Below are 144,179 nucleotides of genomic sequence, written 5' to 3'. Positions count from 1 at the left end.
TGGACAAGGGACTTGAAGAGGAACTTCTCTGAAGAAGACAGGTGCATGGTCTACAGACATATGAAGAAATGCTCATCATCTTTAATCATCAGAGAAATGCAAATCAAAACTACCTTGAGATACCATCTAACTCCAGTAAGATTAGCCCAAATCACAAAATCCCAAGACCAGAGATTTTGGCGTGGATGTGGAGGAAAGGGAACACTTCTGCACTGCTGGTGGGAATGCAAATTAATACATTTCTTTTGAAAAGATGTATGGAGAACACTTAGAAATCTAAAAATGTATCTGCCATTCAATCCTATAATTACTCTACTAGGTGTATACCCAGAAGACCAAAAATCACATTATAACAAAGATATCTGTACCAGAATGTTTATTGCAGCCCAATTCATAATTGCTAAGTCATGGAAAAAGCCCAAGTGCCCATCGATCCACGAATGGATTAATAAATTGTGGTATATGTACACCATCGAATATTATGCAGCCTTAAAGAAAGATGGAGACTTTTTACCTCTTTCATGTTTACATGGATGGAGCTGGAACATATTCTTCTTAGTAAAGTATGTCAAGAATGGAAGAAAAAGTATCCAATGTACTCAGCCCTACTATGAAACTAATTTATGGCTTTCATATGAAAGCTATAACCCTGTTATAACCTAAGAATATGGTGAAGGGGGAGAGAGAGGGGAGGGTTGGGGGGAGGATGGGTGGAGGGAGGGTGATTGGTGGGATTACACCTATGGTGCAACTTACAGGACTACATGTGAAACTTAGTAAATGTAGAATATAAATGTCTTAACGCAATAACTAAGAAAATGACAGGAGGGCTATGTTAACCAGTGTGACGAAAATGTGTCAAGCTGTTTATAAAACCAGTGTATGGTGCCCCATGATTGCATTCATGTACACAGTCATGATTTAAAAATAAAAAATAATAAAAATAGAAAAATTAGCTGGGCATTGTGGCAGGCTCCTGTGGTTGCAGCTACAAGGGAAACTCAGGAGGATCATTTGAGTCTAGGAGGTTGAGGTTTCTGTGAGCTAAACTGATGCCATGGCATGCTAGCCTGGGTGACAGAGTAAAACTGTGTCGGGGGGAAAAAAAAGTAAAATACTAAAAACAGAACCATCTCATTACCTTGCTATACCACTGTTAGGTATATACCCAAAGGTGGGAAATACAGTTATCAAAAAGATATCTGCACCCTGGTATTTATTTCAACACTATTCACAATAATAAGATATGGAGACAACCTAAGTGTCACTTATCAATGGATGAATGGATAAAGAAATTGTATCTTTACACAATGGAATATCATACAGCCACAAAAAGAATGCAATCCTGTTATTTGAAACAACATGATGAAACTGGCAAATGCTATGTTAAGTGAAATACCCAAGCACAGAAAGACAAATCGTGTATGATCTCATTCATACACAGGAGCTAGTTATTGAAAGCAATTAATCCCACAGCAGTAAAGAGCAGAATGATAATTACCAGCGGGGAGAGGGTAATAAAGTAGGGATGGTTAATAGGTATAAAAATATACTTAGATAGGTAGAATGAACAATATGTGATAACACCACAGTGTGACTCTAATCATCAATAAGTTAGGGTATACTTCAAAATAACTAAAAGATCAAACCAATCAACATAACTTTCACCTCATTTACTATATTATTGTGCCAAAACATCTATGTTCTATACTTGACAGATTTGACTTGTACCCTTGTCATATGCTCCATAAGTGATCTAACCATGCCAGATTGTATAAAAAAAAAATAGCACATTATACCCCACATATGCATGAATGTATTCATGATCTATGTGCATTTGACTTAATAATAAAAACAAATAAAATAAAATAACTAAGAGAATGGAGTTGGAATATTCCTAACACAAAGAAATGATGAACGCCTGAGTTAGCAATACCTCAGTTACTCTGATTTGATTTGTTCACATTGTCTGCTTCTATCAAAACATCACAGGGACCCGATGAGGACATGCAACTATTATGTACTATTAATAATCAAAAATTATAAAAGAACAACAAAAGATCCCTTTTACATACGCAGAGAGCATTTGACAAATCCAACCTGCTCGTGATTAAGCTCCCCAGGAACTAGAAATACAAAGGCACTTCCTTGACCCCTTAAAAGGAGTCAGTGAAAAAAACGACAGCTAACGCTGTTATAATGGTGAAAATTATCTTGACATCTGAGAACAGGACAAGAATGTCAACTCCACCGCTCTGTTCTTCCTAGAACTGGGATTGTCGTCCAGAGAAACTGCGTAAGAAAGCTAAACAAAGCCCTCACTCCTGAAAAAGAAGAGGTCCGACATAAACTTGAATATGAAATTCTGCAAGGACTGTACTAAAGCCTGCTAGAACTGAGAAATAAGTTCAGCAAGGTCACAAGATACAAAACCAACATGCAAAATGCAACCGTAGTTTTATATGCTAGTGATGAGCAATCTGAAAATGACATTAAGAAAACAACTCCATTCACAATAGTATCAAAAAGAAAGAAATATTTACAAGTACATTCAACATATTGGGTGTAAACCTTTTACTCTAGAAAGAAAAAGCTCTGTTAAAGGAAATAAAATTAAAAAACTAAATAGACAACAATGTTTTTTTAATCTAAAATCATCAGAATAGTTTATCATTTTCAATAAGCTAAGAAAACAGAGTTTTCTTGATGTAAAATGCACACGAATTGCCTGAACGATCTTACGCGAAACACAACTATTTCAAGGAGAAGACATAGGAGAAAAATCATTAGATTTCTCTAACAAAATGATGATGAAAAACCTCTGGGATACTGAGAAAGCAGTCATAAGAGGGAAATGTATTGCATTACATGCCCACAGCCAATAATTTAAAAAGCACAAATCAACAATCTAATGCATCATTTCTAGGAACTGGAAAAGGAAGAGCTATCCGATCCCAAACCTAGCAGAAGGAAAGAACCAAAATCGGAGCAGAAGAAAATGAAATTGAGAACAAAAGAACCATTCAGGAGATTAAGAAAACAAAAAGTTGGTTCCTTAAAATAAATAAAATTGATAAAAATAAAAAAAAAATTGATGAAACTTTGGCTAGTCTAACTAGAAACAGAAAAGTAAGATCTCTAATAACCTCACTGAGAAATGAAAGAGGGAAAATAAGAATAGATGTCGCAGAAATACAAGAGATTATCTCTGATTGCTACAAAAATTGCTATGCCCAGAAATTTAACATTGTGGAGGGAATGGACTAATACCTGGAATCATACTACCTACCTAGACTTAACCAGGAAGAATTAGAACTCTTGAACAGACCGATATCAAGCACAGTAATTGCAAAAATAAAATAGCTTCTAACAATGACAACAAAAAGTCCTGAACCAGATGATTTTACACCAGAATTTAAACATTCAAAGAAGAGCTCATACCTATGCTGTAGAATCCATTCAAAAACACTGAGAAGGAAAGAACACTCCCAATTCATCCTCTGGAGCAAATATCTTCCTGATACCAAAACCATAAAAAGGACCCATAAAGAAAAACACACACACACACCCCAATTTCACGAATGAATACAATCCAACAATACTCAAAATCCTAGCAAATAGAATACAGGTGTGGGACCGCGCTGCGGCGGGGGACAACGGTCCCCACGTCAGTCTCACCTCACGGGCTGCCGTGGTGACAACCGCTGCGGCTCCCCCGTTCTTCGCCGCCTTTGCCTCCAGCAGCCCCGCGTCCCGGCAAAGTCTCCGCGTCCGTCAGCCGCTGCCTGCCCGACTGCGCGCCACGAGACCGGGCGCTGGAAGACCGCGTCTCCGCGCACGTCGGAGGCCGAGGCGCCTCAGGCCTGCGCGGGCTCCACAGTGGCCCTGGGCTAGGAGGCGGTGCTCGCCACAGCCCTAGTGCCGGCCCTTCCCGGGGACCCACGCCGATGCGGTCCTCCAGAGCCTGCGCGACCGGCAGAAGCTGGAGGCGGTGTTAGGGACCCCGGGACGAGCCTGCCGGGTGCCGCAGCGCACTCACACCAGGCCCAGCTTAGGCGAAGTGCGCGCGCGGGTGCGCGAGGTACTGCGCCTGGTGCGGCGGCTGCGCGGCCTGAGCCAGGCCCTGCGGGAGGCCGAGGCGGACGGCTCCGCCTGGACCCTACTGCACGACCAAGCCGCGCCGTTGCGTGCCCAGCAGGCCTACCGGTTGCAACCGCTGAGCCAGGCCGTCTATCTGGACGAGGCGCGGCGGAGGCTGGAGAGGGTCCGGCACCGCCAGCTGAGTCTTCACGAGAGGGCTCGGGAACGGAAGACAGAGCTGGAGGAGGAGGCCAAACTATCCGGCCCCGGCAGCGCACGGCGCGGGGGATGGATGCTGTGCCAGGAACGGTCGTCACGCGCGGTCAGGCCGGCCAGACAGGTCCCGGATGCACAGCTCACAGCGCTGGGTCACGTGACGCGGTCACGTGGCGTGCAGTCGGGCATGCGGCGGCTGACGGACGCGGAGACTTTGCCGGGACGCTGGGCTGCTGGAGGCCAAGGCGGTGAGGCGGCGAGGCACCGGGGAGCAGCAACGGCTCACGTGACCCAGCGCTGTGAGCTGTGCGTCCGGGACCTGTCTGGCCGGCTTGACAGCGTGCGACGACCGTTCCTGGCACAGCATCCATCCCCCGCGCCGCGCGCTGCCGGGGCCGGATAGTTGGCCTCCCCCTCCAGCTCCGTCTTCCGTTCCCGAGCCCTCTCGCGAAGACTCAGCTGGCGGTGCCGGACCCTCTCCAGCCTCCGCCGCGCCTCGTCCAGATAGACGGCCTGGGTCAGCGGTTGCAACCGGTAGTCCTGCTGGGCACGCAACGGCGCGGCTTGGTCGTGCAGTAGGGTCCAGGCGGAGCCGTCCGCCTCGGCCTCCCGCAGGGCCTGGCTCAGGCCGCGCAGCCGCCGCACCAGGCGCAGTACCTCGCGCACCCGCGCGCGCACTTCGCCTAAGCTGGGCCTGGTGTGAGTGCGCTGCGGCACCCGGCAGGCTCGTCCCGGGGTCCCTAACACCGCCTCCAGCTTCTGCCGGTCGCGCAGGCTCTGGAGGACCGCGTCGGCGTGGGTCCCCGGGAAGGGCCGGCACTAGGGCTGTGGCGAGCACCGCCTCCTAGCCCAGGGCCACTGTGGAGCCCGCGCTGGCCTGAGGCGCCTTGGCCGTCCGACGTGCGCGGGGACGCGGTCTTCCAGCGCCGGGTCACGTGGCGCGCAGTCGGGCAGGCAGCGGCTGACGGACGCGGAGACTTTGCCGGGACGCGGGGCTGCTGGAGGCAAAGGCGGCGAAGAACCGGGGAGCCGAAGAACGGGGAAGCCGCAGCGGTTGTCACCACGGCAGCCCGTGAGGTGAGACTGACGTGGGGACCGTTGTCACCCGCCGCAGCGCGGTCCCACACCTGTATTCTATTTGCTAGGATTTTGAGTATTGTTGGATTGTATTCGTTCGTGAAATTGGGGTGTGTGTGTGTGTTTTTCTTTATGGGTCCTTTTTATGGTTTTGGTATCAGGAAGATATTTGCTCCAGAGGATGAATTGGGAGTGTTCTTTCCTTCTCAGTGTTTTTGAATGGATTCTACAGCATAGGTATGAGCTCTTCTTTGAATGTTTGTTTATATTCTGGTGTAAAATCATCTGGTCTAGGACTTTTTGTTGTCGTTGTTAGAAGCTATTTTATTTTTGCAATTACTGTGCTTGATATCGGTCTGTTCAAGAGTTCTAATTCTTCCTGGTTAAGTCTAGGTAGGTAGTATGATTCCAGGTATTAGTCCATTTCCTCCACAATGTTAAATTTCTGGGCATAGCAATTTTTGTAGCAATCAGAGATAATCTCTTGTATTTCTGTGACATCTATTCTTATTTTCCCTCTTTCATTTCTCAGTGAGGTTATTAGAGATCTTACTTTTCTGTTTCTAGTTAGACTAGCCAAAGTTTCATCAATTTTTTTTATTTTTATCAATTTTATTTATTTTAAGGAACCAACTTTTTGTTTTCTTAATCTCCTGAATGGTTCTTTTGTTCTCAATTTCATTTCCTTCTGCTCCGATTTTGGTTCTTTCCTTCTGCTAGGTTTGGGATTGGATAGCTCTTCCTTTTCCAGTTCCTAGAAATGATGCATTAGATTGTTGATTTGTGCTTTTTAAATTATTGGCTGTGGGCATGTAATGCAATACATTTCGCTCTTATGACTGCTTTCTCAGTATCCCAGAGGTTTTTCATCATCATTTTGTTAGACAAATCTAATGATTTTTCTCCTCTGTCTTCTCCTTGAAATAGTTGTGTTTCGCGTAAGATCGTTTAGTTTTTTATGATTTTGGGAATATAATTTCTATTCTTTTAAATTAGGTGAGGTTTGATTTGTGTCTTAGGATGTGGTCAGTTTTGGAAAATTATTCATGAGCTAATGAGAAGAATGTGTATTTGGTAATATTGGGGTGGTATGTTTTGTAGAGTCATGTTAAATTCGATCGTTTCTTTGCTCAGTTTGTGTTTGGAGGGTCTGTCCAGTTCTGTCAATAGGGTGTGAAGTCCCCAGAAATTATGCTGTTATAGGATATTATATTGTTCAGACTTGTTAGAGTTCATTTTGTAAATCTGGAAACATTTAATTAATTTGGGTGCATAAAGACTTAGGCTTGAGATGTCTTCTGGTATTGTTCCCTTGACAAGAAAATAGAGTACTTTATTTTTATCATTCCTTATCTTTTGTGGTTTGAAGCCCAATGTATCTTGAAATTGTGACCCCTGCTTTCTTTTGATTTCCATCTGCCTGAAATATTGATTTCTAATCCCTCCACCTGAGTCTCGTTTTGTCCTTAGCTGTTAAATATGTTACCTGAGGACAGCATATAGTTGGCTTGTGCTTTTGATCCAGTCATCTGGTCTGTGTCTCATCAGTGGGTAATTCAAGCCATTCACTATGGCTTGACTATGATGGATTTGTGTTTGTCTTTTGTGAAGGTTGCCACCTACATTGATCACTTGTAACATTGAGGAAGTTAGGCTATGACCTTTAATTTCTGTGTGTCTTTGCTTGTGGTACATTTTTATGTTCCATGTGTGATATTACTCTGGAGTACTTCCTGGACAGGTGGTCTTATAGTGGCAAATTTCTTCAACGTGGTCTTATAGTGGCAAATTTCTTCAACGTTTGCTTGCAGGGAAAACATTTCATGTATCCATTGAATATGAAACTTAGTTTTGTAGAATACAGAATCCTAGGCAGGAAGTTGTTGTGTTTGAGTATATTGAAAATGAGAGTCCTGTCTATTCTTTTTTTTTTTATTAAATCATAACTGTATACAATGATATGATTATGGGGCATCATACACTCACTTCATAAACCATTTGACACATTTTTATCACAGTGGTTAACATAGCCTTTCTGGTGTTATCTCAGTTACTGTGCCAAAACATTTACATTCTACATTTACCAAGTTTCGCAAATACCCCTGTAATATGCACCACAGGTGTGATCCCACAGATTGTTTTTCAGCTGAGAAATCTGCTGTCACTCTGATGGAATTGCCCTTGTAGGTCGGTCAACTGGTGCTTATTCCTGGTGGCCTTCAAAATTTTCTATTTCATTTTGGCCAAGTTTTTTACAATGTGTCTAGAAGATGGTCTGTTTGAATTGAGATAAACTGGGATTTGATATTTATCAACGGAGTATCTCTGAATCTTTGGTAATACTTAAACATTTTTCATTTATGATATCCTCCAATAGGTCTTCTGTGCCTATAATTTGTATGTTTATAAACTTTATAAAATCCCATAATTCTCTCAGATTGCTATTCTTTTACTCTCTTGGATTTGTTTGTTTTGTTTTTTGAGATAGACTGTCACTTTGTCACCTGAGGTAGAGTGCCTGAGACAGAGCTTCAAGCTGTCGCCCTGGGTAGAGAACTGTGGCTTCACAGCTCACAGCAATCTCCCACTCCTGGGCTCAAATGATTCTCCTGCCTCTGCCTCCGAAGTAGCTGGGAGCACCTGGCACAATGCACAGCTATTTTGGGGTTGCAGCCGTCATTGGTGGGTCTGGGGCTGGATTTGAACCTGCCAGATCCAGGTGTATGTGGCTGCCGCCCTAGCTGCTTGAGCCACATGCGCCGAGACTGTGGGTCACATCTTGAGGTAGAAGGTTGCTGTTACTGTTTTCTTCTGCCTCTTTCCTCTACCTCCCCTTATTTAACTCCCATTTCTTTGTACAGATTTTATGGTTGCTTCAAAATTGTCAACCTCACTTCTGCTCCCTTCCTGAAATAGGTTTTATTTTGATTGTTTGGGGCTCTTATAGCTAGTACCAGCACAAGTTTAGCCTCAGTGGCAGAATGCTTTGACTCAACTCCTGATTGCGTTGCTGTATCTATAAACTTTTGCCATACTTTACTTTCATATAAGTTTTAGTTTTAGGTAAGGACGGAAAGTTGTTTTATCCAGCTTCCATTCATGAGTTAGCTTTCCCACCCCAGTCTTTGGTTGCAAGCAGTGAGCCTGGCTATGCTTCTACATATTGAGAAAATCACTTTTTATCTCTATTACCATGGGAAGTCAAGCTCCTTTCCGCCTCAGCCTGTGTCTAGATCTGGAGGACAGCAAAGAACAGCTTCATCCTCATTCAAATCTGTATATTTCTGTTTAGTTCATGATCCTCAGGGATGTTGTTGTGTCACTTTAATTTTTTATATAATTTTTTTCTTTTAATAAAATATATTTAGAGAAGAGAGGGTGGGTGAAGTATGAACTTAATGATGCTAACCTATTGAAAGTCTATTGTAATTTTTTTTAATTTTTATTTATTTTTTATTAAGTATTTTGTATATAGATCATAAATATATTTATGCCCATTTCAGTGTGTTGATTATTTGTACAAATTGGAGTGCTTACATCATACTAAGTTTTTTAATGAACTATTCTACCTTCAGCTTATCTCTCATAACCGGTGGTATGTTCTTTTGACTGGTGCTCCTTCTCATATACCTTTGTGCTTATAAGACTTTCAGTAAAATACAGTAAGAGGTGAAGGTACTTTCCTTTTTTCTTATCTGTACATTCTTTGATTCTTGGGTCATTTAGGTACATACACATACATATTTGTTACATCTATTTTTAAAAATTTTTAAAAATATAAATCAGTGTCTAATAAATTTCTCCTTATTTATGATGTAAATTGACCAGTGACAGCCTGATTATGTAATATCTTGAGCCCTGTTTTTTCCTTTCCTTTCCCTTCATTTTCATTTCTAAAGTTGTATTTGTTTATTTTTAGAAGATAGTCATTATTTGAAAGTAGTATGATTTTATGTTTTCCGGAAAGATATGTAAAGTCTCCATGTTTTTATGGCTGAATAGTTTTCCATGGTATACATACACCACCGTTTATTAATTCATTCATGGGTTGTTGGGCACTTGGGTTGCTTCCACATCTTGGCAATTGTGAATTGAGCTGCAATGAACATTCTAGTGCAGATGTCCTTATGATAAAACGATTTATTTTCTTCTGGGTAGATTGATTATTTAACTACCATTTAGTATATTTCGTGGTATTCTCAGAGACTAGAAACGTATAAAAGGTGTCAGAAATCCAGATATTCCAGTGTTATGGAATCTTGATTATTAGTAAATCTGTGCCTCTCTCTGTTTTGGAACTCTCCCTTAAAAATGGTAACAGTTTATCCCTAATACAACTTTGTATATAAAATCTTTAACTTAACTAATATTTACTAATCTGTTTACTGTATTTAAATTATTTTTGAATTGATGATATTATGGTTATTACAGTGAAAGTTAAACCATGTTTTATGTGTTTTTAAATCATATATCTAAATATGGAAACTAAACTTTTTTATAGCATGAAGTTGTCAACAGTTGTAAGTTACTGTTGCTTGCCATATGGTTTTTGATTAATTCTGAAAGAGCTGTCAACACAAGATGATTTAATTTTCTATATTTTAAAGGGATATTTATTAGGATGTAAAAATTTAAACTATTAGCTATGAATTATGACCAATAATCTCTTGGTGTGTATATATTTTTGTATCTAGAGAAAAACAGAAATCTGAAGCAAAAGACAGAAAAGTTCTAGAAATCCTGCAAGTCAAGGATGCTAAAATACAAAATTGGAACAGGTTGGTGTTATAATAAATATTAAAAATTATTATATTTGCCTTGGTTAGTAGATTGTTAAAATTATTTTCAAATTTCTGAGGTAATGTTCATTAATAATGTCAGGGTGATTATGTGTAAAGCATTACTATTTTGAAATCACTTTAGTCAGATCATTCTTCATTATTGTATTTGCTTGTAGCCTGTTATATGTTTTCTGAATTATTAGGTCATGATATTTATATATTAAAACTCTTCAGGTAATGTTACAGTTCTATAACAGTATCTAGCTCTTATTGTTCTGTGGAATTTTACCTTTATAAATTAGGAGTTATTCACTTCTGAAGGTTGAAAACTTTTGCATGGATTTATTTATAGAAAATATCAACAATAATGGAGGTTATTCTGTTTACTCTTTTATTTATTTATTTATTTATTTATTTATTTTGGTTTTTGGCAGGGGCTCGGTCTGAACCCGCCACCTCTGGCATATGGGACCGGCGCCCCACTCCTTGAGCCACAGGCGCCGCCTCTAAAACGTCTGCTTTTTTTAAAATTTCAGATTAATATATTGGTATAAACAATTAGGTTATGTTGTTTGCATTAGGTAAAGTCCAAATTGCAGTTGAGCCCTTCACCCACAGTATACCCCTATATTGCGCTTGCTAGGTGAGAGCTTACCAACCTCCTCCCCTCTCCTCCCTTCCCCCCACTTGAATTTAATAGTTTTTTCTTGTGTGAGCATGTCATTGTTTAAACACCTGTTTTTTTTTAATCAGTACAATACTGTCTTTTACATATAATAGTAAATTATATAATTAGAAATAATTATGTACATAATTATATAAATATGTATAATATGTAAAATTGTGATTGTATAATCAGTATATTATCATTACAAAAGTACATGTGGTCAGTCTAAAAACCATTTTCAAGATAGAAACATCACAATGGCTCACGCCTGTAATCTTAGCACTCTGGGAGGCAGGGGTAGGGAGGATCCCTTGAGCTGAGTCGATTGAGACTAGACTGAGCAACAGCTAGACTCACGTCTACTAAAAACAGAAAAATTAGTCAGGATGCCTATAGTCCCAGGTATTTGGGAGGCCAAGGCAGGAGGATACCTTGAGCCCAGAAGTTTAAGGTTGCTGTGAGCTAGGCTGACACCCATGGCATTCCAAGCTGGGGAGACAGAGTCAGACTCTGTCTCAAAAACAAACAAACAACTCAAAAACAGAAGTAAAAGAAATGTATTGTAAGAATGGCCTATATCATTATATAATACCTTAGTTCATTTTCTACTCAAGTGTTCATTATGGACTCTATTAACTATAATTTGTCTGGTTTTAATGGAGGTACCCCTATGCTACTATACTCTTCTGACTTCTGAATCTGCTTTCCTTACTAAACAATGAAAGGGTCATAAGAACGTGGATCTATGATCAGTTATTATTTTAAAGTTGTTTTATTAAAGGACTAAGAGTTTCATCCTGCATTCACATAAATTCTTTCTAAGTGGAATGAAGATTCCAATGTGACTTATCAATTTGAAATTTATAACTTCTCCAAAGTTGTGTTTTTCTTGCAGACAATGTCATAATTGGTACAGACAGTGTCATAATTGGTAGTATAATGATAAAATTTTAAGAATAACATTTTAATCAGCTTATTCTAGAAAGAAACAATTGTATTTGCCACCTGAGTATCAAACAGTATCAAAATGCTTTATAAAATAGGTAAAAATTGCCACGTGCATGGTGTATTAATTGGGCCAAACTAAGCTGACTAATGTATACAATCTTATGAGACAGAAGTAGCAGACATCATTTTTATTAACATTTCATTGGGAAAAGTACTTGGTCACTCCACGATTTAGGGGGTTTGAGAAAATTTAGATTGAGGCTGAATAGTCTTGTTTCTCAGTTAATAACTCTGTTCTATGGAGGAGAATGGATTTTGGTACTCATTTTAACATCCTTTGGAGTTAATTTTGTACTCCTTTTAATATCCTTTGGAGTTAATTTTGCACTCCTTTTGGTGAATGCTCTTCAGTTTACCAGTTGTGGATGGCTATAACATACCATTAAAAAAAGATGTTGGCTTTTGTAATTGACTGTGTTTCCCCCCCTTTCTTTACTAAATTCTTTTTCTGCTCTGCTTCCTTGGTAGAGATTTCATTATTTCATTATTTATCTTTTTGAGTAGACTCACATAGCTTATATACACATGTATAAAATAATAAATTACCTTAAGATAAATTATTTGCTTTTTAGGGCCCCAAATTTCTTAGCTTAAATTTTACACATTTTTTTTGCAATAATGGTCATAACTTTCTATGAGATATATTTTTAGTTACGCTCAATAGAATATTTTGTTAAATGTATATATTGTCTTGTGATGGTGTCATGGAAAATTCAAAGTTACATACCTTGCCTTTAGTGATTTTTGAATCCTTTTGAGGATTAGGGTGAGGATATAAGTAAGATGTAAATAACCTTACCTTCAATACTAGTTTATAGGCTCAATGAGGGTGGTATCCATTTCTCTCTTACTGACTTTCTATACCCAGCACCTAATATTTATATTGCCTGGCTTATAACAGATGCTCTTTGAATATTGTTGAAAGTATGATTGAAATAGAATAAAAGGAATGTATTATGGTGCAAGATGTTGCAAAGATTCAAAGGAAGGAGAGATTAAATTCAGTGAAAAGATCTTACTTCCAAATAGGTTTCAGGAGGAAGAGATTTTTGGAGGATTTATAAGCTTTCATAAAGGTATCATAAATAGTAGGAAAAATGCGTGAAAACAGCAGTGTAGGGTAGTATGTTTGGGTAATATTGAAATTTATATAGTTTACTTCATAGGTAATATATAAGACTATAGGCCAAAATAAGACTTATTTTATGTTGGATGATCTATTAGGAGGTTATTTCATAGTCTTAAGTAGTGACTTAAACCTGAATTATTACATTTACAAGAATTAAAAGGTATGTAAATGGAACAGTGGTAAATACATGACAGTAATTTGAAAATGATTCTCAGGTTTTCTGTCTTGAGAAACCAGGAGAACAGTGGCATTATTATCAGGAGGAAGGTTATTTTCAGGAAGTACAACTTGTTTTGAGGCTAAAGTTTTGAGATTTTTAGTTTGTATTTTAGTTAGTAATAGGAATTCCATTTAGAGATTTTTACCAAACTGTTAGAAGCATAGATCTGACACTTGGGAGACAAGTTTTGACCTTGAGATATGAATATTTAATGTAACAGAGGGAAAACTTTAAATGATGATAATTTTGAAAAAAGATTATTTTCTGATACTAATGGGCATGAGTGAGAGGAAGACAAATTTTAGTAAAAGAGGGAAAGACTTTAAATAAGGTCAGAGAAGTTACAGTATATTGATCCCTGTGGAGTGTTTTGCTCCTGGGCTTCTGATCCAGTAAGTTGTTATTCTCTGTATCCACCTGTCTCTTTATTTGGGGAGCATTGGTTTGTATGATGATCTCAGTTCTCTGATGATCTAAGAAGAGTTGTTGATTCTCAGTCTTTTCAGCTTTTTTCTTACTGTGTGAGTGGATGGGACAGCTTTCATGTTTCTTTTTTTTTTTTTTTTATTGTTGGGGATTCATTGAGGGTACAATAAGCCAGGTTACACTGATTGCAATTGTTCGTGCTGGACTGGGAACTGGAAGTCTCCCCATTGAATTTTTTTTTTTTTCATTTTCACTGAATAAATAGCTCTTAATTTTCAAGATTTATAACTATGGAATAGAGTAACAACTGTAAAGTATCACACACATATACACTGTTCTTTTTAGCGGCTGCAGAAAAACTTATACAAGTGTAATCTCTCAATAATAAGTAGCTTAAACAATAATAACTAGTTTAAAGAATTTCCATGAAACTTTTTGGGATAAGATTATGCTTTAGCCTTGCCATTGTTAGTTATAAAATAATATAATGCCATTTTTCTTCTAGTATTGCTATTAAAAACATGAGTTCTGATAACCTACTATATTGCATTTTAATTATATGATGATTGCTCTTTTTATTTTTAATTGTTGGGGCTTTATTGAGGGTACAGAGAACCAGGTTACACTGATTTCATTTGTTAGTTAAAGTTCCTTTATAATTGTGACCCATCCCCAAGAGGTGTGTCACACCCCATAACCCCCTACCCAACCACTTCCCTCTCCCTGCACCCACTTCCCTCCACTCCCCACCATATACTAGGTCATCAGTTGTCCTCATATCGGAATGGAGTACACAGGATTCTTGCTTCTCCATTCTTGTGATGCTTTACTGAGAATAATGTGTTCCATTCCATCCAGTTTAATACAAAAGATGTAAACTCTCCATCTTTTTAAATGGCTGAACAGTATTCCAAGGTTTCATATCCACAACTTGTTAATCCATTTCTGGGTTGGTGGGCATTTAGGCCATTTCCATATTTTGGCAATTGTAAATTGAGCTGTGATAAACAGTCTAGTGCAGATATCCTTATAATAAAATGATTTTTTTTTCCTTCTGGCTAGATGCCAGGTAATGGGATTGTAGGATCAAATGGGAGGTCTAGTTTGAGTTGTTGGAGGATTCTCCATATTTCCTTCCAAAAAGGTTGTATTAGTTTGCAGTCCCACCAGCAGTGTAAAAGTGTTCCCTTCTTTTCATATCCACACCAGCATCTGCAGTTTTGAGATTTTGTGACGTGGGCCATTCTCACTGGGATTAGGTGATATTTTGGGGTGGTTTTGATTTACCTTTCTCTGGTGTTTGGAGACAATGAGCATTTTTTCTTATGTTTGTTAGCCATTCATGTATCTTCTTTAGAGAAAGTTCTGTTTATCTCTCTTGCCCATTGATAAGAGGGGTTGTTGGCTTTTTTCATGTTGATTACTTTGGGTTCTATGTAGATCCTAGTTATCAAGCTTTTGTCTGATTCATAATATGCAAATATATTTTCCTATTCTGAAGGTTGTCTGCTTTGGTTGTTTTGTCCTTAGCTGTACAGAAGCTATTCAGATTAATTAAGTCCTATTTGTTTATTTTTGTTGCTGTTGCAATTGCCATGGAAGTCTTCTTCATAAAGTCTTTCCCCAGGCTAGTATCTTTAAGTGTTTACCCCACACTTTCTCTGAGGACTTTTGTTGTTTTATATCTCAGATTTAGATCTTTTATCCGTCTTGAATCAATTTTTGTGAGTGGAGAAAGGTTCAGGTCCAGTTTTAGTTCTTTACATGTCATTATCCAGTTCTCCCACAACCATTTTGAATAGGGATTCTTTCTCCTAGCATGTAATCTTGTTTGGTTTATCAAAGATTAGGTGGCTATAAGATGTTAGTTTCATCTCACAGTTTTCTATGTGGTTTCAGATGTCTAGGTCTCTATTTCTGTGCCGATACCATGCTGTTTTAATCATTATGGCCTTGTAGTATGGCCTAAAGTCTGATAGGCTGATGCCCCTGGCTTTATTTTTATTGCTAAGAATTGCCTTAGCTATACAGGTTTTTTTCTGGTTCCATACAAAATGAAGAATTATTTTTTCCAAGTCTTGAAAGTATGATGTTGGTATTTTAATGGGATGGCATTGAACCTGTAGATTGCTTTGGGAAGTATAGACATTTTAACAATGTTGATTCTTCTCAGCCATGAGCATGGTATGTTCTTCCATTAGTTAATATTTTCTGTTTTTTCTTTTCTTAGGGTTTTGTAATTTTCTTTATAGAGTTCCCTCACCTCTTTTGTTAGGTATATTCCTAGGTATTTCATTTTCTTTAAAGCTACTGTGAAGGGGATTGTGTCCTTAATTACCTTCTCATCTTGGCTCTTGTGTATACAAAGGCTACTGATTTGTGGACCAGATTTTATAGCCTTGGTGTATACAAAGGCTACTGATTTGTGGACATTGATTTTATATCCTGAGATATTACTGTATTTTTTGATTTCTTCCCGGAATCTAGTGGGTGAGTCTTTGGGGTTCTCTAAGTATAAGATCATAACGTCAGCGAAGTGGAAGAGATTGACTTCCTCTTCTCCCATTGGATGCCCATTATTTCCTTCTCTGTCCTGATTTATTGGCTAGACCTTCAGCACTGTGTTGAATAGTAGTGGTGATAGAGGATAACCCTGGCTGGTTCTATTTCTAAATGGAAAAGCTTTCAGTTTTACTCCATTCAGTAAAATATTAGCTGTGGATTTTTGTAGATAACTTCAATCGGTTTAAGAAATGTGCCACCTATGCCTATATTCTTCAGGGTTTTAATTTAAAAAGGATGTTGAATTTTATCAAATGCTTTTTCTTCATCTATTCAGAGGATCATATGGTCTTTGTTTTTGCTTCTGCTGATGTAGTGAATTACGTTTATGGATTTGTGTATGTTAAACCAGCCTTGCATCCCTGAGATGAAAGCTACTTGGTCATGATGTGACTGTTTATAATGAGAAGCTGTAATCTGTTGGCTAGAATTTTGTTGAGAATTTTTGTGTATTTATTCATTAGTGAAATTGGTCTGAAGTTCTCTTTTTTAGTTGGGCCTTTTCCTGGTTTTCATATCAGGGTAATGTTTGCTTTGTAGACATGTTGGGGAAGATTCCTTCCTTCTCAGTTTTTTGGAATAATTTCTGCAGTATAGGTATAAGCTCTTTGTTGAAGGTTTGATAGAATTCTGGTGTGAAGACATCCAGACCAGGGCATTTTTTTGTTGGGAGAATTTTTAATTGTTTCTTTGATCTCAGTGCTTGAAATAGGTCTATTCAGGATGTCTCTTTCTTCTTGGTTAAGTCTAGGGAGAGGATGTGATTCTAGATATCGATCCATTTCCTTCACTTTACAAATTTCTGGGCATAGAATTTGTTGTAGTATTCAGAGATGATCTCCTGTATCTCTGTAGCATTGTTGTTACTTCCCCTTTATCATTTCTGATTGAAGTTACTACAGATTTACTTTTCTGTGTCCAGTTAGTCTGGCTAAAGGTTTATCTATTTTTTTTTATTAAAAAAAAAAAGACTTTTTGTTTAATTAATTTTCTGAATGACTCTTTTGTTTTCAATGTTGTTAATCTCTGATTTAATTTTGGATATTTCATTTCTTCTGCTGGGTTTAGGATTGTATTCTTCTTTTTCCAATTCCATAAGATGGTTTGTGAGTTTGTTGATGTACTTTTTAGATGTAGGCATCTAATACAATAAATTTTCCTCTTAGGACTGCTTTTGCTGTATCCCACAGGTTTTGGTAACTTGTGTCTTCATTGTTGTTATGCTCAAGGAAGTTAAGTGATTTCCTCTTTTATCTCTTCCTACACCCAACTGTCATTTAGCATTAGGTTGTTTGATTTCCATGCCTTTGTGTGGGGTTGAGCATTTTTGTTGAATTCCACTTTCAATGCCTTGTGGTCTGAGAAGATATCAGGTAAAATTTCAGTTCTTTTGATTTAGTTGAAGTTTGTTTTGTGTCCTAAGATATGATCAATTTTGGAGAATGTTCCATGGGCTGATGAAAAGAATGTATATTCTTTAGCTTTTGGATGGAGTATCCCATATACGTCTATCAAGGACAGTTATTCTAGGGTCACATTTAAGTCCCTTGTATCTTTGTTTACTTTCTGTTTAAAGGATCTGTGCAGCTCTGTTACAGGAGTATTAAAGACCTCTGCTATTATGGTGTTACAGGATATCATATTGCTGAGACATAATTCTAAGATTTGTTTCAGGAATCTGGGAGCATTTAAGTTGGGTGCCTAAATATTTAGAATTGAAATGTCTTCTCATTGTATTTTTCCCTTGACCAATATGAAGTGTCTATCTTTGTCTTTTTTGACTTCAGTTTCTTTAAATTCACTTGTATCCAAAAATAAGATTGCAATCCCTCTTTTCTTCTGAATTTTATTTGTCTGAAAAATTGTTTTCCATCCCTCAACCCTGAGTTTTAATTTATGCTTTGAGGCTAGGTATGTTTCCTGCAGACAGTAAATGGATGGCTTGTGTTTTTTAATCCAATCAGCAAATCTATGTCCCTTTAGTAGGGAATTCGAGCCATTAACATTTATTAATGTGATAGCGTTCTATTCATGTTATTTTGTGAAAGTCCAGTTGCCTAGTTTTATCTTTCACATCATTGTGGAAGCTGGTTTTGTCCTTTATTTTCTGGGTGCTTTGCTGGTGGTCCATTGTGACGTCAGCATGTAGAGTAGATCTGTGTGTTTCCTGTAGAGATGGTCTTGTGGCAAACTTCCTTAATGTTTGCAGATCAGTAAAGGATTTGATTTCTTTGTCAATTTTGAAGCTTAGCTTAGCAGAATATAGAATTCTGGTCTGGAAATTGTTTTGTTTAAGTAAATTAAAGGTAGATGAGCATTGTCCTCTGGCTTGAAAAGTTTCATTGGAGAAGTCTGCTGTCACCCTGATGGATTTTCCCAAGTCGATCAATTGGTTCTTACTCCTTGGGGCTTGCAGAATCTTTTCTTTTGTCTTGACTTTGGACATGTTCATCACAGTGTGTCCTGGAGAAGCTCTATTAGAGTTCAGGCAACCTAGGGTCTGATATCCCTTTGAAAAGAGTTTGTCTGAATCTTTGGTGATGTTTGGGAATTTTTCATTCATAATATTCTCTAGTATGGCTTCCATTCTGCTGGGGTGTTCTTCCTTTTCTGGGACACCTATAACTCACATGTTTGAATGCTTCATGAAGTCCCATAATTCTGTCAGTGAGCATTCCGCTTTCTCTCTCTCTCTTCTTCTTTTTTATTTTTTTCTGACTCTTTAACTGAGTTAGTTCAAAAGCTTTGTCCTCTACCCCTGAGATTCTTCTGCATGGTCTAATCTGTTATTGTTACTTTCTGCTACATCTTTAAGTTTCCTAATTGACTGCTTCAATTCCTTCAGCTCTGCTATGTCCTTTCTGTATTCTTCATATCATTCATCTCTTATTTAATTTCTGTTTTTTGATTTCCTTTTGGAAATTTTCCACTTTCTCAGCAATTTCCTTCATTGTTTTTATCATCGGTATTTTAAATTCCCCTTCTGTCATTTCTTACATTTCTTCATAAGTAGAATCCTTTGCAATAGCTACCTTATGGTCCCTTGTGGGGATTGCTCTGGTCTGGTTTTTTATGTTGCCAGATTTTTCTGCTGTGTCTTCCTCATGAGTGTTTTCTTCTTGCCTGTTTTCATCCTTTCACTTCCTCTTGCTCTTTAAGTAACCATGACTCTTACCTAAGGTGTTGATTTGTCCTTTTAGTACAGGACTAAAAGGATGAAAATATTGAAGACCAAGAAGGGATAAAATATAAAAAAAAAAAGAAAGAAAAAAGAGAAAGGAAAGGGGGTGAGTAAAAGGGAAGACTGACGAAAAGAAGAGTGGCTCAAAAAGAGAGAAACAGGAGTAATAGAGGTGTATAGTAGGGTACTTCGACACACAGCTAAAAACCCCCAACCTATGGGGGTGCTGGGTTGGGTGTCCTTGACATCTGCAGCTCATTGCCAGCCTAAGCAGACACAGGACCCCACCTCCACCAAACAGAGAAGAAAAACAAAAATACTATATATCAAACCAAAATTAACAAACATAAAATCTTACAGGGTAAAATTGGGAGGAAAAACAAATAATAGGGGCAGAAAAACTAGGAAAAATGAAGTTCTTATTATTAAAGAAGGCAATAATGAAATGTTATATACACAAGAAAAATGAAGAAAAAATGTAGGGGGAAATGTTGAAAGAAAAAAATAAAGGTCTCTGTATATATATGATATGGTATGGTATATACGTATAGACAGACAGAGAGAGAGAGAAAATATATATATAGTAGGAGATGCTAATAACAACATTGATACAGCTGTATAAGATGGAGACTGGAGGCTTCTGCTGACTGCTTTGCCCTTAAATCCTGGAGGCTTGAGAGCCTGAATCTCTCAGCCTGCCTTGACCTTTCCAAGAAAAACTATGACCCTAGGCTAAGCAGAGGGTTTCCCAGGAAAGCAGGTGTCATTGGGATCTCTCCCGAAGGGGCTGCCTGCTTGTCAGGCGCACTAAAGCTGGCCTTTCTCTACACCCCTGAGTGCAGAGGCTGCAAGGAAGCTCTCCATTCCTGAGCAATGAAAGCTCCACTCTTCTCTTGGTCTCAGTACTGGCCTCTGGGCACTGTTCAAAGTCACTTGCTCATTCACTGAAGGTCTCCCAAGGTAACTCAACTGAGTGCCCAAGTCCAAAAAAAAAAAAAACAAAAAAACAACCCACAGGGAAGGCCTTCTCTCTCTGTAAACTTGCTGCTGTTGTAGCTGCAGCTGCCACACCCACCATGGCCTCATACAGAATGCAACCATGTGCCACCTCTCCACTGCTTTCGTCCTCTTCCTCGGGTCTAGAAGTCTCCCACTGCCTCCCTGCCTCCCCAAAGGGATTTTTCTGGAGTCTTCTCTCCCAGTCTCACCATTCCCAGTTGCAAAGAAGCTGTTTCTCAGCCACCAGCTTGCTCTGCCCTGATGATTGCTCTTTAACATTATAATTCCCTTTTGCCTTACCTTCTAGGAAGCTCATGAGTAATTTGGTTCTCAGTTTGAAATAATTCTCTTAGTCCTTCTCCTTTCTCCATTTATCATTGTTTTAATTGTTGTGACTTCATTACTGCTTTTTGTTGTTGTTGTTGTTAAAGCTTTCATGTCTATTGTCAAAGTAGGTCACTATAGATAATAAATTAACTATGTTCAAGTATTGCCTGGTAGTGTTTAGGTCTTATACTGTCACCCTTGTTTTTTCCCTTGCTTCATACTTACTGTTATTCTCTTCTTAGTTTATAGAATTCTCTTGACCATGATTTGAATTATTCATTTTATGGCTTATCCATAATAAATTATTTGTTCCAGACATACTTTCTCTTGTCACCCTTATGCTTTATGGTTCCTCTGAGTTCTCTTTGCTATTTTAATATCAACTAAAGCCAGATCATTAAGGATGTACCCCACTCTATTCAAAAGGTTTATTGAAAAAGATTCATAAAGCTAAATTTTAAAGTGAACTTTAACTGTATATACCTGTGCTTTTATTTTTTAATGTAGATTTTTGAGGACATAAGGAAAATATGTTGAATTATATAGACTTTTATAAATTTTTGAGAATTTAATTTCTCAATTCTCTTGGGAGTATATCTTTATCTTATTACTTTACTGCAAAATATAATATCAGACTATATTACGCAATGTAATAAACTGATTTGATAATCATAGTTTTGTTTAACCAACTTATTGTTGTTATTATTTTTTTTTGAGACAGAGTCTCACTATATTGCCCTCAGTAGAGTGCTGTGATGTCACAGCTCACAGCAACCTCAAACTCTTGGGCTGAAGAGATTCTCTTGCCTCAGCCTCCCGAGTAGCTGGGACTACAGGCACCCACCACAACTCCCAGCTATTTTTTTGGTTGCAGTTGTCATTGTTACTTAGCAGGCCCAGGCCAGGCTTGAGCCCACCAGCCTTGGTGTGTGTGGCTGGCACCCTACTCACTGAGCTACGGGCGCTGAGCCCCAACTTATTTTCTTATTATGCTTGTTTATTTACAAATTATATGTGTTTTTTTTCATTGTGAATTACTAAGTTCACTGAAATGCCAAATTTAAAATACTAAATATATCTCATAAAAGGTCTTGCTATTGATATCATTTATGTTATCTGTGCCTGTTAAGTTTACCATACTATTTTTAATGGGAAAACCTTTCTAAAACTTAAGTTAATATGATCCCCATACTGAAAGAAGTACATTTTATTTCATAACCCAACATACACACACACAAAATAAAAGTTTCATATACTAATAGCTATCCCTACTATGTATAATTAAGGTAAACATACATCAGTGTTTATATCAAATGTGAGTGTAATAATATTAAAGTAAAAACCCCAAGTTAAGCATGAAAATATTTAGGAAATACTTTATGAAGTATGTCTGCTTATTTCTTAAGTTTATTCTTATAGGCATTGTTCATGCTAAGTATTTATACATATCACTTTTATATTTTCTATTTTGTTTTACTCCATTAAAAATGCTGATAGTGGTCACTAAATTGATTTAATGACCCATCACTTTATTGCAGACTGTAGCTTAAAAAATACTGCTTGGGAGAAATTCTTTTTTTTTTTTTTTTTTCTTTTTTTTTTGTAGAGACAGAGTCTCACTTTATGGCCTTCGGTAGAGTGCCGTGGTGTCACACGGCTCACAGCAACCTCCAACTCCTGAGCTTAAGTGATTCTCTTGCCTCAGCCTCCCGAGTAGCTGGGACTACAGGTGCCCGCCACAACACCCAGCTATTTTTTTGATTGCAGTTCAGCCGGGGCCGGGTTTGAACCCACCACCCTCGGTATATGGGGCCGGCGCCTTACCGACTGAGCCACAGGCGCCGCCCGCTTGGGAGAAATTCTTGCACATGTATATCTGGAGGCATGCTTGAGAGTGTTCACAGCAGCATTGTTTGTATACCCCTTTCCCTTAATTGAGAATAACTGAAATATTTACTGATGAGCGATGGATAAACATGCAGATGATAGCATTACTTGTATAATGGAGTATTACTTTACATCAAGATAATTGAATTGCAGCTATGTTCATTCTTTTTTGTTTTCCCAAATTTTAATTTATTATTATTATTTTTATTACTAAATCATAGCTGTGTACATTAATGTGATCATGGGGCACCATTCACTGGTTTTATAGACCATTTGACACATTTTCATCACACTGGTTAACATAGCCTTCCTGGCATTTTCTTAGTTACTGTGTTAAGACATTTACATTCCACATTTACTAAGTTTCACATATACCCTTGTAAGATGCACCGCTGGTGTAATCCCACCAATCACCCTCCTTCTGCCCAACTCCCCCCCCTCCTTTTCCCCTTTTCCCCTATTCTTAGGTTATAACTGGGTTATAGCTTTCATGTGAAAGCCATAAATTAGTTTCATAATAAGGCTGAGTACATTGGATACTTTTTCTTCCATTCTTGAGATACTTTACTAAGAAGAATATGTTCCAGCTCCATCCATGTAAGCATGAAAGAGGTAAAGTCTCCATCTTTCTTTAAGGCTGCATAATATTCCACGGTGTACATATACCACAATTTATTAATCCATTCGTGGATTGATGGGCACTTGGGTTTTTTCCATGACTTAGCAATTATGAATTGGGCTGCAATAAACATTCTGGTACAAATATCTTTGTTATGTTGTGATTTTTGGTCTTCTGGGTATTTGCCTAGTAGAGGAATTATAGGATTGGATGGCAGATCTATTTTCAGATCTCTAAGTGTTCTCCAAACATCTTTCCAAAAGGAATGTATTAATTTGCATTCCCACCAGCAGTGTAGAAGTATTCCCTTTTCTCCACATCTACGCCAACATCTCTGGTCTTGGGATTTTGTGATACGGGCTAATCTCTATAGATCTATTGGGGAACACATATTGAGCAAAAATAGCAAGCCACATAATTCATATGTATGGTTTGATTTGATGTATTAATATAAGTTCCAAAAAATAAGTCATGCTGTATAGTATGTCAGATGTGTGTGTGTATAGGTGTTTGTGTATCTGTCTTCAAACTATAAAGAAAAGTGAGAGAAAAGAAAGAATTATAGTTTCAGGATAGTGGATACCCATGAAGGGAGTAGGAGGTAAGCGGATATTCAGGGGACTATCAAGTTAAAGGTGAAATTATGTTTCTTGGCTGAGTGATAGTGGGTACAGAGTCTGCTCCTTTTATTCTTTATTCTTTACATACTTATCACAAATGACTTCTGTATATATTCAGTGTCTAAAGTATTTTTAAATAGGAGTAGTATTAAATCAACAATTAACATTACAACTTAAAAAAATTAGAGTATAGGAATATTTTCACTTTATTCCTAAAACTCAAATCTACTTTTCATTTTATCCTGAATCATACCCTCATATTCACTTTAACCTGAAGTCCTTTGGAGATGGCTTGGTAGAGAGTAAATATGGAAATAGTACAAAGTAAATTGATATTTAGAGATCAGCCTCAATGATAGATACGAGTGGAATAGAAGTCTGCTGAACTATTACTTTTAAAAGATTATGTTTCTATTGTAACTGGAATTTCTCTGCTGGGTTCTTGGTCTTAGAAATTTGAAAAATGAATTCACAGGCCACCACGACTAAGTGAAAGCATAGATTTTATTAGCAGTAAGAGAAAGGAAATAACCTGTAGTCCCAGGTACTCGGGAGGCTGGGGCAAGAGAATCACCTAAACCCAATAGCTAGAGGTTGCTGTGAGCTGTGACGCCACAGTACTCTACTGAGGGCAACAGAGTGAGACTCTGTCTCTTAAAAAAACAGGAAAGAGAGAAAGGAAATAGCAAAGCCCTCTGGTGGAGGGAGATCTTGATTGGGTAGCCCAGGTTTCAGATATCTAAGGATATATATGCAGCTTTTCCTACCCTGCAGGCAGAGGAGTCTGGGGAGATCAAATGTATGTCTAAAATATGTTTGGTGCCAGAGGCTTGTGGGCAGAGAAATTAGTATTAAAACTGCCATCATATAGGAATGTGGTCTATTTTTAGGCATTTACCCCTTCCCTGGGAGTGGTGGTTTACATGGTGATCCAACTGGTTTATGGGCCTGCTCATGCCCAGAAAATGGGGTCTCTGTTCAGCTCTAAGTGAAGGGCACTTGCATCACTATCTTGATGCTTTTTTTTTTGGTTGAGAGACAAATGGTGCTGTTGAATCTGACTTGTAGGCTTCAAATAATTTGATAGGATACACTTAATAAATATTCATTGAGAGAATTGACTGAGTTGACCAAAGTTGAAGTTTGAGAAAGAGATAGTATCAGTATATGGATTTCAATTTTAGCAAGTTAGTTTGAGGTAGCAGATGTTATATAGAAAGTTGGAAGGATGAGATTTGTTATTGAGAAAATGAGGGCTGCATTATGGATTGGATAGTTTTCAGACAGGGGAAGACTAGAAGCTGAGAAAAGGTGAATTTTCTGAGAGAAAAAGCTATGAAGAGAAAAGAGGGAAGTTTAAGGATGAGTCATGAGTATGTTTACCAAATAGGTTTCATTTAGTTATCTATGGCCGTTGAACATTCATTTAAAAATTATGGCAGTCATAATATTGTTAATATTCTCTTTACAGAGCAAGATCTTTTTAGTACCAAAAATCTTGCCATTTTTTTTAAAGATTTATGCTTCAAAAGTCATTGTTGCTTTTCAAAAATTTTTTCTTCCAAATATTATATATCCAAATATAATATTATTTAAAGCTATAAATGCATTTTTTAATTAGAATATTTTGTAAAATCTTGGTTTTTTTTTCCTTTATATATGTCAATTCTGAAAGTTTCATTTCTGAGTATAGCTTAATTTTTGGTGTCCAGTTTTTGTGTGTTCATCATAAATAGGCATTATACTTATATATTTCGGTTGGAAATCCATAAGTATGTCATATAAAAATGAAAATTATGGTTATAGACATTATATGAAAGCTAGTTAATCCTAATATTAGTAACCATAATCTAAAACCTTTCAAATAAAATATTTTTTTCTTAAAAATAAAAGCTTACCAATAAGTAAATTTTTTTTCCACAGAGAGAATCATTACTAAAACAGTAAATAAATGACCTTGTAAAACGGAAGATTGCAGTAGATGAAGAAAATGCTTTTTTAAGGAAAGAATTCAGTGACTTGGAGAAGAAATTTAAAGATAAAAGTCAAGAAGTTAAGGTATGTTGACTTGTACATAGTTTTGTAGGACTGTTGCTTTGAAGTCCTGCTTTAAGCTTTGTGAGCCTTTGTGGCCCAGGAAGTGACAGGCTTGGAGGAAAAATTGCCTTAGGCCCTGCTATACATTACAGTTTTTTCACATGCAGAAACTCTGATAAAGATGCTTTAAAGCTAGAACTCCAAGCTTTATAACTGTCAGATAAATAGTTAATGATGGAAATGGAGCTAAGAAAGTAGGAGTGTGAATATGTGGCTTCTTGTAATTAGATTCTGATGGGACTGTCATTATTAATTGATAATACCCAGGTCTGGGAGGATATGTCTGTGTGGGTCTCAAAAATAGCTGGGGACAGCATCAAAGGCAGCTTGATCAATTAATGGGCTCTTTGCAAATGTGTACTCATCAAAGCTGTCATCCAGTGAAAAAATATGACCCATCCACCTGCACGAAAAGAGGCCAATAAAAGTACACAGGTGACCTTGGCTATCAAATATAGAAGAAGCTGCTATGAGGGTAAAACTGCACAGTTTATATTTGCTGATTAGTTCTCACATTTTTTTCATGTTTTGGTGGGTTTGTTTGTTTGTTTATTGGCCCTTCTGGTACTGTTCTACAGGACACAAAGGAGTGTGTACAGAATAAAGAAGAGCAAAACAGACTAGTTATAAAAAATCTGAAGGAGGAAAATGAGAAATTAAGTACCCGCTGCACTGACTTGCTAAATGACCTGGAGAAACTGAGGAAGCAAGAAGCACACTGGAGAAAAGAAAAATACAGCATTGATGCAAAAATAAAGGTATACAACAAGAATGGAATCCACGCTGCTTGTTTGGATCTAACTTCTTGTAGGAAACTTAAAACATGTTATTTTCTTTAAATAACAACTTATATATTCAAATCCACCAGTGGGGACTAGCATTAATTTATATTCTTTCACTTAAGACCCACAGCTTTTTAAAAATTGATGTTGCAAAGCAGGAAACTGACTTCAAATAGTTATCCTAAAATGTAATCATTAAAAAGTAAAGGCTATTGCATTTTGAAATAAAATGTGTTTTGAAAAAACATATTTAGAGTCCTGGGTTTTGACTTTTTTAAATTTATAATTATAGCTAGAATTCATTGCAATATGGTATTGACTTTAATCCCAGGTCCTTTAAAAAAATAAAGTATAAAAAAAATTGAAAAAAAAATCGTAGTTCTCAGATGATGCTTTCTTTGGCTTTAAAGGGCCTTATTCAAATAAAAATTTGAATAATAAATTTTATTTTTATAGAAGATAAAAGTTATAATAAATCATCATAATATTCCTACATCTTTTTTTAAAGGCTAATCAAATGAAACCATGGGTTTTTCTATCCTTTTTGATCAGCATTTTTCCAAAATAATACTTTTTTGCGGCATTCTCTTTGTCTTATGAGGAGTTTTGCTCATTTCTTTTCCCACCAAATTTCGGGTTTCTTTCTTACCATAAATTTTGTTGAAAAGGTCAGAAACAAATGGTAGTGGTGGTAAATATACGCATGTACTTTTAAAAATATATAAATACATGTGTATGTACAGCTATTCAACACATAGAGATAGTTGGCTCTTAGTGTCCGTGGGTTCTGCTTTGGTGAATTCAGCCAAAATGGGTTGAAAGTATTTGGAAAAAAATAATAAAAAATAACTATGTAATAATTCAAATTAATACAAATAAAAATATAGTATTACAACTACTTACATTGTATTAGATATTATAAATCATCTAGAGGTGGTTTAAAGTATATGGGAGGATATGGGTAGGTTCTACACAGGTACTCTGGCATTTCCATAAAGGACTTGAGTGTCTGAATTTTGGTATCTGCAAAGGGTCCTAGAACCAATCCTCCTTGGATACTGAGGGACACCTCAGTGGATGTGTGTGCGTATGTGTATGTGTGTAAATATTTAAGATAGGGGAGAAGGATATGTCTTTTTGATTGTGTAAATCAATCCATTGCAGATATTTCAGGCAGTATCTTAAATCTGTTAGTGCACGATCAGAGAATGACTGAGCCTGAGCCAGAGCCATTGAGATAAATGAATTTTGGTGCATTTGTTTTCTTAATTTTATATCAGTTTCTACTTCTCTACATCCTTCAAACAGTTTGGTATGTGATAAGGGTAAGTGGTACTTGCTTTTGTTAATTTACAGCTATATGAGTATTTGATGATAATTTTTATTTCCTTATATTCATTCAAATAATCAGTTCTGTGATATCCAATGACTTTTTACTTATGTGACATTTTTTTCTATTGAGGTGTTTGTCTTTTTCTTATTTATTCATAAGCATTTTTTATTTTGGATACTGATGCTTTATTTTATATATTACAAATATGCCTCCTGTTTTTTGAACCTTATGTAAGGTGAATTGAACTTTCAAAAGTTTGTGAGTTTGTATAAAATCAAATTTATTATTTTCTTCTCTAATGTTTTTACTTTAGGAGCTATATATAACTAAGTGTTCTTTACTTCAGAGTCTTAATTAAGAATTCATTTTTGAGTATGATGTTCCATGTCACTTACTCAATAGTTTACTGATTTGTGATGCAGTCTCACAGATCCAAATTTCCTTGCGTATGTGAGAAATTCCTCATGCGTGTTCCACATCATTTACTCAATAAATTACTGATTTGTGATTCAATCTCACATCTCTGTATTTCCTATTATTTTTATGGTTTTAGGTATTTTGGTTATATAATTTGACTCACTGTTTGGCAGGAAGTCTATTTTTTCTTTTGTTCCTTTTTTTTTTAAGAGATAGGATTTCTCTGTTTTGCTCAGGCTGGAGTACAATGGTGCAGTCATAGCTCACTGCAGCCTCAACCCCCTGAAATCAAGTGGTCTTCCCATCTCCACCCCTTGAGTAGCTAGAACTATAGGTATATACTACTATGACTTTAGTTTTAAATTTTTATTTTTGGGGGGAAGACAGGTTCTCACATTGATAGAGCTGGTCTTAAATTCCTGGCCTCAAGTGATCCTCCTACCTTGGCCTCCCAAAGTGCTCAGCTTATAGGCAATGGCTACTGTGCCTAAGTGGAAGCCTACGTTTTTATTCATTTCTTTGTAAGTCAAAAGCCCTGTATTTCTTCATTAGGTTAGAATACTAAGAATCATTTTTATTAGTTTTAGTGAAAAGTTAGAAAGCAGATGGGAGGTATACTGAATTATGAATTAATTTTGAGGGAATTGTTAGAAAGCAGATGGGAGGTATACTGAGGTATACTGAATTATGAATTAATTTTGATTAATTAATTAATCAATGCCCAGCTATTTTTTGTTATAGTTGTCATTGTTGTTTAGCTGGCCTGGGCAGGGTTTGAACCCTCCACTCTTGGTGTTTGTGGCTGGCACCGTAACCACTGTGCTATGGGTGCCAAGGCTGTACGTACTTTTTCATTTTTCTAAGTTGTACAATTACATTGTCTTGTCAGTAAGAAAACTTTGCATCCTTTCTTTGCAGTAAGAAAGCTTTTTTAGAAGAAATAGAACTCACATGCTATATACTTAATCTATTTGAAATACAAAATTCAGTAGTTTTTAAATTATGCACAAAATTGTAAAATCATCACTACTTTTTCTCCCTACATCTACATATATTTTAAGTATATACCTAGGAATGAAATTATTAGCTCATATAGTAACTCTGTTTTTAAGCTTTGGTGGAACTGTAAACCTGTACGTAGATACAACATAACCATTTTATGTTCTGAACAGCCATGTACAGGGATTCGATTTCTTCATTCCTAGTCAACACTTATTATTATCTCCTTTTTTTTTCTTATAGCTGCCCTCATGGATATGAAGTGATAGCATATTGTAGTGTTTTCATTTGCATTTTCTTTCTTTCTTTCTTTTTTTTTTTTTTTTTTTGAGACAGAGTCTCAAGCTGTCTCCCTGGATAGAGTCCTGTAGCATCACAGCTCACAGCAACCACAAACTCCTGGGCTCAAGCGATTCTCTTGCCTCAGCCTCACAAGTAGCTGGGACTACAGGCACCTTCCACAACGCCCGGCTATTTGTTGTTGTTGTTGTTGTTGTTGTTGCAGTAGTTGTCGTCATTTTAGCTGGCCTGGGCTGGGTTCAAACCCGCCAGCCTTGGTTGTATGTGGCTGGCACCCTACTGACTGAGCTACGGGTACCACCTGATTTGTATTTTCTTTATGGCTAATGATGTTGAGCATCTTTTCATGTATTATTGGCTATTAATATACCTCTCAGCAATGTCTATCCAAATCCTTTTCATCTATGTATACTGGATACAAGTTCCTTATCAGATCTATAAATTAAAAATATTTTCTCCAGGGGTGGTGCCTGTGGCTCAAAGTGGTAGAGCGCCAGCCCCAAATGCCGGAGGTGGCGGTTTCAAACCCAGCCCTGGCCAAAAAACTGCAAAAAAAAAAAAGAAAAAAATATTTTCTCCAATTGTGTGTGTTATTTTTTTCTTTCTTGATTCTTCTCACTTGCTCCATCACCCAGGCTGGAGTGCTATGGCCCAGTCATAATTCACTGTAACACTGACTGCTGAGCTTAACTGATCCTCTTGCCTCAGCCACCTAAGTAGCCAGCACTGTAGGCAGTTGCTACTCATTGCACCAGACCTTGATGGTGTTCTTTAAAACAAAAAAGTTTTTCTTTTTTTTTTTTTTTTTTTTTTTAATTTGGCCGGGGCTGGGTTTGAACCCGCCACCTCCGGCATATGGGACCGGTGCCCTACCCGCTGAGCCACAGGCGCCGCCCAAAAAAGTTTTTCTTTTTTACTTTCTTTTTTTTTTTGAGACAGAGAGTCTCACTTTGTCACTTGTGGTAGAGTGCCAATGGCATCATAGCTCGTAGAAACCTCAAACTCTTGGGCTCAATGATTCTCTTGGCTCAGCCTCCCAAGTAGCTGGGACTATAGGCGCCCACCACAACGCCTGGCTATTTTTAGAGATGGAGGTCTCGTTCTTGCTCAGGCTGGTCTCAAACCCATGAGCTTAGGCAATCCACCTATCTCAGAGTGCTAGGATTACAGGTATGAGCCACTGTGCCTGGCCCAAAAGTTTTTCATTTTGATGACACTTTATTTATCAGGGTTTTTATTTATTTATTTATTTATTTGGCATTGCTTGTGCTTTTGGTGTCAGATTTAAGAAATCATTGCCTAACCAAAGGTTGTGAATATTGACAACTATGTTTCCTTCTAAAGTTTATTGTTTTGTGTCTTAGGTTCTTTGATTTATTTTGAGTTAGCTTTTTAATATGGCGTGAAATATGAATCTAACTTAATTCTTTTGTGTTATTCTGTTGTTACAGTACCATATCTTGAAAAGATGATTCTTTTCCCCCAAAGAAAATGCAAAGACATTTTTATTGAGTATCAATAAAAATAGGGTTTAGACCAAAGTTCTGTTCCTTCATCTATGTAGATCTATCCTTGTGTCTTTGTCTTTATTGCTGCAGATTTGTAGCAAGTTTTCAAATTAGAATGTGTAAGAAATCGGGCTGGGCGAGTATTTTATGAGGGGGAACCCCCGGGCAATTGAAGCAGCTTCAAAAATACACTACTGGGACTTGATCAAACTAAAAAACTTCTGCACAGCCAAGAACACAGTAAGTAAAGCAAGCAAACAGCCCTTAGAATGGGAGAAGATATTTGCATGTTATGTCTCTGACAAAGGTTTAATAACCAGAATCTACAGAGAACTCAAACGCATTAGCAAGAATAGAACAAGGGATCCCATCGCAGGCTGGGCACGGGATTTGAAGAGAAACTTCTCTGAAGAAGACAGGCACGCGGCCTTCAGACATATGAAAAAATGCTCATCATCTTTAATCATCAGAGAAATGCAAATCAAACTACTTTGAGATACCATCTAACTCCAGTGAGACTAGCCCATATCACAAAATCCCAAGACCAGAGATGTTGGCGTGGATGTGGAGAAAAGGGAACACTTTTGCACTGCTGGTGGGAATGCAAATTAATACATTCCTTTTGGAAAAAGATATGGAGAACACTTAGAGATCTAAAAATAGATCTGCCATTCAATCCTGTAATCCCTCTACTGGGCATATACCCAGAAGACCAAAAAGCACATCATAACAAAGATATTTGTACCAGAATGTTTATTGCAGCTCAATTCATAATTGCTAAGTCATGGAAGAAGCCCAAGTGCCCATCGATCCATGAATGGATTAATAAATTGTGGTACATGTACACCATGGAATATTATGCAGCCTTAAAGAAAGATGGAGACTTTACCGCTTTTATGTTTACATGGATGGAGCTGGAACATATTCTTCTTAGTAAAGTATCTCAAGAATGGAAGAAAAAGTACCCAATGTACTCAGCCCTACTATGAAACTAATTTAGGGTTTGCACATGAAAGCTATAACCCAGTTACAACCTAAGAATGGGGGAAGGGGGAAAGGGAGGGGAGGGAGGGGGGAGGTGGGTAGAGGGAAGGGGATTGGTGGGATTACACCAGCGGTGCATCTTACAAGGGTATATGTGAAACTTGGTAAACGGTCTGTAAAGCTAGTGAATGATGCCCCATGATCATATCAATGTACACAGCTATGATTTAATAAAAAAAGAAAAAAAAAAACAAATTGGAATGTGTGTCCTCCAAATTTATTTTTCTTTTTCAAGATTGGTTATTCTGAATCTCTTGAATTTTAGTAAGAATTATAGAAAAAGACTTTCTGTTTTTGCAAAAAAAAAAATCCAGCTGAGAAAAGAATTTTTTTGAGACAAAAATCTCACTTTGTTGCCCTCAGTAGAATGCCGTGGCATCATAGTGCACAGCAACCTTACACTCCTAGGCTCAAGTGATTCTCTTGCCTCAGCCTCCTGAGTAGCTAGGACTATAGGTACCTGCCACAACACCTGGCTATTTTTTTTTTTTTTTTTTTTTGTATTTTAGAGACGGGGTCTAGCTCTTGCTCAGGCTGGTCTCAAACCCGTGAGCTCAGGCAGTTCACCTGCCTTGGCCTCTGAGAGTGCTAGGATTACAGGCATGAGCCTCCGCACCCAGCCCCCAGCTGAAATTTTGATAGAGATTACATTGAATCACTAGATCAATCTGGGGAGTATTGCCATCTGAGTAAGTGTTCTGATCCGTCAACGTTATTTCTTTCATTTATTTAGGTTGTCTTTATTTTTTTTTTTTTCAGTTTCATAGTTTTCAGAGTTTAAGTTTGCACTTCTTTGGGTAAATGTATTCATGAAATTTTATTTTTCAATCAATTGTTTCTTAAATTTTATTTCAGATCTTCCATTCCTAGTGTATAGATACACAATTAATCTTTGTATATTGATCATGTATACTACAAGTTTTTTGAAGAGGTTTAGTATAATTCTGATAGTTTTTTAGTAAATTGCTTAGGATTTTCTGCATATTTTATGCATCTGCAAGTAGAAATAGTTTTACTTGTTCCTCTCCAATCTATATGCTTTTTATTTAATTAGTTTATGTTACCCTGGCTAGAACCACTGGTACAATGTTGAATAGAAAAGGAAAGGGAAGACATTGTGTCTTGTTTCTGATTTCTCTGATTTCAAGGGTGGGAAAGCATTCGCTCTTTCATCCTCAAGTATGATACTAGCTATGAGTTTGTTTTGTTGATGTTACTATATTAAATTGAAGTTTCCTTCTATATTCCTATTTTGGTGAGTTTTTTAATTAGGAAGGGCATATTGAGTTTTGCTATGCTTTTTCTTGCACCTATTGAAACGATCATGAAGTTTCTGTCTTTCATTTTATTGGTATGGTGTATTACATTGATTTTTGAATGTTAAATCATACTTACATTATTGGGATATCTTTATCTTTTTTCTAGCTTTGGTATTAGAATAAGGCTGTTCTTACAAAAAGAGGGAGTTTTCCACCTCTTCTAGCTTTTAGGAGATTTTGAGAGGGACTGGCATAAATTCTTTAAATGTTTGGTAGATTTCTGTGTAGGGAGGTTTCAATAGCTGATTCAGTCTCTTTTTGTTTCTTCTTGAGTCAGTTTAGGTAATCTGTATATTTGTCCATAGATGCTATTTGTGCAGTTCAAAGATTATCTGATCTGTTGATATACAATAGATTATAGCATTTTCTAATAATACTTTTTATTTTTGATGGTTGATATTAGTGCTCTAACTTTGTTCATGATTTCAGTTATTTGCATCTTTGTCTCTATTGTCAATCTAGCTAAGGGTTGCCAATTGTGTTGGTCTTGTCAAAGAATCAACTTTAGTTTTAATTGATTTCCTTTTTTGTTTTTATTTTTCACCTTTTTTTTTTTACAATTTCTATTCTGATCTTTGAGTAAGTGTTCTGATCCATCAACGTGTTATTTCTTTCATTTATTTAGGTTGTCTTTTTTCAGTTTTGTAACTGAAAAATAATGTGTCTTTATTTTTTTTTTAGTTTTATTATTTTCTTGTATCTTTGGGTTTAATTTGCTATTCTGTTTTTGACCTCAAAGTACAAAGTTGGGTTATTAATTTGAGATACTTTTTTTTTTTTTTTAATGCAGACAATAATAGCTGTAAACTTCCTTCTGAACAGCTGCCTTGCTGTTTTTGTATGTTGTGTTTTTGTTTTTACTCATCTGGAAACATTTTATAAATCCCTTGGATTACCTTTAGTTCATTGGTTGTTTGAGTGTGGGTTAATTTCCACATATTTGTGAATTTTCCTTTATTACTTCTGCTGTTAGTTTCTAGTTCCATTCCATGTGTTCAGAAAAGACTTTATGTTCTGGCGTATGTTCCATATGTACTTGAGAATAATGGGTATTCTGCTGTTCGGGGATAGAGTAGGCCTCTTAGGTGTACTTGGTTTATAGTGTTCTTTAAGACGTCCATATCCTTATTGACCTTCTGTGCAGATGCTTTATCCGTCATTTAAAGCGGGGTATTGAATCTCCAACTATTGTTATATAATTTCCTGTTTCTCCCTTTAATTGTTACATGTCCTTGATGAATTGAATTTTTGACAAGTATACATGTATTTTGCTCTCCTTGCTATCTTGTGACCATTTTTGACTTAAAGTCTGTTTGTCTGATATTGTATCTACCGTTAGTTTGGTTTCTATTTGCATGGAGTATCTTTTTTTATTCTTGTACCTTTAACCTGTTTGTGTCTTTGAATTTGTATGGTTGTATAATGTTTTCTTTATTGATTCTGCCAATCTTTTGTTTTTGAGTGGAGAGATGAATCATTTACATTTGAAATAATTACCCCATTTCCCCCAAAATAAGACATCCTCCGAAAATAAGACCTACTTACAGGAAAGATAAGACGTCCCCTGAAAATAAGACCTAACGCATCTTTGGGAGCACACCTTAAAATAAGACACTTTCTTATTTTTGGGGAAACAGGGTACTAATATGGAATAACAAACTCATGCCATTTTCTTATTTTTTCTCTGTATATATTACATCTTTTTTGTAGATCATTTCTTCTGTTATTACTTTTATTTGTGTTGATGGTTTGTAGTGACACATTGTAATTCTTTTTTAATATTTTTGTATATATTCTATTGATAATTTCTTTGTGGTTACCATGGTGGCTACAGATACCGTCCTGAATTTATAGCAGTCTAATTTTTATTTGATACTGAATATCTTTAATGGGATATAAAATAATTTGATTCTATATAGCTCTGCCCCTCCACTTTATGTTATTGTCACAAATTACATTTTTATATGTTCTTTGCCCAGTGACACAGATTGATACATGTTTTATGTATGTCTTTGAAATCACGTAGGAAATAAAAAGTAGAGTTAGAAGTCAAGAAGCCAAATATATAACAACATTGGCTTTTATATTTGCCCACATATTGATATTTATCTTTACTGGAAATCTTTTCTAAAAAAATATATTTATTTATTTTTTGAGAGCAAGTCTTTCTCTCTTACTTGGGCTAGAGAGCAGTGGCATCCCCATAGCTCACTGAAACTTCAAACTCCTAGGCTCAAGTGATTATCCCGCTTCAGTTTCCTATGTAGCTGAGGGTACAGGCACATGCCACTAGGTCCAGCTAATTTTTCTATTTTTTGTAGAGGTGGGGTCTTTCTCTTGCCCAGCCTGATCTTGAATTTCGTGGCCTTAGTCAATCCTCACACTGCTGCCTATTAGAGTCCTGGGATTACAGGCATGGGGTCACGGTGCCTGGACAGAAATCTTTATTTCTTCATATGGTTTGGAGTAACTGTCCTGCTTTTTTTTGTTTCAGTCTGAAGGACTCCTTTTAACATGTCAGGTAGGGCAGCTCTAGTGATAATGAATTCCCTCAGCTTTGTTTATACATGGCTAGCTACGATTCTGGATGGGTGTCTTAGTTATAGATATCCTTAGTGTGGTTGTTTTCCCAATTGTTAGTTATTCGTAGGCTTTACTGGTGTACTATATGCATTGGGCAGATACCCTGTCTCTTGTTGACAAGGGAAGATTGAGATCTTTGAAATCCTTTCTCTTTCCTAGCCTTGTGGTCTTCTTAACAGTGTGAATTTTATTGGCATGCCCAGTTACAACTCTGAAATAGTAGTAGCTCATGCTTATGGGTAAAAGTCAGCTATGCCCTGTGTGATTGAGTCATAAATGCTGTTATGGGCTGTACAGATTGTCCTCCCTGCCAGTAGGTGGCAAATTCAGAAAGATCCACCTTTAGTATTGTTTTGGGGACCTATAACTAATTCTAGTCCATCAGAAGAAGTAATAAAAGCTAGCTTGGCTGGGGGTCTAGGATCTGTTCTCAAGTTGCTGCAGAAAGCCACTGGGGAAGGACTAAAGTGGCCCTGCCAAGCCAGAAAATCTACTTGTCAGGTAGAGGCCATCTGGGGTTCACAGACCGACTGCTGGGATTGGGTTTCACTCTTCTTCCTCCTCCTGTATCTCAAGGTCTTCTTCTGGCTTCTGATTTCAAGCTGCAGTCCAAAGTAGCTGAGCTTACCAGCAGTGGTGCCACAGGTTAGGAGCTTCCCTGCCTAGGATCCTATCCTGGACTGAAAGTGTAGCTTTTTCTGAACCTGGGAAGGGTTCTCTACTATGGTGTTGCAGCTTAGACCCTCATTGCACTGTCCTTTCAGTTTTGCTTGTGTGGGCTCTTTTGCCTCCCAAGATTAGTTCACAAATTTCTCCTCCATGCCCCCAAGCAACACTATTGACTCCTGGTAGAGAGGATCTGGCTTGCAGGCCTGTTTCCTGGTCCTCTAAGTTCAATCCTTGATCATGCCAGGGAAAAGCATGCTGGTTCTGAGTTGCCCATGGAGTGTTCAAGCAGGTTTAATATCCCCTCGCTTTGAAGTATGCCCTGCTCTTCTGGAGCAGCTGGGCAAGTGGTACCTGGGAAGGCTGGCAGGCAGGGGGCTTGGAGTCAGTTCTAGTACCCATGGGTCCACTGCTGGTTTTTAAGGTGAAAGGTGTGAGCCCTACTCTGGGAGCCTCAGTGTTTAGTGGACACACCAACACAGGAGAAGCAGTTGCTCCTGGGAACCCTGGGTCAGTTGTCCCTTGGGGTACCTGTGCTGCTCAGCAGCAGTGGGCAGGGTATGAGGGTGAGGAAGGAGTCTTGAGAGCTGGCAGCCTGCCTGGAATGTTCAAATTCTGAGATCACACATCCCCCCAGACCCAGTGGCCCATATGGCTACTGCAGTCTAGGCCAGAATCAGGAAATGTTTATGTGGGGAAGGGATACAAAATCACAAGGACTAGACCTCCCTTGGGAGGACAGAGGCAGACAACGGTGGAGAAGCAGTATGGCACCTGGCATCCCAGCTCAGGTCTGTGGTAACAGGGAGTGACCTTGATGGGGCTGGTATCCCACTGCTCTGTCTTTAAGAAGCTCCCACTTCATTGGTAGCAGCAAGCTTTGGGGTTTATAATGGTAGAAAAGCTCTTTAGCAGCTCTGGGGGGCTGCTTATTAGTTACTAGTGTGTTGCCCTAACTCCATCTATTTTGGGCAAGTGAACCAGACTTACTCCATTTTGTTAAGAGCTTGCCCTGCCCCCCCCCTTTTATAACCAAAATAGCCCCTTGAACAAGCAGCAACCCTGCAGAAACAGGAAGGAAATTTAGCTGAGAGCTGCCGAATCCTGTGACAACTGTAAAAATCTTGTGGAAACCACAGTACTGTCACAAGTCTGTCTGGTCTGTCTGTGTGTAGTTTTTGACCCTCTGTAAGATCCCTCCCCATAGCTCTGACCTTGCAGACATTAGATTCTATAAAATTCTGCTTACGCTAGGGCTTTCCATCCCCTGCTTGAAATGCCATATCAAAACTTTGCACCCCTACTTCAAGGAGGTCAAGAGACTTTGTGGTGTGAGCCTGCTCTTGACTGGCTGGCCCAATAAAGGACTCTTGCTTAATTTGAAATCAGTGTGCTGGCATTTGTCTATAATTCCACTGCTGGCCGGTACAACATTAGAAGCATGAAGAGGAGAGAAACAAAATCTCCACTTACCCTCGCTACAGGACTCTAAATTTCTTGCATTTGTTCTCTGTTGATATCTTGCTCTTTGGTCTGCTCTGCAGCTTCTTCCCATGGAATGTCTAGTAGTTCCTGGCAAATTTCTTTCAGAATTATACTTGAGATGTGTTTTTGTCAAGTAAAACTTTTCCTTCTTTCTGAGATGGTCTGGCAATCACATGTCTCTGGTCAGCTATCTTGTACATGAAGTCCTTGATGTCTGTGCAATAACATTATGTCTAAAAAACAATGTATATATCATAATTAAAAAATACAGTATTTCTGACAAATGCTAACCATTATCTGTGTCTTCATCAAGTTGTCATCTTTTTGCTATGGATAATCTTGCCTTATTTTTGATGGCTACTAACTGCTTAGGGTGGTGTTTGGTGAAGATGAGGTGGCTGTGGTAATTCTTTTTTTTTTTACCCTTTAATCCCTTTTTATTTTCAACTTAATTATTGAATTTAATTTGTTATGGATTTGATAGTTAATTTTAGAAGCATAATGAATTATTCACATTTAAATGAATAAGAAGAAGTAATATCCAGGAATGAGGGTTTAAATATGTATAGTATTTGATGAAAACACATTATCTATCATTTCTCAAAAACAAAATAGAAACATTCTCTTTGCCTTTGAAACGCTTTACATCTTGCCAATCTTACCATCTCTTTTAAAATCACAATCTAAATGCACTGTTCTTTTATTTGTAACAAACATGCCGATAAGTATTTAAAAGAAAAAAAAAAAAAAAACAGGTTCTGGAGTATAATTTGGACATATGTAATTCTGGAGAATGAGTTGTGGAAAGGTAGAACAAAGTATTCCCTGCCAAAATTCTGAGAATTTATAATTCCCTCCCCCATTTAGTGAATCTTTTCTTATCCTTTCAATACCTCTCTATAAAAATTGAAAAATCGATTTACTTCACATTTCAGTTTTTCTGTTTCGTTTTCTTTCTTTCTTTCTTTCTTTCTTTTTTTTTATTAAATCATATCGGTGTACATTGATATGATCATGGGGCATCATACACTAGCTTCACAGACCGTTTAACACACTTTCATCACACTGGTTAACATAGCCTTCCTGGCATTCTCTCAGTTACTGTGTCAAGACACATTCCACATTTACCAAGTTTCACATATACCCTTGTAAGATGCACCGGAGGTGTAATCCCACCAATCCTCCTCCCTCTACCTATCTCCCCCCCTCCCTCCCCTCTCTTTCCCTCCTCCCCCCCCCCTTTTTCCCTCCTCCCCCTATTCTTAGGTTGTAACTGGGTTATAGCTTTCATGTGAAAACCCTAAATTAGTTTCATAGTAGGGCTGAGTACATTGGGTACTTTTTCTTCCTTAAAATTAAGCTTTTCACACTAATTGACTTTTCTTTATGAAGGATTTTTCATGGCATGCTGTTGATAGCATTTTATCTGCAGTAGAACTTCAAAAATTAGAATCAATCCTGCCAAAACTTCAGCTGTCTTGTAAATTAAAGTTACGGAATATTCTCAGTTTTTTGTTACCATTTGAACAGTGTTCACAGTATCTTCACCGGAATATATGCCATCTCAAGAAAATGGTTTTGTTTTTTATGTCATAAAAAGCAATTCTCATTTATTGACTGTTAACATGATACTGGAGCAATTCAGTGACATCTTCAGACTCTACTTTTAATTCTCTTGATTTCCTACAACATCTATAATTATTTATTCCATGGTAATCTTGAACCCCTCAAAGTCATCCTTGAGGGTTGGCATCAAATTCTTTCAAACTCCTGTTAATGTTACTATTTTGACCTTCTCTCATGAATTACAAATGTTCTTAATAACAGATCAGATCCTTCAAACATTTGGTTTCATATTCTAGAATGTGAATCTTTCTTAATCCATGGGCTGTAAACTGATACTGTGTTACCTGGCATAAAAAAGCATTAATCTTTTTATAAATGACAATCAGAGCTCTTGGGTTAACTAAGATATTGTCAATGGCAGTAGTATTTTTAAAGTAATCTTTTTTGTGAGCAATAGGTAATAACAATCTGTTTTAAATACTGTATTCAGCAAAGCATGCTGTATACAGAGGTACTGATATATAGGCATTATTCTTCTATTTGTAGAGCCAGGAAGTGTTATTTAGCATAATTCTTAAAGGTCCTATGCGTTTTGGAATAGGAAATATTGCATGGTCTTCGACTTAAGTCACCAACTGCCTTAGCCCATAACAAGAGAGTTAGAAAGTTAACAAGTTAACTTATTTTACAACAAGTTAAATCTTGTTAAGCTTAGAAGGCAGGGATTTACTTCTCTCCAGCTGTGAAAGTCATAGATGGCATCTTCTTTTAATAGAAGGTTGTTTTGTCTGCATTGAAAATCTTAGTTACATCTTCTAGACAACTTGCTGTAGCTTCAACATCAGCACTTGCTGCTCAACCTTGTACTGGTTTTTTTTTGTTTGTTTGTTTTTTGAGACAGTCTCACTTTGTCGCCGTGGGTAGAGTGCTGTGGTGTCACAGCTCACAGCAATCTCCAACTCTTGGGCTTAAGTGATTCTCTTGCCTCAATCTCCCAAGTAGCTGGGACTATTTTCTTAGCCTGCCACAATGTCCGGCTATTTTGGGGATGCAGTTGGTATTGTTGTTTACCTGGCCTGGGCCTGAACCCAGCAGCTTTGGTGTATGTGGCTGGTGCCCTAATCACTGTACTGTGGCCGCCGAGCCTCAGCCTTGTACTTTCATGTTTTATACATGGTATCTTGCCTTAAATCTCGTGAATGAACTCCTCCAAACAATTAGAACAGTAACAGCAAAGATTACAGATTACCATAAAAGATACAATAATATTGGAAAAATTTGAAATATTCCTAGAATTACCAAAATGTAATACAAATAAACAAAGTCCACACGTGCTGTTAGAAAAAAATGCCTCTTGATAGACTTGCTTATTGCAGGGTTGCCTCAACCCTTTAATTTATAGGAAGTGCAATGTCTTGTGAAGCACAATAAAGAACTATGGTAAAACTAAGTATACCTGTATATGATACAAGATTTTTTTTAGTATAATTATTTTATATGTGGATATCCAGTTTTCCCAACACCATTTGTTGAAAAGATTGTCTTTTCTTCATCCAACGGTCTTGGTATCCTTTTTTAAAATTTATTTTGCTACATATATGAGAGTTTCTTTCTAGGCTTTCTATTGTATATATTAGTCTCTTATCTGGATTTTTCTCTCCCAGTACCACACTGTTTGGATTACTGTAGCTTTTTAATAATTACAGAATCAGGGAATATAAGAACTTCAACTTTATTGTTCTTTTTAAAATTTGTCTTAGCTGTTTAGGTTTTCTTGAGATTCTGTATGATTTTTAGAATTGATTTTTCCATTTTTAAAAAAATGGTAATGGGGATTTTTGGTAAGGATTGTATTGAATCTACAGATCACTGTGGGTAGTATTGACATCTTAACAGTATTAAGTCTTCCATTTTAGTAACACTCTATTTCTTCCCATTTTTCATGTCACCTTTAATTTCTTTCTGTAGTGTTTTGTAGTTTTCGGTATATATGCCCTTTACCTCTTTGGCTAAGTTTTCTCTTAGGTATTTTATTCTCTTTTATGCTGTTGTAAGTGTGTTTTTTTCTTAGTGATTTGTTTTAGTTTTTGTTTCTTGGATTGATCATTGTTAGTGCATGGAAACACAACTGATTTTTGTATTTTAATTTTGTGTCCTGTATCTTTGCTGCGTTTGTTTATTAGTTCCAACAGTTTTTTCCATGGAATCATGATTAGCATTTTCTACATATAAGATCATTTTGTCTCTGGACAGAGATAGTTTTACTTCTTTCATTCTTGTTTTGATGCTATTTATTTCTTTTTCTTGCCTTATTGCTCTGGCTTGCAGAGATGGTTTTTGATACAGCCAGTCTTTAAAAGTTTATAGCCTTCGAGGGCTCTACTAGCAGTGTTTTTTCCAGTTATCTGGTTGGCCTGCAGTTTATCTTGTTACTCTCATGAAGATCCCAGGTTTTCCTTAGTTTGCTAACAAATTCAGTTTTTCATAATATATAACATATAAAAAATATAAATATATTTATAAAATGTAAATATATTTCTCCACTGTCTGCTTCAAACAGAGTTAGTTTAATAAGGAAGAAATATCTTAGTTCTTTGTTCTTATTGCCTGCCTCTACTCTTAGGCACAATGTCTGAAGCACTGTTTTTAAGCTTGGGGTAGGAAAAATGAACCGCTTATTTCAAGTGACATTCATGCTTTACGAGTAGGGTGCTTGGTGAAATGATAGCTTTTTGTCTTCTAGTCTTGCCTCTTTCCATATTGAACCTCATGATTATGAATGATGTGGGATGAGTGTGATCATGATTAGTACCCAGATACTGTTGACCTCTGATACCCAGAGTAGAGCCTCTTCCCTACGAATGATCACTGAATGGTCAGGAGGTCAGGAACTAGGGAGAGAGGATTGTGATCGCCAGTGTCCTGCCCCTCCTATGGAAGATGTCTGTGTTGTTGGCTGTGTTTCTGTGAAGCTAAACTTGTAGTGGGCTGGTATCTTTAAATACTAGAGATTCTCACTGTTCCTAATGGACCTTTGTAGGTGTTATTAAATAAATGTTTCTTCATTTACTGTATGCCTTTGGGACAATTTTCAGATCCTTCAAACATTTGTTGTTTTTTTTTTGTATATTTCATCAATTATGCTTTTTCTCTGGAGGTGTTATCTCCCTGAAGCTTCTCATGCTGCCATTTTGGTTGTGGAAACTTCATATATTGTTTCAAGTGAAATAAATACAATTTGATCCTTAGATATTTTTTGGTTGCAGTCTAAAATATATGTATTCTGATTTGTATATGTTGCAAACTATACAAATAATGACAGAATGACTTTTTCAGACCAATTTACTTAATGTTTTCTCAGTGATGGGAAAAGAGAGACAAGGACAGAAAAAAGATGAGAAGGAGCTGCTTTAAAGAAATGGGGAAATATTGTTGAAAAATCAAATTATTTCTTCCTTGAGAAGGCAAAGATTTAACTGTTGAAAAACTAAATATGCAGAGGTGATGGCTTCCTATTATGTTAATTCAAATGATATGAATAGAATAATATATGCTGTTTTGTGAAAAAAACCCAAATTACAATCAAATATGTGGTGGGGAAGGCATTTTTAAGAGATATTAGACATTTTCTACCATCCCTGTGTTCTTTTGACTCAAAAAGATAAAGGAATGATACATATGATAGTATTTATAGTCAATAGAGTAGCAACTGTATCCAGTAAAAATGTTTGTTTTTTTGTATAATTGCAGTTAATTTAAGGAAATCACTGAATATTGGGTGCTGTTTTCTCCTTTAGAGGCTTTCATATTTCTAATTCCTAGAGGACTGTGTTTTAAGATGCTGCATACCGAATAGTTTAAACATGTATCAGGAAACCAAAAGGGCCATTTTATTTCTAAATTATGTCTAGTGAAAAAGTACCATTTGGTGAAAAGGGTTTTGAGAATGAAAGAGAAAGGATATTCTCAGATGGAAAGCTTCCAAAAGGAAAATAAAAGTCAAAGATTTACTGGAACAGAAGATGTATCCTAAACAATCTAATTACCCATTTTTGGTTAAGAAAAATTTGAGAGCACAGGACCTGGAACAAAGTTTATGTATCTTAGACCTTTGATCTCCACAAACAGGTTAGATACGAGTCTTCCAGTGCTCACTCTACCATGGTAATGATGAGACATCCTTAATTCTGTCCACACACTGAGTCAGAATATCAAAATGTCAAATTTTAAAAACTTTCTGAAACCCAAGAAATAGGTGGTTTTTGAGGTTGTTAATACAGGGAGAACTGTAGTGGGAGTGTCTTACCAAAGTTGTGAAATGAGTGGGGCTTTATAGAGAGAGAAACAAAAGCGGCCAGGTGCCTGCTGCCAAGTTTAGTGGGCTTTGGTTAAGCATGTGTTGCAGAAAGAAGTTGTGTCCTTTGTGATTTGGTGTATTTTATCGAATTTTTAACTTGAAGAAGTTGGATGAAGTGGGTTAGTCTCCTGACACTAAAGAGTAAGGGTTGGTGACAGGATGTGGTTAGTGTAAGTTTGGAGAAAAGAATTTTACAGTTCTCCATATTCAACAAAAGTTTATTGGGTATAAAGTATGTGACTGGCACTACACAGTAACTCAGAAGCAACAGTTTAAAAATGCCTGTTTTTATAGAATTTATATTGTAGTGGTAAGAGGTATAAAACACATTAGCAATGAAAAAGTAAGCTGTGTTACATGGTGACAAATGGAATGAATGAAGACAAGTTTGGGAAGAAGGGTAGATAGATGTTTTTGGTCCTGGTTGGGTGGGTTTCTATTTAATCATAGTAGTACCGCTGGCATTTATTGGGCAGTTCAGCCTTTTCCCAAAGATGTAGAAGGATATTTTCATCTTTTATCAAATTTCAATATATATTATTTGGTCTGCTTCTGGATTATGTTTAATGTGTCTTTGGCCTATTAGTTTATCCCTCTTTGAGAATTGCATTTTAAATTTGCAAAGCTTATTAAAATTTTTTCTTCAGTAGGAACATTTTCTATTCTTTGTCCTATTTGAAAATTGTCTTAGTTTTGGCTTATTAGTAATAGGAATTTTAGCACTAGTAGCTAAGTTCAATAGCAAACCATTAGAATTTTTGTTAAAATTGCATTGTATTTTTAGATAAATTTGGAAAGAACTGATATGTTTATAGTAAGGATTCTTTCCATTCATGTACCTGGTATATCTTCCCGTCTATTTAGGTTATATTTCATATTTTTCAGTAAGATTTTATAACTATTGTACCTTGGTTTATAAGATTTATTTCTTGTTATTTTGTATTTCTTGTTGGTATTGTAAATGTTGTATTATATAGAAAAGCAATTAAGTTTTGTAGTCATCTTTTACTCTAATGTTGCTCAACTCTAGTTCTAAGTGTGTATTCTTTCTTTTATTTTTTTTTTATGTGTGTGTAAGATCTTATGGATAGCTAATAAGAGTATACTATTTCTGGGCGGCGCCTGTGGCTCAACGGAGTTAGGGTGCCGGCCCCATATGCTGGAGGTGGCGAATTCAAACCCAGCCCCTGCCAAAAACTGCAAAAAAAAAAAAAAAAGTATACTATTTCGCTTAACAATATATATTTAATATCCTTTCTCCCCCTCTTATTATGTTAGTTAAAACCTGTAGGACATTTTAAAATGTAAAGCAAGTTTTTCTTGATTTTTAATTAAAAATTGCACCATTAGTTATAATATTTGTAGATGTTTTTGGCATTCTTATTACCAAATTCAGAATTTTCTCTATATTCCTATTTTGTTGGCAATTATAAAAAACATTCTGTAAAGGTGTTGTATTGTTTTAAAACTTTTTTGGGGAATCTATTGATTTGTTTATACTTTTTTCCTTTAATTTATTAATGTGATAAATTATATTAATAGATTTTCTTATGTTAAATCATCCTTGCATTTCTGGAATGATATAACTCTATAAATAAACACAAATTTTCTTTAGTATGGTATAACTTATTTTGGATTTTTGTGTCTATGTTCCTAAGTGATACTGCTCTGAAATGTTCCTTTTTTTGCACTGCCTTTTTCTGACTTTGATAAATAATTATGCAAATTGGATAAACAATTATGCAAATTTCATAAAATAAGCTAGGAATTTCCATTTTAAATCCCGTATAACATTTCCTATAAAACTGGAGTTGAAATTTAAGAAGCTTTCAGGACCAGGCAAAGTGTTTTTGTGAGTAGATTTCATATATTTGGTTAAATGTATTGATATTTATTAAATTTTTAATTATCCTTTTGAAATTTTCTGTTTTTTCTACTTTTGAATTTTTAAATTTATAGTCAAATGGCTCAAAAATTGTACACTATACAGTGGAAGCAATGAAAAATTTACTTTGACACTGTATTGTTATCAAGAAGCCTTCCTTCAGAGAGTTGTATTTTTGTTTTTTGCTGTGATGTCCCAACAGTGGAAACCCAAGATAGAATTCTGTGTGCCTTTAAGACTACCTGTACTTATGGGTCCACTTTCCTCCTTTGATTTCTCCCCTTCTGTGGTTATTGGTACAGTGAAGTTCTGCTATTTGTTTTATTCTAGCAATTTAAGTTTTTTATGAAAAGTTTTGTAGGTTTTAAGCTTATTGGGAACTTGTTCTAGTATTTTCTAATGACTTAAAAATATATATGATATTCATATGAAGCACACAACTGGATGATTGTCTTCAAACCAATCCCTTTCCTAATCTGCCCTATCACATTCATGGTAAATGGAATCCCTATTCACCTATATCACAGTTTTTCAACCTTTTTTAATCCCAAAGCACATTTGAACCAATAGTTAAACTTCCATGGCACACTTCAATTATGTAGATCAAAAACAGTAAAAATAAGAACATACTTGCTGGGCTTTGAACTTTTTTCAAAAATAATTTAATTAATGATCTTTAAAAAATTTCTAGGCACACCTAAGATCCTCTCATGCCATACCGGCGTGATGCAGCATACCCATTAAAAATCACTGACCTATTTGTTCAAGCCAACTCCCTGTGAGAAATCTTTGATTCCTATCTTTGTCTTGCTACCCCACAGCAACTTATCAACAGGTCCTATCCTTTCTACCTTCAGAATATATCTGAAATAGGACTCCTTGCCACCTGTTTTATGACTTGTCAGGCTACCAACAGCTTTGGTTGGATTATTTCATTAATTTTTTATTGATCCCTTTGCTTCTACTTTTGATACCAACTGTCACTTTTTTCACTTTGGGTGCCTGGTTGTTGCATTTTTGTTTCGTAATATTTATTTCATAAAATTTTAGTATGTTAAGTTTATTTATAGTTCTTTTGAAATGGTTTTGATATTTGCTAGGATAGTGTTTATTTTCTTTTGTTCACTTTGTTGACTGTCTTTTTGAATGTTAGACTTTCTAAGGGTTTATCTTGAGTGGGAATGTTTCAGTGTCCTCTATTTGTCCACATTAAGTACTTTTGAGGTTTCTGACATTGTTGGATACCCCAGTCTGGAACTACATGTTTTTCTTTGAGCCTGGGGGTTCTTGCCTCATTCTAATACTTGGCATAAGTAACATTGTATTTTGACATGAACAGCTTTAGATAGGTCCTATGTGTGCTGCTTTTAAAATTTCTTCTACATATGTAGGCCATAGTCTCAAATTTATTTTTTAATCTCTTTTTAAGAGATTGAGAACTCTTTTTTTACAAGTCTGTAGTTTCATTTTCTGAGTTTGGATTCTTCTACTAAGTATGTCAGTGCATTTAGTCTTAACTATTTCTCATTTGAAAATCTAGCCATCTCTCTATATAGTATGGCACAGAGATACAAAGGTATTTGCTTAGCTCTGACTTAGTATGTGTTTCAGATTCATCAGCATAGTTATTTTTGGTTTTGAGTATTTTAGGTTTTTTAAAAAGTCTTTTCTTCCTCTCTCCTCCTTTGCTCTCCTTCCTCTATCTGCCCACTTATGTGTATATCAATGCTTTTTTTGTGAATATATAGGAATATCTAGTGTTTTACCTAAACCTTTATGTTCATTTTTAGAAATAATGATTATATGGTGTTTATGTGGATATACTTTATTTAGATATAATACTTACTTAATTCTTCACAAAAGTAGTTAAAATTAATTCTATAATATATTATTTGAAAATATAACATCAAATTTTGCCACAAAGCCATGGTATTTTTTTGTTTCTGAAAAAAAATCCATGACTGATATAAAAATTATAGTTTGTGTCAAATTTTTTAAGTGAAAAATAAATCATTGAGTTTTTTCTCTGTCATTTTGTGAGATAGGTAACATAACAGAATTTTTATTTTATTTTATATTTATTATGTTTGCGTGTGACACAAGTTCTCTAATTTTAGGCCTTTGAAGACAGTTTATTTGAAGCAAAGAAAGAAATTGAAATATCACAGACTAAATATAATGCCTTATCATTACAATTGAATAATAAACAGACTGAACTTCTTCAAAAGGATATGGATATTACCCTGGTCAGGCAAGTATATTCAGCTTTTAATTTACATTACAGAAATGTCAGTAAGTATTTAGATTTATTATCAGTACCTCCAAAAGTAAATAATATGTTTTCTATGGGTATATGTGTTTGTGAATTGAAAATCTGGAATTATAAACATGAAATTGGGAATAGTTAACTGGAAGAATCAGGTTGTCCACAGAATTGGAACAGCGTAGTCAAAGAGTACCTTTGTTTCAGTGTTTAATAAGGACAATACATTAATTGATTGTTTTCTTTTAACATTTCTAGCTGTGTGTTATGTGATAATTGTTATAATGTACAATAATAACTGGGAAACAATTTTGACTTTTAATTTTGTTATGTCGTGTACTTTAACTTATGAAATACTCTTTCTATATCAACATAAATGATTTTATAATACTAATCATAAAGTGGTATTACTTGAAAAAATAAGCACAAGGCTGGGCGGGTGGCTCACTCTTGTAGTTGTAGTTGTATTCACTCTTGGAGCCCAGAGTGAATACCAGCTGGAGCAATGGAGCAAGAGTGAGACTGTGTTTCTACTAAAAATAGAAAAACTAGCAAGGTGTAGTTTTCCTAGGCCTGTAGTTCCAGCTACTTCAGAGGCTGAAGCAAGAAGATTGCTTGAGTCCAAGTTTGAGGTTGTTATGATGCCACAGTTAAAAGATCACACCTGTGGTGCATATTACAGGGGTATTTGCGAAACTTGGTAAATGTAGAATGTAAATGTTTTGGCACAGTAACTGAGATAACGCCGGAAAGGCTATGTTAACCACTGTGATAAAAATGTGTCAAATGGTTTATGAAGTGAGTGTATGATGCCCCATAATCATATCATTGTATACAGTTATGATTTAATAAAAAAATTAAAATAAATAAATAAATAAATAAACACATAAAGAAAGAAAGAAAGAAAGAAAGAAAGAAAAAGTAAACACAATGTACATGTTTTTAAGTTTTATGACAGGGTTAAAACTGACTATTAATTTTCTTCATAATTACCTTTTTCAGAAAATAGTTTTAGAATACATCAAGACAAGATTTTTGCTTGGTTCACAGATTAATACATATTCTCATACACATATGTATGTATATATGTATTTTAGTAGCACAAGAGAATGAATTTAAGGTATGCTGCTAGGGATATATTATAAGCTTTGATTGTATATTTAAATAAAAAAACCTTAGTGCATATGAGGAAGGGGAAATCATTGCCATTCTAGTACACATTGGAGTGGAGTTCTTTTGGTAATACTTGGCTGAGAGCTTTTCTTTCATGTTAGTGGGCATTGGTTGAGTTGTTGTATATCAAGTGTTTTTATAAAAATTTCATTGGGTAAAATAAGATTTTGTATATTTAAATATGCCATTGTGAATTTAGTTTGGATGGGAGACTATCTTTATTGAAGTCAATAAAATTAAAATGAATTAGAATTTTAAAAAGTGCCCTGGCCAGGCGTGGTGGCTTACACCTGTAACCCTAGCACTCTGGGAGGCCAACACTGGTGGACTGCTTGAACTCATGAGTTCCAGACCAGCTGAGCTAGAGCAAGATCCTGGTCTCTAAAAATAGCCAACCTTGTGGCAGGTGCCTATAGTCTCTGATACTCTGGGGCTGAGGCAAGAGAATCACTTACGCCCAAGAGTTTGAGGTTGCTGTGAGCAATGACACTCTACCAAGGGTAATAAAGTAAGACTGTCTCAAAAAACAAAAACATGTCTTACGTCACATTTTAAAAGCTTTCTCATCATAATTGTAAGGAAAAGTATAAACTTCATAGATGATAGACTGGCTAACGTTTCTACTCATGGTGTCAACATTTTTTAAGCCAATTACTTAATAAAGTCTGAAAAGTAATTCTAAATGGGAATAGAATCTTAGATTTGGAAAGAGTTTAAAAAGTATCATTTATTCTAATCCTCTTTCCAATAAGATAGGGTAGTATTTATATGTTGCTTGACACTTTCAGTTTAAAAGTTTCTCATATTTTTCAAAATTACCATCTTCATTTTATATTATTTAATTTTTTGAACATTGTTTTTCATATAGCGAAGAGAAAATTTTCTTTTTTACATTGCCACCCATTGACCTTAGTTTTATTTTCTGGAGAATCTCAGAAAAAAATTAATCTCTGTTCTATGACATACTTCACTGGCAGAAGACAGTTATTGATGACATTTTGTTCATTACTTGATTAACTACTTATATTTCTCACATAAATTCTCCATATGTAAGTTTCACTTATATTATATTAATAGTGATTTGAGTTGCCATTCTGGCCATATTTTACATTGTCAATATGCTTCTTAAAATATGACATCAACAACTGCGCAAAATATTTCAACAAGAACAGTTGCATTTTAGAGCAGAATGGTGCTAGGATATTACCTGGAACGTGGGATCCATTCTAGGATATGGCGCAAAGTGAAGGGTATGGGATTATAATAGTTGTGTTTTTTCCTCTAAATTTTGGTAAGGTTTATATACTTAAATTTAGTATATTGAGAGAGCTATAAGTTATAGTAAATAGGGAAATAATATTCATAGATGCATGTTTTCTTTACACAACAGTGAAAAAAAACATTTTCTTACACAACCAGTAAAACAGTAATGGCTAATGGACCATGTGTAATTATATGAGTTTGATTATCAGGAAATCATAAAGGAGGAGAATAATAGCACATAGTTGGTAGTGTGGAGCAGAGAACTTTGACTTGAGCCCTCATTACAGGGTAGTAGTTGGGATGTCTGCAGTATTTCTCCTGGGTTATCTGCATAAGGATTACCTGTTGGATGTACTATGTGTCTTATTTTTCTCATCCTTTTTATTTTATGAGGGAGTGGTGGTTGTGATATCCCACTTTATTGAAGCTCTATGTTGTGCTGAAAACACACAAAGACCATATCCAGGCACTTTCTTATTTGGATATGCTTTTCTTTGTTGATAAATGATGTATTTGACTTAGCTTTGTTTCTGCATGGATTTGTTTCTTTGACATTCATAATCATTTATATTTTATTGAATATTAGGGCGGTGCCTGTGGCTCAAGGAGTAGGGCGCCGGTCCCATATGCCGGAGGTGGCGGGTTCAAACCCAGCCCCGGCCAAAAAAAAAGTGTTAAAGTATATAAAATATCATTTTGATCTTCAACACTAATAAAAATTTGGGAAGTTAGAGTACTTAAATCAAAGCCCCTGAAAATTAAAGGATTTGGAGCTTGAGGTCCTGTTTCCAGAGGTAATTTGCTTTCTGTCCCCTGGAGATTGTTTTAACCTTTTTTCACTTTAATTTCTTTAACAGGAAATAGCATGAATATAGTAAGCGTAATAAATTACTTATGAATTATAATGATTGATACTTATAAAGTATATAAAGGAATATATGACTACATTTTTTATAATCCTAGAATATTGCAAAAAATTGTGATCCATTCCAGAATTTTGGATTAGAGGAAAGATTGTACAGAGAAGAGCCCCATTGAAAATTGCCATAAGGAATCCTGATTGCTGAAAGAAGTTACTAACTCATGATAACTAAAGCAATGCAGATTAATGAGTTTACTATATTACCTACTTGAGAATTTCCCCCCCACTCTTTTATTAATGGGATGAGAATAAGATAGTATCTACCCAGGGTACTGGAACATCGTAAACATTTACCTCCTTGCAAGATAAAGCAATAAACATTTTATTATCCTGAGCTTTTGTCAACAAAAAATACTTTAGAAATAAGGATAGGTTTAAATCTCACTGAAGATAGTTATAACCAAGTTTCCCAACCAAAAAATACTTTAGAAATAAGGATAGGTTTAAATCTCACTGAAGATAGTTATAACCAAGTTTCCCAGATTAATAATGGCTGCAGGTCTGTCTTCTCTTCCTGTACTCTTTAAGTCACAACTGAGTGATCTTATTACTATTAAATAAGTGAACTCCAGTCAGTAAACAAAGAGACAGGAAGTAGAAGAATTATACCCTGTATCTGGATTAAGAACTAAGGAATAAGAGTTTGTCCCCAATTCCTAGAGCATCTGTTTCATCTGTTTCAGGCTTTTTTTCTTTTTTTTTTTTGAGACAGAGTCTCACTCTATGCTTTGGGTAGGGTGCTGTGGCACTGAGCAACCTCAAACACTTGGGCTCAAGAGATCCTCCTGCCTCAGCCTCTAAATTAGCTGGGACTACAGGTGTCTGCCACCATGCCTGGCTAATTTTTGTTTGTTTGTTTGTTTGTTTTTGTATTTTTAGGAGAAACTTTTTGCTTTTGCTCAGGCTGGTCTTCAGCTTCTGAGCTCAAGCAGTCTATCTGCCGTGACCTCCCACAGTGCTAGGATTACAGGTGTGAGCCACTGTACCCACCTGTTTCAGGCTTTTTTGGGGTTCTTTTTCCCCTGCTTCTCAGAAGACAGAACAGTATAGCCCAGGGTCTAGAGTTGCCCACTCATTCATTTAAGATCAAGTCAGGACAACTTATTATAGTAGCACAACTGCTTAAATGGATAAGCAGACAACACAAGAAAAGTGCTATTAATCCTCTATTTTATGAGCAACAAAGTGGATAGAGAAGAGGAAGAGACACAACATTAAAAATGGGCTATTCATTCATGGCCTTACATTTGTGAAGGGAAACCCCAAGATGTGACATCTAAGAGGAAGGTATACCACACCCTTGGCACTGATGGCTAGTAAATTGGTCCTCAATCACTGACCATACACTAACATCATGCTTGTACCTTGGTTGTTGGGAGGGAAGGTATGTGTTTTTCCTTGTCTGGACTCACAGATGACCATGAAATTCTCAAATATTTGAAATCAAATCTTTAATAATATTTCCTGTTATTTTGAAAGAGATTAATTTGTACAAATTGGGTACAAGGAGGTTAGTATAAACATAGCACCCAAATAATAGGAAGTGATTAAAGATTCACTGAATAAGTGACTGTGCAGGGAAGGGCTAGCCTTCACTCATCCTAGCTTCAACTTAGGTCTTATGTCCAGAGTTTGATTTTTAATTTGTACCTTGAACCCAATCATGAAAGCAGTAACAGTACATTTAGGCCACTACAGGGCTCACTTTGACCTTTTCATTGTCCCTCAAAGCTGTCAGTTTCCTACTCTATTATCCCTCCTAAAATATCTGATGGTATTAGCTGTGGAAACAATATTAGCTGCACTTCCAGTGTCAAGGTAATGGGAAGGGAAAGTACAATTTTATGTTCTGAAATTCTTTATAAATTGTATAGGCAACACTTTATAAAAATTGCTTAGATGTTGGCTATAAAATGAAATGGGTTATTTAAGTATCTCTACAATTATAAAGGGATGTAATCTTTTATAGAAGATAAAAAGTATATTGAGCTTGGTCAATAATTAAAGTAACTGGAGAAATTTAAATATGCTCTATGTATTAAATATATTGCATAAATGTTAATTTACTTTGTAAAAAAAACATATTGAGCTAATTATATGTTAGCACAGTGATTTGAATGGTCTTATTTTTATTACAAATTATATATTTGAGGGCATGCATTAATAAAAGAGTTCAGGGTGGATGTCCTGTGGCTCAAGGAGTAGGGCGCCGGTCCCATATGCCGGAGGTGGCAGGTTCAAACCTAGCCCCAGCCGGATGAAAAAAAAAAAAAAAAAAAAAAAAAGAAAAAAAAAAATAAAAGAGTTCATAAACCATTTAAAAATTGTAAAGTTAAAAAATTAAAGTATACTCTACATACAGAAATGTACACAAGTACTAGGTATATAGACGAACTAGAGCTTTACAATCTTTGTGTATTTAAGTTTCTTCTCATGAGACAAGGTCAAAGAATGGAAAATGCTGTACATATATAATTGAATTAGCAAACCTAAAAACCTACTGTATCACCACTGTATCAGCTACACAATTTTGGGTTTTTCCAGTTGTGGTTTTTTTTTTTTGTTTTTTTTTTGAGACAGCCTCAAGCTGTCACCCTGGGTAGAGTGCTGTGGCATCACAGCTCACAGCAACCTTCAACTCCTAGGCTTAAGTGATTCTCTTTCCTCAGCCTCCCAAATAGCTGGGACTATAGGCTCTTGCCACAACGCCCGGCTATTTTTTGGTTGTAGTTGTCATTGTTTGGCAGGCCCGGGCTGGATTCGAACCCACCAGCTGTGGTGTATGTGGCTAGCACCTTAGCCACTTGAGCTACAGGCACCACCCAAGTTGTGGGTTTTACTTTTGCTGTACGATTACACTATCTCACTATTAGCCTCTAAAAAAAAACAAAAGCAAATCTTAGCTCTCTAGTCACTTTCCTAGTGTCAGCCACAGATGTAAATCACAAATTGAATTATAACTCATTAAATTGCAGCTATAATTTAGATTTTCATTAACAATACCACTTTGTTAACCCTGTGTTACTCTGTAAGACACCACTTTCGTAGCATATGTTCTCTCATAGTTTTGATAAACTCCAGTTTTAACTTTATTTAATGCATATTGCCTTGACTTAAAAAAGTGTAAAAGTATCTTTCAAGTGTCCAGAGCATTGCTTTTATTCTATCACAGAGTCTGCAGTAAATCCCTGTTGTCCACAGAACAAGTCTATCTTCCTTAATCTGACATTGATGAGTCTTCACATTCTGTCTATAATTTTATTGCTTGACTTTGTCTTTTACTGTTCTTCTGCCCCTCCTCAGCAGTAGATATTAAATTATACAAAATGGGAGTATATCAGTCAACCTTAATGACACCTCAATGAAAGATTCCTGGTTTTTCTTTATTTTCTTTTAACTGTACTTATTAAATCTACTTAGACTGATACACCTTATGATGCTTTCTGTTCTTTCTTATCAGTGTACATAATTTTTTCACATTTCTGTCATTTTTAGAATGACATTTTGGTTTTGGTCAATTCTAATAATACTGTCATGGTTCATTTTAAAACCTTTTTCATCAAGCCTTCCAATATTAATACAGCTAGCATAAAATTTCTTCCTCTTTAGAAATTTAACACTTTTTCTCCATTACATTGGCCAATAATGCATATTGCCTTTTAGACAGCATTTTTAAAAATTGATATTTGATGATATCATTTAGTTTTCTTTGTGTTTATATCTTCTTTTTCTGTGAGACTGTTAAAATAACCTGAAAGCAAGGACTATGTAATACACAGTCCTTATGTATATAAATGTATATATTTAGACATACAACTGTTTTATTGGTTGGTTGATATTATTGATTTATATAATTTGGATATATATTTTTGAAACAGCTTTACAATGAATTACATATTTGTTTTGAGACCACAAAATCAAATGAAGCTGTGCTTCAGCAGAGTGTTATTACTCTTCAGGATCAGCTATTTCAAAAAGAGCAAGAAAATGCTAAATTAAAAGAAAAACTTCAGGAATCCCAAGGAACAACTTATCCTTTACCTCAAGACAGTGATTCAGACCACTCAGCAGAGGTGAGAAATATTTTCCAAAAATGTGACTTGGTGTAATTTGACATTAAATTATCTACAATTGAGTAAATAGTTTTGCATATACTGGAAGATAAAGGTCTGCAGATAGTTTTGCATTAGACTATTTTTCTGCCTTTTATAGATATGAATATTATATGCATTACCGATTCATATGGAAATGCATGTGGAAATACAAGTATATTAAGTATGTATAGTTATTGTGATGAATGATTCGTCCTATGGTTGATACATAGGATGTCCCTAAAGTCAGCTCTATCGTTGCCATATACATAGGATGTCCCTAAAGTCAGCTCTAAAGTCACCAATCATTTGGTTGCTACATAGGATGTCCCTAAAGTAAGCTCTGAAGTTGGAGAAAATGGGACATTGTAGGTAAATGCGCCTATTTACAAAATATTCAGTACAGAATTTTATACATTTTTTACAAAATATTCTTTATGTGCTGGCTACCTCTGTAAAATAAATTTTGTAACTATTTCCTATGGCATAGATATGTATGAAGGCTCTGGATTGAGATAAATCTGGGATTAAATTACAACTCTGTCTATAAATTACTGAACATCAGCAAATTTCTTAACTTTTTTTTTAGAGACAGAGTCTCACTTTATCGTCCTCAGTAGAGTGCTGTAGCATCACAGCTCACAGCAACCTCTAGCTCTTGGGCTTAGACGATTCTCTTGCCTCAGCCTCCTGAGTAGCTGGGAAATTCTTAACCTTTTTACCCACTTTCCTCTAACACAAAACGTTCCTTTAAATGGCATCAATGCCATAGAGTTTTATGGGGTTTTATAACATAGTGCATATCAAATGCATAGCTTAGAAAATGTTAAATGGTATGTTTTTTTTTTTTTTTGTAGAGAATGAGTCTCACTTTATGGCCCTCGGTAGAGTGCTGTGGCCTCACACAGCTCACAGCAACCTCCAACTCCTGGGCTTAAGTGATTCTCTTGCCTCAGCCTCCCAAGTAGCTGGGACTACAGGCGCCCGCCACAAAGCCCAGCTACTTTTTGGTTGCAGTTCAGCCGGGGCTGGGTTTGAACCCGCCACCCTCCGTATATGGGGCCGGCGCCTTACTGACTGAGCCACAGGCGCTGCCCTAAATGGTATCTTTTTAAGATCATTTTCAATGTAACTTTCAGCTCTAAATATCTTTTGTAAAAAATTACTCTTATTTTTTGAAATTTATTTAAGCATTTCTAAGGCACTTAGCATTTGTTTAAATTTTAGAGTTATTCATTTAATTAAGTGGAATAAAAGCAAACAGGAAATTAAATGCTTAAATGTTTATTAATGATTTGTCAAGAGTAATTTTTGAACCCAGCACATCTGTCTTACCAAAACCTCAACCATAAGATGATTTTTAAACTTGTATTATGTTGTATTATATTTTCGGATATCAGGTGTACAGAATGAGACTAATCATAAAATTTGTGATATGACACACTATTATGTTAATATGCAGAGGTCTATTTAATACAGTGTTTATTATACTGTTTAATTACATTGTTTATTATAATACACATCCTTGATCTCATCAATTCATCTGAAGACTAGAACATTCCTAATGACTTATATCTACTGTATGTTCCTCTTTTATCAATGTTTTGTTTCTGTGATCAGAGTTAACCACTGCACTATTTATCATTTTGATTATTTTTATTTTTATTTTTTTAGAGTCTCACTGTGTTGCCCTTGGTAGAGCGCTGTGGCATCAGAGCTCACAGCAACCTCAGACTTTTGGGCGTAAACGATTCTCTTGCCTCGGGCTCCCAAGTAGCTGGGACTACAGGTGCCTGCCACAACACCTGGCTATTTTTTGATTGTAGTTGTCGTTGTTGTTTGGCAGGCTGGGGCTGGGGTTTGAACCCACCAGCTCCGGTGTATGTGGCTGGTATCCTGGCCACTGAGCTATAGACGCCAAGCCAGTTTTGATTATAAAAAAAAAAAAAAATTATCACGTACATTTTTATGGTGAAACAGTTTGTTGTTTAGCTTTGTCATTTATGAAAAATGGCATAATATGTATTGTTCTATGGTGTTTGGGCAATTTTGACAGAGATTCATCTGTCTTGTTTGATACAGCTGTCTATTTTCACTGTTTTAAAATATTCTATTGTGTGTGAATATATTATAATTACTTGTCTGTGCATCTCTAGCTGAGTAAATTGGTTAATTCTGGATTTTTCTGCTTAAGAATAATGATGCAGTTGATAATTTTTTAATGTGATTCTTTATGTATATGTGCATGCATTTTGTGGATTATATATCAGGAATGGACATCCTGGATTATAGGGTATAAAAATGTTACTTTTATGATATAATGGTAACTTCTTTCTCAAAATGGCTTTGTCAGTTTTACTGTCACCAACAGTGTTTAAAAGAACAGGGCGGCGCCTGTGGCTCAGTGAGTAGGGTGCCGGCCCCATATGCCGAGGGTGGCAGGTTCAAACCCAGCCCCAGCCAAACTGCAACAAAAAATAGCCAGGCATTGTAGTGGGCGCCTGTAGTCCCAGCTACTCAGGAGGCTGAGGCAAGAGAATCCCTTAAGCCCAGGAGCTGGAGGTTGCTGTGAGCTGTGTGATGCCACGGCATTCTACCAAGGGCCATAAAGTGAGACTCTGTCTCTACAAAAAAAAAAAGAACAGGTTGATTCATGTCCTCCTCAATATTTAGTATTGTCTGACTTCTTAATTTGTTGCCAACTGAATGAGTATAAAATAATATTTTGGTCTTTATTACTTAATTTTGATAGAGCATATTATCAAATTCTTATTAGCCAGTGTGGGTCCTCTGTGAAATACTTGTTTATGTCTTTTGTCCATTTTTCTGATGGATTTTTTTCTTATTGATTTATAAGAATTCTTTTTATATCCTTGATATTAATCCCCAGTAAATTAAATGTGTGTCATATCTCCGAGTGTAACTTGTGTTTTCATTTTCTTTAAGTATCATTTGATGAACAGAAATTCAATCTAATTTTAATTCAGGTAAATTAATGTTTTGTAGCTTGTGCTTCAGCAGCTTATTTAAGAAATTCTTCCGTATCTCCAAGACAGAAAGGTTTGCACTTCTATTTTCTTCAATAAAATTTAAAGCTTTGCTTGTGTCACTTACATTCACAATTTATTCCAAATTGTTTTTTGTATATAGTATACTTTATAAATTTGTGAACCAGAAGATGCATTATTGTTAAGAATGCACTTCTTCCTAAATTGATCTATCATGTAATCCCAATCGAACTCCCAGGAGAATTTGATGTTTTTCTTTTTTTTTAAAGAAATTGAAAAGTCAATTCTGAAATTTAGAGGAGAATGCTAAGAACCCAGAAGAGGAAAATCAGGTTTCACAAAGAACTTACAGGAGCACTTATACTCCCTGATGAGACTTATCTATCAAGCTAAAAAAATAAGACAATGTGGTATTATCATAACAATTGAAAAATAATCAATAGAACTAAATAGGTTCCAGAAATATATCAACTTATATATGTAGCTTTATCGTAACTTTTGAAGTGAGGATAGGGTAAGTTACTTTATTCTTTCTCAAGAATATTCGATAGGTTCTTGTTCCTTTGCTTTTTTGCAGAACTTTTAGTATCAACTTGTCAATTTCCACAAACAAGTATTCAGTTAGAAATGTTTATATATGGGGGCAAGACATGATTGCAAGAGGGACTTTACCTAACAATTGCAATCAGTGTAACTGGCTTATTGTACCCTCAATGAATCCCCAACAATAAAAAAAAAAAAAAAAAAAGAAATGTTTATATCCCTTGTGATTTTCTATTTGGTCCTTTGGTTACTTAGAACTGTTCTTGCTTACTTTTGAAATATTTTATGTGTGTGTGTATTTTCCTGTGCATCTTATTAGTACTGATTTTTAATCTATTTCCATTATGGCTACTCTGTAAAATTACTGTGTTTTGAAATTTATTGAAATTTGTCATATAGCCCATCATACAGTTTGGTGAATATCCTGTATGTACTTGAAAATAATTTGTATTTTGCAACTACTGGGTGAAATGTTCTTAAATATTGGTTACATCATTGTGGTTGATAGAGTTCAGATCTTCTGTGTCTTCAATTTTTTTGGTTTAGTATTTCTATCAATTGCTTAAGAGAGAGAGGTGTTAAAATCTCCTAATACAATTAAAGATTTTTGTTTCTACTTTGCTTCATATATTTTCAAACTGTTTTACTATGGACGCACATAATTAAATCTGTCTTTGTGATTAATTGAATCCTTTCTTATTATAAAATATTACTTTTAATTATAATATTTTGTTGACTTGAAAACTACCTTTATGATGTTAGTGTAGCCAGTTCTTCCCTTCAATACATAGTATACTTTTCCCATCATTTTGATTTCAGTCTGTAGATGTCTTTATATTTAAAGTGCATATATTTGGATCTTATGTTTTTTTTTTTTTTAGAGACAGAGTCTCACTTTATGGCCCTTGGTAGAGTGCCATGGCCTCACACAGCTCACAGCAACCTCCAGCTCCTGGGCTTAAGCGATTCTCTTGCCTCAGCCTCCCAAGTAGCTGGGACTACAGGCGCCCGCCAGGATCTTATTTTTTTTTTAATACATTCTGACATTTTCTTCCTCTTTCCTGCGGGTGGGTTCAGGAGTACCACCTTACCATTTGATTTCTGTTTATCCAGTTTATTGTTCCTCTGTCTCTTTTTCCCTTCTTTCATTTGGGTTAATTAACTGATTCTTTATTTTTCAAAGCAATTTAAAATTTTTACTTTTCTGTCTTCTGGACTCCTCAGTTTATGATGGTAAGTCAGCCTGAATTCATTTTATTATTTCCTTAAATGAAATGTCTGTTGGATTCTCAAGCTTTGTTTTCAAGATTTTATTTTTGACTATTAGCATTTAAACTATGATGATCCCAAGTATGATTTTCATTATATTTTATTTATATTTTATATATATTTTTATTTATATTATATTTTATATTGAGCCTTTTTATTTTTAAAAAACTTTTTTTTACCAAATTGGAGAACATTTTTTATTATTTTTCAAATATTTTTCATTAGTCTTTTCTTTATTTTCCTTTTGATTATGTTAGACATGTCAATATTGCCCCACAGATGAGTAAAGCTCTGTTCACTTTTAATTTTTAATTAATTAATTTATTTATTTGGAAAATAGGAGTCTTAGTTTGTTGCCCTTGGAAGAATGCCGTGGAGTCACAGCTCGCAGAAACCTCCAACTCTTGGGCTCAAGAGCTTCTGTTGTCTCAGTCTCCCGAGTAGCTGGGACTACGGGTGCCTGCCACAATGCCGGGCTATTTTTAGAGATAAGGTCTCTCTCTGGCTGAAGCTGATCTCCAGATTGCCAGCTCAGGCAATCCACCCTTCTCGGCCTCCCAGAGTGCTAGGATTACAGGCCTGAGCCACTGTGGATAGCCCTCTGTTCATTTTTTAAAAATCCTTTTATATCTATGCTATTTAGAATAGATAATTTCAATTAGTTTATACTCAAGTTAAATGATATTTCCGTTCATCTCCAATTTACTCTGAAGTATTTTCTGTGAATTATCTGCTAATAGTTCTTCACTTTCAGAATTTTAATTTGATTTATTTTTATCATTTGTATATCTGTGGAGTTTTCCTATTCTTTTCTTGGAAAAAATTTCATTTAGGTCTTTGTTATAATAGTTAAAATAACTTTTTAAAAATTATTATATTCTGTTTCCATCTTTTAGATTTTCTTGAGTTTGACCGTGACTGATTTCCCTTTTCCTTTGAATACAGATCAAGTATTAATGTTACCTCTGTATGTAATAATTTGTTATTAAATGGTTTATATTGTAACAGATATGTTATAGAGCCTCTGTTTTCTGTTATGTGTTTTAAACATGCAAGTGTTGAAATAAATTAATCAGAATTTAACTAGGTTAGACTTGACTTCTAAGTCCTGTTTCCTATCATGTGGATGGAAGTGATTTGTTCCGCAGTTCTTTTAACCTCATCTGGATTACTTAGGTAAGACTGCCTAGTGGCTGAATAGTTAAAGTATCAGTCCTGGTTTTGGCTTCCTTTGGAATTTCTCCCTTCAATTTCTAGCTACAGTCGTATGCTTGAACTTTGAGCTCTAGTTCTTGAAAATTCCTGTTGCAATTTTAGTCTATTGTGAGCCTCTCTCAGGTACAAATTCATAACAATGAGTGATTTACTTAATGCTGTTTCATTTTCCAGGTATCAATTATTTTTCCAGGTATCAATTCTTATCTGTATTCTGCCTGTATATGATTATTCTCTGTTGCCTTGAAGTAATTGTTTTCAAAAATTTTTTGGAGTTTAAATGGTTACGTGCAGGAAACTTAATCTGTACGTTTACTCAGCCATTATTTTAAGTGGAACTCCCCATTCCTGGACTTTTTGTAGTGCATTTTAACTTACTAACACTTTCTATATAATGCATTCTAACTTGTTTACCTCCTCACCTCTTATAGTTATTTTTGTTTTATATTTTAATTCTACATACATTTTTACCTTATAAGACATTATTGTTATAAAATATCAATTTCATTTATTATTTGTTTTTTTTTCACGTTTATGTGTTATTTATCTTTCCTTAATTTTTGCACCATAAGTTTTTTTTTTATTAAATCATAACTGTATACATTGATATGATCATGGGGCATCATACACTCGCTTCATAAACCATTTGACACATTTTTATCACAGTGGTTAACATAGCCTTTCTGGCGTTATCTCAGTTACTGTGCCAAAACATTTACATTCTACATTTACCAAGTTTCGCAAATACCCCTGTAAGATGCACCACAGGTGTGATCCCACCGATCCCCCTCCCTCTACCCACCCCCTCCCCTTTTCCACTTCCCCCTATTGTTAAGTTGTAGCTGGGTTATATCTTTCATGTGAGAGTCCCAAATTAGTTTCATAGTAGGGCTGTGTACATTGGGTACTTTTTCTTCCATTCTTGGGATACTTTACTAAGAAGAATATGTTCCAGCTCCATCCATGTAAACATGAACGAGGTAAAGTCTCCATCTTTCTTTAAGGCTGCATAGTATTCCATGGTATACATATACCACAATTTATTAATCCATTCGTGGATCGATGGGCACTTGGGCTTTTTCCATGACTTAGCTATTATGAATTGGGCTGCAATAAACATTCTGGTACAAATATCTTTGTTATGTTGTGATTTTTGGTCTTCTGGGTATATGCCCAGCAGAGGAATTACAGGATTGAATGGCAGATCTATTTTTAGATCTCTGAGTGTTCTCCATATATCTTTCCAAAAGGAATGTATTAATTTGCATTCCCACCAGCAGTGCAAAAGTGTTCCCTTTTCTCCGCATCCACGCCAACATCTCTGGTCTTGAGATTTTGTGATATAGGCTAGTCTCATTGGAGTTAGATGATATCTCAAAGTAGTTTTGATTTGCATTTCTCTGATGATTAAAGATGATGAGCATTTTTTCATATGTCTGAAGGCCTTGCGCCTGTCTTCTTCAGAGAACTTTCTCTTCAAATCCCTTGCCCAGCCTGCGATGGGATCCCTTGTTTTTTTCTTGCTGATGCGTTTGAGTTCTCTGTGGATTCTGGTTATTAAACCTTTGTCAGAGATATACCCTGCAAATATCTTCTCCCATTCTGAGGGCTGTCTGCTTGCTCTGCTTACTGTGTTCTTAGCTGTGCAGAAGCTTTTTAGTTTGATCAGGTCCCAGTAGTGTATTTTTGAAGCTGCTTCAATTGCCCGGGGGGTTCTCCTCATGAAATACTCACCCAGACCAATTTCTTCAAGGGTTTTCCCTGCATTCTCCTCTAGTATTTTTATAGTTTCATGTTTTAAGTTTAAATCTTTAATCCAATGAGAGTCTATCTTAGTTAATGGTGAAAGGTGTGGGTCCAATTTCAGTCTTCTGCAGGTTGCCAGCCAGTTCACCCAGCACCATTTGTTAAATAGGGAATCTTTTCCCCACTGAATGTTTTTAATTGGCTTGTCAAAAATCAAATAGCGGTAAGTAGCTGGATTCATCTCTTGGTTCTCTATTCTGTTCCAGATATCTTCTTCTCTGGTTTTGTGCCAATACCATGCTGTTTTGATCACTATCGATTTGTAGTAAAGTCTGAGGTCTGGTAGTGTGATTCCTCCTGTTTTGTTTTTATTTCTGAGTAATGTCTTGGCTATTCGAGGTTTTTTCTGATTCCATATAAAACGAAGTAATGTTTTTTCAAGATCTTGAAAATATGACAGTGGAGCTTTAATAGGGAGTGCATTGAAATTATATATTGCTTTGGGTAGTATGGACATTTTGATAATGTTGATTCTTCCTAGCCATGAGCATGGTATGTTTTTCCATTTGTTAACATTTTCAGCTATTTCTTTTCTTAGAGTTTCATAGTTCTCTTTATAGAGATCTTTCACGTCTTTTGTTAGGTAAATTCCCAAATATTTCATCTTCTTTGGCACTACTGTGAATGAGATAGAGTCCTTAACTGCTTTTTCAATTTGACTGTTGTTGGTGTATATAAAGGCTACCGATTTATGAATGTTGATTTTGTAACCTGAGACGCTGCTGTATTCCTTGCTCACTTCTAGGAGTTTTGTAGTAGAGTCCCTAGTGTTTTCCAGATACACAATCATATCATCTGCAAAGAGCGAGAGTTTGATTTCTTCTGACCCTATATGGATACCCTTGATCACCTTTTCTTCCCTAATTGCGGTGGCTAAAACTTCCATTACAATGTTGAAAAGCAATGGAGACAATGGGCAGCCTTGTCTGGTTCCTGATCTGAGTGGAAATGATTCCAATTTAACTCCATTCAATATGATAGTGGCTGTGGGTTTGCTGTAGATAGCCTCTATCAGTTTAAGAAAAGTCCCTTCTAGACCAATTTTCTTGAGTGTTCTGATCATGAAGCGATGCTGGATATTATCAAAAGCTTTTTCTGCATCAGTTGAGAGAATCATATGGTCTTTGTTTTTTAATTTGTTTATGTGCTGAATTACATTTATAGATTTACGTATATTGAACCAGCCTTGAGACCCTGGGATAAAACCAACTTGGTCATGATGTATAATTTGTTTGATGTGTTGCTGGATTCTGCTTGTTAGGATCTTGTTGAATATTTTTGCATCTATATTCATTAGTGATATTGGTCTATAATTTTCTTTTCTTGTTGGGTCTTTTCCTGGTTTGGGGATCAGGGTGATGTTTGCTTTATAGAACGTGTTGGGTAGTCTTCCTTCTTTTTGGAACAGGTTGAGTAATATAGGTACTAATTCCTCTTTAAAGGTTTGGTAGAATTCTGCCGTGAAACCATCTGGTCCCGGGCTTTTCTTTTTAGGGAGGTTTTGTATAGTTGATGCTATTTCTGAACTTGATATGGGTCTGTTCAACATTTCCACTTGATTCTGGTTAAGTCTTGGAAGGTGGCGTGCTTCCAAGTATCGGTCTATTTTCTTCAGATTTTCATATTTCTGAGAATAAAATTTCTTGTAATATTCATTAAGAATTTTTTGGATTTCTGATGAGTCTGTGGTTATTTCGTCTTTGTTGTTTCTGATTGATGATATTAGAGACTTTACTCTTTTTTTCCTGATTAAGTTGGCCAGAGGTTTATCTATTTTATTGACCTTTTCGAAAAACCAGCTTTTTGATTTATTGATCTGTTGTATTATTCTTTTGTTTTCAATTTCATTTAATTCTGCTCTAATTTTGGTTATTTCTTTTCTTCTACTGGGTTTGGGGTTGGAATGTTCTTCCTTTTCCAGTTGCGTGAGATGTCCCATTAAGTCGTTAACTTCCTCTCTTTCCGTTCTCTTGAGGAAGGCTTGCAGTGCTATAAATTTCCCTCTTAGAACTGCCTTTGCAATGTCCCAGAGGTTCTGATAGTTTGTGTCTTCATTGTCGTTTTGTTCCAAAAAGTTGGCGATTTCTTTCTTAATCTCATCTCTGACCCAGCTATCATTCAGCATAAGGTTATTTAACTTCCATGTTTTTGTATGGGTATGCAGATTCCTGTTGTTATTCAATTCAAGTTTTATCCCATGATGGTCCGAGAAGATGCATGGAATAATTTCTATTCCTTTAAATTTACTGAGGTTAGACTTGTGACCTAAAATGTGGTCAATTGTGGAGTAAGTTCCGTGGGCTGATGAGAAGTATGTGTATACAGTTTTGTTGGGATGAAATGTTCTGTAGATGTCTGCTAAATCTAAATATTGGATGGTTAGGTTTAAATCTAAGAGTTCTTTGCTCAGCTTCTTTCTGGAGGATCGATGCAACACTGCCAAGGGAGTGTTGAAATCTCCGACAATTATGGAGCTGGAGAAAATCAAGTTACTCATGTCTGTTAGAGTTTCTCTTATAAATTGAGGTGCATTCTGGTTGGGTGCATAGATATTAATAATTGAGATCTCATCATATTGAGTATTACCCTTAACAAATATGAAGTGACCATTCTTGTCCTTCCTTACTTTTGATGGTTTAAAGCCTACTGTATCTGCAAATAAAATTGCAACACCTGCTTTTTTCTGATTACCATTTGCCTGAAATATGGATGACCATCCTTTCACTCTGAGTCTGTATTTGTCTTTTAAGTTGAGATGTGACTCTTGTATGCAACAAATATCTGGCTTGAGTTTTTGTATCCAGTCAGGTAACCTATGCCTCTTTAGAGGACAGTATAAGCCATTCACATTGATGGAGAGTATTGATAAGTCTGGTGGAATTTTGGGTATTGAGTTTTTCAAAGGTCCAGTGGACATTTTTAATCCTTTCGCCAGTGTGGAAGTTGGAGTTTGATCCGAAGTTTGTGAGTGAGTTTACTTTTGTGGTATAGGATTGGGTTGGTCATTGTGGAGGATAGGTCTGAGAACATCCTGAAGAGCTGGTTTACTTATGGCAAATTTTTTCAACATATGAATGTCATTGAAGTATTTAATTTCTCCATCATAGATGAAACTCAGTTTAGCTGGATACAAGATCCTGGGTTGAAAGTTTTTTTGCTTTAGGAGATTAAAAGTTGATGACCAGCCTCTTCTGGCTTGAAAAGTTTCAGCAGAGAGATCTGCAGTTATTCTAATATTCTTACCTTTGTGCGTTATAGTTTTCTTTCGCCGGGCTGCTTTGAGAATCTTCTCTTTCATGTTAACTTTAGTGAAGCTAATTATGATATGTCTGGGAGATGGCTTTTTGGGGTTGAATCGTGCTGGGGTTCTGAAGCTGTCTGCTATCTGAATTTCAGATTCTCTAGGCATGTCTGGAAAATTTTCTTTCATAATTTCATGCAGAAGGGCCTCTGTGCCCTCGGAGGCAACTTCATCGTTCTCAGAAATTCCTATAATCCTTATGTTGCTTTTTTTCGAATTATCTGAGAGTTCTCTGAGTGAGTGATCCGTTTTTGCTCTCCATTTCTCTTCCTCTTTGAGAGATTGGGAGCGTTCTAAGACTTTATTTTCAATGTCAGAAATCCTTTCTTCTGCTTGTTCTATTCTGTTACTGAGGGATTCTACTGTATTTTTCATATCTTTGAGGGCTGTAAGTTCTTGCTTGAGTGTGTCTAAGTCTTTGGTGGTTTTGTCTTTAAATTCGTTAAATTCTTGAGACAATTTTTGAATTTCTCCTCGAATTCCTAATTCCATTTTATTAATCTTGTCTGCAATCCAAATTCTGAATTCGATTTCTGACATCTCAGCCAGTTGTTTATGAATGGGATCTTCCTGCATCATCTGCCGTATCTTTTCTTGCGGGGGTTGATCTATTCTGGTGATTTCATGTTATCAGAGTTTTTCCGCTGATTCCGCCCCATGGCTATTTTACTCCCTTTGGTTTTTCCCCTGGGGTTTTATCGAGGGCCCGTACAGTGTTGTGGCCTGAGAAACTGGGGCCCTGTCTGGTGTGGTGGAGCAAAGTGGTTCTGTCTTGCTTTCAGCTGGTTTCTGTTCGATCCTATTGCAACTTCTACTCTGGCTTGAAGTCTCAGCTGTGTGGAAAAATCAGCAATTAAGTCACCCCGCCTGCCCACCTCTGGCCCCAGTTGGAAAAGGAGAATCAAACCTTCCTACAATCGCACACCCAGGGCACCGCATGAAAAGTCCTCAGTCTATTAGCCTAGTTCAAAAGGTCCAAATCAACTGTCTCGATCGGCACTTGTCTTGGGTGGGAGAGTTCAGGAGGTCTCTGGGAACTGGATCACAGGGGCCTGGTGACTCCTCTGACACGGCTCACCCCAGTGCAGTGTGGAGTCAGGAGGAGCCACCCAGCAAACAGAGCAGTCTAGGAAGGTTGACGTCTCCTTCCCCACTTTGCCCCTCCGTTGGACCCAGTCACTGGTATCTCTGCAGATGGCTAACCCAGTTGCCTGCAGTGAACAGACACTCCAGGGGGTTGCACCTGCCTGAATCACAAGGAAGTCTGCCAGGCCCCCGCAGACTGCCGCTATCTAGCAGGAGGAGATGGGGCCTGACATCTTTGAGTGTTTGATGCAGGTGATGGGAAGGAGGTGTTCACTCAGGCTTAGCTCCATCCCTGATGGATGCTGCTAACAGAACAGAACAGACAACTTTGCGGGGTTCTGTCTCTGTTCCTGTCGAAATCGCCTTCAGAAGACCGGCTGTTTAGAGTTCAAACATCTTTGCTGCTGGAGATTTGCGTCCGAACACCTCTCTGGGTCGGCCCGCCCTGGAAGCTTCCCGGGTTTGTGAGTCGTGTCAGGAAATCCTCCGCTCACCGGTGGCCTCCTCTGGTTGCCCAGGGAGACAGGGGGTGTGGCCTCAGAGTATCCAGAAGTGAGCGTTCTGCCGTTAAAGAAAAAGCGGCTGTTGATCTACCTCCAGGGAACTGTTGCTCTGGTGTGGGCACTCAGGCGACCCTTTTCTCCTCTGTCCCGTGCCCCAGAGTCAGCACTGAGCGGCCGCAGTTTGTGCTGGGTCCACACACCTCAAGAGATCCCCCAAGAATCAGAACTCTTGGGGGATGGGCCCCCAGACCCCGATTGGGAGTGGGGGAAGCTAGAGTTTCATTCAGTTTTACGCAACAGTACGTCAGGGGAGGGCTCCTGCACTGCACCGCAGGGAAGTGCCGCCAAGGCTTGATTTCCCCTCAGCAGAGTGCCCTCTCCTCACTCACGTGTCCCAGAGTCAGCGCTGACCTGACGCGGCTCAGGCACTGTGCACTCCCCTTGAGAAATCACTCAAGGATCCGAACTCCTGGGTGATAGGCCCTCAGACCCTGAGTGAGAGTAGGGGCTCTCAGCTCTCAGCGGGGAAGCTAGAGTCTGATTCAGTCTTGTGCCTGGGGAGGGTTGCTGCATTTCACCGCAGGGAAGTGACGCCAAGGCGTGACTCCCCTTCAGCCCGGTGCCCTCTCCTCACTCGCGCGCCTCAGAGTCAATGCTGACCAGTCGCAACTCGGGGACTGTCCACTCCCCTTGAGAAATCACCGAAGGATCCGAACTCCTGGGGGACAGGCCTCCAGACTGCAGTGGGCGGGAGGGGAGCGCCGGGGATTCAGTGTTGCCGGCAAAGGATTCCCAAAGTTTTATTCAGTTTTATGCCCGGCAGGAGAACGCCACGGCACTCCAGTAGGGGAGGTAGGTGCAGTTTTTAGAAGGTCTCTCCCTGGAGTGTAGTGGGAGGGCCTTTAATTTCTGCCTGCTTGTTCAATTGTGGGGCTCTAGAGCCGGTCTCATGGGGGAGGGGTACTCCCGTCCGCTTGGTGGTGGATTTTGTACCTTTCGTTTGCATCCTTGTGATCACAGCTTGCCTCAGCGGTGTTGATGTGCGTTCTTCAACCTTCTCTCTTGGTGAGACTCAAGTCCACCAGGATACTTAGTAAATTCCTGTCCCTTAACTCTCCTTCTGGACGGGAGCCTCTGTTGAAAGCTGGCTTCAGTCCGCCATCTTGTCTCCCTCCTCCTTCATTTATTATTTGTATACTTTTAAGTGCTTTTCAGTCTTTTCTGCAATTCTGTGTTTCTGTCTAGTATCTTTTCATTTTACCTTAAACACTCCATTTAGTATTTCTTTTAGTGGGTGTCTGCTCACAGTTCTCTCATTCTATTTATTGGTCTTCGTTTCTGCAGGGTATTTTTCAAATTGATGGAATTGTTGATTGGCAGTCTTTTCTTTTTCATTTAAAGATAACGTACTTTGTCTTCTGGCCTCTGTATTTTAAGTCATATCTCTTATTTTCATTCCTTTCAAGGTAATGTGTCCTTTCTCTGTTTATTTTTTATACTTTTTTCTTTAATTTTGGTTTCTAACAGTTTTTGTATTTTTTTAAAGTATAATGGTGTTTCTGTTTTTCTTGATTTGGAGAGTATAGACTTTTTTTTCTTTTTTTCCATCTGAGGCTTATGGTTTTTTTATACTCTAAGGAAACACTCAGTAAAAATGTCTTCAAATATGGCCTCTGCACATTCTTCCTTCCTATCCTTGTGGAATTCCAGTTATATACACAGATTAGAGCTTTTTTATCACATTTTGTATTTCTCTTGAGTTCTTTTTACATCTTCAAGTATTTTTTCTTTTTGCTTCAACCTTGGTGTTTTCTTAAGTTCACTAATTCTCTGTTCTATTGTTGAAATCTGATGTTGTATACATCTACTGAATTCTTGAGTATAATATGTATTTTACTTTTGTGGGTGGAGTGTTCTTATAAATGTCATTTAGGTCAAGTTTGTTGATAGTATTGTTCAGGCATTCTATATCTGTATAGATTATCTCTACTTGTTCTATCAATTTCTGAGAGGTATGTTCAGTTAGTTCTTCAACTGTACTTACAGATTTGCCTATTTTTTCTTTTAGTTCCATATACTTTTTAGGTCTAATTGGCTTATAGTTTTTTTAAATCTTCTATTTCCTTGTTGATTTTCTATCAGTTTCATCCATTATTATTGTTTAATTGTTTTCCTCTCTTGTAATTTTGTCAGCTTTTGCTTTACATATTTTGAAATTCTTTTGTTTAGTACATATATATATATATCTGTAATTGTTATCTTTTCCTGATAAACTGACCATCTTATCATTGTAAAATGTTTTTATCTCTAGTGACCTTTTTGTTGTGAAGTCTATTTTGTCTAATATTAGTATAGTTCCCTCAGCTTTATTTTTGTAACTGTTATGACATTTGTATCGTGTGTCTTTTGTAGATACTATATAGGTGAGTCATGATTTTAAGATTTATTCCTTTTAGTTTGAGGACTTAATTCATGTACATTGAATGTAATTACAGATGTTCCTCAACTTACAATAGGATTACATCCCAATAAACCTTATGAAGTTGAGAATACCATAAGTCCAAAGTGTATATTTGGCTTACCATAGTTTCAGTTTACAATATGTTTCTCAGGCCATAATTTCATCATAAATTAAGGAGCATAATGCATGTGTATTACTTTTGCACTATCGTAAGATTGAAAAATTGTAAGTTGAACCCCTTTAAGTTGGGGACTGTCTACTGATATGGTGGAATATAAATCTGTCATTTTACTCTTTTTTTATATGTGTTGTATCTGTTTTGTTCCTTTTTACCTCCATCACTGCCTTCTTTTTTGTAATAGAAATTTTCTAGTGTGACTTTTTTTTGTTGTTGTTGTTCTTGTGTTTTGTTTGTTTTTTGTAGAGACAAAGTCTCACTTTATTGCCCTCCGTAGAGTGCCATGGCGTCACACAACTCACAACAACCTCTAACTCCTGGGCTTATGCGATTCTCTTGCCTCAGCCTCCCAAGTAGCTGGGACTACAGGCGCCCGCCATAACACCTGGCTATTTTTTTGTTGCAGTTTGGCCTGGGCCAGGTTTGAACCTGCCACCCTCGGTATATGGGGCTGGCACCCTACCCACTGAGCCACAGGTGCCGCCTGGTAGTGACATTTTAATCCACTTGTTTTTTCTTGTACTGTATATTTTTAAGTTATTCTCTTAGTGTTGCCCTGGGGGGTTATAACTAACAACTTCATTTACAACAATTTTATGCCAATGTAACTTAATTTCAATATTATACAAAATATTGCAACTATGTATCTCCATTTCTTCCCCTTCCCTTTATGCTTTTACTTTTACAAATTACGTCTTTATATACTTTGTGCTTAATTATTGCTTTATGCAGTTGTCTTTTAAATCAGACAAATAAAATGTTTTTTCTTTAATGTTTAAATAATATTGTGTTATTTCCTTTGGATTTGCCTAATTTGTGATGAGAAATTTGCTGTAATTTTATCATTGCTCCATTGTATACGTCATACATTTATGGAGTTGAAAAATGAGATGAATGATTAATTAGATATTTTTGAACATGTTTTTCTGAATAAGAATCTTTGTGTAGCTAGCAAGGTGACCTTAAATACATTTTATGAGCTGATTAAATAATGGCTGTATGATATCTGGCCAAGAGAAAGATGATTATACATAGGAATTTTGAATTTAGTGTATTTTCTTTAAAAATGCATAGTAAAATAATAGGAATTATAGTGTAAACTAGAACTCTTTGTTAATAAACATATCTAAACGTATTCAACAAATATTTATTATTTATATCTTCATAATAAATATTTATTATTTATATCTTACTATATGTTAGGTACTGTTCTTGATGATGAAGAAATATTAGGTGTTGTGGAGAAAAACAATGCAGCATAAGATAGAATGTGATACAGAATGCTAATACTATTTTGTATATGGTTGTAAGAGAGAGCCATTCTGATTAGGTAACATTTGGGAAGAAATCTAGAGAAAGTGGACGGCTTAGATATCTGAGCGATTTCCATTCCAAGCACAGGAAAAAAGTGCAAAGCTCATGAAGCAGAAGTTTGCCCAGCAAAGTCCAGTGTGTTTGGATCAGGAAGAGCTATGGGAAAAAGAGCGAGAGATGACCTCAAAGAGGGAGATGTGGAGCAGGTCTCCAAGTCCTTGTTAGACTACTAAAGGGATATAGATTTTACTGAATGAGATTGAAAGTCATTGGTGTGTTTCAGGTAGAACAGCAGCGTGGAACCTATGGGAGTATTTTAATCAGAAGTATGGTTAGATCTAACTGTATGTTTTAAAAAGAATCACCCTGGATGCAGTGGAGAAGGCAGACAATTGTAAGGCAAGAGTAGGAGCTGTAAGAGGTACTTGTAGTAGTCTTGGTGGAACTCAGTGGGTACTTGAACTAGGTTATGAGAACTAGTTGGAATCTGGAAATAAGTCAAAGATAGTGTGCACAGGATTTGATGATAGCTTACGTGTGTGAAGTATGAGAAGGAAAGAATTAAAAATGAATCCAGTCTTTTCCGCCTTAATTGACAGGTGAATTTGCCATTTTTTGAAGTAAGAAAGATTATTCCAGCAGCTCTTCTAGTGGTAGGAGAACACTTAAATTAGGTAGAGGAGACATGTCGAGACCTTGAAGTTGGAATGAGGAGAAATGTATAACTCAAGATTTTAACCATAACATAGAAGATTTTTACCATATGTCAATAGGGTAACACTTTTTAGGATTCAGTCTGGCTAGATTTACCTTTTCATTCATTCTTCTATCCATCTATGATACATTCATTCTTCATTCACCTATGTAGTTAAAATCGATTAAACCTGTATTTGGTTTAATGACAAAGGATGCACAAAGATGAACAAGGTGGTTTCTGCTCTTACAAATCTTATAGACAGAAATGCAGTTAGGAAAATAATTATAAAATGTGTTATAGTCCAAGTATGGACCAATGAAGCCTTATGTACAGAAGCTTTTCAGGGAGCATGTTTATAGAGAGGAGGGGATTACCAAAACCTTCACAAAGAAAGTGGTTGTTAAGGAGTTTCTAGTTTCTTATCAGAAGTGTGTTAGCATTGGTATAGAGGTGAGAAAGTTTGTGGTAGATCCTGGGTCTTAAGAATAGTATAGGTAGGGGCCTGTGGCTTAAAGGAGTAGGGCACCGGCCCATATACCAGAGGTGGTGGGTTCAAACCCAGCCCTGGGCAAAAAAAAAAAAAAATATATATATATATATATATATAGTAGGTAAATGCTTCCTAAATTTTAATCTATTTCCTAGTAGCCTGGAGTGGGGGTTGATATGACAACAAATATGTAAAAGAGATTCTAACTCATTATGTCTGTCCTGGAGCCTGAGATTATGCGTTTCTGTTATGTTCCTAGGTCAGGCAGTTACAGTTGATCTAGGGTTTACACTTTGATTATTGGGGGACTTAATGGAAAGTAGAATATACAGTTGAGTGGAAATACTAGGAAGATTTAATTCTTCCATTTTTCCTGTCTCTAATATTGTCAAATACTTGTAATAGGGCTTTTTTCATGTGGGATTAGTGGGAGTATATTTATAAAGTAATGGATAAAAACAAAATCTGGGGTCTGGGTGCATGAGTATAGATCACAGACTAAATCAGTTTACCTATGCGATTTTGGGCAAGTTACTCAGGTTCTCTAAGTCAGCTCTATTTTATCATTTATAAAATGGTTATTATAATTGAACCTACCTCATAGGAGTTTCATGAACATTACATGAGGCAATGCATGGTGGGCATTTAGAGTAATAAATGTTAGCTCTTAATATTATTATATAGAAAAAGACACTTCTTATGTTTCTTTTGGTAAATTTGAGATTTCTTTTTTTTTCTTTATTGGTGATGATTTATCTTCTCTTTTCCCTGACCTTACTTATAATCTGAATTATTGGTGAGGTAACTGACAGCCTTTGTCATAGAAAAGGGTAAAGCTAATTGGTTCACATGGGATTGAAACCTATGACCTTTGATTTCTTAGCATCATGCTCTTAACTAGCTGAATTCTGAATGACTGCCTCTTCTTCTCTCAAAGTGATTGTTTATCTTTTTTCATGCAAAACTACTCAGCCTTGGAGGAATACCTTGCAGTTGAGAACAAGAGGGAAACCTAAGCCTTAAATTTGCTATGTTTATCTGTGAATGAGATACACACCATGTGGCTAATGACAGGACCATAAGAACGAGTTACAGATTTTAACCATAGACTTGTTTATTTTTATTTCTTCTCACCGTTATTCTCTATTACTTCATTTCTTCAGTTGGAGAGAATTTTCTTTATGTTGTTTTTCTGTATATTCTCACTGTATTCTAAACTTTTTTTGTTACAAAATATTTAAAACCTACAAAAGAATAAATGTAATGTCTGTGTACCCACCAGTAACTATCACCGATATTCTTGGTGATACCAAGGGCTCTTCCTTGATCCTATTTTACTTTTTTTCTGAGGATAATCACTCTTTTGGATTTCATGTTTATGAATTTCTGCCTATTAACATAAGGTAGATACAATTCTGACACTTCTGGGAGTGGGGAAGAAAAAATGGATGCTCTTCCTTGGGGGCTGCCTAGAGCAATTGCCTCACCTGGGAAGAAGGACAAGGCAAGCTGTCCTGGTCCTATCCCCAGCAACTTGAAAACCTAGGGGAAGGAGGAACACTCCTGGACTAGGCAACCCAGAGGATTTGACTGTTCATCATAATGGTTCAATGGTAATATCTGAACCATGCTGAGGGCCCCACCCAGAGATATAAAACAGATCAGAGCCATTCCACAACCTTTTTTATATTTTTTTTTTGCAATTTTTTGGCCGGGGATGGGTTTGAACCTGCCACCTCTGGCATATGGGGCCGGCGCCCCACTCCTTTGAGCTACAGGCACCACCCTTACCAGAGCCTTATTGTCAGAATAGTTAGTGAACATATCTTGGTATCTTGCTGTACTTTGCTCTTGCTCTGTAAACTTACCTTTCTCTTCCTCGGTAAACATTGTTTCATGCTTGCCTTGTTTGGTGGATCTGGTCGATGTTTGGCCACGAGTATACCAAGAACCAAGAATGTAGACAGACAGCTGTCTGAACCCCAACATTAAAACTATCTTTTTAAAAATAGCGTTTGGAGGCCTAATGCAACCACACACGCAACCACACACGAACCCTTTGCCCTTGTTCTCCTCCTCCTCTCCTCCTAAGACAAAGACACAAAGGTTCGGTAGCCCATCCCCTTTTGAGCCAAAAGACCCTAAATTTCCAAGCAAGCTATGGAATGTGCCCACCTCTGATGGCCCCATGTAAAGGGGGTCTCTAACTGCCCAGGCTCAGACACCATCTTTGTACTGCCCAGACAGGTTATGTTCCATTTATATAAAGTTACTTTTGAGTATTGCTGTAATTAATTCCCCCTTCTATGTAATAGCCTTTTGTATGAAAAAACTATAATTTATTTATACTATAGTCTGATTTTTTTGCCTCACCCCATTCATATTTTGAAGGCTAGTCCCTAATGAGAGGATACTGGAAGTGGTGATACAGGGTTCCTCCATTCAGGACTGGACAAAGACTCTAGTTTCCTAGGCCTGGGCAATTTCATGTAAGCCAAGTCTTTTCTGAAGTGGATGCCCTGTTGTTTTACCAGGAGCTGGAGGAATTGCATTCATTTGTTAATACACTCATCAACATTGAAGTCTGCCAAATCCTGACCAAATGTAATTCTCAAGACCACCTTTTTTTAAATTTTTACAAAACAGTATATAACCCCTAGAAAAAAGACCTGTGTGAAATTTCCCACTTAAGTTTTTCCCTCTGCAAGAAGCCCTGGTGCATTTTTATTTTTTTCTGTATCTTTTTCTGTCTTACCACTAATCTGTGGTGCATGGGTTCATTCTTTAAATCTCTGAGTCCAAGGACCTTCTCCCGAAAGAAATTCTACAAACTGTGGGACATTTAGGAGGTATTTGAAGTTGGAACGTATCATGGATGGGAAGATGCTTAACACCTCACCCCTTCCACCATGTGAGGATACAGCAAAACAGTGCTGTCTATGAACCAGAAAGCAGCCTCCCAACAGACACATGTTAAATATTATATTATTTAACATACAGACTAAGATAACTTATCAATTCCTTATAAATGAATTTTTTGTTTTTATGTTTTTATAACTATGGATCTTTACACACTGCTGCTGTGAACTTTGTAATACATAGTACTTGTCTTCTGACTCACCTGTCATTGTCAAGTTACTTGCCAAGGTGACTATCTCAAATATAGACTTCTTACTTGTATTCTTAAAAAGGATAGAATTATATCTCATTGTGGTTTCATTTTATATTTCTTTGATTTCTTTTTTTTTTTTTATTAAATCATAGCTGTGTACATTAACGTGATCATGGGGCACCATACACTGGTTTCATAGACTGTTTGACACATTTTCATCAAACTGGTTAACACAGCCTTCCTGGCATTTTCTTAGTTATTGTGCTAAGACATTTACATTCCACATTTACTAAGTTTCACATATACCTGGTAAGATGCACCACAGGTGTAATCCCACCAATCCCCCTCCCTCTGCCCAATATTTCTTTGATTTCTAATGATTTCCAGCAGCTTATTTTTACTTTCTGTGAAATATCTATGTCTCATGCCCATATTTCTATTAAGATGTTTGTCTTCATATTGAAATTCTTTATTTTGGATACTAAGCTTTTATTGATTATTGTATTATTTGACATAATGCCAGTTTCTGAAATACATGAACTCCAAATTTATGTCTCTTGCGATAATTTATTTCTTATTTATATAACAACCCAATGGGGATATTGTTTGGGCTTTCAACTTCTAAGTAGTGATTAAGATACTCAGGCATCTTTCATATGGGGATCCACTGTCTATAAACATGACTCCCAAAGTTGTCCTGTGATCATGTCTACTCCAGCCATCCAGAGGTGGAAAAGTTTAGAGGATCACATTTAGAGGTTCTATGAATCAGGCTAATGCTACATTACTTTTGCCAACATCCTATTGGCCAGAACTCAATTCTCTATCAATACCTTATGTAAGCAAAGAAGATCGAGAAATATGAGCCCATTTTTAAAAGGAGGAGACAGTTTATACATCAGCTAACAATCTCAAGTCTTAGCTATCAGTAATAAGTGTTGCAATATTTTGTTGTTTTGGCTTTTTTTAAACTTACTTTATGATGTCTCCTGAAAAATGAATTTATTAATTTTAATAGAGTTCAGTACTCAAAATTTTTTCTTATGGTTGAAGTATATTATATCATGTATAAGAAATTTTACTTTATTTTTTTCCACCAAAGACATTCGCATTTGTTTTTTTTTTTTGTTAAAGCAAATGACAAAGACCCAGTATACCAGCTTTACTTTTTAAACCTAAGCTTAGCATTACATATTTAAACAACTGTCAAAACTTACTAAGATGCCAGCATTCATGCACAGCTAGAAAACATCCTTATAGTAAACCAGAAATGTTTTACCATTAATGTGTTAATATCTTTCACTACTAAATACTGAAAAAAACTGAAATTATTTCTGTAGAAGTTTTATCCTGCGGTGCTAACTTCACAGCAGGCTGACACTACGTGGCTCACGTTTCAGACACAATGGAAAAGCAGGTCCATGCTGGTTTAGTGCACACTCTGTTCTACCACTACTGAGGAATCGGGGCTCACCTGGAGTACTTTAATAAAAAATCAAAGTGCATACAGAAATTTACAACAATTTTAAAGACAAATAAATGGTCCTATTATGTGGTCCCAACAATAAACTCAAAAGTCTATGACAAATATGGCTCCGATGAGCTGTTTATAAATACTCAGATTAGGTACAGTGATACTGAAAGTCGAGTTTGTTTGAAATCTTCAAAAAAAGTTCCTGTTAATCCTCAAATGGTGCTTGTTACAGTTAACATTTCTGTTAAACGCATGCGTTGAGTCACTTGTTATCCAAGCGCAGCTGCTCCTTACCATTTATTGACAGGGACTTTAGCTGCCCGTCTTCCTCAACTTCCACTCTTTCTTGACCATTCTCCACGATTCTCTTTGTAGTGATCTTTCTGCCATTAACTATTTTTGTAGAAGTTGATACAGACTTGAAGTTGCCCATCCCACTACCACCAAATGATGTGGAAGAGAATGAAGTGAGACCCCCATGATCTAGCAACCTGAATGAAGAAAATCCTGCAGGAAATCCCACAGAAAATCCTGTATTAAAAGAAGAAAATCCACTTCCAAAAGGTGGAAATCCACTGAAGCCAGAGAAAAACGACCCTGTTCCTTGGTTTCTGCTTCCTGGAGACCCTTCTGATTCCCAATAAAGTCCTCAAATGGGTCTTCAAAGAAGTCAAATCTAAAGGGGTCCCTTCCACCAAAAAATTCCCTGAAGACATCCTCGGGCTTATGGAATGTGAAGCCATAATCAAATGGATTGTCAAAATGACTTCCACCTCCTCCACCGTTTAATCCTTCTTTGCCATATTTGTCATAGATGTCCCGCTTTGTTTTTTTTTTTTTTTTGTAGAGACAGAGTCTTACTTTATGGCCCTCGGTAGAGTGCCGTGGCCTCACACAGCTCACAGCAACCTCCAACTTTGGGCTTAAGCGATTCTCTTGCCTCAGCCTCCAGAGTAGCTGGGACTACAGGTGCCCGCCACAACGCCCGGCTATTTTTTTTTGGGGGGGAGGGGTTGCAGTTTGGCCGGGGCCGGGTTTGAACTCGCCACCCTCGGTGTATGGGGCCAGCGCCTTACGGAATGAGCCACAGGCACCGCCCCAAGATGTCCCGCTTTTTTAGGATCTGACAACACCTCATATGCCTCAGCTACTTGTTTGAATTTTCTCTCTGCTGCTTCTTTATTCTCAGGGTTTTTATCTGGGTGCCACTTTAGTGCCAGTTTCAGTACGCCTTTTTAATATCCTCGGCTGAAACATGTCTCTGCACGCCTAGAACATCATAGTAATCCACCATGTTTTAAATTATTGTTGGAACAGGTCCGAGGACGCGGACGACCGACGGCGGGAAGGAGGGAGGGGGCCGCGGCCCGGGGCTCCTCGCAGCTCTGGCATGGCTGCGCTGGTGGTGGCGGATCAGAAATTTTACTTTAAATTGATTTTTGTGTTTGTTGTTAAGAAGGGAATTCAATTTAATTTTTTAAAAATCTGGGTATGTTTTTCTTTCAACAGTATTTAGTGTGTTAATCACTTTTTCTCATGGTAGACAGTGACACTTTATTATTGCATACATATATGGGTCAATTTTTGGGCTTTTAAAATTTATGCTGGATAATTTTTTTTTTTTTTTGAGACACAATCTCATTTTGTTGCCCTTAATAGAGTGCTGTGGTGTCAAAGCTCACAGCAACCTTAAACTATTGGAGTCAAGTGATACTCTCCCCTCAGCCTCCCAGATAGCTGAGACTATAGGTGCCTGCTACAATGCCTGGCTGGTTTTTCTACTTTTAGTAGAAACAGGGTGTCACTTTTGCTCCAGCTGGTCACAATTCAACAAAGTATAACAGGATATTATACTTTCATCCTGTTACAGGGTCAAAATAAATTTTTAACATATCAGGATGAGGTTATCATAGTGTAATTAAATTATACTTAACACTATCTCATTAGTCACACTTAACTAATTTTTAGATTTATATATGTAAACCCATTTTAAAAAATTTATTTGATTTATTCTACAACATTATTTTAAATGAAAATTGGCTTGTAATTTATTGTTTGATTTAATTATATTCAGTAATTTATATTTTTAATTCAATTGTGTATTTAGACGTGGCCACACAAATATATGAGAACTCTTCATAGTTTCACATTCAATCAACCATCAGGAGAAAACAATAAAATAAAAGGTATTGGCATGATTTTTAGGCTTGATAAATAATGAACTTTTTTATTTAAAAGAAAACTTTGGTTTTCCGGGCGGCGCCTGTGGCTCAGTCGGTAAGGTGCCGGCCCCATATACCGAGGGTGGCGGGTTCAAACCCCACCCCGGCCAAACTGCAACCAAAAAATAGCCGGGCGTTGTGGCGGGTGCCTGTGGTCCCAGCTACTCGGGAGGCTGAGGCAAGAGAATCGCTTAAGCCCAGGAGTTGGAGGTTGCTGTGAGCTGTGTGAGGCCACGGCACTCTACCTGAGGGCGGTACAGTGAGACTCTGTCTCTACAAAAAAAAAAAAAAAAAAAAAAGAAAACTTTGAAGTCTTTATCCTTTATAAGTATTAACTATAAACTTTTTTCAAGCTCTTTGTGTATTATAGTCACAAAATTTGAATTGATTATAATCATGCAATTCTACTATTTTGCACAAAAATAAACTATTTCTGCTTTTAAAAAGTACTGCCAATAGATATTCTGATATTTTAAGCTTACTTTAAGTTCCAAGCAGAATGGAACAGCCTAAGATATTAAAATCTAGAAATTTAGCATATATAATGGAAACTGCAACTCAACTTTACTCTGTAGTGGCACTTCTCTTGATGCTATAATAAAACTTAAGAATGTTTAGTGATTTTTTTCCCCTACTATTATTCAAAATTACATTACCCTTACTGAAATGTGAATGGCTTTTTGTGGATTAATTAAACTGTAGCTGGTTTGCCATCTGGGTGCAGCTTGTTTAGCTGCCTTTCTGCAGAACAATTTCTCCCAGAATACAGTATTTTTTGTTAGAATACAGCTGCTAGGCTTTACTTTCTAAAAAAACATAGTTTATGCTTTCTTGTAAGATTTGTGATGAAAATCAATTTGTAAAATAAAAAAACTTACTTTTTTTTAATTTACTACTTTTTGAAGGTCATTAATAGTACAAGCTTTTTTATATTTTTCATAAACTTATACAAATATATTGCATATCTTGATAACTTGTAATATTAAGTAGAATCCTAGGTTTAGGGTAAATACAATAAAAAATGGAAACGAGGGAATTAACTAAATCTGATTTTTATGGCTCAAGTGGTTTCATTAAATTAGAGTGTGCTCTGTGTTGTTCATTAATGAACTTGTGACATATGCTTTAACTGTTCTGGTCAATAGCTGATAAAGAAAGGCTTGTGGATTTGCTTTTTTTTTTTTTTTTTCATATAAAGCTGGATGAAAATATCCACGTGATGGGCTTTTATCAAAGGAGTTACTTTGAATTCAGTAACTACTACTAAGGCAATATGGCTGGCAATTTGCGACCCAAAGGTATTCATACATTATTGGAGCACAGCCTACTGCGCTTCACATTACACAGATGTGAAGGCCTGATTATAGCTGCTTCATAATTAACAGTGATCCGATTTGTTTTGTGGCATAAATGGTGCATGTGTAGAACATTAGCCATGGCACTCTCATTCAAATTCAACTCGAGGGCTCAGCGGCAGGCTGGTCGCGAGCTTCAGGGAGCAGAATCACAAGCTCCTCCATATGTTCTTGCTGCATCTCACTATGGCTGTGAGTGCACCGTAAGTTCCCCAAAGAACCTAATGGTGTTCTGTAATTACAGCGCGGCTTTCTGCTGGCTAGAAATGAGGGAGAAGCTGAAACACCCCCTCATCAGATCATTTGTAAATTACTTTACATGGCGGTTGCCTAACTCAGTTGGTTTTCAACTGCTGAAATTATAAATAATTGTAACAGATGTGGCAATGTGGCTGGCCTCCTATAAATGAGGCCCTTGATAATTTGGCCAACCCTTTGACAGGCCAATTTAATAAAATGTGAACAAAATCTTCTTGCTAATAATGTATCATCCTTTTTCCCAATAGAATAAATTTAATTACCCTAGCAGTTAACAAGGTCACACCCAGATGCCAAACTCGGCTACAGTTTTGATAATGCAATCAGGAATTGAGAGGTGATGACAGCGTTGTTTTTTTCATTACCTGGCTTCACATAAACACAGGTGGCATAGCTTTCTTGTCAGTTTTTAGTAATACAGGCTATTATGGAATGCATAGGTAGCAGATTCAAAACCACACTTTAGTGAATTTGAGTATGATTGAGGTTTTAATGTATAGAGATGATAATGTATAACAAGCATAGTCCCTTGCTTATGCTATTAGTGCACAAATTTTGATGTTTTTACTGGTGACATAAGTGTTAAATATTTATAAAACTTAGAGCACGTCTTATAATAAGTAATGGATTATACCCAAAAGTCAAATATTAGAAGTATACGTGTACCCTAGAGGAAATTTAATTCCTTGAATTCTAGAAATTCATTTTGCGATACTACTAACTTATACATTTTAAATATTCATACTTACTTATAAATTCTGCAGAATGTGAAGCTTCTAACATATTTTGGAAATACTGAATGTGTTTCATTTTGTTCTTTAAGGTTAAAAAGAAATCTATATAAAAATCAGTCTTTTCCTACTTTCCATCCTGGTTTTTAAGTACATTCAGGATTAGTTTATTCTTGGTATTGGAATCTATAGTTAATGAGTATAATGTGGAGTTAACACTCTGAACACTCTTCTGTGACATGTAAATATCACTCATTTTGTCCATTCAGTGTGATACTTACATGTATAATATAAATACTTAGCTTGTGGTTGCTCAATTCTTTTTTTTTTTTTTTTTTTGTAGAGACAGAGTCTCACTTTATGGCCCTCGGTAGAGTGCCGTGGCCTCACACAGCTCACAGCAACCTCCAACTCCTGGGCTTAAGCGATTCTCTTGCCTCAGCCTCCCGAGTAGCTGGGACTACAGGCGCCCGCCACAACGCCCTGCTATTTTTTGGTTGCAGTTTGGCCGGGGCCGGGTTTGAACCCGCCACCCTCGGTATATGGGGCTGGCGCCTTACCGACTGAGCCACAGGCGCCGCCCGGTTGCTCAATTCTTATACCAAAGATGCTGTTGTCATCTGTTAGATGTGAGTATAAGCCAATAAAGTATCCATTTGTAACCCACTAATTGATAGGTTAGTATATAATATATGGAAGGAGTTAAAGTATATAAAATTAAATATCTCTCTTGTTGTTCAGTGGCTTGACTGTACCATACAGGTATTTAGAGATGAAAGAAAAGTTAAAGTTGACTGACTGCTGTTTAGTAGTAAATGTTGCTATATATAATGTGACAGTGTTTATGAGAAGACATGGTAATAAAGTTTTACCAAAATGTGTCAGTAATTTTCATCCATTTTGCAATTCTAAATGCAGTCTTTGGATACTAGGTTAAAAGTGAATAGATGAAAGTAATGCAAATGCTTACATTTTTAAATAGAGAATTCAAGCTGAATTTGTGGATAGTAGACATTTATGACTCCATTTAGTGGTAAGAGTGGTGTAAGTTTAAACTGGTATACTTAATTCCATTTGTGAATGTCTAGTATAATACTGTTTTGACTTATGCTATATCACATTGACTTGATACCATTTTTTTCAAGAATATACAAATATTATTAAAGTCATTCATTTTCAAGTTATGGATATTTTAGCTAAAAATGTTTGTTTTATAAATTGGTAATAAATGCATTTCCAATATTGATTTCCTTTTTATTTTATATTAATTTGGGGGGTACAGTTAGAATCCCATAGTTTGCATTTGTAAGGTTAAAGTCAAAATTTGTAGATGTGTCCTACACCCATGCAGTTGGGTGGGGATTACCCAACCCCTTTCCTCATACACCTCCCTACTGCTTGAATTTCATTGAGTTTTTCTCTCTAATGTTGATTTTTTTTTTATTAAATCATTGCTGTGTACATTAATGTGATCATGGGGCACCATACACTGGTTTTATGTACCATTTGACATATTTTCATCACACTGGTTAACATAGCCTTCCTGGCAGTTTCTTAGTTATTGTGTTAAGACATTTATATTCTACATTTAGTAAGTTTCACATGTACCCTTGTAAGATGCACCGTAGGTATAATCCCACCAGTCACCCTCCCTCTGCCCATCCTCCCCCCTCTAATGTTGATTTTAATTATAAAATGCCAAGTTTCAACAGAGAATCAGGCATTTCATGGGAAGAAAATCATATATATGTGTATATGTATACATATATGTACATGTATATATGTATATATATTCACACACTATACACATCCTTTTTTACTGTTATCTTCCTAGAAGATTTGAGTTGGTTTTAAGAGAACAGTCATTCATGTAGTTGGTTTGCCTGATATTTCTGTATATGTTAGATATTTTATACACATACACACACTCAGACACATATGTTTGATTGTACTTGATTTTTAATGACAGAGAAAGTTTTAGGAGAAAGTATTTCTTTTCCTGAGGTATCATGTCCTTTTTAAATGTTTTTATGTTTTTGTTTTACAATATATTGCATTATGTGTTGGCAAGTTTGGAATTTATAAATTTCTTAAACAAATGAGGTAATATATAGGGTGGCCATAAAGTCTGTGTGTGATTTTTTAATTGCACACGGTTTTAAATTGCACATGAACTTTATGGCCACTGTGTATGTAAAATGCTTTGCCAGAAGTAAGATATAAATACTTTTTAAAACTAAATGCTTATCATTATTATTTCAATGTGGTATGAAACAAATATATTTGGTTAATGGGCGGCGCCTGTGGCTCAGTCAGTAGGGTGCTGGCCCCATATACCGAGGGTGGTGGGTTCAAACCCCGCCCCGGCCAAACTGCAACCAAAAAATAGCCGGGCGTTGTGGCGGGCGCCTGTAGTCCCAGCTGCTCGGGAGGCTGAGGCAGGAGAATCGCTTAAGCCCAGGAGTTGGAGGTTGCTGTGAGCTGTGTGAGGCCACGGCACTCTACCGAGGGCCATAAAGTGAGACTCTGTCTCTACAAAAAATAAATAAATAAATAAAACAAATATATTTGGTTAAAATGTACTAAACTGTTTAACTTATAATTCTTTGCAATTAGTATATCTGTGAAGTAATTTTCTATTTGTTAGACCAGTATTCAGTCTACATTGTAATAGTGCCATATAATGTTGCTTGGACTTAATGAAACATAACTAAAAATTTAAGTTACATAGTTTTAAAAATAATAATTGGCACAACCCTTAAACACTCCAAATCCTTTTATTCTACATTTCTTATGGAAATTTCAATTAAAAAAAAAAAAAAAAAAGCTCTTTTGGTCAATATGAAAAAGAAAGTTTTTTTTTTTTTTTTTTTTTATAATGGCAACTTAAAGAGATTGCTTCCAACTGAGACCTTTAGACATACAGTCCAGTCCAGTGATCATTTGTCATCATATTAAACATGATCTAGCACCAAGCAATTATATGCCAAGACTGTCCAAAAAAGGAGTAAAAGATTTTTTTATATTAGGGAAAAAATTACTTGTAAAATACTAATTACTATTAGAAGAGTTAACTTTTCAAGGATTTAAAGATTTTAAGAATAATAGGATGAACCTCCACAGAGAAGGGATTATTTAACTTGATTTTGCCATACATGTAAAACAGCCCTTAAAAATGATAAGGATCGGCTTGGTGCCTGTGGCTCAAGCAGCTAAGATGCCAGTCACATACACCTGAGCTGGTGGGTTCGAATCCAGCCCAGGCCTGCCAAACAACAATGACGACTACAACCAAAAAAAAAAAAAAAAAAAATAGCCGGGCGTTGTGGTGGGCACCTGTAATCCCAGCTACTTGGGAGGCAGAGGCAGGAGAATCGCTTGAGCCCAGGAGTTGGAGGTTGCTGTGAGCTGTGATGCCATGGCACTCTACCCAGGGTGTCAGCTTGAGGCTCTGTCTCAAAAAAAAAAAAAAAAAAGAAAAATGATAAAGGTATGTAAGGATATACATAAACGGGCTGTCTAGAAAGCATCCTGCCATTATTAATATGATTTTTCATAGTATATGGCTGGATACTTCCTGGACAGTTTGTATATATTCACACATTCTGTGTTATATGTGTGTATATGTAATTATGATTATTATGTTTTAAAACACAGGTTAAAAATATAGTATGGTTTGGGTTCAAAGAATAACTTCATAGTGGAGTAACCTGACAAAACATTCCTTCAGCTAAGTGATAGGTCAATACCAACAGTCATACATCATGTTGATAGTATGTAACCTTGATATGATGCCATGAGGCTATGTTCTTAGTTAATAACATTTGACTGTTGAGTCTTTAATTACAACAAATGTACTGTATTAATTTAGGATTTTGTTGATAATAAGAGGGGAAACTGAATGTGTGTGGATAGTAGGTGTAGATATGCTCAGGTTTTCTGTACATATAAAACTGTTCTAAAAATAAAATCTAGTAATATAAAAAGTTGGTTGGTTAAAGGACAGAATTTATATGTTTCAAAGTCTGAGAGATACATCCCAAGCTTACCACTAGGAACTTGGATGAGATTATGGAGAGACTTTCATTTACATTTCTCTTACCTATACTAAAAACTTTACATTTAAATTTTATTCATTTTATTTGCTGAAAAAAATACTTTGAAAAGGTTAGTGGCATGATCATGTAAAAAATTTCAAGAAATTCGTATAAGTATGAGGAAAAATTTCACATAAGATAATGCTGTATCATTCAAGGTTTGGATTTTTCTCTCTGTGCATGTTTGGGGAAATCTGTTTCTATACTTTGTATCCTGCTTTTCTCATTTAATTTATCATCTATATCTTTTTATATCAGCCCTCAGCATAATTATAGTAGTATGTCAATGGCTTGGTATATTTTTATGGGCTTTCGTGCGTATTTCCAAATTCCCCTAGAAAATGTATAGCAGATTATACTTTATTCACTATGTTCTCAAAGAACAGCAGTCATAAACTGGGTCCCAGTCAATGTTTAAAAATTTGGACATTCCCTTAGAAGACCTAATTTCTTGTTTCTTCTGAAAAATCAGTAGATTTAGCAGTAGTAGGCCACATTCCTCTATGAAAACAGTTGGCTGTAGTTGAGTAGTAGTTGCCCAAATACCTCCCTTACTCTTCCACAGTGAACCTGAGTATTGATTATTCACTTTGTTTATGATTTAAAAAATTGTATTAAGAGAAATGCGAAACACAGTGTATCTCTAGCAAAAGTGATAAAAGACGAGAGAAAACTATATTTAAAGAAAACGGGAATATGAATAAGTCATTTTGTGAAACAGAAGCACATATCTACATGTATATATATATATAAAGTGTAAGTAATTTTAATATGTATAAAAGGTGCCTCTGTTGGATGAGTTCTAAAGCTGTTATTTTAAAACACATGAAACATAATGACATAGTGACTTCTACTTAATTGTCTGTGTTATCTTTTTGGCTCCTGTGTGAATTCAAGTTATGATTACTTTCATGGTATTCTAATTCTGATGATCTGCTTTTTTATTTTTTGCATATAACCAGTTTATTCATTTTTATTGCTGAATAATATTCCATTGTATGAAGATACCACATTTTGCTTAGCCAGTCTATTGACGGCACCTGGGCTATTTTCTGACCTTTTTTTTTTTTAATTGAGGAATTTTGAAGGACTGCTGCCTAATATTCCTTAATGTGAGAAGTAATATCAGCAATATTAATGTATTAATAGAAATATTAATTCATTATTACAGTGAAAGTATCCCGTTAAAGCACTTTTAATGTCTTCATTAATATGTAGCTATTTTTTATTCCTGTTTCTTGAATGAGTAGTAAATTTTTATACTTATGATAGCTATAGCATTATCAAGTGATAACTTAGAAAATGCATTAATTAAAGACCACAGGCTTGTTTATTGGATATCCCAGTGAACTAATATTATTTTTCCTTTTCTATTCTACATTTTTGTTTGACCTTGAATAAATTATTCAAATTTATTTGATAATGATGGAGTGACAATGTATCCTTCATAATTTTATTAAAGGAAATCTAGACGAGGGTATGTAGCCTTTGAAAATTGTTTACCTTGGCAGCCCAATCTAAGGAAATATTTGTAAATGTCATAAATTTGATTATAAAAAGGAGGAAAAGTAAGAACAGTGACAAAAAGAGGGAGAAGAAAAAAGGGCAAAATCATTTAGACTTATTGGGAGAAAAAAAAATGCTTGAAGCATTTAATTTGGTGTTCAAAGCAAGACAATAAAGTAAGTAATACACAGCTATTTTAAGCACCATAATTACAGTATGACCAGCACTTTAAAGAAAACATTTAATAGTATGATAGAATAAATGCTGGGAAATAAATCAAATGATATAAAGACCAGTGATGTATAATACTGTAAATCAAAGCTGATCCCTCTTATAAAAAATACAGGTTAGAATTAGAAACTTTTTGCCTATTCCCCCAAAGAAGAAAAAAAGTAGACAAAATTGGGTAAAGGTGATATTCTTCATTGTTGGTTCAAAAAAGTTAAATATATATTTTTTCCTCATTGTCCATAGGAAGGATGGGGCTCTCAGTAAGATTAAATGAGAATATTTTCAGAGTTAATAGAACCACATTGATAATATTAGATTTATAAAATATGATTTTCTTTTGCTAGCACATTAACAAAAATATTATTTTCTTTATGACCATGCCTTTGTGTTTTGTAAATGTCATGATTAATTTGATGGTCTCTATCTAGGGGAGCTGATAGTAGATTTTAGCAGAATGCTAGTTTTCATGAACAGGTTTCCTACAAGAATATTTTCCTGTAATTTCTTTTGGTAAAATGAGGGGCTTGCTATAAGCACTTTTTCTGATACATTAATACATTTAAAAAATGGCATACTGTAAGTTGTATTGACTTTTAAAAGCATCAACGTTCTTTGAGGACTCATTACTAAATTATGATACATTAAAAGCTAATTGGTGTAGTGCTACTGGTTTCCTTTTCCCATGTTTATATAGATGGTATTGTATAACTCTGATGATCCTAAGGTGAATAGAGTATTTTGTGAGGAATTATGTATATATATAATATATATATATATATGATCATAATTTTAAAATAGTTTATATAGTATCAGTATGAATCAGTATGGAGATAGGCTTTAATTTTTTCCCTGGTAAATTATTGTGACATTATTTATGAAAATATTTATGTAGACTCTTGATTATTTTATTGAAAAATATAATTTAATTAGAATAAAGTTTAGCTTATGCTAGTTTATAATTTATTAAAATAAATTTATTTTGTATAATGAAATATATGTATTGGCATATGTTTATGAAGAATATAAGATACAAACATACTTATCTATTTACACATATTCTTTTTTAATAGGTATCTCAACGGCCATCCTTATCGAGCTTAGAAACATTAGTGGTCTCACAGAAGTCTGAAATTGAGTATTTACAGGAGAAACTGAAAATAGCAAATGAGAAACTGTCTGAGAACATATCTACTAACAAACATTTTTTAGAGAAAAGCATCATGACAAGTGCTAAAGTAAAACATAAGGTTGGGACATTTTGTCATTTTGTGAATTTGCCAGGATGAGGCTGTAAGGGATAAGGGATGAGATTAAGTTAAAAAACAAAGGGCAGCATTTTTTTCCACCCTGTATTTTTTCTTTTTTATTTAATTTTTAATTAAAATCATAACTGTGTACATTTATGGAGTGCAATGTGATGACCTGATATACAGTGGGGAATGTTTAACTCAAACTCATTAAAATAACCATCGCCTCACTTATTTTTTCTGGTAAGACATAATTTATTCTTAGTTATTTTGAAATATACCCTTGCAATGTACACATTAGGCAAGATCCACAAAATTTCCTCCCTCTTCTCAACAATTTCTGGAATTTTTTGAAAAATGTTATGTCCAAACTCTTGATCAAATACTTGTTAGGAGAAGAGAATTTTCCCTTTTTAAAGGCTAACTTATATTCCCAAATTAATCAATTAAATATATTGCTATTAATATATCTACCTTATTAAATTAATATTGTTATGTTAAAAGGTTTTGGTAAGTATTCCTCATCTACCTGATATATTAGTAACCTATCTGGTTAAAAATTTATCTTAAAATGGTATGTCATTTACTCAGTTTTCTAGTTTTAATTGAAAGAAGAACATAACTAATATTTTGATTTCATTCTGATACGTTTAAAATATTGTCCATGTGGAATAGAAATTATTAATTGAATTTTAACATTAACTTCTGCACTTATATATTTTTATAGATTTAAAGGGATAGCATTAGAGATAAGCAAATTTTGCATAGCATATTTCTCATTTATTAATTTCTCACATTTTAGTATTTGTTGTATAGTATTTGCATTATGCTACATAAGAATTACTAATATAAAAAATACCATAATATCCTCTTATAAATATATTATTTCTAGATAAAATGAAATAACATTTTTCTAAAAGTAAGAGTTTTAACATTTTTCTCACACTTGTCACAATTGTTTTCAAGAATTGTTTTCGATATTTTTTTGTTTTAAGTAGAATCATCTTAATAAAGGAAGTATTTAAAATTAGACCCATATTTCGGTGATATTCTGATTCACTCTCTCCAAAATTATTATTAATTTTCAGAAGAATGAGTTTTATTTATTAAAACATAACTGCTTTATATATATTATTTTTAAGTAGTTTCATAAACATACACATATATATTATTTTTAAGTAGTTTCACAAACACTGAGCTTTATTTAAATGGAAAAACCCTAATAATGATGTAGAACATTATAAGGTTTAATTAGATTGCTTGCTGCATTGCTGAAGTTTATAAATACACTGCTTTGACATTTGTCTGCTTTTAATAAAAGTCACGAAAAGAGGAGGGGGTGTGGTATTGTGGGCCGAAATTTTCTTTCTTTTCCGTAAGGACATGCAGTAAGGATGAACGCTATGTTGCCCTGCATAATAGTTGCTTTCACATATTCCTTCTCCAGATTGGTATATGAAGCTGTACATAATATAAACATATTCTTGTCTCTAGTTAGCCACATTATAGTTAATGACCATATGGTCATTATGATATCAGATCTACTGTCTGTTGTATTTATATTCCTGAAGCATATTGTTCCTTCAACTTCACAGTGTGTTAAACTATTTCAAAGGGGAAAAAATCCTTTCCCTCTTGTATCTGGTTGTCCTATCAAGTGTAGCCTTGGACCCTTATAGAGCAATTAGACCAGCCTCTATCCCCTCCTTTGTAATGAGGTTTCTTGCATTTCTGAGTCTACAAACCCTTTAGTCTTCCCTAATGGGACATCATTATTCTGAAAGAAACAATGTAAATGTAAATGAATATTCTCATTAACGAGTCACAGAGAAACTTTTAGTGGTAGTAGCACTGTGGTAATTCCACTTGTTATTTCTCTGGTATTCCATGCAGGTTTCTTTTTTTTTATAATTCATTATTAGTATTCAAAATTACTTGTTCTTTAATTTTGCATGTCTTTCATAATCCAGTGTTCTAACTAGTTCAACCATGTCCTTGTTTTATTCTCCAGGAACCACCTGTGAAACATTCAAGGTCTTTGTCCCCAACGAACTCTTTCACAGACTCAGAGGAGCTAAGGAAGCTGAGAGAAGCTGAAAGAAAGACTGAAAACTTAGAGAAGGCAGTACAACTAAAGGTGAACATTAAATCATTTCTTTTGTAGTAACTTTGCATAGAAAAAATATACCAAAGTAAACATAAATTTCACAAATTATTACTTGTCATTTTTCTTTCCTGAATTTAATTACCTGTGAAAAGCATGCAAAGTAATAAAAAATATTTTTACTTGAAAACTACATGTTTATTCACTACTTTAAAATTATTTGGGAATGTTTTGGCTTAAAATTGGTAATAAATTACATTTAGTTTTTCAGAGACAAAAAAATAGAACTATAGCAAGCAGAAACGGAATTTATTGTTGTTCTTTATATGTGATAAACATATAAAAACAAAAATGAGTTTAAAACCATATTAACCTAGCTTAGGTCATTTACAGTTATTCTTTCTAGAAAAATTAAATAGTCAAACAGATAAATGAGCATTTTTTTTAAATTTCATCTGAATTTATCTCAAAACACATGAAATTTGAATTTCTAGCATTTTACCCATCTTTGAGAAGCACATAGCTTTATTGGCGTATCTTTGGGAGCTTATATTTCCTAATTCATACTTGGTGAATTCTCTTGCTCAGAAGTTCTTCCAGTTCTGTCAGAGGGGTGTTGAACTATCCAGCTATTATGGAGTTGGAGTATATCATAGAATTCAGATGATTTAGGGTTATTTTTATGTATTTAGTAGCATTTAAATTGGGTGAATAGATGTTAAGGATTGAAATCTCTTCTGTTATATTATTCCCTTGGCCAGTATATAGTGTTCATCATTGTTTTTCCTTATTTTTGTTGGTTTAAATCCAATTGTATCTGCAAATAAGATTGCAGCCCCTGCTTTTTTCTGATTTCCATTTGCCTGGAATATTGTTTTCCATCCCTACATCCTGAGTCTCTTTTTATCCTTAGAGGTTAGGTACATTTCTTGGAGACAGTAAATATTTGGTTTGTGTTTTTTTATTCAGTCAGCCAGCCCAAGTCTCTTCAGTGGGGAATTCAAACCATTCACATTTATTGAGAAAATTGATAGGTATGGTGGAGTTTTGTTCATCTTGTTTTGTGGAGGTCTGTTGCTTAGTTTTATCCTTGCACCATGGAGAAAGCTAGGCTTTGTGGTTTAATTTCTGGGTGTGTTTACTTTGGTAATGGACCATTGTTCTGGTCAGTATAAAGAATGGGTCTGAGTACTTCCTGTAGAACTGGTGTTATTGTGGCAAATTTCTTCAAAGTTTGCGAATATTTGATTTCTCCATCAAATATGAAACTTAGTTTACCAGGATACTGAATCCTGGGCCAGAAATGGTTTTGTTTAAAAAGGTTAAAGGCCAATGGTCACCCTCTTCTTGCTTGAAATGTTTCAGCTGACAGGTCCACTATCATCTTGGTATTTTTCCTTTTGTAGGTAACACTTTTCTTAACACCTGGCTGCTGGCAGACTCTTCTCTTTTATTTTGACTTTGGCAAAGTTAATTACAATGTGTCTAGGAGATGCTTTGTATAAATTGGTGCTCAATAGTTCTGAAACAATCTACTATCTGAATTTCTGTGTCTCTTGCAATTCTTAGGAAATTCTCCACCATGATGTCTTATTTAAAGTAGAGCTTCAATACTTTTATACCATCCTTTACTCCTTCAGGAATTAAAATAATTTGAATGTTTGATCTTTTAGAGTAATCTCATAACTCACTCAGGGAATATTCTGTTTTTGTTCACTTTTTTCTGCCTCTTTGAATGATTGTTTTATTTCGATAGTCTTCTTTTCGATTTCTGAAATTCTTTCTTCTCCATGTTCTTATCTATCACTGAGGTTCTCTACTGTGCTTGGAATTTCCTTGGATGCCTCTTTTAGTTCCTTAAGCTTTGCTATGTATTGCCTAATAATCTCCAGATTCATGGTGATTTTGCCTTTAATTTTACTAATTTCTTGGGATAATTTTTGGACTATTTTTTGGATTTCTTTTCAATTCCATTCATCTTATTTTCTGTCCATATTCTGAACTCTATTTCTGATACTTTAATGATTTATTTATGGGTGGTATTTTTAGTTTTATCTCCCTTATAATATCTTGGAGGCGTTGATATGCTTGGATTTTTCATGTTGCCAGGATTCTTCTACTGGTTCTTCTCTAGGTATATTTTCAGCTTATTTTTTATATTAATTATATATTTTTAGCTGAAATGTTAGCTTATCCTGCAATAGTTATTGAGAGGTAAACTAATTGGGGACCCAGAGACCTGTTTAGCAACTAAACTAAAATTGGCAGGTTGAAATCAGCTCCGGAGGCCCCAGGATATGGATCTTGCTACTCCTTCATGAACTTCTGCCTGTTGAAATGAGTTATTTTTCTGTGGCCCTTTCCACACACAGCCTTATGAAGCTTCCTTTCAAGGCTGCAGCATGAGATTCCCTGGGGGCCAGTCTTCCTTTGTTTAAGTTGGGTTGGGGTAGCACCTGGGGGTGGACCATCAGCTACTCTTAGGCTGAGAGGTTCTCTTGGTTAGCACACTGATCTGCTTCTGTCCTAGTATCAGCCCGCCCTCACCCCAAAAGGAGCTAGAAGGTCCCTTCTAGCTAGAACCTCACCCCAGTTGAAATGTCACAAAGTCACTGCTGTAAAAGATGTAACCACTGCTATCCTTTGGACCCCCACGACTAGGGGTGGGGAATCCTCTGGCCACCTAACTGTTCCCACCCAATTTTCTGCCCCATCACAGAACAAATGCCTGCCAACAAATTCAGATCACTGGAATTTTTCAGCAGAGTCCTGGCTATAGCTGACTGCATACACTGTGATCCTCACCAATGGCTGGGAGAAGGAAACTACAACCTGCAGTCTGCTTCTTGGACCTTCCCAGGGCAGCTTCATCTGATGCCAGACCTCTCCTCATGTTGGCAGGGAGGAAGCTGGGCTGAATCACCAAGAGAGACCCAGTAGGAACAGAGGGTGGTCAGAGCCACTCCAGAGGGCAGGGAACACGTCCCTTCTAGCAAAAGGGACACCCAGGAGGGACCTTGCCTCATTGAAGTTAGTGCAGCCAAGCCACAATTTCCTTTTGTGGTGGGTGGGGAGAGCACACTGGGTTCACCAGACCATACAATGTAGAGGAGCCTTACAGACCTTGCCAGATATGTAAGGAGGGTAGGACCTACCTCTTTTTGCCCATGGCCAGTTAAGGATCTGGCCAGTTGTGGTGAGGAAGAAAGTAGGCTCTGTGATCTTTGATTTCCCAGTGGGTCCAATCAGCGTTCCTTTGCCTTTCTGGTGCCTCGGGGTAGGCAGACCCTCCAGACTTCCCAGGCCCCTAGAGTTAGCACTCCAATTGCCAGAGCGTTGGGAGTCTGGCCTTGCAGGGGGCAGTCTGTTTACTGACAAGGGGGAAATGGGCTGTGGGCACAAGGCATCAGAGACAAAGTTTGTTCAGTTTTATGTAAGGCCAGGATGGGGACCCACAGGGTAGAAATTTCTAGGTACAGGAAAACTGGGGTTTCATGGCTGTCTCTTATGAGGTGAAAAATCCTGTGTTTGCGGCTGTACATAGAGAGCCCTTGGAAAGCCCCCAGCAGTGGGAGGGTTCCTCTTACCCCTTTGTTGGGTACTTGGCTCCTATAGTCCATTAGTTCCATAGATGTTTTCTGTTCTTTCCCTTCTTCTTTCACACTTTCTTTAGTCTCCATGTGGACGCCGAGTGCCTTGATTTCTTCTTGTATTTAACCCCTCAGCTTCAACTCCTCTGAGATAGATTCAGTCCATTTTTCTCCTTCTGGAATAAGCCTTTGGTGAAAGCTATCTCTAGTTGGCCATCTTGACACTCCTAAATTTCTCCTTTTTTATAAGGATACCAGTCATATTGGATCAGAGCCCACCATGATGACCTCATTTTAATTTGATTATCTGTGTAAAGTCTGTGTCTCCAAATAAAAACACATTCTGAGGTACTGGGTATTGGGACTCTTAACATATTTTTGGGATGGAAGGGACACAATTCAACCCATTAAGGGTGCCTTAAAGTTACATTATAGATACATTTGTTGATCTTGGCACTCCTTTTATAGACCATTACTTGTTAATATGTGTTGAATATTTTTGTCATGGTCTTTGGAGGTATGTGGAACACTGCTGCTCTGGCAGAAGCTAATGGGAACATAGTAGACAAAAATGTTCCACATTCAAATAATTATTGTAAACAATAGAGTAAAAGCTTTCTTTTTTGTGAAACTTTAACATATTAATGTTCTTTGTAAACCAACATAAAGTTATAGATATGTCTTTTTCCAGGTTAGTTTTGTTATATTATGCCTGCTAATTTTTCCAAAAGGCTGGTAATGTTCCATGAAACATACTGTGAACAAGTTTAGCTGAACTAAGGACTAACGACATGCTCCATGGCACAGTAGGTAGCTTTAGAGTCCCAAGTTGTATGGAAGGCTTGTAAGGACAAATAAATTTCACCACTAGCCCATGGAATATGTGTGTATATACTTTTTTTGCATTAAAATGATGTTCTTTATTATATCGGCATTAATTGATTCTTGTACTCGTTACGAATTTTGTATAAAATATTAACACATTATCTTGCTCTGCTTACTTTTGTGCTTAGTCGTCTATATTTCCAAGATAGATGACCAATGCCATAATAATTAAGCTAATAGTAATGGAAGAAATTGTAGCTATTTTTATTAGAATCCCACCCATGTTTCTGACTTTGCTAATGTAGTACTCTAGCAGCTATAATTTGGAAACCAGTACAACAGAGCTTTCTGAAGTTTTTTTTTGTTTTGTTTTTTTAGTAGAAACAGGGTCTCACTGTTGCTCAGTCTGGTCACAAACTTCTGAACTCAAGCAATCCTCCTGCCTTTGCCTCCCAGAGTGATAGGATTATAGGTGTGAGCCACTGCACCTGTCCCTTGAAATTTTTATTCTTGAGATCACTAATGCAGTGAATCGCTACTTACTGACTTTTGTGTATTTGGCAACTTGATTTTATTAACACTTTTTGGTGTCCTTTAATAACATCAGTATGTCTTTTGAATGCAGTTTACATATCTTATTTAGCAATATTCTGGTACACATGAATTGGATACATTTTGCTAAAACTGAACATTCATAATAGAGTCCTTGGTATTTTATTTTATAAAGGTTTGTTGGCTTTTCTTCCCTTAAATCTTACTCTCATTCCTTGATTTGTGAATAATATTAATGCTTTTAGTTAACCTTATTCTTGGCAAGGAGACTTTGGTCAAACCAGACAAGTAGATAAAAAATCATTCTGTTTCTATGAATTAAAAAATAGAATTGGAAATATCTTTGAGGAAAGTCAGTGACAAATTTTTTTCTATTTTGTAGTGGTTCAGTCATTCAGAGTTGTTTTTCAGATGTTAGAAGCTCTAGTTTAGCTAGTTCAGTTGCAAAATCTATAGACAGTACTCAGTAAATGCTTTGTTGATCTAATGCGTGGATTTCATTTATTAGTTGCCCATGTATCCTCTTAGGAAAATGTATTAATTAGTCATATAAAATGCATCTTTTAATCCATTCTTTTGATTTTGTTGTAAGATATTTCCAAATAAAGGACTATTATTTGACTTTGACTTTCTTTTTTGAGAGAGGGTTTTGCTCTGCTGCCCAGACTAGGGTAAAGTTGCATTGTTACAGTTCACTGTAACCTCAAACTCTAGGCTTAAGCAAACTTCCTGCCTCAGCCTTCCAAGTAGCTGGGGCTACAGCCACACGCCACCATGCCTGGCTAATTATTCTGTCTTTTGGTTGGTATGTCGCTCAGGCTGGTCTCTAACTTCCAACCTCAAATAAACCTCCAGGCTTGGCCTCCCAGAGTGCTAATGTTATGGGCATGAGTCACTGTGTCTGGCCTGATTTTGACTATTCTTTGTCAAATGGGATTTAAAAGATCGTATTCCAAACTACAGTTAAGCTGTATTTCTTATAAGATTAGTTTTAAAATGTATTTGGTTATTTAAAAAGAATTTCTTAACAATTTTTGATGGATAACTTCTGACCCGTGTTCTAGTAGCATTAAAATAGGGAAAATGTTTTCCTTTGAGCTATATCTTTCTATCTTATTTACATTTTTATGAAATTTTACTGTGTATTTCTGAAGAAGGACAAATAAATAATGGTCTCCAGGACTAATTGAATGCATGAATGACACTTTTTTTTTTTTTTCCTGAGACAGAGTCTTACTTTGTTGCCCTTGAATGCCATGGTGTCATAGCTCCCAGCAACCTCAAACTCTTAGGCTCAAGCAATCCTCTTGCCTCAGACTCCTGAGTAGCTGGGACTACAGGTCCGTACCACAACACTCAACTATTATTAGAGAAGGGGTCTTGCTCTTGCTCAGGCTGGTCTCTTAACTCTTGAGGTCAAGCAGTTGACCTATCTCAACCTCCCAGAGTGCTAGGATTATGGGTGTGAGCCACCGAGCCCCGCTTGAACGACATTTTGTTTTGTTTTGTTTGGAAATAGAGTCTTACTCTGTTCCCCAGGCTAGAGTGCCTTGGAATCATATATCACAGCAACCTTAAACTCAAACAATCTTCTTACCTCAGCTTCCCAAGTAGTAGGTGGGACTATAGGTGCCAGCTACAATGCCTGGCTAGTTTTTCTATTTTTAGTATAGATGGGGTCTCACACTTGCTCAGGCTGGTTCATGAACTCATGAGCTACGTGCCTGGCCTGCATGAATGACACTTGATAATTAGCATCCCCAAATCACGAATTTATGACTGAAACTGCATTTTTAAACAATTAGTATTATAAATCATGTCTGTCAAATTGATGGACTAATAATTACTAGTTGAGTTTCATTTTTAATAGTTTAGATTTTAATAATTTTATATTATATAAGTACTCTACTGTTAGATTAAAATAAATTAGGAAGCAAGTAAGATTAAAGTAAAAAAGCTCATGTATGAAACCTTTTTTATAATCACTACTTACTCGAATTAGTCATGTATTCAAATTACTACAGGAAAGCCAAGATTTTGCTAATACTGAACATTTTACACTAAAGTTTTAGGAATCAAAAATGGCTGTATTCAGTGCTTTGATTAATATGCCTAGTTTAGATACAGGCACATCATGAGCGATATATAGGACTTGGGAGATTTTTATTGAGTTTATTCTTAAGTTTAATGGTGTAAGATAGTCAATTGCTATTTGAGAATGAAGGAAAACATTGGATATTAGATTCAGTGATCAATAGGAACTGAAGCAGTACTAAAAAATGCTAAATATGCCTGTGGCTCAGCGGGTAGGGTGCCGGCCCCATATGCCGAGGGTGGAGGGTTCAAACCCAGCCCCGGCCAAACAGCAACAACAAAAAAATAGCCGGGCGTTGTGGCGGGTGCCTGTAGTCCCAGCTACTTGGGAGGCTGAGTCAAGAGAATTGCCTAAACCCAAGGATTTGGAGGTTGCTGTGAGCTGTGTGACGCCACGGCACTCTACCGAGGGCGATAAGCTGAGACTCTGTCTCTACAAAAAAAAAAAAAAAAAAGAATCTCAAATTTGTTCCATTAATTCAATAGAGGATCATTGTGAAAAGTAATCAAGAAAATTTGTATATCCTACTCTATTAATTTTCACTTTTTGATCAATGTTTTAGGGTCTATTTACTCAAGAGTTTTTAATGACTTTAACCCAGAACTTTAATGATTCCCCAAACACAGGGTTTATAAGTAATTTTTTTTTTTCTTTTGAGGCAGGGTTCTACTCTGTTGTCCATGTTAGAGTGCAGTGGTGTGATCATAGCTCACTATAACTTCACACTCCTGGGATCAAGCAATTTTCCCACGTCAGCCTTCTGAGTAGCTGGAGGCCTATGCCACTATGCCCAGCTAATTTTTCTCTTTTTCATAAAGAGAGATTCTCACTATATTGTTTAGACTGATCTTGAACTCCTGGCCTCAAGTGATCTTCCTACCTTGGCCTCACAAAGTGCTGAGATTAAAGGTGTGAGCCACCACACCTGGCCTGTATGTATTAATTTTTAAGAAATTCATTGTAAAATAAGAGTTTTAGAAGACAGACTTGGATTCAATGAATAATAATTATAAAAAGCTATTTTGAAATCTTTAAAATGAAATCTTTGTTATAGTTCAAGTGTAAGTTTATTTTGAAATTATGTTTTTACATGAACCATTCTTCCAATATACTCTATAAATTTCTTGTAATTAAATTATTTTATTAGCAAATTTCTAATACACTGTATTGAAATTCCTAATCTATTTTTTAGTTTTAAGAAATACCAATGAACATAATTAGCTTATTGTCATCTATTTATCTATCTAACTGATAGGTAGATCTATCTAACAGTTAATTGTTAATCTTCTGTTTGGCTAATTTATTTATTTAACCTACTTAAGATTAGAAAGCTTATTGTGTTAAAGATGTGAAGTGATATTTGGATTGTTTATCAAACTTATTATGAAAAATTTAGCTTCCAGGTTAAATCATTCTTAACATCTTAAAAGAGATATAAATATGTTTTGAAGATAGAGAAACTGAGATGTACTAAACTTGTGTAATTGTATCAAAGTAAAATGTAGTTAACTTTGAGTAGCAAGATTTGAACTCTTACTGGCACTTAAGCTTCTGCATCATAGGCATTTCATGTATGCTTTTTAAAATGAAATGAACAAAATTGAACTCACTTTCCTGAATGTTTGACTTTTACTTGATGTTTTAAGTTATGCAACTTGTAGCAAGTTTGCATTAACTGTGAATTGTGTATCTTCTGAAACTCTATAGGATAACATTTATTTTGATTGCACCTGTCAACTAATGCTATTCTCATGCTTTTCCATCAACTACTCCTATTTTCATATGGCATATAGAATATTTCTTGGTACAAACAAATGGTACATGCTAATAACTACTTATGAGAATTATCCTACTAGAAATGTATTAAAAGTAGAATGACAAAATATATATACCCCTGAAACAGACAGAATTGCAGTCAAATAATGCAAATTCTGTAAAAAGTATTACCTTACTGTTTAGATGGGAGGCAAATGGTCAAGAAGACAGTGAATTTGGCATCACCTGGGAAATGGAGACTGAAAGAAGCTAATTTTTGCTCTGTGACTTTATTTATTTATTTATTTTTATTGTTGGGGATTCATTGAGGGTACAATAAGCCAGGTTACACTGATTGCAATTGTTAGGTAAAGTCCCTCTTGCAATCATGTCTTGCCCCCATAAAGTGTGACACACACCAAGGCCCCACCCCCCTCCCTCCGTCCCTCTTTCTGCTTCCCCCCATAACCTTAATTGACATTAATTGTCCTCATATCAAAATTGAGTACATAGGATTCATGCTTCTCCATTCTTGTGATGCTTTACTAAGAATAATGTCTTCCACTTCCATCCAGGTTAATACAAAGGATGTAAAGTCTCCATTTTTCTTAATGGCTGAATAGTATTCCATGGTATACATATACCACAGCTTGTTAATCCATTCCTGGGTTGGTGGGCATTTAGGCCGTTTCCACATTTTGGCGATTGTAAATTGAGCTGCAATAAACCCTGAGATATCATCTAACCCCAGTGAGAATGGCCCACATCACAAAATCTCACAACTGCAGATGCTGGCGTGGATGTGGAGAGAAGGGAACACTTTTACACTGCTGGTGGGACTGCAAACTAGTACAACCTTTCTGGAAGGAAGTATGGAGAAGCCTCAAAGCACTCAAGCTAGACCTCCCATTTGATCCTGCAATCCCATTACTGGGCATCTACCCAGAAGGAAAAAAATCCTTTTATCATAAGGACACTTGTGCTCTGTGTCTTTAAAGGGCAGGTGCCAGGGGCTCTATGTTCACTAATTTAATTTAATCATCACAATTTAAACCTGCTTTTTTGGTTGTTTTTACATGTTTTATTAAAAAAGAAATTGAATTAATTTAAATAGTGTTATTAAGATAATGAAACTACCAGGAGAAGCTCCAAGGATGGAATGCAGATATTCCTGATTGCCCTGTGCCTACTCATCTCACGTCACTATGACAATAGAGAGTACCTGTTGCCTCCACCAAATAAACATACAAATTCATTCATACAGAAATAGGAGTAAAAGTTTTTAAAATATTTGAAATTCTATGGGAAAAAAACTCACTATTTATTTTACTTTGTGAAACATACTACATGTATCATGTGAATATGTCCAAAGACTAAGAATTTGCTACTTATAAAGTCTTTATAAGTAGATTTTATGATTATATCTAAAAATGAACATGTATCACATGTGCTATACATTTAGAAGTAGTTGAGTGTAATCGTTTGAGCTTAGTGTTGAAACAACATAATGTGTAGTTACCTGTTCTATGACCATTTCAAAAGTAATAAGCCTAGCTTTTTATTTAGTTTTTTATTATACAACCCCCAAAGGTTAAACTATATTGCTTCTCCCATAAGTCTAGTTTCTTTTTTTTCTTTTTCTGAGACAGAGCTTTTGGTGTCATAGCTCATAGTAAGCTCAAACTCTTGGGTTGGAGCAATCCTCTGGTCTCAGCTTCCCAAGTAGTGGAACTATAGGCTCACTTCAGGATGCTGGCTAATTTTTCATTTCTTGCTCAGGCTATCCAGCTGCCTCAGCCTCCCAAAGTGCTAGGATTGTAGGCATGAGACACCATGCCAGGCCTTGTCTTATTTTCTTTCTTCTTTATCATCTTTGGGCTTTGTGCATATTAATTATGAATGCACCGGCTGAAGAATTGTTCTTACTGTGATTAATATCCTTACATTAGTTGTATTTGCACCTTAACAAAATAATCATGCTTATATAGATAAATGCATATGCTAAAAAAGAAAATTAAAAATCTATACTATAGGCTTATGAATATTTGTATGTATATTAACAACAGGGAAAGGAAGGAAATTAACTTGATGGCAAAATTTCACATTATGTAAGCAGCTTAGAAAATGCAGTGTAGGTTGAATTTATCCAGCAAACCTATTCTGTGACTTGAGAAATTCTTTGCTTTCTTCTGCTTAAATATTATAAATTTATTCATATTTGTACACTGTTTTCTTTCAAATTTCATCTTTGGTTAGGTAACCTTTTAATTGAAACATTAAACTAATACTTTCTTCAAACTTACATACTTGCTTTTTGTGTTTTACAGAGCTAAGAAAATGATGAGCTAAGAGATGCCCATGAAAAACGCAAGGAAAGGCTACAGATGTTACAGACCAACTACAGAGCAGTAAAAGAGCAATTAAAACAGTGGGAAGAAGGCAGTGGCATGTGAGTTACATAGCTCATAAAGGCATTTTCGTAAATATTAAATGGAATGGAGTAGCATTATGTAGGTGTTGTAATGGCTTTTGTTTGGTTTTAAAGATATTATTTGGTAGTCAAATCTTTCCTGTGAATATTTAGATGGAGAAATGACAAATAAAAACAGAAATGTGCTAGCAGTAAGTAAAAATGTTCCTATCATTTGCAGATATCAGATGTAGATGATTATGAATTACTGTATGTATTTTTAATATCAGTGGAATAGCTTAATAAAAGTATATAATTTAATGCAAATATTTTTAGTATGCATGTGGTTGGAAAGCTGCTTTTAAATAAATAAAATATGGGATTACAATGTTTATAACCCAGAAAGTGTTCAAGTTTTAGTGGAAAAACAAGAGAAATATGAAATTCACATATATAATTAACTACCTTAAAACTATTTCAACCTAGTATGCAATTTGGAGATCTTTACTATCCATCAGTTTGTTCTCCATCTTATCTGAATGAATTGGCAGTCTCAATTCAATTGCTTTGAACAGGTGTTCAGATCTTGGTTAGTTGTAAGTGGCTCCCCTGTTAACAGTATCAACAGAGGGCAAAGGACTGAGTGAGTACAGAAAATCTACTACCCTCTCATCTTTTGAGATGGATCCTTTAGGGCAATGTTGATGATACACATTGGTCTGCTCTATAGAGAAATACTGTTTCTAAATTGTCCAGTACAGCACTTTTACAAAATAAGAACGAAGAGTTTCTTTTACGTACAGAAAATAAAAATGTAAAGGGCATTTAGTGTGACTTGTTGATAATTGTCACATCTTATTTTTTCCTTTGATGAATGGAAGTGTTTCATATTGCTTGCCTGTAAAACAGTGATAAAGCAATTTGTTCTAGATTTAGCTTTTGCTCACCTAACTTTTTAGTAATCAGTGGAAAAGTGACATGTGCGCTGGTAATAGCTTTTTATAAGATAGGGCATCTATACCATGTTCAGATTGATTGGCAGCAAATTCTAGATGAGTTGGTTGCTTATAGGACTTTTTGGAGATTGCTAAAATTCTGAAGTGTATGTTTTATTACTATTAAGATGAGTGACAAGAATAGAACTAAGAATATCATGTATCTGCTTAAAAGTTTGCTTTCTAGGCTTGGCGCCATAGCACAGTGAGTAGGGTACCGACCACATACATCGAAGCTGGCGGGTTCTAACCTAGCCTGGGCCTGCTAAACAGCAATGACAACTGCAACCAAAAAATAGCTGGGCATTGTGGCAGGCACCTGTAGTCCCAGCTACCTGGGAAGCTGAGGCAAGAGAATTACTGAAGCCCAAGAGTTGGCACTCTACCAAGGGTAACATAGTGAACCTCTGTCTCAAAAAAAAAAAAAAAGTTTGCTTTCCATAGTAGCAGTTGAGCTTTAGGAAATTATGATTGGGGAGTTTAATTTCTACATGTGTAAGTTTTAGGAAATTCATCCAGTAAACAGTTTGACTTAGTAATTTGGTCAATAGATATTTTTAAATTCAAAAGAGTATATAAATTAAATTACACTGTATTTTGAACATGTTAAAGAAAAAGGCAACTTTATTTTAAAAACAGGAATGAAATTAGAAAGATAAAGAGAGCAGATCCCAAACAACTTCAACAAGGAGATTCTGATGCTGTATGGAATGAACTGGCATATTTCAAAAGGGAAAACCAGGAGCTAATGATTCAAAAGTGAGTTTATCTTTTAACAGTATGGACTTTGATAAACATTTGGGAGAATTTTCGTTAAAGGCCATCAAAGAAATACTTTATAAAATTTGAAAATGAAATAATCTGTTCCTTCCCAATAAAAGTAAAGACGAAAAGGCTAGCTTTAAAAAAAGAAATATATATATATATATATATCATGCAATAACAAGTTGCACATTTACTAGCTCTAACAGAAACCGTATAATATGATCTAGGGATTGTGTTAATTAATGTGGCTCTCATCTGTTGGAGGTGTCGCTCTTCATTAGCCTGTATTTTAGACACTGCCGTGCTTCATTTTTGGAATGAGGTGGAGAGGGGATAACCTAGCCAGCCATCCTTGTTTGATCTCCTAGATACATATGGCAATGCAGAATGCCTGAGCTCTCTTGGTTCCCTGCCCTGTCCTGCTAATCCCAGCTGAGCTCATTATGGTGTAGCCTTGCTGCTACTCTTGGAGCCAGAACTGTCCAAGCTAATTACTGGTAGCAGTAGAACTGCCTGTTAAGGGTCTGGTGTGGATCTGCTAACATGGTCCTTGGTAGTGACCTGCAAAAGACACGAGGGAATTGCTTTCTTTCTTGCTGTGCACTGCCTGTCCTTAGGGCTTACTGCTGATTTTTCCACATTGGTCTCTTAGCTGCCCTAAGTATAAAACTTGATGAAGGATACTTCATATTTTAGAAAACATACAGTTTGCTTGCTTGATCTTATAATTCACAGGCTATTATATTAATTCGGCCAAAGAAAAACCACTTCTTCTTTTACTTATTTATTTATTTATTGAGATGAAAAAGCCTTAGACCAATATAATTAGCTGCTTCTGTTATTTAGCTATTTCTTCATTTAGAGTTAATATCTGACAATTGGATTAAACAGTTTTTTTTGAAAGCCTGCATATCTTTTAGAGTGCTAGAATTTAGCATCATATGGTATAATGTAATTAAGTGTAACTGAATTTTTTTAGCTATAAATCAAAAGCTTATCTTATATACTACATAACTTTTGGTTACAACCTTTTACATGTAATGATAAACTTTTAAGAGAGTGACATCAAGTTTAAATGTATACTTCCATTTATGTCTCAAAGTGCAATATACTCTACTAGTGCTACATTTTTGATCCTGATAATGAAGTCTCTTATCTAAAAACTATTATTGTATATAAATATATATTTTGAGACAGTCTCAAGATGTCACCATGGGTTGAGTGCTGAGGCGTCATAACTCACAGCCACCAACTCTTGGGCTCAGGTGATCCTCTTGCCTCAGTCTTTCTATTTTTAGTAGAGACAGGGTCTCGCTTTTGCTTAGGCTGGTCTCAAACTCCTGAGCTCAAGCAATCCACCCACCTTGGTCTCCCAGAGTGCTAGGATTACAGGTATGAGCCACTGTGCCCAGCTTCTAAAAATTATTTTATAGACTACATAAATTTATCTAAGAAGCATTTCCTGATAATCTTAGTAGCTTAATTGAAATTTAACTGACAAGTCATATAATATACTCATATAAACTACATAATTCAATGTCTTTTAGTACATTCAAAGAGTTGTACCATATGTTATCACAATAAATTTTAGGATATATTCATCACTACCACCTACACAATTTAGCTATAATTCTCCAACCCTCTTATTCACTCTCCTCTGCCCTAGGGAACTACTAATCTACTTTCGGTGTCTGTAGATTTGCCTTTTCTTCACACTTCACATAAACAAGATTATACAATAGATGGACCTTTATAACTAACTTTCTTTATTTAGCATCATGTTCTCAAGGTTCATCCATGTCATATCAGTGCTTTATCTGATAATCTTTAATGACTTCTACAAAACAAAAGTTGATCTCGGATGAAGTAAATACAGAGACCGAATCTAACTAGTTGGGAAATTTAATCTATTTATGCAGAGGTTACCTGTAAGTGGTACATTTGGGGTTTATGAAATATAACTTCATTGACAGTGAATGACTGTATTCTGTTTTGTTTAGTTTTGTTCTGTTTTATTTTTCCCCCACTAGTTCATAGCTGGAGTAGGGTGGCTGTAATCAGTATGATTTTTTGTCTTACTTATCCACCCCTTTCCTGGTCCTTTGGCTAGTTAACAAGTTTTCTTAAAATATAGGAATGCTGCTTTTAAACCAAAGTAAGTAGTTGTTCCAAATCCAACCTTAAACATTAACTTTTAAAGACTTTAATAAAACATTTCATGGCACTTCTACATCACAATGCTACTGTTGGCCATTTCTCCTATTGAGTATGGTTGGAAATATTAGTTGATGTAGTAGTAAAGGAATCTGAGTAATTGGAAATTTTGCATGGAATATAGTTTTTATAATATTTCACTTAGATTTATGAAATAAATCTACTTATCATGTCATGACTGTATTTCAACAAAAAGACCAGGAACTTAGCAATCTATGAACTGCTATAAATTGGCTGCTTGTTTTAGTATTTATCTAACAAGCATTGATATATTCATGTATTTATTCATTCACTCAATGTTTAAACAATATAATTCAGAGCCTGGCACTAAACCGGGGGCTGAATATACAGAGTTCCAGTTTTAAACTCTAAGAAGGTTTAGGGGTACCTGGCATGTGCTAGTGCTGTGGATGTTAGGTAATAAGAAGCCCAGAGAGCTTTCAGAAATGCCAGTGGACTCAATAGCTTTCTCACTCAATTGAAGTTGCTGCTTTAACAATGCTAAATTAGACTTAGGATCCAACAAAGTCTAATAGATGTTAACATTTTCCCAGATAAAAGCATTAGTACAAAAATATGTGTGTGTATTTTTTTTTACTGGTGATGCAAAATTATAAAACGGGGCTCTAGTGCAGCAGGAAATTAAGCTTTTCTAATCCAGCAAATCATACGTTGCACATTGTTAACCACAGCTGCATGTCCTTGCTAGAAATCCTAGGTGTGCTGACATTCATTGTATTTCACATTTGACATTCACATTCATTTTCTGTATCCTTCACTAAATAAATTAGGAATTTGAAGTGGTTTGGTAATTTTTTTTATATACAAATCTGTAGCTTATATAAAATGCTGCTTTGGGTATTCTGCTAGGCACAGGTAAACAAAGAGAAATTATATGCTACTCCTTTTATCAGGTCCTCACTACTTCATAGGGAAGAACAGCAGAAGTGTGATAAAATCAATAATGAGAGAATAGTAGTGACATAAAGCAGGAAAACTCCATTCTGCTTGTGATTTGGAAAAATGCTGAGTGAAGCATAGCTTCATTTATAAATGGTGATGATACTTGAGCTGAATACTTCAAACTAAGAGCTAATTGTCCTGCAGTGATTGCAGTGGGATCCAATATGCGCTGGCCATAAGTTTTGGGTTTTTCAGTATATAAAGTAGAATTATAATTATAGCAATAACGATATGATATAGAATGTGGAATGGTTAGTATTTGGGATACTAGGAAAGTACCATTTAAACCTGTCATTAGGTCCTGAATTAACCTTTTGACTCCAAACGAGGCCTATAGGTGTTCAAATAAGATATTCCTTTTCTGCCCATGGCTTTTGGTGCACGTGACGCCTATAGGTGTGTTTCCTTTCTGAGCCCTACGCAGTCAAAGGATTTTAAAGCAGTAAGAGATATTAAGAAGATATAAATATCTGTGTGTGATAATAAAATAGACAAACTAAAATCAAAGATCTAATATTTTCTCTGCTTCTGTTGATTCTCACTTTTTTTTGGTAAGGGATAGATAAACTTTGCATTTTGACTTTATCAACTCTAATCTTAGACAAATGCATTTGTTTATTAATAGATCTTTTATCTTCACAGTCCTAATTTAATTTTTTTCTCAGCAGTTTCACTAATCTTCCTCCAACCTACACTTAACCTATTTACATATATGAAAGAAACTCACATGTAATTTAAACTCATCATAAAGTATTTGCCCACATGTGTTACAATCATTGTGACATTCACCCTGTGATTGTGATTGTGGTAGCAACAAATGGAACATACATAAGGGAAAAAACCTCAAGAAATTGGTACCAGGTCTGTTCTGAAGTAATGATTTATTCCAGTAAATAAAGGTGTAGTGTGTCTAATATTTGGAACCATAGAATAGAATAAATAGGAAATTTAAGAATTTGTGTAGGGAATAAAAATACTGTGTATTATCAGTGTTTTAGTCAGCTCAGATGACTATAATAAAATGCCATAGAGTGAGTGGGTTAAGCAACAGACATTTATGTCTCATAGATGTGGAGGCTGGGAAGTCTGAGATAAGGGTGGTTATGGATTTGGTTCCTAGTGAGGGCCGTCTTTTCCTGGTTTGCAAATAGCCACCTTCTCACTCTGCCATCACATTTCAGAAAGAAAGGACTAATCGCATAATGAAGACTTTCTTCTAACTCTGATTACCTCTCATAACCCCCATCTTTAAATGCTGTCACATTAGGGGATAGAGTTTCAGCATATGAAATTGTGGGGGGGACTCAGTTTAGTCCATAGCAATCAACCATGTAGACTATGATTTGTTGAGAATAATTAACTCAGAAGATAGGTAACTAGAAGCGGCTTTTGCCAGCAGCTCATTTCCAAAGGGGAGATGCTGGACTGCAGTGGATGTAAGCCGAATGTGAGGAACTGCGCACAGAAAGGAGTATGTGAGGTACACATCACCCAAGCTGAGTGAAGTGGCAGAAACAAGAAAGAAGAAGAAAAACAACAAAGATCATGTATGAATCTAGCTCCGATAAGAGGGAGACCCTTCCTCCCAAAAGAAGCTCCAAGAGGGCAAGCAGCCCACAGCGAACAGGGATCAAAAGTCTGTTCACCTTATCACCTTAGCAATTGCTAAGTCCCAGTCCTTCTTCATAAATGAGTTCCCACCACTGAGCCTAGGCCCCATCCCGCCTGGCACAAAAGACCAAATACCTTCCTGCAATCCCAGGCTACAGATCGCCCTTCCCCCATCCTAGTTGCTGGAAGGACTGCCAGCTGCAGAGGTTGGAGTGTTTGGCCAGTTTACTGAGAAGCTTGGGAATTCTGGCTCCATCTACTTGCAGTGTGAGAACAATAGTGCTGCAGTCCTAACTTTGGCAGGGACAAGGTGAACTAACTTGCTCTAGCTCTTCGGGAATTCTCAGAAATCTCACAGATTTCTGTTTTCTTCCCTCCAGGACAACCTCTGAACTTGATTGGGTGGGCAGTGCCCAGTGCTTAAGAGACTTTTGACTGAACTTTACACTTGTGCCCTCAGCCAGGCAGAGGACCCCTGAGCTTGACTGGGTGGGCGGGGCTCAGTGTCTGAATGACTTTGCCTGAGCTTTGGGCATATGCTTTCTACAGAGCGGTGGCCTTCTAAGCTTGATTGGGTGGACAGTGCCCCGTGCATGAGCATCTCCCTGAACTCTGGGCTAATGCTGTCTGCTGGGCAGCCTCAGGAGCTTGATTGGGTGGGTGGAGGCAGCAAAGTGCTTTGGAGAGCACTGGCAAAGTGACTTTGACTGGAGCTCTGGGCCAGTGCTCTCTCCTGATTCTGTCCCCCTGGAGACACTGTCAAGGCTGCTGATACACCACTTGTCTGCCTTTGTCACAGCAGTGGTGGCACTACAACAGTGAGGGGTGGACTCAATAGAGACAACCTATCCGTTCATCTAAGGAAAGTATAATTAACATCTAAAAAAAAAGAAAAGAAGCTGAAAAGACTCATGGCGAGGAATCAGCAGAAGGACTTTGACAATATGAAAAATCAGAACAAATCAACTTCCCCCGGGATGTCAAAATACGACAGAAAATACCATCCACAGAGAAATAGAATTCTGCTGAAGTGTCAGAAAGAGAATTCAGAATATGGATGGCAAATAAGATAATTTAATAGAAGGAAAGATGGAAACAGAGAACGAAAAAATAATTCAGAAGTTGTCTCAAGAAATACAAAGTCACCAAGGATATGAACAGAATGAGGAAAGATACAGCAGAGCTTAAGTAATTGAAAAAGGTATTGAAGGAGCTTTGAAATATAGTGGAGTCCCTCAGAAATAGAGCTGAGCAGTGTGAAGAAAGAATTTCAGATAAAGAAGACAAGAGTTTTGAATTATCCCAAGCATTCAAAGAGGCAGAAAAATGGAGGAAAAGAACAGAATATTCCCTGAGTTATGGGATCATTCCAAGAAATGCAACATCCAAATTATAGGGATTCTGAAGAAGAGGATTGTTAGTGCCCGCTGTGGGCACCCCATCCCCGTGCAAATAAAAACAGCCGGGACACAGATGGAAGGTACAAGCCTGTAAGAGGTGGGCTTCCCAACATCCAGGGAGCACCCCGAGTAACCTCTGTCGTGGCCTTTTATTGAAGCATTATACAACAGGTATGTGGACCCATGTACTGGAGCTACATGCTTAATGATCTCGATGTGCTCTTTCCCCACGGGCTCTACTCCCACCCTGTTGTACCACATATGTCCACGTTTCAGCACCTGCTTGCTAAGAAGACCGATCTTATCTCATTAATGCATGCACTTGCTTGAGGCTTGTCTCTGGGCTGCAGAACATCTCCGGCACACAGACTGGCTCCCAGAGCCTCCAGTGGCTGCTCGGTCTCCTACAGAGGATAGTCCCAAAGGCACAAATTCTCTGCTCCAAGATATTATGGCAGAGAACTTACCAAGTATTACAAGACATACAGAAATTCAGATAGTAGATAGTTTCAGAACCCCAGGACAACTCAATCCAAACAAAGCATCTCCTAGACACCCTGTAATTAATTTTTCCAATGTTGATAGGAAGGAGAAAATTCTGCAAGCAGCCAGGCATGAGAAAAGTATTACTTACAAGGAGAAGAACATCAGGATGACTGCAGATCTTTCACCTAAACTTTTTTTTCAAGCCAGAAGAGGATGGTCGTCATCCTTCAACCTTCTAAAACAAAACAATTTATAGCCCAGGATCCTGTATCCTACTAAACTGAGTTTCATTTGTGATGGATACATCAAATACTTCACTGACATATACATGTTGAAGAAATTTGCCATGACTAGAACAGCTCTACATGAAATACTTAGACCCATTCTTCATAATAATCATCAGGATGGTATACCACCAAAGTAAACCTACCCAGATATTTAAGAACAAAGTCTAGATTCCACAATGGGGAAAAGGGATAAAAATAAGCTTTGAACCTCTGAAAAACAAGATGATGAAAACTCTGCCATATCTGTCAATTCTCTCAATTAATGTGAATAGTGTGAATTCTCCTTTTTTTTTTATTAAATCATAAACATGTCTACATTAATGCATTTGTGGGGTACAATGTGCTGATTTCATGTAGAATTAGGAACGCTTACATCACACTGGTTAATGTATACCTCATCTCATTTACTTAATTGTTGTGTTAAGACATTTATACTCCACTTAATAGATCCGACGTGTACCCTTGCATTATGCACCATAGGTATGATCCCACCATTCACTCTCCCTTGATCTGACCTCCCTCCCATACCCCCTTCCTCCCTCTTCCATCTTGGGCAATAGTTGTGATCATATGAAAGTATGAGTGATTTAAAATTGGTTTCATAATAGTACTGAGTACATTTGATATTTTTTCTTCCATTCTTGAGGTACTTTATTAACTAGGATATGTTCCAGCTCCATCTATGTAAACATAAAAGAGGTAAAGTCTCCATATTTTTTAAGGCTGCATAATATTCCATGGTGTGTGTGTGTGTGTGTGTGTGTGTGTGTGTGTGTATGTATGTATATATATATATATATACAATTTATTAATCCATTCATGGGCCGGTGGGCACTTGGGCTTCTTCCATGACTTGGATTATGAATTGAGCTGCAATGAACAATCTGGTGCAAATATCTTTGGTATAAAGTGATTTTTGGTCTTTTGGATATACACCTAGTAGAGGAATTGCAGGATCAACTGCCAGATCTACTTTTAGATACCTGAGTATTCTCCATACTTCTTTCCAAAAGGGATGTATTAGCTTGCACTTCCACCAGCAGTGCAGAAGTCTTCTCTTTTCTCCACATCCATGCCAACATCTGTAGTTTTGGGATTTTGTTATGTGAGCCATCCTTACTGGAGTTAGATGATCTCTCAAAGTGGATCTGATTTGCATTTCTCTGATTATTAAAGATGATGAGCATTTTTTCATGTGTCTGTAGGCCATGTTCCTATCTTCTTCAGAGAAGTTTCTGTTCAAGTCCCTTGCCCACAATGAAATGGGATTACTTGTTCTTATTTTATTCATAAGTTTGAGTTCTCTGTGGATTCTGATTATCAAACCTTTTTCAGAAGCATAACCTGCAAATATCCTCTCCCAGTCTGAGGGCTGTCTGCTTGCTTTACTTACTGAGTTCTTGGTTGTGCAGAGACTTCTTAGTTTGATCAGATCCCAGTAATGTATTTTTTGTGTTGCTTCAATTGCCCGGGGTTGGGAGTGGGGGAGTGGGTCTCAAGCAAGAGCAGTCTAATCCCAAACCCAGCAGACGAAAAGAAATAACCAAAATTAGAGCAGAATTAAAAGAAATTGGAAACAAAAGAACTATTTGGAAGATAAGTGAAAGAAAAAGTTGGTTCTTTGAAAAGATTAATAAAATTGATAAACCCTTGGCTAGACTAAGCAGAAACAGAAAAATAAGATATCTAATAACTTAAACCAGAAAGATTTAGAAATTGTGGCTTGATGATTATCAAGCACTGAAATAGCATCAATGATACAAAATCTCCCCCAAAAAGAAAAGCCATGGGCCAGATAGTTTCACACCAGAATTCTATCAAACCATCGAAAAGAAACTACTTTCTATAATGTATAAACTATTCCAAAATATAGAGAAGGAAGGAATTCTCCCTAATGCATTCTATGAAGCAAATATCACCCTGATGCCCAAACCAGGAAAGGACCCAACCATAAAAGAAAACTACAGATGAATATCATTAATGAATATCAATGCAAAAATACTCAACATGGTATTATCAAGCAGAATATAACGACACAACAAAAAGGTTATACACCATGATCAAGGGGGTTTCATCCCAGAGATGCAGGATGGTTCAACATAGGTAAATCCATAAATATAATACACCACATAAATGGAATAAAAAACAAAGACCATATGATTCTATCAATTGGTGCTTAAAAGGCTTAGGTGATATCTCAGATTTTGATTTGCATTTCTCTAATGATTAAAGATGATGAACATTTTTTCATGTGTTTGTTGGCCAGTTGTCTGTCATCCTCTGAGAAGTTCCTGTTCAAATCTCTTGCCCACTTATAAGAGGGTTGTTTGCACTTTTCTTACTGTTTAATTTGAGTTCTCTGTAGATTCTAGTTATCAGGCCTTTGTCAGACTCATAACATGCAAAAATCTTCTCCCTTTCTTAAGGCTGTTCGTTTGCTTTGTTTGGGGTACCCTTAGCTGTGCAAAAACTTTTCAGCTTGATCAAATCCCAGTTATTTCTTTTTGGTGTTGTTGCAATTACTAATACAGTCTTTTTGGAGAGAAGTATGGAGAATCCTCAAAGATCTAAAAGTAAACCTTTCATTTGAGCCTGCAATCTCATTACTAGGTGTCCACTCAGAAGGACAAAAATAATGTTACCAGAAAAACATTTGCACCAGATTGTTTATTGTGGCTCAATTCATAACTGCCAAGTCGTGAAAGCAACCTACATATACCGTATATGTATTCCACAGTTTATTCAGCCATTAAAAAAGATGGAGTACAGTGCATGTTTTACATTCACCTGGATGGAGTTGAAATACATTATTCTTTGTAAAGTATCACAAGAATGGAAAAATAAATATCCAATGTGCTCTATACTACTATGAGATCAATATATAAAGAATCACATGCTCATAAGAACAATAAAATACTAATATAGTCTAGTTTGGAGGTAGAGGGAAGAAGGGGGCGGTGGAGGACGTTTGGCAGAAGGAGGGAGGGCCTGGGGTGGGATCTCACCTCATGTACACACTGTAAGTGTGTATAACACTCTCCCTAGGTGAGGGGCTCTTCTACAAATGGAACTTTACCCTCGAAGCAAGAACAATGTAACCTAAAAATTGTACCCTCATATTAATCATTTAATTAAAAAGAATTAAAAAATAAACAAAAACAAAGAAATAAAAATAAAATAAAATTCTGGGCTAAATTTTGTTTGGATTTGGGAACCTATAATTTTTTTTATTATTTTTGGTATTTTATTTTTTGTTATATGTATACACTGTAAGGCGCAAAACAATTCTTTTTGTTTTATTAAATCAAATCTGTGTACATTAATGCAGTAACGGGGTACAATGTGCTGGTTTTATATACAATTTGAATTTATATACAATTTTATATACAATTTATATACAATTTGAATATATACATCAAACTGGTTAACATAGCTTTCGTGGCATTTTCTTTTTTTTTTTTTTTTGGCCGGGGCAGGGTTTGAACCTGCCACCTCTGGCATATGGGACCGGCAAGCCACAGGCGCCGCCTGCCTTCGTGGCATTTTCATAGTTATTGTGTTAAGACATTTATATTCTACGTAGTATAGACTAATATCACTAATGAATATTGATGCAAAAATATTCGACAAGATCCTAACAAACAGAATCCAGCAACACATCAAACAAATTATACACCATGACCAAGTGGGTTTTATCATTGGGAACCTATAATTGAGGGTTTAGATATATGTAACCTGAGCACTAATGGTGCAGGCATACAAACTAGTTCCAGCCTCTGGCATTACAACCATTTAGATTTTCTTTTCTGTAAAAGACTAGACTATATTTACAGCTTAAAAATGAAATGAAATAGAAACCATTAAAAAGTGATGACATTGAATGAAATAGTAGAAATATTTTCCACGTGTAAACCCAAGTTGAAAATGTAACTTGTAACTCTGTCTGCATCAGCGCAAACTATTTTGTTGATTAACATACATGTTATCATGATTGCTGCTACTTTAATTCACACATATTCCTGGCCAAAAGGGAAAAAAAAAAAAAAAAAAGGAATACTGAAGGGAATCTATGTCTCTCAGAGCATGTGAGGTGAAAACCAGGATGGTGCCAATCCTATTTGGCCAAAAAGATGCTTTCTTATTTCCCTTCAAGAACTGTGTGTCTGAACACGTTGATGGACTGCCTCAGGGTTTTATTAGACAGTTTTAGCCCCTCAACACCTGATTTCTATATTCTAATATAGACCGTTTTCTTCTCTGGGAGCTATTTTCTTTTTAAAGCTATAAAACACTCCCTTAAAATGAATGGTTTAATGAGTGCCATCAGAGAATAAATCCTAAACAAACATAGTCTGCTTCTGTTAGAGAGGGAGAGAGAAGAGGGAACAAACTTATTTTACCTGGACAAATTTTTAAAGTGAACTTTGGCTATTTGGGGGCACAAAATGCAGGTGTTAGAGTGGGAAAGGAAGTAAATGTGTGTCGGGGTTGGTTGGGACAGAGAAAGCAACTGTCTTGAGCTGTTGAATGGCTAACTGCAGTGATTGTCAGAGTTAGGCCCTTCCTGGTCTTACTTTTCCTCTTTGACTAAGATACAAAATCTCATGAGAATCTGTGTCTGAGCCTCATCTCACACATGATTCATACGATTCCAGTCTGCCTCTCTCAATATCAACCCACTGTAAGCGGTATTGTTGTTCTCATTGGCCAAGGCAGCAAATGTAGTCAGGCTATGGGGTCCAGTGAGAAAGAACTGAAAATATTTTCTCCAACACAGATCATCTGAGATCTTTATCTACTGTATAAAACTGTTTTCAGCATGAAATTTTCCTACAGGAAAATTTTGCCAAATTTCCTTATATATTGTTACTCCAAAATAATGGAGGATGGTACTGTTGTTACTGTTGTGATTTTTATCAATCACAAACAGTCTACGGAGTTCTAAATTTAAAGAGTTTTGAATTTTATTAAAAAAATTGACAAGAAATCCTATGAATTTTTATTAGTAGTAGTATTGTTTTCTTTGGCTTCATGTATGATATTGGTAACATGAAAAAAGGAAAATTATAAAAGGCATATATTATGTACAAAAATACAATATTTTAAATGATTTTTAAGTATGTTTAATATTATTATTACATCTTGGTTTATGTATCTGTATGTCTGCATATTTTCTCTACACTAGGGATAAGAGTTTTGAATTTTAAGAGCATAAATATGGAAAATAGAAAAATGAGAATAACAGATAAAATAAATAAATTTAATGAACAAAATGGCATTATGGTATTTGACCATAATGATAAGAGTTTTGAATTTTAAGAGCATAAATATGGAAAATAGATAAATGAGAATAACAGATAAAATAAATAAATTTAATGAACAAAATGGCATTATGGTATTTGACCACACTCTTGACTGTTGCATCATCATACAATATGAATACCTAAAGTTTTTTGGATGCCAACTCTAGGTTGAACAGTTAGGAGCTTTATATATAAAATCTCATTTAAACATTGCATTATCCCTAAGATTGATGTTATCTTAGTTTTCATGGTAAAGATGAGAAAACTGAGCTTAAGTGGAACTTACGTGACATGTCTAGAGCAGATGAATCTATAGAGGCAGACAGTGTATTAGTGCTTGTCTGGGGCCGGGCTGGTGACTAAGGATTGACTGTGCATGTGTAGGTGGCATATGTGACGATGAAAATGTCTTAATACTGGGTGCACAGCTTTATCATCTTATCAGATTCTGTAACTGTACATTTAAATTGATGAATTGTGGCCAGGCGTGGTGGCTCACACCTGAAACAGTAGCACTGTGGGAGGCAAGCCAAGGCAGGTAGATTATTTGAGCTCAGGAGTTTGAGACCAGCCGGAGCAAGAGTGAGACTCTGTCTCTACTAACAAAAAAGGGTGGCGCCGGTGGCTCAGTCGGTAAGGCGCCGGCCCCATATACCGAGGGTGGCGGGTTCAAACCCGGCCCCGGCCAAACTGCAACCAAAATATAGCCGGGCGTTGTGGCGGGCTCCTGTAGTTCCAGCTGCTCGGGAGGCTGAGGCAAGAGAATTGCTTAAGCCCAGGAGTTTTTAGAGTTGGAGGTTGCTGTGAGCTGTGTGAGGCCACAGCACTCTACAGAGGGCCATAAAGTGAGACTCTGTCTCTACAAAAAAAAAAAAAAAAAGGAAAACTAGCCAGATGTTGTTGTGGGTGCTTGTCAGCTTCTCATGAGACTAAGACAGGAGGATCACTTGAGCCTAGGAGTTTGAGGTTACAGTGAGCTATGACATCATGGCACTCTAACCAGGGGAAAGGAATGAGACTGTCTCAAAAATAAATAAAATGTAAATTACACTTTAATTAATTTGTTAAAAACATTAACATATCCATTCTTGGATTGGGGGACATTTAGGCTGTTTCGACATTTTGGCTACTGTAAATTGAGCTGCAATAAATAGTCTAGTACAAGTGTCCTTATGATGAAAATTTGTTTGCTTTTTTTTTTTTCCTTCTTGATAGATGCCCAGTAATGGGATTGCAGGATTAAATGGGAGGTCTAGCTTGAGTTCTTTGAGGTTTCTCCATCCTCTCTTCCAAAAAGGTTGTATAGTTTGCATTCCCAGCATTCCTTTGCCTCCACATCCACACCAGCATCTGCAGTTTTGACATTTTGTGATGTGGGCCATTCTCACTGGGGTAAAATGTTATCTCAGGGTGGTTTTGATTTGCATTTCTCTGATAATTAAGGGTGATGAGCATTTTTTTATATGTTTGCTAGCCATTCATCTGTCTTCTTGAGAGAAGGTTATGTTCATCTCTCTTCCCTAATATGAAATTATTGGCTTTTTACATGTGGATTAATTTGAGTTCTCTATAACTCCTAGTTGTTACTCCTAGTAATTCTCTATTACTCCTAGTCTGATTCAAAATATGCAAATATCCTTTCCCATTGTGTAGGTTGTCTATTTGCTTTGGTTGTGATCTCCTTAGCTGTACAGAAGATTTTCAGTTTAGTTAAGTCCCATTTGTTTATTTTGGTCATTATTGCAGTTGCCATGGCAATCTTCTTCATAAAGTCTTTCCCCAGGCTGATGTCTTCCAGTGTTTTTCCTATGCTTTCTTTGAGGATTTTTATTGTTGATAAAGCTGTGGCACATGTATACCATGGAATATTATTAAGCCATTAAAAACTGGAGATTTCACACCATTTGTATTAACCTGGATGCAAGTGGAACACATTATTCTTAGTAAAGCATCACAAGAATGGAAAAGCATGAATCCTATGTATTCAATCTTGATTTGAGGACAATTAATGACAATTAATGACATGGTGGTGGATGGGGAAAGTGGAGAGCAGAGAGAGAGGAAGGAGGGGGTGGGAGAAAGGAAGAATAGAGAGAGAGAAGGGGGTCTCACTGTGTGACACATCTTGTACCCTCAATGAATCCCCAATACAAATAAATAAAGTCAATGTGAATTGGAGAGGATGCTAGAAAAGTGCTATTCCCATAGATGAAGGGAAGTTGGAATTTGTCAATCACTACAACCTTTTTGGAAAGTAATCTGGCAATGTACATTAAAACATATTTTATTATTTTATTTTAATTCACTAAATTTCCATTTGACCTAGCCAAAAAAAAATTAACATAAAGTTAGAGATGGAGCATGTATACTGTGATGTAGGACTTACACTCACGTTGTTTCCCTCCTAAAAAAACCTCACCCCTCCCCCACATTGTAACGCAGCACCTTCCTTCCCTTCCAGTGCTAACTTCTCTTAAAACACTTTGTCTCTGCTTCTTGTCTCATCTTCAACTCAAATTCACCCCACGGCCCACAGCAATCTGCCTTCAGCCCACATAATTCTACCGAAATTGTTCTTGCCGACTTTGTAATGACCTCCTTTTTGTTAGATCCAGTGGGCGTGTGTTAGCCTTCGTCTTTGCCGTATCTCTCAGCACTTGGCCCTTGCCGACCACACTTGAACCCACTATTTTTTTATATTATCTGTAACATTTTATTCTGTTTTCCTTCAGTACCTATGGTTACTTCTTCACAGTCTTCTTCCCAGGTTACTCTTTCTCTCTCCATCTCTCAGGTTCTGATGTGAGATCCTCTTTTTTTACTTCACAGTAGGGTCAGAGTATCATCTCCAGCAAAATCGTGGAGCAGGGCTCTACTTGTCAAAAATGCACATTTGTGAACTACATTCTACTTCTACTCAATGAGACACTTTTGTGCTGATACCCAGGAGTTGACTGAATTTTATCAGATAACCTGGGTAATTTGTCTGACTCCAAAGTTTGAGAACCATTCCTTTATATATTAGCTTTGGGTAATATCTATTATACTTCCACATGTTCAATTACCATCTACTTACTGACAATTTCAAAATTTATATCTCTAGCTCAGGTATTTTTTTTCCTGAAATGATCTTGTTCAAGATCCATAGGCACAAATTGCTGTTAGCCATCTCATTTGGAGTCTTAGAGAAACAAAAACTTATTTTGGCTCTAGATGACCTCATTACTTTCACTTGCAAGCTTTTCCTTTTATGTTTCCTAGTTTGATAGTGGAACTGGCCATCTCTGTTGCAGATTCCAGAAATCCAATTATCTTTCCTAGCCCTTCATCCTTACCCTCTTCCACTTTGGAACAACTCTAAAGCCCGCCTAGTTTAATCTCCTACAAACCTGATGATTCCGCCTACTTCTCTCTATACCTGCTTAGTGGGTTTCTAGTTGAGGCCCATAGCATCTCTCACCTGGAACCACAATGGCCATTCCCAAATGAACTCCTCAGCCTTTACTTCCATTGTTCTTATCTATCCAAGATCTTTCCTTCACATCGAAATGATTTTTTTTAAATGTGAAGTTGACCAGCCCGCTTCTTTAGTTAAAAGTTTCCTACAGAATTTCAGTCCTCTTGGAAGGAATTATCAATTTTTTTTTTAACACGATGGAAATGAACTTCCACGATGCAACCTTAGTATTATTTGTTATTCACAATTCCTGTTTAATTTTTTTCAAGAATTCTAACTTCTAGTCACCATTAAACTTCTTTTATCTCTTCACTTGATCTTAGCCAGAAGGCTGAGAAGCAATTGAACTTCTCTTACTGCTTCAGAGAATTCCAAACTCTGTTTTCCCTCTATGCCTTTGCCTGTGATGCTCACCGTGGTGAAACATACGTCTCCTCTTTGCCTAGATGACCTCCAATCTATCAGGTATCACCTTCCATGTCACCTTTCCTGGAAACTGACTCCCTTAAGTTCAAATAAGAGGATCCTGAAATGCACAATTACAATATACTGTGTTGACTTAACCCTGTCACTAATATCCTGCACTCTAAGTCTCAATTGCCTTGGCCTGTGGTTTTAATGAAAGCTATAACCAAGTAATCAGAGCATGGATTGTGCCTATATATATTAATACCTATTGAATTTTTCAATAAGGGAATAATTTTTCTTTGGTAGACAACTCCCTCAAAAAGTATTATGGTCATCATGTACTTCTAGCTTTCATATAGTTAAAATTTACAATCAAGACTGTAAAATTATGTTCTGGATTTTTGGATGATGATATAGATATTACTTTAACATAATATTTGAATACCTAAGATTTAGTGAGTAGAAATATATCAATATTTTATGGAAAAGCATTAAATAATGTTAACATACTCAGAGCTACCTCATTATAAGCTATAATAAATTATATGAAAAATTATTTTTGCTTATTTGGGTGGGTATAAGAAATGCTACTATAAATTTTAAACTATTTTAAGAGAAGCACAAACTGAATAACATTCTTATTTAAATTGACATGAAAAAGAGTCTTGTACAAGGTGTTTTTTCCTATTGATTCACCTCTTCTGAATAAATGACATTTAATGAAGTAGAATGGAAATTTCATTATTTAAAAATACATTTACCGGGCGGCGCCTGTGGCTCAGTCGGTAGGGTGCCGGCCCCATATACCGAGGGTGATGCGTTCAAACCCGGCCCCGGCCAAACTGCAACCAAAAACTAGCCGGGCATTATGGCGGGCACCTGTAGTCCCAGCTACTCGGGAGGCTGAGGCAAGAGAATCACTTAAGCCCAGGAGTTGGAGGTTGCTGTGAGCTGTGTGATGCCACAGCACTCTACAGAGGGCCATAAAGTGAGACTCTGTCTCTACAAAAAAAAAAAAATAAATTTACCACCTCTGAAGCCTGTGTTCTTTACTCTTTAGATTTTGGGGTAGCCTCTTCTCATATGATTTCAAGGCACTTCATTTATTTCAGCATTTGAGCTTTTAAAATGGAAATAGGCCCTTTTGCCCCTTTGTATTTAGAGCCCAGAAAGCAATTTCTCCTAGCAAACTCATTAGGAACCTTTAACTAGAATCTGGATAACTTGGTCTGAATATGTGTAAAATCAAATACATAAAACCTAGGGGCCTGTTCTCATCCTTTTTCCCTCATTGGTCAACTTGATGATATTGATGACAAGTTGGGCTCTGGACAAGCTCTCTCAGAAATGGACGAAGCTGTAGGCATTCATTATAACCAGTATTAAATACATTTCAGAATACATTGATATATCCACGTGGCTATAGAAATTAATGATATGGCTGCAAAATTAACTTTTGCCATCCTATGATGGAGTCCACAAAACAATTTTCTCCACTTAATGATTGTCCGATTTAAAAGCAAGTGAGATAATGTCTCTGGGCCTCAATTCCTTCTTCCTTAAAAGAAAGTTGGTAATGTCAGTTGTATCAGTTCTTTATCACTACCCCAAATCTATATCTAATTATTTAGTTCTTATTTCTGTGGGTCAGCCATTTGGGCTGAACTCTGGTGGGTGGTACTTTTGATTTTAATTAAACATCCTTAAGTGTCTGGGGCTAGCCACCTATTAGCAAGGTGACTATTCTGGGTTCTGCTTCTGGAGGGTGACGGGTTATCATTTGAGGCATGTCTGGGTCACACATCTCTCTTCTTCCACTAAACTCACCCATAAATATTTTTGCAACAGCTCAGTCTAGGGAGTAACTGTACCACCTTGGTTTTGTTGCATTGTATTGACCAAGCAAAACAAAACGAGTCTAGATGCAACAATCCACAAAGGGATCTCATGGCAGAAACATAAAGGGAAGGTTGAGAGTGGGGATCATCTGTTTAGTTTGCTTCTCTAGCAAAAAGCTAAATTCTGAGAAAACACAGCAAATACAGGAACCCAAGTTGTGAATTCAAGACAAAAGATATGGCTTACCATGTCTTGAAAAAAATCTAAAAGAGATTAAAATTTTCAAGTTCTTGAGGCATAGAGGTGAGATTTTCATCTAGGTCCTCCATTTTCTAACTACAGAAACATTTTTATGAATAGAAATATCTTTATTCTTAAATTATGGTTAGTACCTATGTGTATCCTCTTTGTTGTTATTATGAGGCTGAAGGAAGATTATTTATTAAATGTCTTTACAGAGGCTTCACATTGCAGGTAATTCATGAGTATCTAGTATAACTTACTAACTTCATTATGATTTGCACCACCACGTTATTAGTGGGTCACACTGGACAAATTAATGAACTAGGAACTAGAATCAAAATAATACAATGGAAAATAGACTAAACTAGAAGATATATTGTAAGGAGTTGGATTCTAGATCTATATGAACTTGGGAAAGTCCCAGTATTTCTCTGGACCTGTGATGTTTTTAAGGAAAGGATGTTTTCAGCCCTAAAATGTCGTTCTTCTCCAAGAAAACAATAAAAAAATTACTTCCTCATTTTCATTTTCCAAAATGTATTACTGTTTGCAAAATAATCTTGTATAATCCCTGTGTGTCAGAGCATTTCAGTGCAAACAAAGACAATCAAGGAATTGTTACTTAACTCAGATTTGTGTGCTTAAGTCTTTAGGAAAGTAGTGGGCAAGGGGGGGAGGTCAGCCCTGGTGTATAAGATGTGAGGAGACCCATCACTGTCACTCTGCTTGTGAAGTAGCTGTGAAGACCTCGACACATCATTAAGCATCTCTGGTCATAAGGTTTATTCTGTATTTATTCTATATATTCTGTATAACAGTGTTTAAGAATAAAAAAGTTTAAGAATAAAAATTTACTTAAGTGTACTACAAATGAAATCACACAACTCTGAAATTGAGTTCTTCTAAATAGCTGACTGTATGAATTACATAAGAATATGCTATGTAACTGAATATACTAATGTACTTTCTCATGTCATAAACTGTTCTGGTTAGTGCCAGTGACTCCTGATGACAGGAAGGTGTCATGCCATCAAACAGTAGTGCAGAATTTCATCAGATAATGCTGAAAACTTTTATTAAGGGAATATAAAAAGAAAGGAAAATATGAAATAGTGGCAATTTCTTTGGACAAAAGTTGAGTAAAAATGATTGCCCTCAGGGTAGAAAAGTTTCTTGAATTGGGAAATCATACCGTGAGCTGAGAGTCTGGGACATTTGTTCACAAACCTATTAACTATTCTATAGCATTCCATTAAACATCACAAGTAATTTATTCCCTTACCATGTGGGCCAGTAGGCCAAATTCTGCCCTGAATTTCTCATCCTAATATTCATTCGGACTGTTTTTACTAAACTTTATGATCCTTCTTTTCAAAAATATTTTTTTTCCTACCATTATTAACTTATTGGAGATGTCCTTGTTATTCTCATGATCTTTTATGAGAGATGTTCAGCCCAAAATAGGGGCGGAAAAGAAAAGCTATGGCAAAATACTTTTGTGATTCTTTGCAGAGAGGACAGAAGAGCTTATATCTGTAGCTTTGGGTAGTAATATATCACTGGAGCTCCAGCTTCCTTATCTGTGAACTGGGATAATGATGATAAATGCTATTATGTTATACAAAGTACCTTTTATATACATTATCTCCTCTAACCCTCACAATGATCCCATGAGGCAGATATCATCACCCCCAACGGCATTTCATAATGGCACCACACAAATCCACGAAGATGAAGATGAATTACCACACCAGTCAAAAATGTCTGGAGGAAAAATTACTTGTTAATATGCAACAACTCTTTCTGGAGCTCCTGACATACGTCTATCACCTGGTGCTATGTCCACCACTGTTCTCCACAATAAGGGTAGAGCAATGAACAAGATAAAGCATTTCCCTGTCCTTGGAAAGCTTATGTATATAAATGAGAGTGGAGAAAAATTGTGAACTAGGAACCCAAATAATAAACAATATAATTCAGACAGGGAAGTGGTTCCACAAAGCTTATAAAACATAGCAGTGGGATACAAAAGGAATGGAAGTGTCTTGGACATACTACAGCAAGGTAATTAGGAGGAGACTTTGTGAGCAAGTGCTGATTTTTCCGAATGTTGAGAAGGAGGTGGTAAGTTCTAAGGAAAAGTAGCTTCCGTACAGAGACAAGAGCAATGACAGACCCCTAAGGTGGGAGTGCATTGGTTTCTGTCCAGTGGTCAGAAACATGCACTGTAAACAATGGGGAAGAATGATCGGAGAAGGGCGAGGTAGACAGAAGCCAGATCACAGAGGCCAGGTTAAGAAACTTGGATTTTATTGGCATTACTCTGAGCAGTAATTGGAAGGCTTTGAACCAGGGAGTAACACGATCTAAGTTGTTTGCTAAAACATGACGTTCTCTTTGCTGTAGGTAAAGAATGGACTCCATGGCAGCACACATGCCAATGCAGGAACACAGGTGAATCTCTGAGGTTCAGGTGAAAGGTGATGGTGGCATAGACCAGGATGATGATGAGGGCAGGAGGTTTTCAGATCCAATATCCAAACAAGAAATGCCTAATGGACTGCTTGTAGGGGATGAGAGAAAAGAAAATATACCAGAAAAAGTGTCTGTTTCCCAGATACATAGGGTCACATCATCTTAGGACTGAAAGAGAGCTTGGAAAGTATATAGTCTGACCCCTTTATATTGAAGGTGAGGAAGCTGAACCTCAGGGGCAGAAAGTGCTTTACCTGGTACCATCCAAGTAGTTCATTCTACCTCAGGTAAGTAGATGTATTTGTTGTACAGAAATCTCATTTGTTCTCTTATCCAACTTTCCACATGACCATCTGTCCTGTGAAGCATTCACTCACTTATACATTGAAGGTTTCACTTATTTGTTCATTTACCAGACTTTCCCTTACTTGGTCCATACAGGATAAGGACTGGAGGCTGAGGGTGAGAGACACAGTGACATGCATGATACCATGGCTCCCTCAAGAAGCTTGTAGCCTTGTGGGAAATTATAAGAGGCCGATAGCTGGAATCTTAATGATCTAGACCATACATCAAATCTTTGCTTTGACATGGACAAACCTACTTGGAAGGTTTGGTCTTCCAAATCTACTTGGAAGATCTCAGTAGATTAAACCACCTTTGGACAACTTTTCTAATTACACTTAGCTTTTTTTTTTTCTTTTTCCTTTCAGATTACTGTGAGTGTATAAATGTTTAAGTTTCATTGTTTTCATTTCTAAGGTAAAGTTCAAGTTGCATTTGAGCCCTTCACCCAGGGGGCATGCTGAGCGCCCCCCATTGTGTACATTATCAGGGAAACTGGGTGTGGGGGCTCACACCTGTAATCCCAGAACTCTGGGAGGCTGAGGCAGGTGGATTACTTGAACTCAGGAGACCAGCCTGAGCAAGAGTGAGACCTAGTGCCTATCCAAAACAGAAAAACTAGCCAGGCCTTTCTGTGGGTGCCTGTAGCCAGCTATGTAATTCCAGAGGTCTTAAAGTCTAACCCTCTCATTTTATAGGCTCTTAGAGGAAGCAAAAGTCTATACAGTAGGAGAGAAAAGATCTAGAGTCTGTGCCTTCAAATTCTTTCCAACTTGCTTCCCACAGCTCTTTCTCACGATGTTCTCTTCATCTCTCCCGTGCACAGGAGTTGAGTTTTTTTGACCTGTTTTCCCATGCATGGAAATTTAAGCAGTTTGAGTTTATGATTAGTGATGTTTTATCCACAGTTTTGTTATATTTTCTGAATAAAACTTAAGGACATCATTTTAAAATATCAGCTATCGTACACTAGGTGATGAAGAACACACACAATAACACTTCGACAAGAAAATCACTATTGGAAACATGTTGGGATTTATTTTGTATCTAATGTTTCTCTCTTGTATAATTATCATTTTTTAAGCACATACTGTATTTTTAAACATGCTTAGATTTTCCTTTCAAACTTATAAACCCAACATAATAAGACTAATGCAGAAACATGTTGTAATAACTTGATTCTACCTTCTGCTTTCAAAATTCTTTCTTTGTTAAATAGTTCCACTCATTGAATCTCTAAAGAAATATGCTTAGATTTACCACTTTAATTTTTATGGATATATAATAGTTCAACCTACTTGTAGGGTATACATCATATTTTGATACAAGCACACAATGTGCAATGTTCAAATCAGGGTAACTGGGATATCTATCAGCTCAAACATTTATTATTTCCTTGTGTTAGAAACACTTCAATTCTACTGCTCTAGTTATTTTGAAATACACAGTAAGTCATTGTTAACCACAGTCCCCCTATTGTGCTACTGAACACTGGATTTCTTTCCTTCTAGCTAACCTTATTTCTGTATCCATGAAGCAACCCTTCTTGTCTCCTCCTCCCCACTACCCTTTCCAGCCTCCAGTAACCATTATTCTACTCTCAAAATCAAAATCCATTAACTACCTAAATGTAAAACATGGAAGTACGAAAATAGTAAGGAAATATTCCAGGTCTGGGCAAAGATTTCTTGAGTGAGACCTCAAAAGCACAGACAACCAAGCAAAAATAGACAAATCCCATTAATTTGAAAAGCTTCTGCACAGCAAAGGAAATAAGTGAATAGACAACCTATCAAATGGGAAAGACATTTTCAAACTGTTCAATTGACAAGGGATTAATAACCAGGATATGTAAGGAACTCAATGCAGTAGTGAAAAAGAAAGAAAATCTGATTTAAGGGGCTAAAGGGCTATTCAAAAGAAAATATGTGAGTGGAAAACAGGTATATCAAAAGTTGCTCAACATCAATAATCATTGAAGAAATGGCAGTCAAGACCAAGATGAGATATCCTCTCACTCCACTTGTGGTAAAATGGTTTTTACTGGTAAGGATGCACTTATACACAATCAAGAATGTAAATTAGTACAGTTATTATGGAAATTAGTATGGAGTGACTTCAAAAAATTAAAACTATAACTACGGTAGGATCAATCCCATTACTTGGTATATACACAAAAAAGATGAAGTCAGTGTGCCAAAGAGATACCTGCACTCTAAAGTTCATTGCAGCATTATTCACAATAGCTGAATATATAGAATCAACCTAAATGTCCACCAGTGGATTAGTGGGTAAATAAAAATGTGGTACCTATACATGAGGAAATAGTATTCAGCCATAAAAAATAAAATCTTATCACTTGCAACAGCACAAATGGAACTGGAGGACATAAGTGAAATAAGCCAGGCACAGAAGGACAAATGTCACATGTTCTCATTCATATGTGGGAGTTAAAGAAATAGATCTCATGAAGATAGAGAGTAGAATGATGGTTCTTTCTTATAATTGGAATTACTTCATAATCTCTGTGTTAACCTGTGTTTTCAGCTTACCAATGTATGTAGACATTCTAAAAACAAAAGTATGTGGAGTTTCTTTATAATACTAATAATTATAAAGTATTTATTTGAAGATTTGTACCAAAAATTATTAACTAATTATTTTCAATTTACACTTCTGTGGTTGCCAACTACTCACTACTTTAAGCATCGTGGCAATAAACATTTTATTTTTTATTTTTATTTTTTTTTATTAAATCATAGCTGTGTACATTGATATGATCATGGGGCATCATTCACTAGCTTTACAGACCGTTTACCAAACATTTTAGTACAGCTATTTCTCTCAGGTCATTCTCTTAAGAGAGACATTGAATGGTCAGTCAAGGCACATGGATAAATATTGAAACTGGGGAAATATTGCAAGATTATAATCTAAAAATATACTAATGTACATCTGTTTTGATATTATCAGTCTTAGAGAGAAAAATTTTATGAGGGAAGAAGACTGAAAATACCATGATGGAAGAAAAAATGTGTTAAGTTTTAGCTCCAAAAATAAAAAGGAAAGAGAGATTGTTTAGATGGGGCTGATGCTAATCTCAATCTTTCACAGACGTCCAAAACTCAATCCCATTTAACATGTGTTTTTTGTTTTTTGTTTTTTGTTTTTTTTTTAAGATTACAAAATAGACTAAATCTATTCTCCTCTAGATGTTGACTATGGTATATTGATAATTTCACAATCATTCTTCTTATTGGAAATCATCAAATGGCCATCTTTTACCTTTACACATTTTTCTACTAGATTATTTTAAATGTTCTTCACCATTTCTAAACGATCTTTAAATGTTTAAGATATCTCCCACTGTCACATACTGTCCTACAGATTACAATCAAGATAAGTGTTTAACATAACCTCAGAACAAATTTAATCACACAGAAATTCTATCTTCTTGTTTCCTTTATCTTTACCTGATACCGCCATATGATCTAAACTGCTTGGGTTATATCATTCTTAACAGATACTTGAATTAGGTAGAACATAACCACACGGAAGCCAAAGTTGTGGTAGTGGCTTTGATTTTTCAAAAGTGGCTTTAATTCTTTAATGTAAACTCCTATCTTAGGGAACCATCATGCCAAACCCCACCTTGTGTCCCTGGGAAAGACAATTATGGCTCAGGACAATTAAATATGCTGGTAAAAAGACACCTCATTGCGTGAGTCTTTTTATTTCCCCAAGCAGGTCAGTGTCACCTTAGCATATAAACGATGACACATTAGTAATGAAGACCAGTGGAGAAAATGTTTCTAAGACTATCCAATTGCCAAAAGTCAGGGATCAAACTATAATTTTACAGAAGCTGTCGAAAACATGTTCCATGGCCACAGATATCTTTGTGAGCAGAGAAGCTAATCACATTGAACAATTCAAACATCTCTGGACTTAAGAAAAACAAAAATAATAACAAATACAAGCCTTCTCCAAAAAGAAATCTGCATATCGAAGTCTTTCATTCTTTAAGAAATATGACATATTTTTAAGAAATCCTGATAATAAAGAATAGTTATGTCATCTGCAAAAACTTTCTGTATACTTTCCATATACTAGCAAATCTGAATACATCTGCATTAAAAGCATTAGCCGGGCATTGTGGCAGGCGCCTGTAGTCCCAGCTACTCGGGAGGCTGAGGCAGGAGAATTGCCTAGGCCCAGGAGTTGGAGGTTGCTGTGAGCTGTGTGAGGCCACGGCACTCTACCGAGGGCCATAAAGTGAGACTCTGTCTCTACAAAAAAAAAAAAAAAAAGCACAAGTGTGCCCCCTTCTGAATAAATGAAATATTGAGTCCTATATTTGCACTTAAAATAACCCTTCTTTCTGGACCTAACTGAATAAATGCATATGGACATTTGGAAATGGAAAGTTTTAGGAGTAGAATTTTTCTAGAAACATTTATTATTTGAGAAATTTTTAAAATATTTAGATAATGTTTGTCATGTCTTTCCACATTTATTTGTTTGTTTTTCACAGCTGGAATGTTCTAAAATAAAGCACTCAAGAAGAACGTTTGATCTTATTGTAGACAAAGTATCAAAGGCCAGGAAGCTGCACAACTCAGAGTGGAGTGAAAGTGTTGGGCTGAAAGTTGTCAACTGCGCTGAAAACTGAAATGGTGCTGATGTCAGGAAAAAGTCCAATGTCATTCCACTGAGAGGGTGGCTGCCTAAGCTAAGCAACTGTGTTGGCTTTGACTTCTATTTTGATTTCTTAGTTTTATAGCTGAAAATATCATCTCAGAATGATTAAGTAGGTTTTGGAAAATTACTTAATGACCAAGCCATACTTTTCTACTCCCAGTCACGTGTTCTACCTATAGGAAAACACAGTGATCCGAGTGAACTATTCTGGTAGTTTAATACATATTTGATTGATTCCGTCTTTAAAACCATTCATTACAACCCATATTCTTCTTTTATTTCTCCTTCTGTAAATTTAGAACCAAAAGCATTTTTGTTGTTTTTTTTTTTTTTTTGGCTAAAATATGGCACCAAGTTTCACTTGCTTCTCCCGACCAGAGCAACACATGACTATTTTTATGCACCAAGAAAATAAAATGTTGGTAATGATGACGACAATGGTGACAGCGGCAGTTACAGTAATGAAAATGACAGTGCACTTTCAGTAATGACAGTATTAAACATTGACAGTTAAATGATGGCTTAAATTATACTTAAGTGATGTCCTGAGTCACCTGAATAAACAGAAATGAACATATAGATAAGATCTCTAATTTTATATTCAGAAAATGTTGTTCTTTGCTTTATGTTTTCTGTTAATGGAGGTAAAATATTCTTTCTTTTTTTTATTTTTTTATTTTTTTATTAAATCATAACTGTATACAATGATATGATTATGGGGCATCATACACTCACAAAATATTCTTTCTTGTAAAAACAGTATCATATGTACTTATAAAAGGGTATTCTTTTAAGTAGAAAGTAGACTAATTAAGCCTATAGCTGCTATAGCATGTTTCAGTGGGATGGGCAGATGAATTAGTTACCAATCCTCCCAAATACCTTATTTTTAATAAGTTAAGAAAAGACACATCTTGATAAAATTTGTATAAATATTTAGGATATTTGTTTCTTTAGCAACCCCATCTTTGCCATTTGACTTAATTCAGATTTAATTTTTAACATGGTAGGTAAAATCTGTATCTTCAAACAATGACATAAATCATTATTATTTTACACATTTTTTACAAGGAATTTCCAAGAAAAATCAATTTCTAATGATATCAGAACTTTGAATGAAATAAACACAAGTCTTTGAATGGAATAAATGTAGTCAATGGTAAGTGAAAATTCTTTTCTACCACCAGTCCTTCATGGTTCTACAAAGATTCTATATAGAATAGAATTCTATGTACAATGAATAGAATCTATGTAGAATCTTTTCAAAACTATATTTAAATCTATATTCATAAAGTCTTTGCAATACTGTATTAAGAAACTTAGAATGTGTTGCATCTTTAAATTGCTGCCCTCAATGGGATAAAACTGACTGATAAAAGCAGATTTATAAATATCAGTTGCCATATGGCTTACACTTTTGCTAATGATCAATCCCCAAATTAAATCAATCATTGTACAAATATCATTATCAAACTGTGAAATGTTTACAGCAGCTCTCTTCTTCTCCCGCTAGTTATATCACTAACTAGTGCCAATATTTGTGAACATTTAACCCATACTTCCTCTTGCCAATTAAAAGATTCCAGTTCATCAATTGCATTTTGACTGGCAACCTATTACTTGACCAACATATTTATTTTCAAAGAACATTTATTGAATCAATGTATGTAATGAGCTCTTTGACTGAATTAATAAGCATTGTATATTCATTGCCAAAAATATGTTTTCAACTAAAACATACCCTATGATCATCAACTCACAGAGTTATTGCTGGTTATTCATAATTGTGCAATGAACCATCTTGTAGAATAAACAACCTCCATAGTTCTTATTTAGAAAAACTTTAAAACATTCAGACTAGTAATTACATTGAATAATAGCTTCATTTTAGTTGTAAAAGAATTCTACTGGATTGTTTATTTCATTTCCACTGTGTGATATGTTTCACACAGAAAGGAACTGTACATACTCATAAATCGATATGTACAGTGAAGAACTGAGATTGAAAACAAATGTATTTTATTCTACTTTTTTAAAATGGTACAAATTGAGCCTAGTCTTCCCATAGTTAGTGCTGCAATCTCTATGTCATATGTACGTCATCTTTTCCCCTGATGCTTGAAAGACAACCTGTGTTTTCCACCTAAGCATGCTTTTAATATGAACACTCTCTTTAATATTATTGTATTTTGTCAGGAGTTAGTCTATGTTTTGGTGAATTTCTGATGTATTTGTCAGTATGGTATCCAATTCCCTCTCTCATCTAATTGTAAATCACTTTTCATTTGTGAATTTTGTATCTGCAAATCACTAACCATCCTGATATGCAGACATGACTAATCACCATATTCTCTTCCCTTGACTACAGAGAATGGCTCATGAATGGGCACGAGTTAAAACTGGTCCAATATCTTTAAGGTATCACACGTTATAACAACAATGATATACCACTACACCCTTATTAGAATGTAAAATACTAAACACTAACAACAAGGAATGCTGGCTGAGATATGGAGTAACGGGAACATACTGATTTTGGTAAGAGTGAAAAACAGTATGGCCAGTTTTGGAGACAGTCTTGTAGTTCCTTCCTCCTAAAGCTGAACATTATATTACCACATGAACCAGCAATTAATCTCAATATTCATTAGAATAATTTTAAAACTTATGTCCACACAAACATGTACACACATGTTCATTATAATTTCATACATAATTGCTGAAATTTGGAAGCATTCAGGATCCCCTTCAATAGGTGAATACAAAAATAGACTGTGGTATATCCATACAGAAGAATACTCCTCAGTGATTAAAACAAACAAGGGAGTTCTCCAGCCACTCAAGAAGGAAACTCAAATGGGTGTTGCTCAGTGAACAAAAGTCAGTGTGAAAAGGCTACATATCATATGATCCTAACTATATGGCATTTAGGTAAAAAGCAACCCTAGCAGCAGTAACAATATTACCTACTGGTTGCCAGCTGTTTGACAGGAGGAAGGGAAGGATGATGAGGTGGAACACAGAAATTGTAGGACAGTATTTTGTAAGAGACTATGGTTAGTATATACACGACATGATGAGTTTATCAAAACCCATACAACTCTACAACATAAAGGGTGAACTCTAAGGTAGCTATTGACTTTAGTTAATAATACTGTCTCAATACTGACCCATCAATTGTAACGAATGTACCACAGAATAGATAAAACTGTATGGAGGGGTAGAGGATATTTGGGAACTCTCAGCATTTTCTGATCCATTTTTCTGTAAACCCCAAAATACTCTAAATAAGATAAACCTTATACATTGAGAACGTAGGTAAAAACAATGAGTGAAATGAATCATAATTTCAAAAATTCCATTGGAATTACTTGGAAAGAAAATCACATAAAATCCCCCTACTTTGGGGATACCACACAAAGAAAAAGCCTTTCATAAATAAGGCCAATAGCAAATACATTGAGGTGAATGATAGAAAAGGAGAGAGAAAGAGAGCTCTTGCATCTTCTCAGCCCTTGAACTCATGGCTAGCTCTAAGTCCTTCCTTCGTGTAAGCCACAAGAACCCCTTCAGGCCGGATGAAGTTGGGTCCTGCCACTTGCAACCCACAGACTCCTCAATAATACAGTTCTACAGATACGGATTAATACTGTTGTGCTCAATTTGGATTAGGACTTAGAATCACAGATTATTGTTATAATGAGGAAGGTAACATGTTCTCTTTTTCTTATTATTTCAGATCAACATAAAGATACATACGGTTAGGTTATGTTATTTGTATTTATTAGGAAAAGTCTGAGTGGTATTCAGGAGGTGTGCCGCACACCCCAATATTGTATCCATTAGGTGGGAGCTTACCGACTCCCTTCCTCTTTCCTCCTCCCTACTTCTTGAATTTCATTATGATTTTCCTCTCACATGGGCCTGTAGATGTACATCTGCCAGTTCCACACTAATATTGAGTACATTGGATACTTGGTTTTCCCTTCTTATGATGCTTCACTGAGAAGAATGTGTTTCAACTCCATCTAGGTTCATACGAAAGATGTAAAATTTTCATTTTTTTTTATAGGTGAATAGTATTCTGTGGTATACATCTATCCCAATATATTAATTCACTCAGGCACTGATGAGCACATCTTTGTGATTGTGAATTGAGCTGCAATAAACATTTGAGTGCAAGTGTTTATGGTAAAATGATTTTTTCCCCTTCCTGGGTAGATACCGAGTAATGGGATTAGAGGATCAAATGGAAAGTCTACTTTTAGCTCTTTGAGGATTCTCCATACTTCTTTCCCAAAAGGCTATATTAGTTTGCAATCCCAATAACGATGTACATGTGTTCTGGGAAGGGAATATTTTCAAAGAAAACTGATAATAGACTCCAGAAATTCACTTAAGGCAATGATATGGATTTTATCTAAGTGGTGTTGTTTATACGGGGTGTGGCAGAGCCCAAGGCAGTCAGTGGAATTCCCTCAGTGGCTTCTATAGAACAAGTCAAGGCCATGAGTTGGCATAGACAATGAGCAGGCAAGACCCCCAGACTCAGCAAAAATAGCACCTCTTGTTTATTTTATTTTCCGGGCATCTTTATGAGCCTATCTTTGAACAAAGGAATCTACAGTTAAGGCAAAGTTTGAAAACTGTTACATTGGAATGTGGATAGCTCCCATGTTCAGGCTTTACTCAGTTATAGAGAAGGCTCCCAAGAGGAAAACTTAAAAATACATGAATAATATATGAATTAGAACCTAGCAATTGAATTTGGTGGGAGCTTATTGTTATAACGGATCAATTGGCTGGTTCAGAATAACTTGCCAACTTTCTTCAAAGAAACAGCCAGCATCTACAGGAATAGGGAGAGCTTGGTACCTCGGCAGATCCGTTTTTGTTGTCCTCATGCAGTAGGGAAAAGGAAAAACAAAAAGACATCTATACAGAAGTGTGATGAGAGCAAGTAGCAAGTGACACTGCTCTCAATGTGTACCTTATGGACCAGGGGTCTGGTTCTATGAAGAATCTCTCAGATGGTCTTTCCAAATTGCAGCTTCTGTCTGGTGCCTAGTACTCTAAGCCACTTCATGCAAAGGAGGAATGGATGACTGGTGCCCCCTGGAGCCGCTCAAACTGGTGAGCCTATGGCTGTCACACTAACATGAGTCCTTCAGCCCACGTATTACCATCTATTAGGGGCGAGTATTTCTGTCTCAACGCCCTCAGGGTAAAATGATCTCCTGCCAAAGTCATGCTCACAGTCATTTTTGATCCCCTTGGAATCTGAGACCATCATCTTTCAATCCAACCTGACGTCATCATTTCCTATGAAAAATTTTCTCCAGGCAACCTCTGAAATGTTTAACTTAATTTTTATATTGCTAATATTATTATATATTAATATATCAATTATTATATTATCATTACTGTTCAACAAAACACTTGATTTCTGACAAACGTTTTTGAGTCATATGAAAGACCTCCCCACAGATCTAGTGTTGTTGCTATAACTAATACTAATGATCACTTGTACCATGCTGAAGTTCTTAATGACTTTAAAATATGTCCTCCCATGTTAGGAGTTTCCAATTTCTAGATAAAACATAGACTGACTTCTATAAGGTGTCCCGAGGTTTCCTCCTCCAAATAACTGTCTGTTTAACAGGTACAACTGACAATTCTGCCAACTGGGATTCCTGCTGCTAATAGAGTTTCCCATATTGTTGTGTGGGAAGCAATCGTGACATCAACTTCTGAACCAACCATGGAAATAGCAGATCTCACACACACCTACTCTAGACAAATCATCATGGACAGTTTCCTTCTTTCATATTTGTAGAAAGGGGGAGCAGATTATTTGTGTTACTTGAGTGGGTGGGGATAAAAATTCTCCAGCTATTTCTTGCACATCAAAGCCATGGAAAAGATTTCAAGAAATATTTGAAGCAGAAATGAATAATTTTGGACTCAGATCTTGCCTCTACTGCTCTCTCAGGAAGGATGTATATTAAGAATTTTTTTTTTTGTGTGTGTGTGTGTGTTTTTGGCCGGGGCTGGGTTTGAACCCGCCACCTCCAGCATATGGGACCAGTGCCCTACTCCTTGAGCCACAGGCGCCGCCCAAGAATGTTTTTCTTTTCATCTCAGAATTCTGGTAAATGTGTCAGAGAATGAGGATTAATCTGATTTATGAAAAACTCTTTTTAGTCATAAGAAAGATGCAAAGTAATTTTTATGAGCATTCTGAATGGTCTTTTGATGTCAATAGTATTGAAGATGAAAAAAAAAGCAGGTTAAAACTGTGCCTTCTTTTTCATTAGTTATATTTAAAGGCTAATATTCTTGTAGCCGCATCTATACTTTGATAAGTCTACATCCTTCAAAGAATAGTTTCTAATAGATTGAAATATGTAAGAATTTTGCTGCAGAATTTCTTTCTCACCAGACATATTTATGTAATTTTGAATATGCTTATTCACCTTTCTGTGTAAAAAATAATCCTCACTATAGCTTAGTTTTCACCCGTAAGATTTTGGTGCCTAAGATATTCATTTGCAAGGTAAACAAGGTCTCACAGAAGCCTCAGAAGAAACTGCTGAAGGTTCTTTCTATTAAAATCTACACATACATATGTCATGCTCATATACATGAGTTCAAATGAACGCTTCTTTATAGATGGACACTAATACTTTTATTGTAAGATGGGAACAATATCATGTTATATTTATAAGAAAATGCCTGATCAGGGTCAGAAGCTCATGTTGCTGTTAAATGAGGTGCAAGACCGTTGCTTCACTGAAGAGGGATGTGGTGAGGACAAAGTCAAATAAATCCAGCCTAATCATAAGGCAGCAAAAGAAGTATTTCTTTTTTATTTTTCTTTTTTTTTTTTTTTTTTGAGACCGAGTTTTACTTTGTTGCTCTCAGTAAAGTGCCTTGGCCTCAAAGCACATAGCAACCCTCAGTCTCCCAAGTAGCTGGAACTACAGGTGCCTGCCAGAACGCCCAGCTAGTTTTTTTGTTTGTTTGTTTGTTTATTTGTTTTTAGTTTTATGTTTTTAGAGATAGGGTCTCTTTCTCAAGCTGATCTCAGACTCCATGCTCAAGGGACCCACCTGCCTTTGCCTCCCAGCGTGCTAGGATTAGAGGCATGAGCCCTGTCCCTGCCCTTTGTTTCTCATTTTTAAGACTTCAAAAGAAATTATAGATTCATGGCAAAATTGGGATGAATTCACAGAGATTTCTTATATACCTCTTTCCTCTACTTATATGCATCCTACTGCATCAGCAGCATCCCCCACCAGAGCGGTACATTGGTTATAATTAGTGACCTTACATTGACTCATCATAACACCGAAAGTCCATGGTTTTCAATGGGGCTCGCTCCAGGTGCTGTACATTCAATAGTTTGGACAGTTGTATAATGACATGTATCCACCACTGTAATGTCATAGAGAATCATTTCACTGCTCTAAGATTCCTCAGCATTCTGTGTATTCATCCCTCCCTTCCCCCAGCCCTTGGCAACCACTGATATTTTTATGATCTCCATAGTCCTGCCAGATATTTCTTTTCACCAGCTTCAGGAGCTCCACCATGTAAAAAGTAATGCCCTTTTCTAGTGGACTTAGCTCGCCGGTTTTCTTTTTCTTTCTTTTTTTTTTTTTTTTAGTGTATTTATTTTTTTTGTAGAGACAGAGTCTCACTTTATGGCCCTCGGTAGAGAGCTGTGGCATCACACAGCTCACAGCAACCTCCAACTCCTGGGCGTAAGCGATTCTCTTGCCTCAGCCTCCCGAGTAGCTGGGACTACAGGCGCCCGCCACAGCACCCAGCTATTTTTTGGTTGCAGTTCAGCCGGGGCCGGGTTTGAACCTGCCACCCTCGGTATATGGGGCCGGCGCCTTACCGACTGAGCCACAGGCGCCGCCCAGCTCGCCGGTTTTCAAATGACAAGATTCTAACCCTGTTTCATTTGAGAGAATATCCTTTAATTCTATACATCAAGTAAGAATATTTTAATGTATTTCAGTTGCTCATTATTTCAAATTCACATAGTTCAATTTATAAAAATGCACTATAATACAGGTCGAGGTGCCCAAGACATGAAATGTTCTCTCACATGATAAACCTGACCTTTTGCTGTAGCTGCCATCATTCACGTTCTATGTCACTAATCTCCTTGCCCACTTCATCAAGGAGAGTAGAAACAGTTTTCACTAGAGTAGAATAGGTTATATGTATTGGCCTTACCCCTACGAAGCCATATTTAACTTATTCTTTTGGCATCAGGTCAACCATGTGAGACCCAAATAGAGCAGATATCTAATTTTATTCTTGTGCTTCTAAACAGAGGACACAGAAGGGCATTCCATCGATAAGAGTCACTCTTTATTCACAGTGTACATTTTACACTGTGCTGTCAAAGAATGACTGTAGTTCTATGCAACTCAGAATGTACCTAAAACAGGAGTTAGGAAGGATTAAATATTAAGGCATTTTCCTCTGGAGTATTTTTGAGCTAGTAAGGAATAATTTCAGCAGTTCATAATCTAGTCTATCCAAATCTATAACTGAAGACCCTTAGCCACAAAGGGGCATACTTCATTGCACCTCCTGCCCCAATTTCTAATCACATAGGCTATAACCCAGTCTACCAAACCTTTAATACTACATGGTTAGCTTGGAATATGTAACTTTGCTAAATGTTTATGAACTTAAGGTCACTGTATGAGGTTTAATGAGAAAAACAGCACGAAGGAGAGACTCATTTGTGGTTCTTTTGGAGAAGACCTTCCAGATCTGGAATCAGATCACCTGGGTTTGTAACCTAGCTCTGCCACTTACTAATTGTACAAATTTCTTTACACATCTTTAAAATGGAAATTTTAGTACCAATCTCATAGTACTTATGTTGCGAGGACTCAGAGAAAATGAATGCATAGCCTAGACAATGCTCAATAAATTTTAGCCATTCTGATTAATATTATCATTATCTGTCCATATTATTTCTAAATAAATGATAATGTGTCATAAAACTTTCTTCAAAATACTGTCTGCTTCGTATTCAACATGCTGGTCCTTATTATTTTCTTCATTTCTCCAGAATGAAAAAAAAAAGTATTTTGAAAATATATTACAAGAGGTGTCTAAATTTCATGGGCCTAAAGAATGTATCTTCCAAGGAATGTGTGGGTGAAAGCTAGACGAGGCTGGCATTCCCCTGAAATCTCAAGCGGGCTATGGCCCCAAAATTCATCTCCCCAATTTGAATGCACACCTATGGTAGCAAAGGGGGATAGGAATATCCAGAAGAGTGGATAAGAAATAGTCTAGGAAATGTCTAGTTAGAGATCAGCAGCTTAGAGACAAGGATATAAATAAAACTAGAAAGTAATTGATAGTTGCCCCCACAGATACCCCACAGCTGCAGGCACCTGGACCTGAAGGCTGTAACTTTCCTTCATTAAATTTCCCCCAATGTATTCTTTGATTTGTAGCTTAGTACTACCCTACCCTTCAGCCTGATAACTTTCTCACATAAACAAAGAGCTCCCTGTTTAATTGAAACATGAAGCTGTTACATTTTCATGTTCTGCCTTGTGTAAACATGCTTCCAATTTTCTAAATATATAGCCCTAAGTACTGGGCTGAGGATGGCTCCTGTTAGCTTCACAAGGGGCTGATACAATGTTGTCCCTCAGCCATGGGTCACAACACCGTGTGTGTGTGTGTGTGTGTGTGTGTGTGTGTGTGTGTGTGTGTGTGTGTGTGTGTGTGTGTGTGTGTAACTTTTGTAGCCTTTCTTTCCCTTTTTCTGCCAAACCCCAGGTGGCTGGGGAAGGTCCCTGTGCAGGGGACCTGCCTGTTTACCACATTGTGACTGGTTTCCTGGGTTGCTACAGAATGTACACAGGGATTTAATTGCTTACCATCTAGCAAAATCTTTGCAAGAGAATTAGTTATCTAACATGTGAGGGAACATGGCAAAGCCATTGTTTATTGTTTTGACAAAGAGAGTTCTAAAACTCTCTAGGGAGACTATCTTCTGCAGACAATATTTTCCTAAAGCCCTTAAGAATGTATTCAATCAATAAAATCCATAGTTCTACACAAGTAACAGATTAAATGTGAAGTTGTTATTATCCCACTAATATCTGCAAATGGAAATGATAATTGAGAATAATTGCCAGTCAGTATTCTCCATGTAGCACAAAATCTCTATAGGTCGCAACAGAGTAAATTTAATTGGCATAATGCTATTTTCCCCATACTTCTTACTGTGTCTTAAACCATAGCTCATTATTATTCATAGTAATATGAGGTGGGACAATTAGGTTTGCAAACTTGTTCTAGAAAAAGTACTATTTGGTGCAATGAGTTGCTAAATAATCACTATGGTTACCTTCAAAGTCCTCCCTTTGGGAAGCTATGTACAGACTCCAGTGCCTAGTCCACCCTTCAAAGCAATTTTGGAATTTCTTTTTTGGAATGGCCATCAAAGCTGTTGTATTACATTTGATGTCCTGAATGTCATCAAAATGTCTTCCTTTCAATATTTCCTTTATCTTTAGATAAAGAAAAAAGTCATCAGGGGCCAGATCCAGTGAGTAGGGAGGGTGCTCCAATTCAGTTATGTGTTTACTGGGTAAAGACTCAGACAGTGCCATGTGAGCTGGTGCACTGTTGTGATGCAAGGGCCATGAGTTGTTGCCATGATTTCAGTTAAGTTTTTCCTAACTGTTTCTTGATTGATATTTATTTGATCTACTATGCTTTTCACAGTCAGCTGGACAATTTTGGTACACAATTTGAAAAGCTTTTTTAATATTTCTGTCAGTTCTACTCATTACTTGACATCCTGACCTCTCTTTATCAGTGACACTTTCTCTCTCCTCAGAAAAATGATTATTCCATGTGTATACTGTTATTTTCTTCATGGAATTATTCCCATAAACTTGAACTATTATGTCTCTGATTTTACTTCCATTCTTGCCAAGTTTAACAGGAAATTTATCAGTATTTGTTCAGCGCTCTAATTCAAGCTCTGACGTTTTTGTCAGAGCAACAAAACACAAAACACACAACAATAATAGGTAAACACCATTTAGCAAAATATCACCACACGTCCACATGAACACAACTCTGAGACACTCATCCACCACGGTTATGAAACCTTACTGAGTTCTTTGTGCAGTGCTGCCAGTGTAAGCACACTGGTGGCGGGCAGTACCTGTGGCTCAAAGCGATAAGGCAGCCCCATATACCGGAGGTGGTGGGTTCAAACCCAGCCCTGGCCAAAAATAGCAACAACAGCACATGATGGCAAGTTTGTGAACTTAATTGTCAGACCTGTATTTACAACACACAGGCACCTCAAAACAAGGAAATGCTGGGATCTTTTTGTTTGTTTCTGGGTTTTTGTTTGTTTATTTGTTTTAATGAAGTTCTTCATTTACACACAAGGATTGCATACCAAATTATTAGTATTAGTTTTCTTAAATTTGAAGAATGTTCTTACGAACCAGTTCACTTTTTCCATCTGGGGAAATGTGCCTTCCATCCATAGGTATTCTAGGAAAAGTGTTAGAGCACAGGGCTCTGAGTTCTGGCTCTAAGTTCTACTCTAATTCAACTACTTTCTTAATCTAAGCCTCAGTTTTCACAGCTTTAAAGTGAGGTTGGAGATTATACAAATGTGGCAAAATGCTCAGCGCAAGTACCTAGAATATAACTAAGCATGTAAAGTGTGTGTGTATGTATGTGTGTGTGTATTTGGGTTGTTTGTTTATTTGCTTTCAGGCAATTCTAAAATGGTATTTACTCAGCTAAAGTCAGTTAATTGTGGAATTAACCCAAAAGAGTTATTTTTGTTTTTGTCTTCCACTGTTCTTGGACTTGCAGATTTCAATAAATATGTATTGAAATTATTTTGACTCCTTTTTCCTCATGTAGATACTGAGTGAGCTCTTTTATTTCTTTTAACGTTTATACTTGACCATCCTGCTTTTCCTGTTACTCATTTAGATCCAGGGGCTCTGCCTCCTTTTCCAGCTCTGTGAAATTGTACTCATGTAAGGCAGTGTTTCTAGGCCTCTATATGTCACCATGAAGGAGATGCCCAGCCCCCATCCCTTTAATTCCTTAGTAGAGATCATCTATATTCCTTCTCAGCATTCACCAGAGGTCTCTATTTGGACATCTAAAGGAATCCCCAGATTAACATACCCCAAACAAAATACTCTCGATTCCTCCCACCCTGGCCCACCTTTTTCCTTCCTAATGATCACCTGTTCACCATCATCCACTCAGCTAATCAGACCAAAACTCCTGGAGTTATATTTACTCTTCTAAATCATATGCCACTTCCAATCTATAGGCAAATCTTGTCCCTTGGCCTTTAAAATGTACCCTGAATTCAACTACTTTTATCTTCCTCACATTCTACTCTTCATTCTTTCTGTCAATCATTATTTCTCTCCCTTTCCTCTCCAGAACAAAAAAATTGCATGAAAAAATAATAAATGATTAAACTGCACGAGCCTAAAGCTTAACCTTGTTTTCTAAGCTGGGGATTAACAAAGTTTTTCTTTAAATGCTAGATAGTAAATAGCTTAACTTTTACCAGCCAAGAGGCAGCATCCACAATATTGTGTATTTGCTTAAATAATCATTTATAATAAATCATTTAAAAATGTAAAAATCATTCTTTGCTTTTAGGCAGTAAGCTAAATTTGAGTCGGGGCTACTGTTTGCCAACCACTAGGTTAAACTCTCATCCCTCAACAGCTTACTTCTTGTCCTCCAATACTGTTCTCTGCAGGAAAGCCAAAATGATACTTTTGTAACGTAAATAAGATTCTATTTCATTCCATTCTGCTCAACCTTTTTTATAGATTCTGGTAATAACTGTCAGAAAATTCAAAATCCTTACCTTGGCCTATGTAATTCGTCTCCCACCTTTCTCCATCTGTCTGACTTCATTTTCTAACATATTCTCTCTTGAATTTTGTCCATCCCACGGCCACACTGCCTTGTGGGGTACCTCAAATGCTACTCACACATTCTGCCCCAGGGCCTTTGCACTGGTGTTTCCCTCTGGTGTTCTCAGACAGCCCCACCCGGCTGATCTCTCATTTCATACACCTCTCTGCTAAAGCCTCACCTGCTCAGAAAAGCCTCCCATTAATGCCCTGCTTAAAAGCCACTGCTCTGTCACCCTCTCTCCTCTTACTTTGCCCTATGTTCCTGCATAGCATTTATGATTGCTGGTTGGCATATTCATTTGCTGGCAGTTCATCTCCTCCACGGGAATGTTAACTGCAAAATATGCAAGAATTTGATGGTTCAGAGAACATCTTCGTGCCAAGAGGAGTTCCTGATACTGAATATGAGAGATGCTA

General features: G+C 36.4%; 1 protein-coding gene, 1 long non-coding RNA gene and 1 pseudogene across 2 annotated transcripts; 2 read left to right on the top strand and 1 right to left on the bottom strand.

Moving 5' to 3' along the window:
- The first annotated feature begins 25,724 nt into the window (after positions 1–25,724).
- LOC128592754 (uncharacterized) lies at positions 25,725–48,311 on the top strand. Its single transcript, XR_008381999.1, has 3 exons — positions 25,725–25,857; positions 26,475–26,654; positions 48,258–48,311. It is a non-coding gene; the product is annotated as an uncharacterized LOC128592754 (long non-coding RNA).
- Positions 48,312–53,115: 4,804 nt separating this feature from the next.
- LOC128591333 (centlein-like) lies at positions 53,116–105,016 on the top strand. The gene is made up of 6 exons (XM_053598825.1): positions 53,116–53,145; positions 55,640–55,834; positions 89,780–89,956; positions 91,968–92,093; positions 103,205–103,326; positions 104,922–105,016. The coding sequence occupies exons 1-5, from the start codon at positions 53,116–53,118 to the stop codon at positions 103,208–103,210; spliced, it is 534 nt and encodes a 177-aa protein (XP_053454800.1). The 3' UTR covers positions 103,211–103,326; positions 104,922–105,016.
- On the bottom strand, positions 78,572–79,603 carry LOC128591226 (dnaJ homolog subfamily B member 6-like; annotated as a pseudogene).
- Positions 105,017–144,179: the final 39,163 nt, after the last annotated feature.

The sequence above is a fragment of the Nycticebus coucang genome, chromosome 8 (assembly GCF_027406575.1).
Source record: "Nycticebus coucang isolate mNycCou1 chromosome 8, mNycCou1.pri, whole genome shotgun sequence".
NCBI classification, from domain to species: Eukaryota; Metazoa; Chordata; class Mammalia; order Primates; family Lorisidae; genus Nycticebus; species Nycticebus coucang.
Note: the sequence above shows the minus strand (reverse complement) of the source record. Positions and strands in the feature narration are given on the sequence as shown.

Bases quoted from the DNA above. Each gene is read 5' to 3' on its own strand.
- LOC128591333 (XM_053598825.1), top strand. From the start codon at position 53,116: ATGCTTGTACCTTGGTTGTTGGGAGGGAAG. The intron at 53,146-55,639 runs GTATGTGTTTTT...TTTTTGAAACAG, and splicing joins CTTGGTTGTTGGGAGGGAAG to CTTTACAATGAATTACATAT. The intron at 55,835-89,779 runs GTGAGAAATATT...CTTTTTTAATAG, and splicing joins ATTCAGACCACTCAGCAGAG to GTATCTCAACGGCCATCCTT.